The sequence below is a fragment of the Tripterygium wilfordii genome, chromosome 16 (assembly GCF_013401445.1).
Source record: "Tripterygium wilfordii isolate XIE 37 chromosome 16, ASM1340144v1, whole genome shotgun sequence".
Lineage (NCBI taxonomy): Eukaryota > Viridiplantae > Streptophyta > Magnoliopsida > Celastrales > Celastraceae > Tripterygium > Tripterygium wilfordii.
Genome location: NC_052247.1, coordinates 4,651,886 through 4,796,064, shown reverse-complemented (window position 1 = coordinate 4,796,064; position 144,179 = coordinate 4,651,886). Strand labels below are relative to the sequence as shown.

Genomic DNA, 144,179 nt, shown 5'->3' with positions numbered 1-144,179 from the left:
TCAGATTGAAAGATTTTAATTTTTTTGTCAAACTGTCTCTGCACTTATTTATCAAATAATATAAATGCCTTATAAAAATCAGATTTATGACGCAATGGAATAAACCAAATAAAATGAGTAAAATCATCAATTATGCATGCATAAAAGCGAAATTTACTAACTGAAGGTACAGGGGCAGTGCCCCATAAGTCACAATGAATTTTTTGAAATAATGATGTACTTTTTTTGATTGATGAAAGAAATGGCAACCGACTAAACTTTCCTAATTGATAGCTCTCGCAAAGCGAGTGACATTTATTTTTATCACTAACTCGAATAAGTCCTTGAGACCTTAAGACACGAACCAAAGAGGCTTGTGGATGTCCTAAACGTTGATGCCATAGGTCCTCTGAAGCTGAGCAGAATCTAATTGAAAAGTTTGCTTCATGGGGGGAGGATAACACATAGAGGTTACCCTTCTTTGTTCCCTTCAACAAAATTTGATTGGTTCCCCTGTCCTTTATAGTAAAATTATCACCAAATTCACAATTAATATCATGATCAGAGGTTAGTTGACTAATAGAAAGTAAATTACGTGCTAATTTTGGAACAAGTAAAACATCTCGGAGTTGGATTTTGTTGTTATTGGTTCCAATAAAGGAATCCCCAATATGTGTTCTATCAAGTACATCCCCATTGCCAACAATAACAGCATCATCTCCAAAATAGTTACGCAGGTTATTTAACAAACCTGAATTATTAGTCATGTGAGTTATGGCCCTGGTATTGGCAGTCCATTCAGCAAGATCATATGTATGTTGAACCTGCAAGGCTGCCAAGGCTTGTGGGATATTCTCGTCTTGATACGAGTGGTCGAATCTATGCCAGCATTTAAAGGCATCATGGCCACTTTTCTTGTAGATTTGACATTTTAAGATTTCATTTCCAGTACGATTATTAGCTATTGATTCATCTCGCTTGATGATTGACCTGCATTCTGCAAGCGAGAGTTAGTTGGACGAAAACCACGCCCTCTAGAAGAAAAGTTACCATTATTGTATTGTTGTCTTCTTTGTTGTTAAGAGTGGCCTCCCCTATTTTTTTGGCTGAAAAAGGCAAACTGAGAATTGCTCATAGTCTCATGAATAGCATTCTTGGCTTCATAGCCTTGCAACAAAGGGACGACCTCAGCATATGATGGCATTGGTGGCTTTAGCATTGAGGTTGTAAAAGGTTCATATTTTGGCCCAAGACTTTGGAGTAAGGCAAAAACCTTGTTCATGTCTGTCACGGGTCGTCCAATTCCTGCAAGACTTTCACAAATCTCATTGAATTTTCGAAGATAGTCATTCAATGACATACCTGCATCTTTTCGCATGTAAGCAAGTTGTTGGGTAAGTTGAAATTCTCGTTCTTGGCTTGCAAGTGCATATACCCCTTTCAGTGCTTGCCAAACTTTGGCAGAGGTTTCAAGACCAACAACATGAGTAAGGGCCTCTTCTGAAAGAGTACTAATTATCCAGCCACGTAATAATCGATCAGATTTGCATCATTGGACAAACTCAGGATTGAGTTCCTTAATTTCTTTTGTAGATGACCCCTCCGCGATCACTTTATATTGAGAGGGGGCTGAGGATTCATTTGCTAATAGATCAATAAGGTCTTGGCTCTCAGCCAAGGCTAGCACTTGCTCTCTCCATAATGGATAGTTGTCTCATTTCAATGAGAGTCTAACGAAATTTCCAACATTGAGAGAAGACGAAGCCATGTGGGAAAGACTCTCTAACCTCACAATTGCTTCGATACCATAAAGAAGATTAGAAACAAAAGATTTTTGTGTAAACCTCACTTGATCATGAGAGTTAGAGAGCTTCTATATATATAGTCATATCTTGTGTTACAATTACACTTTACAACGGTAACTATATACAAGTAATGAAAGCATATCAACTATATAAGGAATATAGATCATATTGCAACCATTGATTACGTGAGGCATATTATGTGACACACTTTCCTTCTTCATGAATCAACTCCTTAATTGGATTAATTATGTTTCCTTGTAAATGCTCCAACGGTAGTCTTTGTATATGGGTTTTCGGGGTCTCCTGTAAAAATATTACAGCAAGCCACACTGTAAAAACAACAAACGGTCAGATATAGTCTGATGTAATCCAATGGTTCTTATTTTTGAAGCCATAAAATAATATCTTTCTTTATCTCTCTTACGTTCCCACACGCATAGTTGCAGAAGCCATTTCTCGCTTTCATCGATGACCAGAGGAACCAAGCTAAGAAATCGACAAGGAAAGCGATCACCTTTTCAGTGCTGGAAGAGATGCCACCGCTTCACGAGATTGTCGCACAGCCGCCGAAGAGGGATCTGAAGACCACCTTTTTAGTGCTAGAATAGACGGAAGGACCTTGAATTGCTTGTAGATCTCCTTTTTTTGAGTGCCCAAGAATGAAGAAACATGATGTTCAGACCAAAAATAGTTTGATTTCACGATCAGTTATGAGGACCTTGAATTGCAGATCTCGTCTTCTTCTCGACTTTGCTATTTGTTCCGTTAAACCAATTTTGAGCACCTTGAATTGCAGATCTGGTCTTCTCTCTAGACTTTGAGATTTGTTCCATTAAATCAATTTTGAGGACCTTGAATTGCAGAACTCTTGTCTTATCTCTCGACTATGCGATTTGTTCCATTAATCTATCTGTCACCACTGTTTCTTACAGTTGAATTTAACGAATGAAAGAAGAATTTGGGAGAGAGAATATTAGAGAGAAAAAAGAGTGTCAGGGAGGAGAGAGGTGTTTTATTTAATATTTTTGGGTTGTTAAAATTATAGCCATGAGATTCAATCAGATCAAATCTGACCATCCACTACAATTACAGTGTGGTCTATTGTAATCTCTTTACAGCAGACCCCGCGAACCCCTTTGTATATCATGCCTTGATTTACGGTGTTGAGTAATCTCTCCTTCCATATTCCCTTGTGATTGCTTCAACGGTAAGTTTGATAAATCATTCCTTGATTTATGATATTGAATTATTTGATTTCCAGGATTAGTAGTCTTTTCTTTTATACATTTAATAATAAATGTGACACATTAGTATGTTGACTGATCGAAATTTCAAAATTAGCATGAGTTATCAGTTTGGAACAAATTCATACTCCGGGTTACTAAGTTGGAACATTTAAAATTTTGGTTACTAAATTACATTTTCAAAAATCCTTCTGTGATCAAAGGTTGTATTGACCCACCCCCTCTGAGCATGTTACCAACGGATTTGGTCTCTTCAACCCGTTTTGCCAACAGATCCAGAAGAGCATCTCCAATGGAAAATGCAAATGGAGGGGAAAAAAAAAGTCTCCAACGCAGTAACAAACAGCATATGTATAAAAGCATAACATAAAATGATGATTCACTATGAATTTAGAATTTTAGAAAACCAACTATAGGCAAAAAAATGACGTCATACCGTTGATGTCACCTTCCAACCAACCAAAAATAGACCATGGTTGAGCGGTTAGCAATCCATATGGATATGGTGACTTGAAAAGCACCGAATAACCTACTTTTCAAAAATTAGGGAATTTATGAGTTTTATTTATGAGAGCAATTATAGGCAAAAAAAAATGACGTCATACCGTTGATGTCACCTTCCAACCAATAAAAAATAGAACATGGTTGAGCTGGCTCGGCAATCCGTATGGTGACTAGAAAAGCACAGGACATCGAGTGGCTAGCAGGCCCGTTTGTAATAGCGTTTTGAAATAAATTTTTTTAAAAAATATAAATGTGTATTATTTAACATAACAAATCGAATAATTTATTTTTTATTCAAAATAAAAATCAAATTGAACGTCTAAATCATCACATAAAAATCAAATCTAACGTTTTTAGATAATTATTATTTAATTAGTTATTTTATATAATTACATAAATTTTTGAACTATTAATTATGCAGTAATTAATTACAAAAAGTTTCTCTGTAGAATTTAGAATTCTAATCTCATATGATTATTCTAGTTTGTTAGTTTTAACAATTCACAAATTGTTATTGACAATTATTTTGATAGTTCTAGGGTGAACTAATTTTTATATAACTATTATGATAAGATTGATTATTTTAGGTAATTATCAATATTGATATTTAATTATTTTTATTTTGGCAGATTTTTTATTTTTCTTAATATTTTTATCATAGGATAAACGTTAAAGTAGTGTTAAATAATCATTGTAATTATCAATATTGATATTTTATAAGTTTTATTTTTGTTAAAATTTTTTCATAGGATAAATGTTAAATTAGTATTATCTTTATGATAAGATTGATTCTTTTACTAAATAATCATTGTAATTATCAATATTAAATATTATATAAATAAAAAAGAATTATTTATAAATCTTTGTTGAAATGCGTTACCCGAGTAGCGTATTTGGCATAATGCACTACTGAATGTAGCTCATTATATCATATTCGTAAACAAAAATAAACTATATTATTTTGGTATTTAAACATTTTAAAAGTGCTAATATGAAGAAAGAATGGACAATTATTTATAAGGACAAAATCAGGAAAATTTGTTCCAGTAAGGACACTTAAAAATTTTTTAAGAATAAGGACATAGAATTTTAAATTACCTATATGCCCATCTTATTTTAAAAAATCTACTTAAAAAAGACTGCCCATTTTTCTCCCCACTTTTCCTACTACACATTTGATAATCAATTTTGATTTTTTTTCATTTTCTTAAATGAAATTTCAAAACGATTTATCTCTCAAAATATATGACGGATTTTGAAAAAAATATTATATATTCTATAGCAGCATGAAGAACTCTTTCAAATAAGAGCACTTATCGATATATTCTGACATGAAAAAAATCTCGCATATAAATTTAGTACAGATGAATTTATCTACAGTGCAGATGAATTTATTTGCACTGTATATAATTTACGTGCACGGTATATAATTTATATTTACTGCTTAAAAACTATTTATCTGTAGAACAAACAATTTATATAACTTATTTGTAGTGCATAAAAGCTATTTATCTGTAAAGCATATATAATTTATCTGTAGTGCATAAAAATTATTTATCTGCAGATCATATAATTTATCTTCGGCGTATATAAATTTAAGTGCATATAAATTTTAACATATACTAACGATAAAAAAAACAACAGATATTGTACAAATAGATTGAGAACAGATAAATTTTAATATATAGGAGTACTAATCATGACAAAACCATGACAGATAATGCAGATAAACTTAGTGCACATTAGTTAAATAAAGATGATGGGAGAGAGAGAGAGAAAGAATAACAAATACCTAAAATTTAGTGCACATGAGGTCTTAAAATGAGGTCTTAACTTTTAGGGGTCAAAATATTTTTAAAAATTTGAAAAAAAATATAATTATATTTTAATTGGTTTGAGGAACCCAACGATATTTTTTTGTTCGTAACAAAAATCAAATGCAACCTGAAAAGTGTATGAAATATTTTTCGTTTTATATCTAACGATCTAGAATTGTCATGCACTTTTAATGTTGAATTTGATTTTCGAAAATGACATGTAGCCCATCAGTTTGGTAGCCCATGGGAGCCCAATAGGTTTATGTCATTGATTATTGATTTAATCAATGGATAGCTTTATTCCACTCTTTTATCCCAGAACTCATTGTCCAAAATTTATTGTTTTAACATAGATTGCATTGTTTATAAAGCACAGTATAGAATTCATTGTTTTAGTTCTAAATTCATTGTTTTTGAAATTTCATTGAAAAAAGCAATGGAATTAAGATTCACTCGATAAAACTCATCGACAATGGATACTGTTAGAAAGAGTTTTATATGCTGATTTCGAATATGTCATGTTTTTAAAAATCTAACATATATTTTGAGAGTTAAAACGTTTTAAAATTTCGTTTAAGAGACTTGGGTTCTCATGGGCTACCTAGTGGTTAGCACTACTGTTTGATTTTTGTTTTGAATAAAAAATATATTTTTGGGTTCCTAAAACCGATCAAAATACAAATATATTTTTTCAATTTTTTTAAAAAATATTTTGAACCCTAAAAGTTAGGATGTCATTTTAGAACCTCATAAGAGAATTCCTCATACATATATATATATATATATATATATATATATATATATATATATATATATCAATATGCGATCCATTTCATTGATTGTTTCATGTGTTATTGTGGATGGAGTCCTCTCCTTTTTCAGGACCCAACACAGCAGTGAAAGGAGATTCGAGGACTCGTTCTTAAGAGTCGGTGAGACAGAGTGTGAATCTTGAGAGAGATATCAATGAATTGAGGGTATTTTGATCAATAAAAAAGATATTTTATATTATTTGTACTTAATAGAATAAATCTTATCCACTTATGGACCTTATAGGTTAAAAATTAAAGTGGACGTATTGGAATAAAAGTTTGACTTGTGATATAATTTGAATTAACAAAATATCCTTGATTGTATGCAGGTGTAGAAGATCAGAAGAACAGAGGAGGTGAGGAAGTTGAAGAAGAAGTTGAGAGGAAGAAGAATGAACAGTAATTCATTAATTCAAAACCATGAAGATTACAACGGCTCCTAATTGAACTTATAAGACAAGTCATGTCAAGGACAATATTGATAAAAAGTAAAGTAAGAAACAAATAGCTTCAATAGCGTTTATGAAGTTTGCACTCCATGTGTGATAATTTGTTCCATTTAACTCCAGGGAGATGAGTTTGGTGACTGAGAAGTCATTAGGTAGCATGTTATAAGGTTTTAAGAAGGGGTTGGAATATGGCTGTGTGGGGTGAACTGGAGTTGTAGGAAACAAATTGTTGTATGTTTGAAAATTTGTATGATGAGGAACTGTAGCAGGGGTGGGGCAAAGTTAGTGTGTGGAAGAAATGAGGGAGGATAGTGAATGGTTGGGGTGGGTGGTGTAACACCAGTAGCAGTATTGTTCATTATTGATGAGGCTTGAAGATTCCTCAGGTGGCAAGATCTGTAGTAGTAAAACTTGGTAAAGTAGATGGTGCAACCATTTGTGAAGATATGGCTTGCATATTTCTCAAAAGATGAGATACTTCAGATTCTTGATTTGAAGTCATGATAGTTTCAATGGTATGTGGTGGTGGTATTAGTGAATCGAAACCCTCCGATACCATGATATATTTTGAATTAACAAAATATCCTTGATTGTATGTAGGTGTAGAAGATCAGAAGAACAGAGGAGGTGAGGAAGAAGAAGAATAAGAAGTTGAGAGGAAGAAGAATGAACAGTAATTCATTAATTCAAAACCGTAAAGATTACAATGGCTCCTAACTGAACTTATAAGAGGCCTGTAAGTAGAAGGCCTAAGACTAACAACAAGAGGGCATACTTTGGAAGGAACCACGATGAGAAATCGCAGCGGAAATACACCGGAGAAGGGAGAGAGGTTATCAATTTGAGAGACCTATTGCTAATTTTTTTGAGGAGAAATGAAGATTTCAAGCCGCTACAATCCATTACATAGAGAGGATGAATGGAGGTGGGGACTTCACGCACGAAGATACATTTAGAAGGGGACGAACGTCCCAAAAGGGCAAGAGCATCAGCTACCCTACTACAATCCCTAGCAATATGAGAAACAACACACGACATGTGAGAAGTAATGTGATGAATCTCATCTATAATATGGTCATACACTTGAAGAGAGGTCTGTGGGTTCTGGATTCCAAGAATAATCTCCAAGCAGAAACTCATCATAACCCAACTCTCTGACCATTTGGACCCCGAACAGAAAAGCAACCCCTTCAATAGTCGAAGATCCTTCCACCGAGAAAACTCGCATGAAGTCCGAATCATACTTTTTAAGCCCGACCCGCGCATTGAACCGTAAAGACTGAAGGGTCAAGGGTTTCGAGGTTCAACCGTTATGATGGAGGTTGAACCATGAGTTTTTAATAAATAATTAAATAATAAATATTTAGTTATATATTATATAATATATAAGTATATATATATAGTTATATTTTCATTTAGCTATATTGTTTATAATACAATTCCTTTAACATTTCTACATATATAATACACATTATATAATATAGTATATTATATGATTATATGATATAGTATATAATTAAATGGTTAGTGGAGTCTTCTAGAGACTCCAATGTCCAATATATAATTATATATTATAATGGAGAGATCTCATTAAGTACATGATATATTATAAAATATCTTAGATATTACAATGGAGTCTTCTAGACTCTATATGGTAGAGAATCTCGGAGATTGAGAGACGAGATAAGCTTTTAGATCAAGTTGAAAGACAAAGATCAACAACTGGATCAATGGGAGAATGTTTCAAATCCATCTCTACTAATTGAGTTAGTGCCCGTATCTATGGCTTCTCTATTGCTTTCAATAGAAGAGGGTCCATTACTCTTCTTCTTCTCCACCTTTCTACATGCTCGGATCTATGGCTTCTCCATTGTCGATTTGCGACTTCGGTTCGCCTCGCCTACCCACACGCTTATGCTTGCCCACTATCACTGAGCTGCACCCACCTTCGCCTACGCAGGTCGTTGCCTTGCAGGTTAGTGGTTGCCGCTGTGAGAAGTGGAGAGAGATCAGGAGAGGCACTGAGACGACTTAGGACAATTTTGGGGTTGGCATTGAAGGTAAAATTACACATGAGGGCTTATAATTTCTTTAAAAAATAAAACGTCTCGTGTTTTTAAGTAATTTTACTGCCAAGCGATTTTTCATTAAAACTCACAGGTTACATGGTTTCACGGGTTAATTTACGATTCAATGCAGAAACGGTCTTTTTCATACAAAAAACCACGGAGGCCGTTGGTTCACGAGTTTCATGGTCGAACCTATAGGTCAGTCCCGGTTTAAAAACTATGATGTAATTGCCCTACCGAGATGGTCTCGACTTACAACCCGAATACCCCCATATTGATCTCCAAGCACCCAAACCTATTGCTAATCAACTCAAAAAAAAAAAAAAAAACTCGATATGGTGACTAGAAAAGCACACAACTAACTTTATTAAAAGTTAGGGAATTTGGAGTTTATGAAACCAACTGTAGGCATAAAAAATGACGTCATACCATTGACGTCACCTTCCAACAACTAAAAAGGGAACATTTTTTTTTAAATATCATTAAAAAATATGTTTTAGAATCGAATCTTGAATACATATAAGTCTAACCTACTCGAATGCCAACTGAGCCACCTCTCGTTTAAAAAATAGAACATACTTGAACTGGCTAACTATCCATATGGTAACTAGAAAAGGACATGACAATATGTAGTAGCATTTTGAGATTACATTTTGTTTATATTTTTAAGAAATCATAAATATATTAATCTAACGAATTTAACAATATATTTTTTGTTTAAAAAAATCAAATTCAACATGAAAAAAAGCGTAACAATTATATACTGTCAGATATAAACTCAAAACATTTTATGTTTCGATCACAATGAACTTGATTTTAATTTCGAACAAAAAATATATCGTTGGGTTCATTAGGTTGAATACTACAAAATATACATTTATAATTTAGAAAAGATAAAAAAAATTTGAACCCCGAAAATGTTGTAGTAAAAAACTATAGCAGACCCCGGGCCATGAGACGGCTTTACTTTATTAAAAGTTAGGGTAGTCTTTCTTTCTTGGCTAAATTTATGCTTTTCCATCATTACAAGCAAAGCTTCATTTCTGAAACCACTACATCCTACACACGTTCTTCATGTGTTTTCCATTGCTTTTACACTTTATGCGTCGTATTTTGAAAGAATTAGTTTTAAATGTAAGTACATATTCCTTCTCTCTGTCTAATCTATTTGAATAAAAAACTTGGCAAATCACATCACTAACGACGTGATCTTAGGGTCATAAACAAAAACACTAAAGAATCTGGGTAGTTGAGAAAAAAATTAATCAATTCTGTCTTGTTTTATTCTTCTTCAGTCGTCAAACGACACCATAGGCGATTGGATCAGAAAAAAATTCTTGTGGGCACGAGGTTAGTTTCAGCACAATTTATTCTGTCATCAGGTGAGAAACTTACATGCACGCAAGCTTGACGACTCGAATTTAGGTACATATCGATCGGATGTCTAAATGATAAATTTGTATGTATCGTTCTCGATTATAAAAAAAAAAATCAGAAAAGAAGATAGCGGTAGTGCTTGCAATTTAAGCTTAAACTTGAATACATTAACAAGTCTGATTGCCAGCTTATTATAGCCAAATACATAAGGGAAGAGAATTAGTAAACAGTGAGAACACAAGGAAAGGAAACAGAGAAAAGATGGCTACTTCATCAGACGAGGCGGAGGCGGCACAATATCCTGATAATGCATTGATGTTTCATCAAGATATTTTCGATTCTTCTTGCGTACTTTACTGATATAATCCGATGCCTGGTCGTCTATGACGCTCTTCTTCTCTTCATGAATCACATATGAAGAAGACTCATTCTCTCTGTCTGCAGGCTGCATCACAAATGAAACCGGCTTCGAGCTGCTTCTTGGCTTTTGCGACCTTCTGCTTCCGGGAATTTGTGGAACCATCACAGAGCCAGAGCCAGAGCCAGAGCCGGAGCAGGAGCGGGCCACTTCCGGTGCAAGGCTTTTGACAGCAACTGGAGAAGAGGAAGAAGAAGAAGAAGCTGTTCCTAGTGTCAGCTTTGCAATAGAAAAAGAAGAGAGTTTGATGATGTTTGTCACCATCTTCATTGAATCCTCACAAAAGGACCTTCTGCTTTTCTCCTCACCACTCATGCCTACTCCCCCTTCAACTGATAAGGAATCTTGCAGGTTTGCGCTGGTTTTTATCAGCTGAATGGATGATTCCTTTCTCATTCGATTATCCATAGAATCACTGACGAGCACCATCTGTTAAGGCCAACATATGAACAGAATTTGAGAAACAAGAATCTTTCTTCCCTACCAATCAATGTAATCCAAGTGGTGGAGCTTGTAGCTCAAATATGGCATCCAGGGGTCCCAATAACAACAGCGACTTCTCTGTTGAATTATTTTCTTCCAGATATCCAACACATCTCAGTCTCTGGTGCGGACTAATGTGTGAAAGCACCTAGCTTAAAGAGAATTTTTAGCAATTATTAGACAGGAGCCAAGTAGAAAATTAAAATAGGTTGATTTTGATTGCTTTGTTTGCTTGTGAGGAACAATATTCTTCTACACTGCTTTCCCATTAGAAGGGTCACATTGCTTTAACCTACCTTCATGAGCAAATTCTAGAGGGGTTAGAATCTCCCTTTTTCTCTCTAGTGATTAATTAACAGAGTCTAGTCCACCTGTACTTTTGATATTCTGACAGCAAAGCCAAAATGTTGGAGCACACATCACCACGAGTCCCAAATCGGAGAAACAAGGGTGTTTGTGACTTTATATACATGTGGATGGATCCAAAGTCTTGAGCTATAACTTTTGAGATAAAATGTGTCATTATCCACATGTATCCAAAAGTCTCTTATAGACTCATGTAATGTGGACTCACCTTTGGTGATTAGAATCTCCTCTTTATCTCTCTAGTGATAATCATTAATAGAATCAATCACTTTATATACATGTTTAGGCTCATGTAATATGGGTTAACGTGACCTCGTCCCGGTCCATATTTGATATTTCTTAACATAAACAAAACAAAAGCAACACTAGTTCTTATATATGGAGCTCACTGATCCTCAATAAAAAGAAAACTTCTCTTTTCAATAATCAAGAATTTGCTTTCATGTGTGCCTAGAACCATAATTAGCACATATTTCTGCTTCCATTAAATCCTAAATTTTCCTTAAACCATAAAAACACAATTTCATCCATCCCTGAGTGAAAAAGCCAAAAACCCAAGAAGAGAAGCTATGACTCAACTATCTATATATTGTTCATAGTGATGGAAACAACACAAATTCTGCCTCCTTTATTTTACCACCCCTAAAAAGTTAGCATTAGCAATTATAGAAGAACTCCTTTTAAAGTTATCCAACAGCTGAGAAGCTTCCTGTTGGACTAGAGCCACTAGTATCAAAACAAAGAAAAATGCTTAATAAGAGACAAAGCTAATCAATTGTCCAGATGTTGTTAATCCACACTCCCATACACAACAATAATACTAATAATATTGTCCGTTTTGGGTTGTCCCATTCTCGATGATATATCAGGCTCGCACGGCTTTGTTCGTCCTTACTCCAGCTACTAAGGGTCGAAACTCATGGGTCAAAACCCAATTCAGTTAGGCTAGGAAAAAGCCTTGTTGGTATGCAAGGAAGTGAGCTTGTCCTTATAAATAATGAATGAATTCCCACATCTTTCGATGTAGTACTTAACACCAGATAGAGCTATTTCAAACAAAGTGCTTCAACAACATCTAAAAGGAATATTAGAGACAACTTAATGAAAAATCCAATCAGGAATCAAAATTTGAACACAGCATAACCCTCAATCTAGTCTTTCTTTTTTAATCAGTCAAAGATTCTGCTAAAATCATCAACGATAGCCTTATATGTCCAGTCCAAAATCATATACCTCCCATCCAATGTTCACTAGATATGGGAGAGAGCAAACCCAACAAAACGCTTTGTTTTACCTTCCAAAAATGTAATTAAGGTTCAAATACAAAAAACCCTTGCTACATATAATGCCATAATTGTATCTACCTGACATCATAGAACTTTACTTTGAGAGAAGAGAAACAAGGAATAAAATTAAGACACTTCTTAAACAAGGAACAACACTCAATAGTACCAAAACATTTTGTGATAATACCAAAATACCCCTCCAATAAAACACTGACACGTGTTTGTCCTACAGAGAATTGTGTTGGGGATCACCTAGGCTTAACCTGGTATCACCTCGGTAAATATCTCCTTGGTCACCGAGAAGACCTTTGTGGACATATGGGTAAATCATCCTGCCATAAATGTGGTGCGCATCTTTAACTCCTACGATCTCAAAAGGGCAATTGCAATTGCAAAAGAACATATAAAAAAGGGACCTCCACTTAGGTAAAACTCTTACCTTTTACTTACAACTTTTGGCTAAAGAGAGAGCTCTCGATATCGAGCAGTCTCCTTGACTTTATCTCATTACTGAACTAACTTGAGCGTCAGAGTGTTCCCCTGAGAAACACCCTGGGACCCCCTAGGTCCTATTCGTTACCTGTGCAGAGAAGAACAATTCACCATATTCCTTGTTTGACTAACTGAGATGCATGCAGACCCAAGAAGCAGACTACCGACCAATCATCCGATTCTGCCTGTCATCTTTTTGTTTGTCTATAATAGATTTGGGAGTCTTGATGGTATATGACTATGTTGAGCAGGCAAAGGCAATATGCTGGTCAAAGTGCCAAAGGGTATATAGCCAGCTTTAAAAGGGTAAACAATCGGAAGCAACAATGACACCACAAAGTGGCAAACAACCATCAAAGGAGACCAATCCACTCCATCAATAGACTGAAAGCCTGCTAGTAAAAGAAAATCACCAAAAGAAAGAGAGAGAAAATTAAAAATTAAGAATCTCTTCTTTTCTTGCTGTAACTACCAATGAACCTTCCTCCCTTGCACTGGTTCTTTTTGTTTTCTTCTGTCCTTTGCCTGCTCTGTATGTTAGCTAATTTTTCCTGTAGTTCTTTGACTTGGTTTTGGGGTTTGTCCCATTTTCGTCCTTGTTTAGACTATCTCTTGAGACGCCCTCTTGTTTTCCCCGTTTTCTTTGGTTTAATATATTTGGCTTATCAAAAAAAAAAAGGGGCTAAACCTTTCAACCCGAAGTGAAATTCGTAAGACTAGCTAGCCCAAGATGACAGATTTTGAGATTTCAAAGAAATTTGAAGAATGGTATTCAATACTCCAATATAAGATAATTTAGAGTATGGTACATATTGTGAAGAACTTGGGCCGGACAAAGTAGACACTGCATATGGAAGAAACACACATTCATGTACTTAAAACTTCCGTGTAGGTTCAGATGATGTTATCAGGAGATAAAACTGCATGCTTAATATGCAGTCAAAAGTATTCTTCCACTAATAATATTGTTATTGACAGTAACTTGGGTGGCCTTATGAATATTTCTCAAAATATTCCATGAAAATGTTACTTAAAACATGATAGAATGTGTAAGCAAGTCATCAACTCATGTGCACAAGACTCTCATAATGGATGCGGTGTTTGGAAAGGGCAAGATACACATGTCGAGAAGCTGTTTTCAGAAATTGAAACTAATCCCCTATGTCTTTGAGGTTGTGCGAGCTTGTTTACCACTAGGCCAAGATTCTTGATGTGGAGCATGATTAAACAAAGAGGAATTTCGAAAATGATAACAATTTCTACTAGCTTCAATCAACAACTGAATAAAGTAAGGAAAAGAGAAAATTCTTCAATTTAATTATAATTTATAAAAGCTGTCTATGTCTCATGAGATGTTTAATCCTTAAATAGAAAAACCTAATCAAATCCTAGACCAATCCCAAATTCCTAATAGAAAATAAATACGTAAAATTAAATAAATAAAATTACTCCTAATAAAAAAAATAATAATATTTGTTTAACAAACATGTATTTGTTTAACAAACAATATACTTCATAAAATATCGTGATAAATAACAAAAAAAAACGTTTCAACCAAGACTGCACCATTCCAATAGTCAGGCTTCCTTTTGAAATTGGTTTACTCTTTTTATTTAAAGAGGAATAGGAGGGAGTGTAAAGGGCCATAATTTTATTTTCATTGTCAGCTATAGAGTTCTTTTGATAGTCTTTGAAATAAGATCCATTGTTCATGTTAGAAATTGAGCATGGATTTGGTGCCCATGATTTGACCCGACCCATTTGGTATCTCTATGAATTAGATAGGAGTTGGAGGTGGTTCCGGAATGGTAACTACCTAGTCTTAAATGAAGACTTGATTACCAACGAGCGGTGGATCGCTTGGTAATCAACTAAATTAGGTATAAATGTACACAATGTTCGATTTCAATGAAAAACAAATTTCTCAATGGTATTTAAAAAAAGAGAGAGAGACTTGATTTGATTAGTTGATTTTCTTCCTCCAACTAAATACTTATTGTTCCTTAGGGAGTATAATACATGTGACAAAAGGGCTCTCTATAGTGCCCTCTTCTTTCTATAGGATTAAAAGGTATTTGTGCCGTGAATTCGCATTATTATTTTAATATATAATTTGAACATTAACAGTGTTAGAAAATCCAGTTCAAACATTAAAAATCAATACTGTCTATTTTGGGCAAAAGGCCTGCACTATTTTGTTTTTCTTATTGGGTCATTGTCGTTGGTTCTTATGCCTAGAAAACGTGTTGGTTATGTGATGAACTAGACCGTTACTTATATGCCACTCGGTTGGGTTATGTCAATACGATATGGGATAAAATTTTAGTATAAAGGGACTCCAACCTTACATTGGATATTCCATTTAGTTGTATATATTAATAGGGGTGGAACCAACATCGGATATTAGAAGGTCAAAATTCTGTGCAGGGATCCGAGGACAAAGCCCCGGGAAATTTTTTTTGGGTTATACATATATCATTTGTTAACTTTTTTTGTTATATATATATATATATATCACTTTTTCACCTTATCAAATGACTGCCTCTTTGTGATTAACATTTTATTGGGTTAAGGGGGCATGTATTATCATCATTAGTTAGGTCATTCATCTTTGAGCTTACTTATTCAATTGGACATGTAGTTTATTAATGTATTGTACAAGGCCCAGATTATGAAATTAATTTTTTATTAGACTAAGGTGGACGTATTGTGCCTAATAATATAATTCATGTATATATATAAATAAATTTACTTTTAGAATTTTTTTAAGTGGGGTAGTCGCCCACTCTTGGCGGGCATGGTTTTACCCCTGTATATTAATAAGGACACAAGTTATTGGATGCATATGTCCCATTATTTTCTTCAAGAATAATGCTTGAGAACCTTAGGATATAACCCTCATTTGACCCCTAATCAATATTTAATGTGAGTGTTAGATATTAAGTGACCTCTGCATATATAGTTAGGATCAATGACTATTTTATATATCACATCGATTTGGAGTTCAATGATGATCATATTTTGAGGGTATGTAGTTTTACTCTTTCTTTAACATAATAAATATATTTAGAGACAATTACCAATAATAACACAATAGGAAAGACATGTTCCAATAATGACAGCTGAAAAAATTTATTAATAAGGGCACATCTCATTAAATTACATGTATACCCATTTTCATTTAATAAAATTACATATTCCTAATGCATCGATGCTTTTTTGATTTCGTTTCTGCAAAATTTTCTCCACGTCTGACATCATCAATTTTGATTTCTTCATTTCTTAAATGAAATCTCAAAATATTTGATGAATTTTGAAAAAAATTAAATATTCTAAATCAGCATGGAAAACTCTTTCAAATACGATCCATTGTTGATATATTCTGAGATTAAAAAATTCCGCATATCGATTTAGTGCAGATAAGTTTCAATATATACTAACCATAATAAAACCATAAAAAATAATGCAATTAAACTAATGCAGATAAATTTCAATATATATTAACCATAACAATCACAACAAATAATGCAGATAAATTTCGTGTAAATAAATTTTAATATATAATAATTATAACAATCACAATAGATAAACTACTGTAGATAAATTTAGTGCAGATAAATTTCAATATATACTAACTATAACAAAACTAAAACAGATAATGAAAATAAACTAATGCTGATAAATATAGTGTAGATAAATTTAGTGAAGTGAAGATAAATTTAGTGAAAATAGATTTCAATATATATTAACCATAACAAAAGCACAACACATAACGTAGATATTAGTGCAAATAATGCAAATAAATTTATTGCATATTTGTGTCTATACGATTCATTTCTCCAATGCGTAAACTTTGAGTCGTGATAGACCTCTAAAACTTTTGAATCTCTAAAATATATTAGACAATTTTGTGGGTCTTAAATCCTTCTTTCAAATGCTATAAAAATTGTCTCAATCGGAGGTCAAACGAGTGAGTTATGACTTTTCAAAGACAACTCTAATTCACAAACTTTGATTCCCTATTTGACCACTGAAACGTTTGAATCTCCAAAAATATATTAGATACAATTCTTTAGTTATTAGAGTATTCTTTTGAATGTCTTAAAAATTTTCTCAATCAGAGCTCCAACGAGTAGGGCTGTGCAAATTTCGGTTGTAACCGAATTTTCGAATCGAACCGACCGACCGTTAACCGAATTTATCGGTTAATATTAACCGATTGGGCGGTTCGGTTAGAGATTTGTGAGTATTTCGGTTTTCGGTTAATGGTTCGGTTAACATAAAAAATTAACCAAATTAACCGAACCGAACCGAAAATATATGATATTATATAAATATGTAATAATATGTGTATATATATATATGATTATTCTTATAAATATATAATTATGTTATTAATTTTCCACATATTAATAATTTCATACTTATATTCTTCTAAAAAAAATCTACTAATACTCATATAAAAAATTCAAAATAAATATAATATACATCAATTAATAAGTATTAATTCATGTTATCAAGTACCAACTTAGTAACTTACCATGTAATGTAATACCTTCAATATATTATATATTTATATTTATCATCATTAAATATGATGATGAAATTAATAATATGACAAAACAAATACTATAAACCATTAAACCCTAAATCCTAAGGTTAAAGGTCCCAATAATATAAAACCTTAAATCTTTTGTTTTTTTTAAATGGGAACCCTAAACCCTATAAAACCTTATGAATGTAAACCTTAAACCCTATTAACTATATAACTATAGTCATGTTACAAACTTAAACCTAACCGATAAAACACTAAACCTATAAAATTATATTCTAATAATATAAACCCTAAACTCTAACACTATAAAACCTTAAATCTTTTGTTTTTTTTTAAATGGGAACCCTAAACCCTATAAAACCTTATGAATGTAAACCCTAAACCCTATTAACTATATAACTATAGTCATGTTATAAACTTAAATCCTAACCGATAAAACACTAAACCTATAAAATTATACCCTAATAATATAAACCCTAAACTCTAACACTATAAAACCTTAAACCTTTTGTTTTTTTTTAAATGGGAACCCTAAACCCTATAAAACTTTATGAATGTAAACCCTAAACCCTAAACCCTATTAACTATAATATAGTTATAAATTGAAACCCTAAAATTATAAATCCTAAACTCTAACATTATAAATCATATTATATGCTAAATTAGTAACACATTCCACATAATATAAATATATAATAAATATAAATATATAATAAATGATTAAAAGATCATGTTGTACAATATGCTATTATTTATTATTGATTAGGTGATAAATGATAAAATGATTAAAAGATGAGATTATTTATTAATATGTCATTATTATTTATTAAAATATATTTATGTACTATAATTCTGAGCCATTGATCTAAAAAAATCAATGGCGTTTGGGCTTTGGCCCAAAATATAAGGTTTTTGTGTTTTAGCTTTGGACTTTGACTTTGACCCAAAATATTTGGAATTAACCGAACCGACCGAAATCCAAAACAAAATTTTAGGTTAACCGAACCGATGGTTAACCGTCTAAAAAATGATGGTTCGGTTAAATGGATGAAATTAACCGAAAAAATTTGGTTAGGTTAAAAATATGTCCATAATCGAACCGACCGACCGATGCACACCCCTACCAACGAGTGAGTTGTAACTTTTCAAACCCACTGGCGTCAAAAACACAACTTTGACACTTGTTAAACTCTAAAAATTTAGTCCAAAAGTTGATTTTGAATGGATAATAATTTATTTACCAATGAGACTTAACTTGGTTGACAATCGATTGGGTTGGACATATGTGTTCAAAGTTCGATTCAAACCGCAAACTTAATTCTTTGTGTTATTTAAATATATATATATATATATATATATATATATATATATATATATATATTGAGAAACATCACCCAAAGGCAAGAAATTAACTACAAATAAAATAAGAAAATCCCTTCTCCTTGGAGTTAAAATAAGAAAATCAGAAACACACCTCTAATTCGCAAACTTCGATCCTCTATTTGACCACTGAAACGTTTGAATCTCCAAAAATATATTAGATACAATTCTTTAGTTATTAGAGTGTTCTTTCGAATGTCTTAAAAATTTTCTCAATCAGAGTTCAAACGAGTGAGTTGTAGCTTTCCGAACACATTAGCATCAAAAACACAACTCTGATACGTAAATTTAGATTCTCGATTTGACTACTTAAATGTTTGAATCTCTAAAATTATATTAAATAAAATTATGTAGGTATTAGAGTTTTATTTTGAACGTCTTTAAGAATTGTCTCAATAGGAGTTCAAACGAGTGAGTTATGATTTTCTGAACATAATTCTGATACGCAAATTTCAATTCTCGATTTGACTACTAAAACGTTTGAATCTCCACAAATATATTAGAGACAATTCTGTAGGTATTAGAGTCTTCTTTGTAATGCTTTAAAAATCGTCTCAATCAAAACTCAAATAAGTGATTTATGATTATCATATCATACTAATATCATAAACACATCTCTATCTTGCAAATATTCAATCTTCTTAAGATCCCAACAAATTTTCCTCGACCTAGACTCGCAGATCGCTTAGCATAGAATAGCCACGCAAATCTTCCTCGACCCAAAATTGCAACAAATCTTCATCTACCCAAACTTGCAGCAAATCTTCCTCTACCCAGGGAGTGAGTTCGCTTTCGTATCCCGCTAAAATAATGAAACGAGAACTTCTAATTTGTTTAAGCTCATAAAATAAGGATTAAGGGTAATTTAGTCAATAAAAAATATTTTAAATTTTTTATCCTTAATGGAATATGTTTTAGGTACTTATTGACCTTATGGTATTAAAAAGGGTTATCCTTGTTGAAATAAAAATTTGTTTGGAGGAATTTATTACTAATTAAATATTATATTTAAAAGTCAACAATATGATATCAAACGATCTCTATCCATTTGACTTAATTAATGAATTTTTTTTTCAAATCTTAAATTAACCATTTATGAGCTAATAATGGAAATCTTCCTTCATTTAGATCAAAACTACATATAAAGAAACTAAATAATACAAAATATTTAGAATCTTTACAAACTTGGGAACTTCATTAAACCCACATATTAGGTCTTCACCAACCTTTTCACACTTGTTAAATTCTAAAAATTTAGTCCAAAAGTTGATTTTGAATGGATAATAATATATTTACCAACGAGACTTGACTTGATTGACAATCGACTAGGTTGGACATATGTGTTCAAAGTTCGATTCAAACCGGAAACTTAATTCTTTGTGTTATTTCAAAAAAAAATATGTATGTATATATTGAGAAACATCACCCAAAGGCAAGAAATTAACTACAAATAAAATAAGAAAATCCCTTCTCCTTGGAGTTAAGAGTGAACTGGCAATGGGCATGGCCCACAGCCACTATAAAATATAAATACTGCCCCCGCTTGCAACCATAAAGAAAAATCAAAAAGAAAAAGAAAAAGAATGGGTCCTAGTCCAATTCCAAACATGGACGACTTTTACTGCACTGACTGCAAGAAACCCACGGAGATAGTGTTGGATCACTCTTTAGGTTTCCCTACTACCTTCTACTGCTCCGAGTGCGGCCAAATCCTCCACCCCATTCCGCACTACTTAACCTCTGAATCCTTCTCCTCCGACGACAACGAAGATTCCAACCATGTCGGCGAGGACTCCTCACCTGACGCTGCCGGTGTGTTTTCATTCGATGCTGAGTGCCTGCCCACCAAACTCTCCCGGTCTTTCAAGGCCATTGCTGTCATGTCTGAGAGGTGGGCTCCCTTTCTTTCGATTTCTTCTTTTCATGTCAGATCCTGTAATTTTAACATTAATCTAGTGGTTCATTTTTCCCTAGTAACAAAAATTGATTTAGGAAAAGTACGTAGATATATATATATATAGATGGAAGATTTCGGTGGAGGTTGTAGGATTTGAACCCGTATTTTCATATGGACATGGAGATGGATTTCTGCCACTTCTATTAGTAAAAATTATGAACTAGTTGGAAATGCCTAGCAACCTGAGTTTTTGCAAATTTTAGGTATCATCTTTTCTTTAATCAAAATAAAAAAGGGAAAAAAAATTTCAATCTGAAGTTCATGGCAATGAAAAACTAGTTGGCAAGTACATATATTAGAGTTCATCATTTTGTTCTCTTTTCTGAATGATATTTGGATTAAAAACCTTTTTTTTGGCTTGTTTGGATTACTTTATCTTTTTTAGTAGTGTTAATATACAAATTATAACTTAAGCTATCAATTGGAGTTTTCAGGTTAGGACTTCTTCCAACTATAAAGGTTAGTGAGTTGCTTTACCCTTAAAGGTTCTGATTTCTGTTTTCGCTTTTTAGTTTCTTCCTTATACGGGTGGTGGTGGTGATGATAATTGGTTTTTGGGTTTGTGGCTAAGGGAACCGAGGTTGGTGTTAATAATTTTTTAATGTCCGTGAAAGTGTGTGTGTTTTGGTAGATGGAAAAAAAAAATTATAAGTTATTTGGCTTCTCTAATTAATGCTGTTTTAATACTTCTTTTAACGTTCTCATTGTTCATTTGGAACTTGATTGTTCTTGCATATGAAAAATATTTGTTATTTTTTTTTTAACTCTGCGATTATTGGATTGATGGGGACTTGATAATTTCACTTGATACTCTGTAAAGAGGTTACCAAACGAGGTAATGTGCAATGTTCCACATAGTAGAGTGAAAAAAGTGTGACTTCAAGGACATCAAGCAAAATGCAGGTCTGCTAACCATGCCGTTTGGGATGGTGAGGCGAGCCTGCAAAGTTACCCTAAAACAATTGTGGATGAAATAGATGAGATCGATCTAGTCTGACATTTAACAGTTGAAGTTAATGTACAAACACCTTTTAATGTAGTAGGTTTTCTGGTGAAGTGTCTTACTGCTGTTAAGTTGAAAAACTAATCAACCTGGAATAAGATTATGGTTGTTAGGAAAGGCCATCTCCAGGAAAACTAAAAGCTAATACTGGATGTTCTGACGATGGCTGTCAGATAGTTATACATATGATCCTTTGTCTAATATATCTGTCCTACTTGTTTACAATACATCTTACTTCTGTTAAATTATCTTGAATTCAAGCAATCCTTCTTGTTAATGTTTACCTTAATGACACTCAGTGGAACTCGGTCTTCCTTGTAGTCGTAGACAGTTATATATTCACTTTTGTTCATTTTCTTGAAGCATACTTTGTTAACAATTTATGAAATTTATTGCTCATCTCCAGCCAGTTTAATTAGATTAAGTTTGAGAAACTCGGACAATATTTAATGTAATTTGTAATATTAACTGGAGCTCACAGCTTTATGTCCACTCATGTTCATGCAATTGATCCCTTCTGATTTGGATTGGCATCTGGTTTCGTTTTTTATTTTTAAGGAAAAAGCCCATGAAATATATAAAAAAGTAGAAGATAAAAAATTTCTGAGAGGACGGAGTCAAGATGCAATTTTGGCTGCTTGCCTATACATTGCTTGTCGTCAAGAAAACAAAACTCGAACTGTAAAAGGTGAATTGAAGTCTTCTCATCAACAAATGACTTGATTTTTTTTACGGTGTATGAAAACTATTAATTTATTGGGTTTCTGCTAGAAATTTGTTCTATTGCCAATGGAACAACAAAGAAAGATGTCGGTCGGGCAAAAGAGTCTATTGTGAAACATCTGGAGGTAGAGGGTCAATCCTTTGAAATGGCATCTATACATGCTGAGGACTATATGGTGAGTTGTGAAATATTTCGTCATCTTTCTTCTCTACTTCTCCATTAATTCTTGACATTAATTTCATATATTTGTTTGCTCACTGGTCGTTGTTAAATCAACAATTTGTATAATGTCTGTCTTCATTCTATAGAGACGTTTTTGTTCCAATCTTGGAATGGCCAGTCAGGAAGTCAGAGCTGCCCGAGAAGCTGTGTTGAAATCTGAAGAGCTTGATATAAGGTTAGTTTGGGGATTGCTCTCATGCACATACAGCATGAAATAGAGTTGTAATTGTTGGACTTTCGAACTTTTTGAAATTGAAATTGTTCTTCTTCCTTTTGTTTTTTGTTTGTTTTTTATTTTTATTTTTTCCCTTGTGTGTTAAATAGAAGAGAGGAACTTGTAACCAATACTAAGTGGTAGGGCATGTATATATGTGACAAATAAGCACACCTGGGTTGAATTAGGGACCATGGTTTATTATCTACTCACAATTAGCAACTTGGACCCTTATCTCTTTTGAATTATTGCGTGCCAACTGAGCTCTCTAGATTCCATCTGAACCAACGAATTAAAGAATCAGAGGTATTAATGATGTCGTGTTAGCTATTGAATATCCTCCCATTGTAAATGAATTCCTAACTCTTTCTCAATTTTCTTGATCCTGTGCACTCTCTTGTTCATATTTTCTCATAATCATTTTCAGTAGTACAATGAATACTATCTTCTTCTTTTTCCTTTTTTTTTTTCATCTTTTCCTTTGGTTGAAGTTTTGATGGGAAACATAATATCATAATGGCCAATAAGGTATAGGACCATTTTTTTTTAATCAATCCTCATCCTTGACAACTATCTTTTCAGATATTTTTCAATATTATGATCATTGACCTGCATGCTGATGGACAGAGTTAGAAAGTAAAATCAGTATTAGGTCTTTGCTTTCAGAATTTGTCGAAATAGTGACCTCTCTTTTAATTCTGCAGGAGGAGCTCAATATCTGTGGCAGCAGCCATTATTTACATGATAATGCAACTGACAAACAAGAAGAAATCGCTCAAAGGTGAGAGAGGTATTAAGGTATTAATGACCATGCGGCCATTATGTTTCTATGGGCGATATTTAACATCCTATACGTCCTATTGTTGCAGATATTTCTGTTGCTACTGGTGTTGCTGAAACCACAATCAAGCATTCCTTTAGGGATATTCATCCTCATCTGTTAGAACTTGTACCAAGGTGGTTTGCCAAGGAGAAAGATATTGCGAATCTGGTTCCTTCCTAGATGGGGATACTAATTCTTCATTGCACCATTCACAGAGCTTGACAGTTCTTCATTTGGACATTAAACTTTTTTTTTTCGTTTAAACATGTAAATACAGTAGGGATTTCTTTCATCCTCTAGTGTCTGCATACATGCTGAATGATTTCTCAGCTAGTTGATGAGATTTCATGTGTTTTTTCGGTGAGAGTTTCATTCATATTGCAGTTTAAAAGCATGAGTATTCTGTGATTTGGTTGTTTGGTGCAATAGTGGCTTATATTTCTTCTATCATGTCTTTCTCTGAACTACTAGTGCATTGCCAATTTTTTCCTGATTTTTTTCCTCAAGTGTATTGGCAATTCTTTCTTCTTTATTAATAAGGCTCTTAATCTCTTGGATTTACTTGTCTAATATTGATATGTATCTTGCATATTCCGTTTGAGTAATCGTATTATGTGCTTGAGACTTTTAAAACTCCTATTGTGTTACTCCGTTGTGGTTGGTTTGTAATGGAATTATGTTATCCTTTCTAAGAGAGCCCAACTACACTGTGCATATGTTTCCCGCTTGTTAATTTTTTTGCGTTGTGCATGGACCTTGCTGGTTTATGGGATTTGTGTCTTGTATTTTGTATGAGTGGTGTGCCCTTGGGTTGGAGCATCTAGCCCTTTTGGAGCCGTGAACAATTAGTGAATATCTATTGACTTTCAGCAAGAGTAAGGATTTTCTTTGCAAAGATTGGGAAAGCATGGAAAAGAGGGTTTTTTATGTTTGCTCATGACCAATTTGTGGAATCAATCTCCAGCTTGCTACAGTGAAGGACAACAGCGATGGAGTTGGCTTATTGTGTGAGACTTGGTAGCATTTCCTCACAAAACAAAAAGGAGTTCCAGTCAGGTTTGTAATACAATCCCTAAACTGCTGGTAATTATCACCAAGAACAGTCTGTTACAAGAAGGAAAAAGGATCCCATATTCTAAAGAACGCAGACAATCACCATGATTATGAAAGATTAAGCTACAAGGCTAAAGCCCAAATCTTCAATTACAATATCAGTTAAAGGTTATGGTACACTAACCAGATAAGCTAAACAACTCCCAACGAATTCTCATTTTCATCAACGATCTCCTTCACGTAGGCGTGCTAAAAAATGACTTCCTAATCTACATCTCTCTTAGAAATATGCTGCTGCACCTTTCTGCAAGTCACGAATGAGATGCATCAGGTGGTTTGCATAATTAAAGGCCATGAAGAAGAACTTTTACTATGACCTCATGGTCTTCACAAAATTTATAACCTTACTATCGTACACAGCTTCCCCGGAAGAAGAAATAACCGTGTGCTTGCCGGTATAAGGGAATCTTATAAATCATCTCTGTCTTCATCCTTTATTATTGAATTAGGACCGTCATCAAAACCAGAACCTGGTGCAACTTCATTTAGGTCGAGGAACCTCCTCTTTTGGACACCCTCGACTTTATCTTCGACAGGGCTATTTGATTTTTCCTGCTGCTGACTTTGCTCTTTATCTATTGTTCCAGTATAACCTTGTTCCAGCTGATCTTTTTTTATCTCCTGGTTATCATTATTAACATCTGAATCTTGACTTTCCTCTGAATATTCTGCATTTTCACTTGCATCAGAATGTTCGTCCGATGCTGATGCATTTGATTTCTCATCTTTCACCGACTCTGTTTCTGATTCTGTCAGCTCATACTGTTGATAATTTACACGGTTTTTGGTGGACCTTTTGCTGCGTCTTAGTCCCAACTGTAGCTCATCAACCGACCTTAATTTAGTTTCCCTTCTAGTACGGCCAGGCAATTTTTTAAATTTGCGGGGTTCATCACTGTCCTCGCTGATGCCCAACGAATCCTCCTCTTCTTCTTCGTCCTCATCTTCAGCATTTTCTTCATCCCCACGGTACTCCTCATCTCCTTCAGAACTACTAGAAAACTTCCTCTGTTTACGTTTCTTCAGGTATTCTTCATCATATACAGCTTCACCAACAATCTCATCATCACTGTCAAAGTCTGCATCATTATCAGTGACTGCCTCAACAAACTCTTTCTCTGAATACCGTTGAGGTCTCTGTCTTCGTCGATTGCTACATGCAATAATTAAGATTATTAATTTACATGGAAGTCTTAATTCAGCAAAAAAGACAGTCTAACAAACAGGAGTTCCATATACCTTCGGTCCAACATTTCAGGGTCATGCTCTTCATCAAGATCATTGTAATCAGGTGAATTGGGAGATAGTGAACTAAAAGTGGCAAGCTGGGCCTCATGTGAAGGACCACTCCATTTACCATTTGAATTAGCTTCAGGTTTGGGAAAACCTTCGTGCCTTGGAATAGGCTCTGGCGACGGTGGTTTCCACCTGAAGAAAGTAAAGAATAAAAATAATTACCATATTAATTTTATTTTTGGTAAGTTAAGCTCAGACCGAGTACGTGAAATCCATACTTGGTAATTTTGATAGCTTCATTGATTGATCGATCATAATCATCTGTAAAATCATGTAATAAATAATCAGGCATCTCAGCCATAGGGTGAAAAAAATTATCCGTGCATCAAATACATTCACATGACATAATTAGGCACAATCATCTTGCCCCATATCAAAACTAAAAATTAGGATCATAAAAGACATGCTTCTTCCTTGTAAATGCTCATGAAACTTTATGCTCCTTCAGATTTCTGACACAGCCAACCAGTCACTTAAGACATAAATTCCTTTGCAGGGATTCAGTACCAGATGGAACACAAGTTGAAAGGAACATAGGAAAAGAAAGAAGACACTGCAAGACATCTGGTAGGGTTAAGGCTTTGTAGAGTTACTTGATTTGATTATCGCTAGAGCATGCAGGACTAGATAATAGTTCTGAGTAACGAACTTGCTAAAAAAAAACAAAAAAGAGTTCTGCACATAGAAGCCAAAAGGCATTTAATGGGCATTTAATGATTTTAGGTCATTATCCGCCCACAATAAGATTATACCATAAGAAAACATGACAGGCCTACATTGTTTGCCTAATTGTCAATAGCTAGTATTAACATCATTCACGATGAGCCGTTTTGCCTTTGAAAGAAACAAAGCGAGGAAGGACCAGCTAAAATTTATCTCGAGCCTTATCCAAACTCAGAAATCAAGAATGATTAAATTTAGCCTCTAAATAAATTTTGCAAAGCTTGTGGTTCGATTTGTATTCTTACCAAAGGTATAGGTGACAGGTTTTCGGTCACGCAGAGAACGCCCAGGACCAAGCCCATCCAAATTCAAAAAGTTATCGAGAAGTAGAGCTTGCCTGTGTTGCTTTTTTAGTAACTTCTCCTTCCTCTGCGTGAAGATAGAAACAACAGTGGAAACATTACTTCTTAACACAAGCAAAAACTGGAAATTAATTTGATCAAGAAACATAACTGAATTCACAAATCATAGTCTTGATTACTCAAAATATGTTTACAAAATAAGATTTTGGCCAACGAGCAGTTTTCAGTACCTTATGAACCTTTTCAATCTCAGGGAGCAAATCATTCTTTAATCTCTTCCCTAGAGAAGCCTCTGTCCGATTTTTACTTTCAAATAGTTTCTCCTGCAGCAGCGGATACACATGCTTAATGCTTAATCAAAATCTTATCATAGAGGGAAAAAAGAATGCTAAGGACTGTTCAGTACTCAACAACAAGGCAACAAAACTTGACCTAAGCAATGTGTTTTACACAAAAATCAACAAATCAATTTTGCAAGACTTTTATTGTTACATTGACAAAATGGGGCTTATCATCTAAACAGCAATCATTTTTTCTTTCTAATGTAAGTGTTAATATAAGGAAAGCAGTGAACCACCGGGGGGTGCAAAGCTTACAAAGGGACAACAATAAAGTTACAGCATGATGGCTGGACGCCAATTGGGTAGATATTGTCAAATTTCATGGGTTGTACACTCCATAACTACAGTTAAAGAGTTGCAAAACTAATTGAAGTTTTATATACAGTACCAGGCTTTTTGAGAAATGAAAATATTCCGTATACCAGAAAATTGCCACCAAAAACAAAAAGAAAAATGTGAGAAGAAAAACCATAGCGACGATAATAATACCAGCCCATTCAAAAAAAACATAGAATGTAAATAATCTTAATCTGAACTATCATGCATGGCAACAGAGGTGAGCAATTACAATGTTGTAATATGCTTGCAAAATTTTGCAAAGATGGACCATATATACTCACATAAACATCTTGAAATTCTTCCAAATTAGTAGCAACTGTTTCCCATTGGTATGTAGCATTAGGAAGGGTCTGGGAACCCTTCGCCTTTACTTTCTTCACCTCAATTTTTCTTATTTCCCGATACAAGCGATGACCAATTACAGGATCATCTTCATACCTGCACCAACAAAAAGCATAGGTATAGAAGTCATGATACACAAAATTGTATCTCTCACATAAACATAGACCAAGAAACTAAAGAATCTCCAGTTATGACAAACTAATTCTTTCAAATTATGCCCAAAACATGTGAACAGTGAATCACACACATACCAGTAATTAATACCATGTGAATCACCTCCAATACGTTCTTTACGAAATGATGAAAGTTGAACTCCATGTTTGAGAGAGTTTTCAATATAATTTCGGATATCTTCTTGCTGCATGACATTGTTCAGATTAAAATTCCTCTTGCCAGTTATACCATAATCATTTGAAGTAAACAAGATAGCATCCATCCGCACACACAACTTTAAAATAAGAAAACTTGGAAAAACAAAATAACACAGTTTTAAAATCAAGGTAATAATACATGATTGACTATACTCAGAGAAAAGAGGCTAGATCTCGCTGTACTTTAGTGCCACCCCTTGAGATCTAATATATTTTCTTTTTTTGTTTACCAGAACAAAAGGAAGAAAAAGAGTTAGTACTAATAATGATAAAAACGGTTATATCAGCATTTTATTTACAGAGCCAGAGAGATGCCATCAAAGAGTTTATTGTCAGAAATATAGGTTTTGTTATCAAACTTGACAGGGCCCACGGACATAAAGGTCATGGAGGGTTTACATAATGTAAAGAATACAAGCTCTCTAAGGGGAGAAACTGTAATATTGACAGTACAAGGAACATGAGTAAAAGAAGAAACATGAGCAAAAACCTTATCATCTTCACATTTCATGGGGAGAAAAATAAAAAAATCCCAAATTTACATTACAAGAACTCAGAGTAAAGGAAAGGACCATTCGTAAACATCTGATCATATTCTCTGTTCACAACTGTAAGGTAAATGTTATGTAAATCAAAGTGAGGAAACAATTGGAAGTAGGGGCCAAAAGATTGGCCATGGAACAATGAATGTTAAAGACACATTGAATACCAAAATTGAACCAGAAAATAATGTAGAAAACTGATTGAAAAGTAAAAGATAGAATACTAATGTAAAATATGCAGCAAAGAGAAACATAAATTAAAATGAAAAGGACCAGCTAAAATTTATAATGCACAGTATATTGGAGCACCTAATAACATACAGAATAAATGCTTGTAATTGAGATGATATATGAATATTTCAACAATTTTGTATGGCATGACTAGTCCAATCATATGAAAGGAATAAAAATGTTTCATTAGTTACGAGAGACTTCATATATATATATTGACACACGAAGGGCCAAAATTCAAAAGGCGGGCAACAAGAAGATGGCTGCAAATGACTTAGCAAATACAAAACACCAGGACCAATATGTCAATATAGGATTCATGCAACAAACCCCAATCAATAGGGAATCAAGGTTTTCTTTGGGTACAATAACTTTTCAACCAAACAAGGTCAACTTGTAAGTTCAAAGGGTGCATTAATGGAGTCTTTATTGCCTTCTGGACTCTGAAAAAAAAAGTCTAGGACAGTTGACTAGTTGAGTAACATAATATCTTTAGTGGAAAGGGGAAAAAGTTCACCAATGACCATGCAACAAGTATATCAAATCATAATGTAATGCATCATCTCTATCAAACATGGTAATACCTCGACACGAATGTCACATAATGCTTTCAGAATCACCAAACGGACACCGGGATCTAGGGTTCTATATACTTCAATCTCCACCCTAGCATATTATGTGACATGCCAAGTTAGAAACAAAAGAGATTTGTATATTACAGTGAAATAAACTGTCTGCTGCTCACCCATGAGAAGCAACAATGGGAAGGTCCCCATCTGCTACCTGCATTAAGATAAAAGGCTGAAATTGGTCCTTCTCAGAGAGAATGCACTATGAAAAATATTGACTAAAGGAGTATAACAGTCGCTACCCAATGCCACCAATCTCTCAATTTTCTGCATAAAACAGTAATCCAGGTATCACGTGTAAGTGCCATTCGGGTAACAGGTGGGATGGCCTACAAAAAAGATAATAACCGATGAGCGGTAGCAATTGTAGTAGCACGTGGGAGTACCAGTAACAATAGCATTATTTTTTACATTATTCCCAGAAGCAAGTGCATCATCATGGCTGGAAACTATTACCAGGAGAGGGAAAAATACTCCAACTAGATCGCAGATAATTTCTTTGCGCAGAATAGACAATGGAAAAAGAAGTCAACTCAAGGATAATAATTGAGCCAAAACATACCTAACAACATCTATGATGGTAGCAATAATGATAATGTTCAATAACATAGCAAGACGCCTACAATAGCAATTCCTTTCTCACATAACCACTCCAAGCATAAGCAATTCAACAAAAAGACTAGCATTAACCGCACATACACACACTGAGCAAAAAAACAGACTTCTAGCGGTACATCAGTCAAACATACACAAAGATATAAAAAAAAGGGAGGGAGGGTAGATAATTTTCATCTTCCATTCCCCTTTACCAATTTTGTATCGATCCACGGTAATATGTAAGCCCACACCTGTCCTCTCCAAATGAGAAAAAAAAAAAATATATATATATATATAAATCAATAATCACAGTCATGCAACCTTTTAAATTATTGCAAGCATATGCCTTCACATTAAAGGCAAACAATGCTAAAATGGTAAAGTCACTTCATTTCAACATAGGTATCAAAGGTTAAAAAGATGAAAGCAGCCTTTTGGCAAAAGGGATAAGGCTGTATACATGCACTCATCTCAAACCTCAAATATTGCAGGAGTCCTGTGTCCATGTTTCCCCCCTCTTTTCTTAATCTTTCTAGGAAGTTGAACCACATCCACGTTGTTCAATAATTTTGATGCCTCAAATTTATCTTCTTCTACCATTATAATAGTACTTTGGTTGGAAAAGGCAGAGCTCTCAGGTTAACTCTCATTAAAACAGCTCTTTCCGATTTGTCCGCTACTTGATGTCTTTGTTTCCTTATGCCTACTTCAATTGCTTCCAAGCCTGATGCCATTCAAGGTTGGAAAGATTCCATAGAAAACAGGAAGTTTCATCCCATTAAATGGGACTCCATCAAACTTCCCAAGGAGATTGGATGCCTTGGCATCCTTTCTATCACTATTTTTTAACAAAGCTCTCCTTGGAAAATGATTGTCGAAATCCTGTTTAACTCTGTCCAAAAAAAGAGGGGAATGTCTATTGGGTTGAAAGAATTCTTAAGTAAATGTTTTACATCCTTCAAAATGGACGGAGCTTAAACAAGGATCATCTGTGGAGAGAAGTAGAAGAGAGCCTTATGGTTGCAGTTGTGGATCTATATTAGAAAGGGATAGAATTACTGGCAGTCAAATACAATCTCCAAATATGGGAAAGGCAACTTCTTAAGCTTCTGGGAGGACATTTGGGTAGATCATTCTCCTCTAAGAAGGGTTTTTCCTAGTTTTTATAGTCTGGCAACTCAAAAAGATACTGTTATCAAAGATTAGAACAGCATACATATCAAATGCCAGTCTAAGCTGGAATGTTACCTTCAATAGAGATGTCAGGATTGGGAGCTTGATTCTTTCTTAAATATTCTGGAAATGATCCATGTATAACTGCAAGATGGATCCTATTTTAGAAGAAAAATTATCTGGCAAAATTATCGTCAGCACCAACTACAGGGACTACAATCCAAACACCATCTCTGCATCCCCTCCTTCCCTTGGCTCACCATTTGGAAGCCTAAAATTTCTCCTAAGATTGCTATATTCCGTTGGCAAGCTACACGGGGGAAAACATTGATCGTGGATAATTTGCAGAAGAGGTTGCCATCTAGTCGACAGATGTTCCCTTTGCAAATCTGATCTAGTTCCAGTAACCATATTCGAATTGAATTGCCCGTGGTCTAGGAATGGATGACAGGTTGGAAGCTTGTAGGAATTACATGGGTTGTTACTGGCAATGTTGTGAGGGAACTTCAAACTAAAATTGGTGCAAAAAGTAAAAGTATAATTTCAAACGGGATATGGAAATAACTACAAATCATCAAATGCATGTGACAAGACAACAAGAAGTTCTCATAACCATGCTAACACAGGCCTGTTACAAAATCTTTAGTTTCTATCTTCTATGTTCCTTTTTAGTATCATCTAGTAAACGTTCACTTATCTACATAATTTTGAATGTCAGAGAACGTATTGTCTCAAATATTATGTAGATCACTCAGAGTTTCAAAGTTCTTAAACCATCATCAAGAACTGCAGCTTACCTCTCTCTGCCCCTTCCTGTTTCTGCTGCCGCCTATGTCTCACTCCACGCACAACAGACGGAAAGGCATATTTTTTATGTGTTCATATTGCTTCTTGGCATCAAATTTAAACCTTTCTTAGAATTTAAGGAATTTAAGGTTAGGAGAAAATACACCAATGCCTTTCTATTTCTCATTTTCTCCATAATGAAAATGTTCTGGAATCTATCTCCATATATTTTAACTTCTGCGACTTAGAATAAATCAATCTAACCTTCGTTCATAAATTAGATTCCTGCTTACATATAAATTAGCACTACTAACTTATTCGCCATTACAAAGAAATATTCCTTCTAACTTCTAAGCATTCAATCTCCAGGAAAAGAAATATTATTTCACAGAGACTTTTCAACTTCTTTCACTTAATGCATGATTGAAGCCACTACTATCTAATAGCCATGCAGCATCACATCAAAGGTAGACATGAAATGGTTTCATCGACCATGTGGAAATAGACACAATTATAGTCTACACCCTTTGCATGTGAACAAAATTGTATCATCAGCAAGTTCTCGATTTAACGAAGTCATAACCCCAACTGTTATGAGAAAACCTTTGAAAATACAACGCTAAAATCCAACGGCCACGGTGCCACATTCAACATGGTGAGTGGAACTGCTCCCAAGAAAACGATTACTGAAAGTCTGAAACAAATTTCTCAACTTTAATTAAAAGGGTATTCTAAGAAGCCTATATGGCCTCTATGAAAACTGAACCAACTACAATAATCCTAAGCAAAAAATTTGTGCAACATTACACCCGAATTTACAAAGTGCTACACTCCAAAACGCAAACTTCAAAATACTACTTCTAAAAACATGAAGAAACAAACTGAAAGCACAGACTTTAGACTTCAAAATAAATCACTGACCTTTAACAAAGGTATATGTAAATCACTCAAAGTGTCATTGGGTGTAATCAATGCCGTCTCCAACTCCTCCGCTGAGAACTCAGCCGTTATATTCAGAAGGGGCCTAAAGACCTGCAATAGAGAAACATGAAATCCCCAAAACACAATAGCAAAAAATTAAACCACGAAGGTTGCAACTTCCAACCAGAAAAAGCTCACATTCAAGAAATTGAGTACAGAAGCTAATTCCCACATGGAGCGGAGGCTCCACCGTGGCAACTGAGACTGCTCAGGCGGTCCCACCAGCGGCGTAACAATCTTACTGGTGCCGCTGCATTGTTGCGGGGACTCATCGTTTGGCTGCAACTGCTGGCTGTTCCGTTCCTTCTTAGGCTTTTGCCGCCGCTCCGTCAGCGTCAGGCTCTGCTGCCTTGCTGCCTCGTGTAGTCGAGCGGCCGTTCTCACCGTGCAAGCGCGAGAGGGACGATTGCTCCTGGTGGTGGTGGTAACAGAGGGCGGGGCGTCGTTTTGTGTAGTGGGTACGTCGTCGTTTTGGGGAAGAGAGTCGTGGTTTTGTTGAGGAGGAGACGGTTGAGGAACGATCGGAGAAGAAGGAGAGGGTTCTCGGGACATGGTTGGAGAGATCGGGAGGGTGTAGGGTAGTTATTGGTGGGGATTACATGTAGAGGATCACAAAGTTCATAAATTTGGACGGATCGTTGTTTGTTTTTGTTGGAGTGAGAAACAAGAAGAGAAAGGGAAGGAAAGCAGCAGTAGCATGGAAGGACCAGAGTCCATACCCATCATTCATTCACATACGCATACACATACCCATACACATACGCATACACATACATACATATTATATTATTATATATCTCTGTGTATATAATAATATAATGGATATATTTATCAATCTAGGAAATCTATGTGAGTACGAAATAGGGAAACAAAGCCCGATCCATGGAGACAACTTAGACAAGGGAGAAGAGGCAACACAAGTACATTAAAATAAACAGATTTTTTTTAAAAAAATCATTAATTGGATGTACAGTTGAATTTAATTAGCATCCATCTCGACTCAGGGACCAACCCGTATGAACTTGAAAGATCCTAAATTCTATTAGCATTGATAGCAATATCCTTGGTCATGCACTGGGTTTCGGCCAAACTTACAACGTTGTCAGGTGAAAAACTTTTATGTATTAGGACTTGACGGATGTGGTGTCATTCTCGGTTAAAAAAAAAGATAATTTAAGAGGAAAAATATGTTATCTGTTGAGGGAACTAAGTAAGTACCCTCTAGACATACATCTAAACAGACATTAAATTTTAAGTTAAGCGAAAGACATATCGATACGATTATTTGGCTTAAAAAGAAATGGATGTTAAAGAAGTAATCCATCTAAACATGATCAAGTGTGTTTCTCTTTTAATAGAAGCAAAACAAAGGGAGAGTAAACTAACTCAACTTGTATAGGGTTTTTAATTTAGTCTAAATGGAACAATGTTTATAGTATTTTAGTTTCCTAAAATGAATTAAGTCTATTTATGCACTTATTTATGAAGTCTCGTGGATTTTTATCATGTCTAAAACTCTAAATACTCTTCAAGCTTATTTGTTATTAAACTGTGAAAAATAAGTTAGATTATAAACGATAAGATGTTTAGTAAAATTTTTAAATGATATTAGTCTATTAGTTGTGAAAAGTATATTTGTTTACAGTTTTTTAATTTTTATAAATATTAATAAGTATAAATATGTAAAAAAAGCTTGAAAAAATACCCACAAGAAAAAGGTAACACCAAATAAACATAATACTCAGTCGACTCCTCTATCTCTCAAATTTTGTACAAATCTCCTCCCTACATCTTTTATAGTATACCCTTTTAATTTGTTTTACTAATTTGTTGTTAGTTTGTAGATTTAGCCTACAATTTATGTTCACTTCAATAAGAAATATGCAAGGTTCTTCACCGTACCATTTCCCATAGAAATGAAATCTAGTTCTTCTCATCCATTTGTCGTGGATGTTTTGTTCAATAAGAAATACACAAGATTTCTTCACCATATTGTTTCCCTTGGAGATGAAATCTAGTTCTTCTTATCCATCTGTTGTGGATTCTTCACAACACATGTTCTGCTGGTGTATTTCAGCGACACATATTTGGTGCACAGTGATAGGACTCCTAGATCTGGTGGAGATGAGTCTTTCTTAGGGGAAACCAAGAATCTTGATCCAATATATGGTTTTTTTTTTTTGCTTTCTGTTTTTGTTAGTCTGTTCGGGTTTGTCCCAAGACAGGGTTATTTGAGTACATCTCGGTATTGTTCGGTTTTAGTCCGATGTTTGTTCTTCAGCTTTGTAATTCCTTTGCTAGGGTTTGTAAATTCCTACACTACTAACATGACGCTAGGTGTAACGTTTGCTATTATGAAATGAAGTGCTGGGCTTAAACCCTTAAAAAAATGTAGCATATAATAGCCCATAAACCACTTGGTTGGTGAAGTCCTAACCAATGTGGGACAATGTTCATAACACCCCCCTACACTTGTGGGTTGGGTTATGTCAGATCTAACAAGTGGAGTAGAGGCTACGTCTAATTGATTAACTGGATCGAATTGCACAATGGAAGCGTGGTGGGCCCATAACCCATATGTCCGAGGATCATAACCTCGCTCTAATACCTATCAAAAATCCACATCCCATACATGTCATAATATTGTCCTCTTTGAGTTATTCGGTTCCGCAAGTGATGGAAGTACTCTCTAAACATACATCTAAACATATGTTAAATTTTAAGTTAAGCGAAAGACATATCCATACGATTATCTGGCTTAAAAAGAAATGAATGTTGAAGAAGTAATCCATCTAAACATACATGAAGTGTGCTTCTCTTTTAATAGAAGCAAAACAAAGATGGAGTAAGCTAACCCAACTTGCATAATTTAGCTTAAATGGAACAATGTTTATAGTGTTTTAGTTTTTTGAAATGAATTAAGTCTAATTAGTAATCTATTTATGCACTTATTTATAAAGTCTCACGGATTTTTACCGCGTCTAAAACTCTAAATATTCTCCAAGTTTATTTGCTGTTAAACAGTGAAAAATAAATTAGATTATAAATGATAAGATGTTTGGTAAAATTTATAAATGACATTAGTTTATAAGTTTTGGAAAGTATATTTATTTACAATTTTTAAATTTTTTATAAATATTAATAGAGAAAATTAAATATTAGCCCCTCATTGGAGAGTATTGTTCCAAGAATGACACGCTTAAAAGTTTTATTCCATAAAATCCATATAATTTGAACTAATATTCCAAAAAAGACAAAAAGTTAAAATATATGATTTTATTGTCTAAAATACCTTTATCTTCATCCTCAAACATGACACATCCTCATGTACGTGATTCATCTCTGACCTCTGCTAGAAGTTTCGTCTCTGTTGTCGGAAGTTTCGTCTCCGCCCCTCATGGCTTATTTAAGAGTTCTATGACATTTTTAGTGATTTTTCCTTCCAATTTTTGTTGTATTCGAACTAGATCTACTCATACTCACCATGAGACTTGTAGATCTTATTGTTTTCCTTCGATTTGTCATCATATCATTATTTTCGACAGTTTCTGTGGTGATTTTCGTGATTTTTTTGTTCTGATTTGGGATCTGCAGACTGCAAGTGATTTGTTATCTGATTCGATTAATTTAATACTTGTCATAATGTCATCTGTCTATGATGCAACACGAAACAATCAACGGAAATACAAGCATAAATCCTCAAGAGCAATATTGGAATCCACCAAGGAAAACTGGTTGTAAACCAAAGAGTTTATTAACTTCAATAATAATCCAAATAACAACCGACCAGCAGCTTAAATAGTCACTAGCAAACTCTAATTAAGTAAAAGGACCAACAAGGACATTAACTAAAATAAAACAAACTAAAACAAAAAGTGGACCAAATAAAAAAAACTTTGACCACTCGCCAACCTGTCTTAAACAGGTAATTTAAGCATGAAAACGATCACAACTGGGCGAGCCCGGGTTGGGACGCTAGGGAGGACGAAATCAGTCTTCGGAAACATATTGTGCCTGTTTGGCAGTGTGTTTGCAATGCTTTTCTTGGTTGTGGTGTTTTTTTGGTGATATGCCAAATGCATTTTATCAGTAGAACTCACCTCACAGCACCACAGTTTTTTTACCTCACAACACCTTACCTCACAACACCGAAATATAAACACTCCCAAACGCTTTATACCGTAACGTAAAATACTTTAGGTGAAGTACTTTATTTTAGATTAATATACAATGCAAATATTAAGTGATTTTATATTAATATTATTAGTCATTTAATATAACCGTAATTTAGATACGCCAAACGCACCTCACCATAGTTTTAAAAGTGATGTGCCAAACAGTTTCTGCGTTTGAACTCACGTCACAGCACCACAGTTTTATACCTCACAGCAGTTCACAACACTCACAAACGGCTATAATATAATAGCAAATCTGCCAATTGAGTCAAAAGTTATGACTATTTCTTTCTGCAGCTCTTTTGAGCTTTCCCTTCTCAATTTCTTCTTGATTCCCATCAAATCCTTCCTCAAACGCGAACACCACTCGTTCTACATCAGTCTAGCTAAATATCATATATCTTGTTAAAATGTTATGTCTTTAATGAAATGTTATATGTTTGAAGTTTCGAAACAGATAACATATCAAAACATATCTAAAACAGATATAATATTTGCAGATTCAGATCCGATTTCAGAAGAAAAATCGAAAGAGCAATAAAACATCAAGGACAGGGGCAGAGGGACGATAATGGTAAAGGGGGCAATTGCTCCCTTGGTTTTTTTTCAAAAATACCCATATAGTACTGATGTTTTATATTTTGCCCCACATTAGTTTTTTAAAAATATCCTATATACTATCCAGTTTCAATCTTTCCCCCTTTAAATGTTTCGTTTTCCAAATCCATCTCATTAAACTTGTTTTATTTTAATCCATTAAACTTACCATTAAAACTACAAGAGCAAAGTTGTAACATTCCAAAATTTGGTGACCGATGGTTATGTGCCATGTGTAAATAGGAGGTGCCATGTGTACTACATTGTGACTTAATATTAATAATAATAAAAAATAATAAATTAAATTTTATGGTATGATATATATATATATATATTAGTAATTGAAATTGGTTACTTTAGGCGGGTCAAATTACTTACATCTATGGTATGAGTTTGGGGTCTATAGTATTAAATTGTTGGAGGAATTTAACAATATTTGTGAAGGAGCTATGGGCTTAAGTTTCTGATGGGCTCTTGAAATCTTGGTTGTGGGGTGATAGCTTAAAGGAATATCATGGGTTGCAAGCTTAATATCACAGTTAAGTAATGGTCCGTTGAAGACTTTTATTGGAAGATTATGACCTTAATTAAGGAGTATAATGATGTTGAAACTGGCAATGTCTGGGCATCCAATGGGGGTTAGATATAGTGATGGGCTAGCCTATAAAATGTGTGGTGCCTTCATGTTTATGGACTGGTGCAATTTTGTTAAGAAGGAAGTAAGGAACTACGATTTTTTTGGTAAGGGTCGAGTTTAAGAGTTGCTAGCATTATCTTGTTCGGTAATGAGGACTAGATCGACCTGGATCAAGCTTTTGGTCGAGGACTGATTTCTAGTAAGCTTCTCTGGTAATTGAAGCTTAGTAGACATGTTGTGTTTTTACATAGGTAGAATATGAGCAAACTGTGGTATAGTCTTGTTGGTTCACAAGAGGGTGTAGTATATTATATTTTTAGTAAGGGTTAATGAATTTATGTTGATGTGGGGTGTATGTGATGGAAATTGATTTTCTTTTAGAGTGACCCATCTCACATACGTCTTCAAACAGTAGTGTATATGATTAAAATAGAAGTAATAATTTCGTGAAATAAACTCATATATATATATATATATATATATATATATATATATATATATGCATGCAGACTCTGATGGTTTGAATACACATTTGTTTCAATATAAAATTAATTGAATGAAGTTTGAGTTAAGCAAATAGGTACACGAAATGCACAGAGACAAAATGATGATTGAGTTTGTGTGGGTCTAAATGAAATATGCTTTTTTTTAGTTATTAAGGGTGGTGAGAAGATAGATTGTACGTGTTACATGATAATTCTTGTTTCGGTTAGTCCAATGATAGTAAGAGATGGGTAAGAGTATGGGTTGGTGAGATGAGTTTTTGGTGATGAGTACAATTTGTATAGGATATGTTTAGTGTTGAGTAATGGCTTAGGATTGCTTGTGATACATGTATTTTATTTGGTTAAATAGGGCAAATGGACGAAGGTCCCGATTTGCTGTTCGACAAACGTAAAGGAAAGGCACCAGCTTAAAAATTTAGTAAACTCAAAAAAGATGAGGTGCCTTGTGCTATAACATATTAAGTATTTTATTGAGTTTATATAAAATGTCTTATAAAAATATTTGGAAACATTTTATGATGTTTTATTTGCAAAATCGGTTTGATATATGAAATGTTTACAAAGAACAAGAAAATCGTTTGTGGGTTATATATATATAATTTTGGACTATTTTTTACGGTTAATTTGTGATATTATAAGAAATATCTTTAGTTGTAAAAAAAGTGATATTGAATTGCTGAATTTTGGTGAAGCATGTTTTGGAATATGGTTTTGTGTATGAAGTGTGAAAAGTGATTGATTTAAATTGAAAAGGAAATCTTGTGTTGGTTTGATGTTGTTTTTGAAAAACTGTTCATGTACCGATGTTGCTTTGTTGAGAACTTGAAGAATGGATACATGGAACGATATAATTAGCATATGCACATAGCTACCCCCAACCCTAACCTGGTTGTGGGGATGATTGAGCCAAATAGGTGGTTTTATACCTACTCAAGAATTGATTGAATCGAGGCTAGTTGCAATTAGACCTAGTATGGGCTTAGTCTTTGACTAACTCATACTCTGAAATGTCATTTGAGGCTAGTTTTGACTAAGCCCAGTAAAGGATTAGTCTATGACTAACCTTTATTCTGTAAGTTGGAATTCTTTTCGGTCATGAACAATAAGTTTTGAGATATTTGGAAATTTACTTTCTTGAATTAAAAGTGTACTTTGGAAATGTTATTTTTAATTTCTTAAACTGATAATATAGCTGGGCTAACCTCTCCTGCACGTTTCAATCGTGTAGAAAAATAATTCAAGACCGTTGGAGGTGAATAAGGAGGACATGGCCTTTGTGATCGTGGAATTAGAATATTGTTTTAATTAAGTTTGTATAAATTTGGGATGTTGTAAGAATAAGAAATATGTTTAATGATTTAGGTTGTATTTATTTAATTTATGTTCGATAAGGCTTACAGTGTTGGGTCAATGGTCATGAGGTTGACTTTTGGACAATTTACCGTGCCATGTGGCACCTTAAACGAGGGGTGTTACAACTTACAAAAGTCCAAACTCAATTTGACCTCCCTTCAAAATAACAAAGCCGAAAGGCCCAAACTCACTTTTAGTGGATTAGATTGCGCAATTAATCTGGCTCATAATAAGGTGAAATTAGATCATACTTTTTGAATTATGTCAAGAATTAGAACTATTCTCTGACTGAGAGATTGATTCGTCTAGTGTTAACTCTTCATGCTTTCATGGTGGCTACATAATGAGCATTTTCAACTATAAATCATGTTAAAACAACACTTTACAACAAAATTTTTTATGTAAATAGTCCTAAAAAAATTCCAGGAGCATTGCCCCGAAACCTCCGTAAACTTTTTTTTCCCCCTTAACCTAAAATCCTAGCTTCGCCCCTGATCAAAGATGATGCACCGTAAAATTGATTGAGGGTGTTGATGGTCGTTGATGTTGGCCATATTGACCGAATCGAGCTTTTTTCCAAACGGTGACCGTGATTTCACGAAGCTTTTCCAATGCCTCAAGTGATAATCGACGGTCGATGATGACTGGGCTTTGGTCGGGCTAACCTAGAGTTTCATTTCAGTAGTTCGCTCATCGAAAATGATGGCCGGACAATCAACTTCCAGTTGTCGACGTGAAGGAATAAGAAGAAGAGAATGAGGAGGAAGAAGAGAGTAGCACTTGTGTTATTTTATAATACAAGGGTATTTTTATAAGTTTATAACATTTGTCCTTATTTCTAAACTTCTTTTTGACTTGTCCTTATTGGAATACAATTTACACATTTTGTCCATAGGTGTAAAAAACCCATATTAATAAGTATAAATATAAAAAATTTGAAAAAGTACAAAAAAAAAGATAACACCAAATAAACATAATACTCAGCCGCCCCCTCTCTCTCAAGTTTCTCTCAACCAAAGTTTATCTTGTAGTCTAGATATGCTCTAAAATGATGGCTGGGCTTTGGTCGGGCTAACCTAGAGTTTCATTTCAGTAGTTCGCTCATCGAAAATGATGGCCGGACGATCAACTTCCAGTTGTCGACGTGAAGGAATAAGAAGAAGAGAATGAGGAGGAAGAAGAGAGTAGCACGTGTGTTATTTTATAATACAAGGGTATTTTTGTAAGTTTATAACATTTGTCCTTATTTCTAAACTTCTTTTTGACTTGTCCTTATTGGAATACAATTTACACATTTTGTCCATAGGTGTAAAAAGCCCATATTAATAAGTATAAATATAAAAAATTTGAAAAAGTACAAAAAAAAAGATAACACCAAATAAACATAATACTCAGCCGCCCCCTCTCTCTCAAGTTTCTCTCAACCAAAGTTTATCTTGTAGTCCAGATATGCTCTAAACCATCTCCTCCTCCATACACCTTATATACTATGTCCTTTTAGTTTTTTACTGGTTTATAGATCTAGCTTACAATCTATGTTATGTTTAATAAGGAATAGGTAAGATTTCTTCACCACACCATTTCCCATGAAGATTAAATCTGGTTCTTTTCATCCATCTATTATAGATTCTTCACAATATTGATTATGTTGGTTTGTTTTAGTGATACATATTTGGTGCACAATGATAGAGCTCCTATATCTAGTGGACATATAGGTCTTTCTTGATGAAGGAGAAGCCAAAAATCTTGATTCAATCTATATGTGTTGTTTTTGCTTTCTATTTTTGTTTAGTCTGTCCAGATTTATCCCGGGACATAGTCATTTAGGTACATCTTGGTATTGTCCAGTGTTAGTCCGATGTTTGTTCTTTGACTTTGTAATTCCTCTGTTAGGGTTTGTAAATTCTTAAGTTGCTAATGTGACACTAGATGTAACGTTTATTATTATGGAATGAAATGATGAGTTTAATTTTTTTTTAAAAAGGAAACACCAAATAGCCCCAAGGATAGTTTACATGTTCCACACCCTATAAGAACTACTTTCAGTCTCTCACCCCCATTTTCAACTCTATTCCAAATAGGGAGGGCCCAGCGAATTTAAAACACACTCATATATTGCTCATACTGGTTGTACCAGGTGGAAGTGGCTGTGCTGACCGCTGGATGGGAGGTGGAGGGTGACTTGCAACTTGGTTTTTAGGTGGTTGGTCAAGAGGTGCTGGTAAAGGTAATGGAACACCCGAGTTTGATACAACAGGTTTTGATTGTATTGGAAGCGGAGTAGGTAGAGGCAAAGAGGCTGGCAGTACAGAGCCACCAGTTTTCGACAAAGGAGGTGGTGAGAGAGAGAGAGAAAGGTGCTGCTAAAGTAGCATCCAATGATTCTATTCCTGAGGAAGATGTAGCAACACTCGATGAAGCAGCATCATCTGACAAAGGAATTTGGGGTCCTGGAAAAATAATAAATAAAAATTGAGAGAGAAAGAGAGACAGTTAAACAACAAGCACTAGGGAGGAAATAAAAACCTATTGACGAAGAATTGCCCAAAAATCACTGATAAACCCCTTTCAAACCTAACCCTAGCAATGGTGAAAGAAAGGTTTACAGAGGAAGAAGACAGAGAGAAAACAAAGGAGAAAACATCTCCATTTCATTCAACATATCAAGATTGATTTTACAAACCGACTTTTACACTTATATAAAAGCTAGTATCAGCCATACTATGTATTTTTATCAAAATAACCCCAAGATCCTATCAATTACTCCCCCTTTGACAAATTCCTTGTCCACAAGGAAAAACAATACTACTAAAATGAATCTGAAGCAAGACAATTGAAGCACCAGAAGCAAGGTAAACAAGTATTGAAGCATAAGCAGCAAGGTAAATAAGTATCATCAATACTTCCTTAACTACATCAGATATAAGTGCACTCCTATGTTCATCAGCAGCATCATAAAGCGATAAGTCAATGAAGTCATCAAACTTGTAGGAAACATTGCATAACTCTGCATTATTTCCCCCACCAGTAACGTGACTTGGCTGTAGTGGCTCAAATTCCATATTTAAAATGGTAATATTTTGTTTTGGTGTACCCAGAGATGAAACAATAGACCAAAGATTTTCAGAATAGACCAGAGATGAAATAATAGATGTCCAAATCTGTTCAGGGTAGATATTAAACTTATTTGTGGCATCCATGGAATACTCTTCTGTATAAAAAATCTCATTGATCCTTTCCATGTCCACCTAATAATATTCTCGAATGTGGAATGACAGTGCACTGAGTCTATTATTTGTTGCCGTCATCAAATTTTTAGAACCATCATTTACAGCAAGCATCTCACGAGAGCACCGTAAAGCCGAGTAATTTTTATCAAGAGGCACATGTCTCACTTTAAAGCTTGCAGGCATTAATCTCTGCCCTAGACTATAGCAATCCATTGTTTCCTCCCAACTCTGCAATTGCAGTGTATGGAGGAGGAAATTCCTCACAATCTCTCCTTCTCCCCTAACCAAGAAGGCAAGGGCTAAAGGCACAAAATCAAGAATAAAGACATGATCATAATTCAATCGCTGCTTATTTGCAACATCATTTGTGGCCACGGTTCCCACAATCCTCCCACAATACCTAACAACTGTATCATTCAACAATCTCCAACCCTCCTTCTCAAGTTCAATCTCCTCCCTCTTAGGACTAACAATCTCGGTTCTCCCTTTTACAATTGAACTAACTGATTCTATCACATTAACCACTCTAACATAATCCTCAAATCCGAAGTGGATAATCTTTTTCATCCTCTGAGTGAAAGCATCCTCTAATACCATCAAAGAAATACCAGTACTACTTCTATGTCTTCCAAGAAAAACAATCTCTTTATCAATAAAATTTTCGAAGCTTTGATCCAATCGTACATCAATATAGTAACTGTGGTTAAACCATGTAATAATGTCAATCCCCAAGTCTGGTCCCTGTATATATTGCTTTGCAGCTCAAGAGTACAGACTTAACTTCTCTGCAGTGTTTTCTTTTCCAGGGCTATTGAGTTCATGAACACTGTTTCCAAACTCATTCTCCTCAATATCACCTTTGCATAACCTATTTCCACCAGCCTTATCAGAAAAAATAAGAGTTTCTTCCTTCACAATCAAGGAAATATGATTCTCTTCAATTAATCTAACATCAATATTATCATTTGATATTTTATACCTGCCCCTAAACTCTGTCACATCAGGTATAGCATGACAGTAGATATCAAGAACCTGACCAATACAATCACTTGCCGAATAGACCTCATTTCCCAACCAAAAGGATCTAAATAGGCCTCAAAGCATCCGAAAGGAAAAGAAAACACGCGCACATGATCAAAATCTAAAATTGGATTAGTATTTTACTCGTTTCAATTCCTTCTCACGAAACTCCTTACGGTTGGCTGGGTCTAGTAATATCATAATTTGGCGAGTTCTCTTGAGGATTTTGGAAGGGCCGAATCCCGGAGGGGTAAAGGCGAACTAAATTGTTTTGGAGGTAAATTTGTACTTTTAGTTATGGCAACGATGAATTTAGCGTTTTTTTCCTCAAATAATTTTATTAAATTTGAAAACTAAAAATTAGTTTAGTTTTCAATTTAGCCACTAAAGAATAATTTTTATGGGAAAAGTATGCTTGAAGCCCCTGTACTTTACGAAACGGGTCGTTTGAGCCCCCATACTTTGTTTTGGCTCTTTCAAGCCCTCCTACTTGGAATAATGGCCAACGTTAGCCCCTCAACTCACTTTCTGTCCACAAATGCTGATGTGGCTTAAACAAAACAAGTCTCTCTCCATTAGAGCTTTCATCCTTGGATTTCATATGTAGCATCGCACAGAGAGAATTCAAAGGAGAACCTTTGATTTTACAGACACTCTATCACGAACTCCAACTCTCCAGTGTGAACTCCAGGTGAGAGCTCATTCTTCATTTTGATCTTTGGTTGTGGTTGTGGTTGCGATTGTTCGCGTTGGATGTGTGATTTGAATTTTGATTTGGGTATTGTGTTGGGGCTTCCTTTAGGGTTTAGGGTTTAGGGAATGGTTTTTGTTTGGGTCTTTTCTTTTGGGAATCAGTTTGTGTTTTTTATTAGGGTTCTTCAGTATTATGGGAATTTGCTTGATTGCCTTGTTATGTATTCATGGTTTCCAATTTTGGTACAAGGGTTTCATTACAATGGTGAAAATAAGAGCAATTCTGGTGCAGACCAAGGCCCAACTTCTAAGCCTAATGGGCCCTAACTCTTTGGAGTCCACTGTCGAAAGTTTCCTTGAATCTCCTTCGTGCTTGGCATATAGTAGCTGGAAAGGAAAGAGAAACTTACTTTTGGTGATTAACAAATTTATTTTCCTTTCGATAGTATTCAGTTCAGTTGTTCTTGTCCTGGGTGTGAAACTCAATCTATTGTAAAACGGGAGTGATTCCCTCCTCCGGAAGTGAGTTCCAACTTATCTGTATTGGGTCTTCACCATATTGAATAGTGGAGTTTATCTTTATTAGTATTTGGATTTTCTAACTGATTACTGTGGATCTATCCTACTGCTTGCATCAATTTTGGTATCGGAGCCACGCGTGTGCCCTCATGAGTACCACACGCAGCGGTCGACTGTATGGCGCCCCTGATTCGCGGATCGAACAACTCTTGGAGTCTTTGATTGAGAAAGTCGATCTGATGTCAGATAAGGTTGATACCTTGTGGGAGCATGTGTTTCCCATCGGCAATAATGGTGTGGATGGCGAGGCCACCCTGGCTGATGGCGCTACTCCTACAGATGACCCTGCTGCCTTAGATCTGGGAAGCAGAGCATCTAGTCCTAAAGATCCTTTGGCCGTCGAAGCTCCTCCTGACCCAACACCACCGCGACCAAACCCACCACCACTACCCTATCCAAATCAACCACCCCAGATCCGGCATCCACCTCCACCAAATGGGTCCCATCCAACCCAGAATCCACCATTCCCACGGATCTCTACCACTCAACCCCCACCTCGACTTCCAGAATCTCAACCCCACCATGTGTACCCCCCGTTTCAACCACCTGTCCAGTCCATTTACCCACCCCCATTCCACCTAAATTATCCAACCCAGCATTACCCATATGACCAACCCCAACCCCCCAACTCCCAGGGCCCCACGTATCACCCACCATATCCCCCTTACCCTTCCCATGAGTATTCGTCACCAACGGGAGGCCCTAGTACTTATGATCGGAATGCGGATGTATCCCGCCGCGTTAAGTTGGAAGTGGCTGATTTTTCTGGGAATATTGGTCCGAATGAGTTCACCGATTGGTTGACAGCTGTAGAGGAGTATTTGCAGTGGTATAATGTCCCTGACCATGCCAAGGTGCAATTGGTTAAAGCCAAGCTTAAGGGTGCGGCTAAGGTCTGGTGGCTGAACGTTCAAGAACAATTTTTTCGCCTTCACCAACCACCAATCACGGATTGGCAGACGATGAAGGCTAGATTGAGTAAGAAGTATCTGCCCAAGAACTACAAAGCTCTGAAGTTTCGAGCTCTCCTCAATTTACGGCAGGGACGTTTGTCAGTGGATGAGTATGCTCACCAGTTTCATGATCTTAGTGTTCGTAGTGGTGTCACGGAAGATGAGGAGCAAACATTGACTCGTTTTATCAACGGTCTTAATGATGATATTAAGAAACACATGCTATCCATGCAACTTTCACTTACCAGTTTGGAGGAAGCTCATATGATTGCGAAGGAGATCGAGTCTCAGTTTAAAGATTCTGTGTCTCGACCACGGCCCAACTTTGTGGAGGGGCGGAATACAGACGTGCGCATTCCCCGCACCAAACCCGAGGGTTCCAATGTTCCTTTGGCTCGCGGCAACAATTGGGGCAAGTCAATTGAGAAAGGAGGTGACGGTTCAGGTCCTAGATGTTATAAATGCAACGGTATTGGGCATTATGCCGTTTTATGTCCCACAAAAAACCAAAAAGTAGCGCTTATATGTGAGACCGATTATTTACAAGTCTCTGATGGAGATATGGAAGACCACCAACTACCTGAAGCCAAGGATAACTCGGTTGAAGAAGAAGAGTTAGAAGCCTCAACTTTGCCCAGCTGCGTAATCCGTCGAATTCTTACTGGTCAAGTGCACGAGGAAGAGGGCGATGCCAGTTGGCTGCGAACCAGTATTTTCCATACCAGGGTAGAGTTTGCTCATGGTGCCATTGATGTCATAATTGATAGTGGCAGCGGGATGAATGTAGTTGCTGAGGATCTAGTGAAGCGGCTCCGGTTGAAGACAGTTGAACACCCAAGACCATACCGTGTTAGCTGGGTAAATGACACTTCTATTCCTGTCAAGTCTCAGTGCTTAATTTCCTTCTCATTGGGCAGATTTAGAGATGAAGTTCGATGCGATGTTCTTCCGATGACGGCTTGTCACTTACTCCTTGGGCGGCCGTGGTTATATGACCATGATGTTCTCTACCATGGACGAGCCAATACTTATACTTTGGTAGATAATGGGAGGAAGGTTACGCTTAGGCCCATGCGACCCACCAATGTTCAAACTCATGGAAGTAGCGGCCCTCAGAAGCAACTCAAAGGGTCCCTTCCTTTAGATCAGCAGGTCTTGACCCTAAATCAGTTTGAGGAAGCTTTTCGTGAATCTCAACTGTGCCTATTTCTAGTAGTTCAACCTGCCAGCAGCCACTCTAGTGTCCAACAGGTCATGAATCCTCAGTTACAAAAGCTGTTAGAGGACTATACTTCGTTAATGCCCGATGATCTACCGGACAAGCTTCCTCCCAAGCGCTCCATTCAACATGATATTGATTTGGTACCGGGCTGTAGTCTGCCTAATTTACCAGCATACCGCATGAATCCCAAGGAACATGATGAGTTGAAACGCCAAGTTGACGGCTTGTTACAAAAGGGGTTTATCAGAGAGAGTAGTAGCCCTTGTGCTGTCCCCGCTCTCTTGACTCCAAAGAAAGATGGCACTTGGCGTATGTGTGTGGATAGTCGCGCCATCAATAAACTCACTATTAAATATCGATTTCCTATACCCCGCCTTGACGATCTTATCGACCAGCTACATGGAGCTAAAATTTTCTCCAAGATTGATCTCAAGAGCGGCTACCACCAAGTGAGGGTTCGCCCTGGGGATGAATGGAAGACCGCTTTCAAAACTAGAGATGGGCTTTATGAGTGGCTTGTTATGCCCTTTGGTCTATCCAATGCCCCTAGCACCTTTATGCGATTGATGAACCACACATTCAGGGAGTTTATCGGGAAGTTCGTTGTTATCTATTTTGATGATATATTGGTGTTTAGCAAGACGATATCTGACCATATTGCCCACTTGCAGCTTATTTTCCACACTCTGCAGGTGGAGGAGCTTTTTATTAATAAGCAGAAGTGTCTATTTCTTCAAAAGAGTGTGACCTTTTTGGGTTTTGTCCTATCAGATCAAGGTGTGGAGGCAGATCCTGAAAAGATCCAAGCTATCCTTGACTGGCCGACCCCCACAAGTATTCATGAAGTAAGAAGCTTTCACGGCCTAGCTACTTTTTACCGGCGGTTCATTCGAGGGTTTAGCTCCATTGCTGCTCCTCTAACTGAATGCCTCAAATCTGAAGTTTTTACTTGGACCGAAGCCGCAGAGGCTGCATTTAAAGATATCAAACACCGGATGACACAAACTCCTATTCTTCGGATGCCAAACTTTGAGCAAGTATTCGAGGTGGCTTGCGATGCTTCTCATGTTGGTATCGGCGGTGTTCTTAGCCAAAGTGGGCATCCGGTTGCCTTTTTTAGTGAGAAGCTAAATGATTGTCGGCGGAGATATTCTACATATGATATTGAATTATATGCTTTAGTGCAAACGGTGAAGCATTGGCGACATTACCTAGTGTATCGTGAATTTGTTTTATTTACGGATCACGATTCTCTACGGCACCTTCAATCTCAGCGCAAGCTGAATGCAAGGCATGCTCGATGGTTTGATTTTCTACAGCAGTTTACTTTTGTGGTCAAACATAAGGCCGGCAAAGACAATCGTGTGGCGGATGCTTTGAGTCGCCGGGGTCACCTCTTAGCTACCTTTGAGGCCACGGTCACGGGTTTTGACGAATTCCCCACCTAATATGCTTCAGACTCTGATTTTGCTCACGTGTGGACTACTCTCAAGGACGGTGGCGTAGTGACAGAGGGCAATTATTTGCTCCAGGAGGGGTTCTTGTTTCGAGATTTACGACTTTGTGTGCCTACAGGTTCTATTCGTGAATTCCTCATACATGAGTTACACAAAGGTGGGTTGGCTGGACATTTCGGAATTGATAAAACTAGGTCCTTGGTGGAAGATCGGTTTTATTGGCCGCATCTACGGCGGGATGTCACCAAGGTTGTGCAACAGTGTCGCACTTGTCAGCTCAACAAGGGAACCAAACACAATACCGGATTATATACCCCGCTGCAGGTTCCTGATCGACCTTGGGAACACTTGAGCCTTGATTTTGTCTTAGGTTTGCCGAAGACAGCAGCTGGCCACGATTCGATCATGGTTGTAGTGGATCGTTTTTCTAAAATGGCGCATTTTGTGGCATGCAACCGCACTCATGATGCTTCCCGCATAGCTACGTTGTTCCTCAAGGATATTGTCAGGTTACATGGTTTGCCACTAAGCCTAGTATCTGATCGCGACAGCAAATTTGTGAGCTACTTTTGGAAGACACTTTGGGTTAAGCTTGGCACCCAACTCAAGTACTCAAGTGCCTTTCACCCCCAATCCGATGGGCAGACCGAAGTTCTTCTAAGCCTAATGGGCCCTAACTCTTTGGAGTCCACTGTCGAAAGTTTCCTTGAATCTCCTTCGTGCTTGGCATATAGTAGCTGGAAAGGAAAGAGAAACTTACTTTTGGTGATTAACAAATTTATTTTCCTTTCGATAGTATTCAGTTCGGTTGTTCTTGTCCTGGGTGTGAAACTCAATCTATTGTAAAACGGGAGTGATTCCCTCCTCCGGAAGTGAGTTCCAACTTATCTGTATTGGGTCTTCACCATATTGAATAGTGGAGTTTATCTTTATTAGTATTTGGATTTTCTAATTGATTACTGTGGATCTATCCTACTGCTTGCATCAAATTCGCACTCCTCTCTCAAAATATGAGGTATGTGTTACCATGTTGCTTTGCTGTTCATTGATTATTGGTGTTATAGGATAGCTTGTGTTCATTGATTATTGGTGTTACAAGATAGCTCTAGTTCAGATAGTGATTACCATGAAGATGTACTGCCAGAAGATAATTCATCAGAAGATGATGAAGAAATTGTTGCTGCTAGAGAGAAGCTAAAAAATTATACTAGAATGAGAAGCTGAAAAGCATGTGGTGCCTCCAAAGTTAAGGAAAATGCTTGGCATACCAAAGAGAAGAGGAGAAGGGAGATGCATGAGGTAATACTAAAAAGCAACTTGACAAGAGAAGGAAGGACTATGACTTGCCATGTTTGTAAAGGGAAAGGTCACAATGTTAGAAACAAAAAGTGTCTAGGAAGAGGTGGACTAAGCAAGCAACCAAGTGAGTGAGCTTACTGCATCATCAGCACCTCATGCATATGCTACTGGCAGCACTTCTGTTGCTGCAAGTTCAAAGGCTGCAACTTCAAAGTTATCTGGCAGCACTTCATTTGCAAGAAGAGCCAAATATGTTAGCCCTTTTCAGAAGGATTGCAGACCTAAGTGCAAACCAAGGAAGAGAGTTATGCTTTCTAGACTTGGCTTGTTTATCAACCCTGAAATAGGTCGTTCGATCCTCAATGTAAGTTATTTCATTCCATAATTCATATACCTTGTAATTGAGTTAGATATTACTTGCTTCTTTGTAATGATGTTATTTGCTTCTTCTTTTTATAGCCAGGTACGTCAATGTCTAGGGTTATTGATTGAGGACGAGAAATAATCCATCTCAGGATGCTACAGGATCTGGTGGACCCATTTAACTATGTTAGACTTATGATTTAAGTGTGGTTTGGCAGTATGTTTTATGGGTTTTGGATTTTTAAAGTATGGTTTGGATTATATTTTATGGAATTTCAGTATGGATTGTGTTTTATGGAAAGTAACAGGTTTGGATTATAGTTTATGAAATTTAAGTATGGATTATGTTATGTTTTATGAAATTTCGGGGTCTCAATTGACCCATCTGTGCAACTTATAGGGGCTTATTTGACCCGTTATTCAAAGTATAAGGGCCCCAAAAACCACGAAATCACATACTTAGAAATGGTTAAACGGAATGATAAGCAATTGGAGAAAAAATGAATATTAAAAAATGACACGTGGCACCTTATTATTGGCTTTAGACACTTGTTTGCCATGTCAGAATTAAAAAAAATTACACATAGGCAGTTAACGGACACTCATACATCGTTATAATGGAATTTATCTTAGGGGGCTCGATTAGCCCATTATTCTAAGTAGGAGGGTTTGAAAGAGCCAAAACAAAGTACAGAGACTCAAACGACCCGTTTCGCAAAGTACAAGGGTTCAAGCATACTTTTCCCAATTTTTATCAATAAAATCTAAGTTGTTCAAATCATTGGCATATGCAATTAAAAATAACTCAATTATATTAGATCAATTGTATTGAAAGACAATGATATTTTGGCCACTCTCGTATACCACATATGTTGTGTTCCTGTATATATGAGTGCAATTTGCAAGTATAATCGAGGAAGAGGTTGCCCACATTAAACTCAATTTGTTTTGTTAAAATAAAGTAGAGATTATGAAAGTACAAAAATCATTCGCCTAGATGAAACAAAAATATGTTTTAACATTCTCAATCCCAACGACGGAGCATCACTTCCAAAAAGCTTTTAGATTCTCAAAAAGAGGATCAACCTTTTAGCCATCCTCACCGTTGTTGCTTGATTCAAGAATTTTCGTTGAATCAAGAAATTGTGATTCAAGAGTTGATTTAGCGACAATTACATCAAATATTGAGGTCCAACATACCATATTTGAGATTACAAATCAACGGTAAAAATATAAGTCCGCTTTTTAAATCCGCATGAGAATATATATAAAGGTAATTTTTTGCATCTACTATAAGAATGATTAAAGAGGGGATGAAAATTCATCATACAAACAATTTAAACAAACCTTTCTTCCATGTAATGTCACGACAAATGGAGTTTGGTTCTTATCACTTCAATTAATACTCACTCACAACAGCCTAAATTGAAGTAATTTCAGAATAATGTCCTTTCATTATCTAGTTATAACTCGAAGATTTAATAACTTTAAGTGCCTCAGCTATATTTTAGTGAACTACTCAAGCAACGAATTTGACAGCCAAATCAATGTCATTCCCAATGGAGCCAAACAAGACAGAGAACCAGTTACAGAAGTAAACCCCAAGGTTTCAACCATCCAGTAACACTGGAAACAGGTTTAGTAATCGTCATTTTCAAAAAAAACAGGTTGCAACGAGCCCCAGAAGCGCAAGTATACTTTTCAAAAAAGGATTGAGAAATGCAATTCATGATAATGTAAGCTAAAACCATCAACAATTAAATACTCTTAAAACTATCTTGGATGCAGACTTACACAGCTCTCGCATAAGGTCATCGATCTATTCAAATACAATTCTGTTGCAAGACAAAAAAGGTATAAGAATAATACATAAACATACATCCATATCACACTTGGCAACAAAATCATGTTCTGATATAAGCAAATCAGAACAAGGAAAACAAAATTGAGGAAACAAACTGAACATCTGCAAAATTTCAAAATTTCAATTATTTAAACTGGCAGTGTAAATAATAGCACGGTATTACATTCACCTCCAACCAATATAGACCCAACTCGTCCATGAAATAAGAAAATTTGCAAAGTGACATCTCCGTACATTGACATGTGATTTCTTCCCGTCTATAATGTTCAACTAGTTTAACAAGTGGTTCGGCCATTCTTGTCTATGAACAACGAGCAAGAAGAGCCTAACTCCAAATTCCCAAATTGTTTGTCACATAAAAGCATAGCATACTAACAAATAATAATGAAAAGAAGTCATTTAAAGGAAAGCACAAACAATGCAAAAAGAAAATAAACTCTTCTTCAGTATCTTACCTTTATGCTGCAACGTGACTGCTCTTCCCGCCAAAAGGGAGATCTAAAATCTTATCAAAATTGCTCCGGGCTAAGAGCCAGATCATCGTATCTGGGAAGAAGAACAGAGCAATCCTGAAGCATCTGCCCCAACCACTGAAAGATCACACACGGTACAGAGCTGCCCTTCCTGGCCCAGAACAAACCGAGAACTACAATAAGGGCAGGAAACATCCTTCTGTCCACGGTAAATTGGCACATAAGTTGCCCCACAAGTGACAAATGGGTTTCTAAAATCGTAGTTGAGCTCAGATGCATCAGTCATATTCCTCTCAGCAGCCTGCAGCACCTGCCTTGCTGTCCTTGCTTGGGTCTCATTTGGGGGGTTCGTCTCTAGTAGCCGGCGGGCAAAATTAGCAGCAGTAGCGAGGTTCTTTGCCTTGTAGCACACAGTCATTGCATTTTGCAAAGCAAGGCGCAAGTGAGGCATCTGCAGGTTGCAGTGGGTGAAATAGGCTGCAAGTTCCTGCTGACGTATAGGATTATCTTTTAATTCCCTCCTCTTTAGTTCCATTTTCAATCCTAAAACATATTCTTTGACTATAATAATCAGCTCCTTGACTTCATCAACTTCCCTCCTAGACTCGACAACAATCAGAGGAATGGTATGAAGAATGCTAATGAAGACACGAAGAGCCTCAGTGAATTTCCCAGTAGTAGTTGCCTTATAGCCCAACTTAAGTTTCTCTTCCAACTGAGAGAAATTGAACACAAGTGCTGGTGGCCCCCTCACATTAGGGCTAGCAGACTCATTCCATCCTCGTTCAACTGCGAGTGATACAACTGGAGCTAATGAAAAAGCACGTACATAGGAATGGCTTCCAGCGTGAAGATCAAGAAACATGGATTTCAATGGAGCAAAGTTTCTTATTCCAAGTTGCATGCTGAGCAGCCGCATTGCAGTGTCAAAATTGCCAGCTGCAGCATGTTCAGCAGCGAGTGAAGATCTCTGGATCCAAATCTGGCTAACAGGCATGCCAGGAGTCGGTGCCACAAACACAGAAGAACGAGCATTGACGGAAGCCCTAGGCGTGTCTGCCTCAGGGGGAAGTTCCAAATCTTCAAGTTCCCACCCTCCCTCTTCTTCGTTGTCTTCTGCTTCTTCCCCATCCTCCAAAACTGCTGTAACATCCTCATTTTCTAGGCCATCAGCATCCACCATACCCAGATCCTCACCCCAAGCACCATCAGCATCCTCCTCCTCCTCTGCAGCACCCCTGCCAACATTATCCAGCCCACCTTCAAAGATGCCTTTCATGACCCTCAGAAGAGGCCAATCACCAGCACACATGATTGGAGTCGGGGGCATCAAAAGGGAGGGTACCTTACCCTCTTGTAGAGATGGAATATTATCTCCTAACTCAGCAGCTAATCGTTCAGCCGCATCTTGTAGCCCATGGGTTTTAGCTGTGATATAAGCAAGAGGTAAGTGACCCACATTCTCCAAGATCTTGACACGTTCCTGGACATCACCCAAATACAGGGCATTATGAAACTGGCCCATGACATCATTCTTCACTTCTGCAATTTTCAGCATCTTCGACAACTTCTCCATATTACCAGTTATGAGATAAAGGAAAGACAATCTCTCAAAATTCTTTGTCCTCTGATAGGCATACTCCACAATACCTGCATTGCCTTGGCGAAGTGCTTCCACCCCCAATTTATACCAGTGATCTTTCTCATCGATCTCCTTCGCTGATGCAACAGCAATTTGAATGTTTCCACTCTCCAGTGCCAAATTGAAACGAGTTTTCTCATCCTTAACAAAATGGAGAGCTACTTCAGGAAATCCCTTCTGTTGCAGATAAGCAATCATTGCCTGTCCACAAAGCTGTGAGTTCCTAATCATGCTCATAACATGATCATACCTCTTCCTCAACAGAGACAGCTTGAACATATATTCAGTTGCATCAATAACTATTGACCTATTCTTCCCATCACGATCCAAGCAAAAGAGAGTGTTTTCAAAAACCTTTGTAATGTATATTGGGACATCGAGGGTTCTGATTATCCCACTATCCCCATTTGGGAGACAGTATTTAACATGATTAAGAGTTGTATAAATGAAAACACCATTATCATCCCATGCTCCACTCTTTACACGGATTGTCTCATGAAGAGTGCATTGGTGCACAAGCTTCTTGCTAGCAATGACGATGGCATGTTTGCTGAGCAAGGCAACACTCTCCATATCATTAGACCAAACAACATACTTGATAAAAGGTGTTTGAAGTTCACCAAGAACTGCCCTCTGCTGGAGATCAAAAATTTGCACCCTATCCTCTGCCCTACACAACACATTACCTGTCCCAGCATAGAATATTGCATCTGCAGGAAATTTGAGTTCAACATTTTTAACAGCCTCATTTTTCAGGTTCTTCACTATAACTTTGTTGCCAATTTTGTCAAGCACGGCAAACCTATTCCGAGCAATAAATACAGGTGATCCCCCAATACCTCTCTTTGCCTCTTGCATGTTATCACCCCTACCAATGTTGTCTCTAGGGATGACATATAACTCATAGGATCCACCATCCACATCTGAGTATAGAAGAACAGCATTTTCAGTAGGACTGTAAGAAAGGGTCCTTGGGCTTTGGTTCAAGGTAGTTGACCCAGGCCGTCTGATTGGAATAACTTGTGTGTCTCTTTGAGTTGAAAACTCAAAGAACCTCAAAAACCGGTCTTTGGTGTAGAACAAAGAGTCACCACTTACTGCAAAGGCAGGTCTTTCTCTCTCTAACTTAAAAACAATCATTCCACTGTCATGTCCAGCAGCTAGGAGATTCATCTCAGGGTGACACGAAAGAATCCAAAATCGGTCATGCTCTCGTCGGAAAGTCTGAACACCAGTTCGCTTAGTGGCATCCCACACACGGATACTTCTGTCCTCTGAATTGGAAACAATGATGTCCTGTTTGGCATGGAACATAACACATGAAACATTATTCATGTGCCCCCTCAAGGTGTCCACTTCCCAAGCCTTTGTGTCTGAAAAAGAACATGCATATTCACTTCAGTTCCAGAACTTTAGAACAAAGACAAAAGGGGGTTTGGTTTTCCAGCTGAATATTTGCCAAGTAGGGCCAAAAGTTACAAGAATCCTAATGATGCAGGAACATATAAATTATAAAATTAAGGAAAGGACGAGATAATTAGATTCTATGGAGTCAGAAGAGTCTATTTATATTAGATTAGAGACTCCTCGGTCCCCAATTATATCAAAACTTTCCTTCTAATAAATATACCAACTTTTGAAAAATACCAATCAGACTGACGTTGACAAGATCTATCCTTGATAATATCATAATAAAAGATTAAGACCTAACAAATACGTAAAGTAAGGAAATATAAAAAGAAGACTCAAATTCAGCCAAAAAAGACTTATAAAGTTCAAAATAAACCATAATTCTAGGATATTTGCATCACCTGATGCAGAATGCCAGAATCCACACACAAAAAGGTTTCTAATGATTTTCAGTATACCAATTTTGAGGCAATACTAAACTTTTGTTTCCATCACAGAGCAGGAGAATGAATATTATAGACAAACACAACAATCATGTTCTAATTTCTGACCAAGTAAATTTCAATAGATAATGCCATTGAGAACAAAAAAATGAAACAATAAATTAAAAAACGCAGACTTTCAAATGTAATTACCGTTCATGCGCCACAACTTCACTTGGCGGTCATCTGCGCCTGAGACAATCAGAGGCAGAGTAGGATGGAAAGCAGCCCAGTTGACTCCCCGGTCATGACCTTCCAAGACATATTTAACAACAGCATCCACACTGCCAAACAGATCTGTGTTCATCTGACTCAACCGTAGGATGTCATCTGCAGGGGAGACAGTCTTTTTCCTCAGGGCACCAATATCCCAAACACGTACAGTCTGATCAAGAGAGGCTGATACAACAAGGTCTTCTTTGGGGTGGAATGAGGCACACATAACATAATGATTGTGGCCCGTCAATACAGAAATGCAAGTGCGTGACTGCCAGTTCCATATGCGAATAGTCTGATCGTCACTGGCACTCACAATCCATGGATACTCGTGATGAAACTGCACAGTGCGAATGTAATCAAGGTGTCCAAGAAGTGTAAACAGGCACCGATGCATCTTATAGTTCCAAACTTTGATCTTGTAATCATCTCCTGCAAAAGCCAGAAAGCTTACGGTGCATTAACGAATAAACACCTTCTTCGCAACACCAAAAAGCAAACATGATGTTCCATTTCAACAACATTTACAATCCTAAAATCCTTTCAGAAGTGAGAAATTAGATAACTCAAAGAAACAAAGTTTGGAGCATTGTGCGAATTTTCAACAAAAGAACCACTCATTTTTCGACTGAAATTGACAGCACCAGCTATTCTCGACTCTCGAGGCTACAAGCCCTTGATTGTAATACCAGATATCTTATTAAAATCATGTCCTCATCAAAACTAGATGTTAAAGGGATAGAAAAGGGGTCCCCCCCTTCTATCCACACAGAAGGCTTTCAAAATGGATAACAGAGAAAAAACAAGGAGAAGAAAATATAGTTAACCACCCATTCAGCAACTCAGATATAAAGGTTCCATGACAAAAAAACTAAAATATTGTACACATAAACTCGATAAATATAGATTCTATTTCAAAATGATGCCTAGGACAACGCACTAACTCGAATGATGCAACAGTCTGTGGAAGGTAACTGAGTGAAATCAAATCCTGTTTCCTAAATGTATAATAAACTAGAACATTAAAACTAAGAGCCTTGACATGATATGTATATTCCAATCATTTGGTCTCCACTGAGCTGATCCAATCTACTACATGAATATAAAACAATCACAAATACTGAAATCACATTTCCCCTTCTCATTCATTGAGAGAATCCTTGAAACGTAAACAGAGCTTAGAAGCCAAGATCTACAGAAATCAACGATCAACCAGCCAAAACAAGCATATTCATGATATCGTTCCATAAAATTGTCATTGGAACAAGCACAATCATAAACCACAAACCACAGATCAATCAAAATAATCATCAACAATGCTGACGAGAACGACAACATCGTGCATAAAGCAAGCAATACGAGCATGAGAAGCTAAAACGAAAGGGGAAAAAAAAAACGGATCGTACCTCCAGACACAAACAGCGGCTGAGATTTGTGGAAATGAACGCCACGAACTGGCCCATCATGTTCCTCAAACCTGTCTATCAGAGTCCCCATTCGATAGTCCCATAGCTGGACCACGCCGCTGTGAAGACTTGCCAAGATCCATGGCCTCTTGCTGTGGAAACTCAGTCCCTTCACTCTGTTACTTTTCGTCTCAAACTTTGTCAACATTTTCTCCAATCAAACAAAACTCTTCAAATCTATCAACAACCGCATACAAACAGAGAAGCCCTCTCAGACACTAGATCAAATCAGAACAAGAATGATTAAATTCAGAGCGCCAAAATTCGATAACTGTTAACTGAAATCGTCCGTCATACATAATTGAATTTTCTCGGTGACCAAACACACTGAGAATTTAAAATCACACGAGGTCAATCGATAACAGATCTAGGAGATCCGATGGTTTTGAGGGAAACTAGATTTAACGGCAAAAATTGAAGACGATTTTACCTCAGATCTGATGAAGGGATCAAGAGTAGCTCTCTATCGCATCTGAAATCACCCCCAACAAATGTATAAATGTGTACAGTGATAAGAGTGCCTATTCGATAGAGTGAAATTGGTTTATTTTTAGAGCGAGGAGAAAAAACATGGAAGACAGTTTCGTAATTTCGATAGAGTACGGTGGAGAATATATTTTTTTGGAAAATGCTAGAGCCCAAACACATTTTTTTATTAGCCCAACCCATCTCAAGTCTACATGACGTGGACGTCTTTGTGACATGTCCATGTCAGCAGCCAAGTTGGCACCTATGTGGCATGGCCTATCTTATATTTACCTTCCCCTCCACTCGTACTCTCTCTTTTTATCTCTCCCCTATTCCTCTCTCTTCCCCGCACCCTATCACTATCAGAATCGAAGGTCGATCGTCTGGCCGTCGATCAGAGCGGTTGACCCTTCAAACTGAAGAGTCGGAGTGTCGTGACTCATCCTCAGCTTTCGTTTGTCTCCAACAATCACCTACTTCGTCGGAATCTCGATTAAAGTCATAACCAACCGAAACTTTTGGAGCTTGTTCCGGCCATCGTAGGCCACCCTTCCGTAAACCACCACCATCATTTAACTTGCCTTGATGAGCTCTATAGGTTTTAGCCCTTGAACGGCTGGAATAATCGTCGAAAAGTGAAAACTTGTTTACATCATTATAACCTAGTTTTGGACCAATTAACTAGTATATTTTTTATTTTGCCTTTATGTTTTGGATATATAGAGGAATTTAATCCATAATCCATGGTTTGAAAGTACTATACATAATTCATTATTTTTGGTGTCAAATCGTTTGTTATTCTATTGATTTTGATGTCATCCCCTTGATTTAATATCAGACAGATCATTATTCAATTCATTTAAATCAATGCTTCAATTATTCCTTTGTTTTTTAGCGTCATTTCATTGATTTTAATTTCAAGACCTCTAACTATTCCATTGATTTAAAATAATACTTTAGTTATTTCTTTATTTAATATTATCGTTCCTTTAATTTTGGTGTCAGACATCTAGTTATTCTATTGATTTAAAACAATGATGTAGTTATTCCATTGATTTTAATATTGTCATTTCATTAACTTTTGTGTCAAACCTCATGTTATTTCAATGATTTAAAACAATGATTGAGTTATTCTATTGATTTTAATATCATCATTCCATTGATTTTGGAGTCTGACATTTGGTTATGGATTCCATTACTTTAAAACAACTATTTAGTTTTCCTTTATTTTTAATTTCATTACATTGATTTTGAGTGTTGATATATATGATATTTTCTCATGGATTTCAATTACGATATGGTGAATAATAATGAAGACATTGTGATAGGTGATAATGAGGTCGTTGATGAGTTGGATAACAACGGCCCTAAGGTCGTTGAATGAATAAACCTATGAATTTCTTAATGTTCATATTTAACCAAAAAAATAATGTAATTAAACGAATAAACAATATAATTCAAATAAATCACAATGAATTTTAAGTAAAAATCAATGATTTAGTTATTCCATTGATTTTAATAATGACATTTCATTGATTTTTTTGTCAGTCCTATGATTATTCTATCGATATAAACCAATGGATTTGGTATTTCATTGATTTAATATGTCATTTCATTGAATTTTATGCCAGATCTTTGGTTATTCCATTGATATAAACCAATGGATTAGTTATTCTATTGATTTTAATATGTCATTCCATAGTTATAAAACAACGAATTTAAGTTAAAACAATGGAATTCATAAGACAAAAAAAATGGATTTCAATTAAAATATATTTTAGTTAAGCAATAATGCTTTGAAAACCATGAAACGCGTTGAAAATTGTTTCTTTTCAAATTTGTCCAATCATTTGTTAAGTCAGCTTGCCACGAAGACTTAAAATAGGTTGGGCTCCCTAACACTACTTTATTTTTTTTAGTTTCATTTTTTTAATACTTCAGTTTAGAACAATTCCAAGCCAAAGTTTTAAAATGGAGTGTTAAAACTCTATTTTAGCATCTTGGATAGTGTAAAAGTAGAGTAGTATAATTTATTGGTTCCAACCCAAGGTGCTAAAATGGGGTGCTATTTTTTTGGGCCAAACCCATTTAGTTAAATTATCAATTTTAGGCCCATTAAATTAAGCATGTCTATATTTTGTCAATTTTAATTAAAATAGTGAAACACTGAAGCTCACTCTCAATTAATGTTGGATCTTATTGAATACTTCTGGAAATTACATGACAATGAGTAGTTATATAGAAAAAAAATACCCAAGATAGTATAATTAGGTTTACAAACCTATATATTTGTAAATTTTCGCCTTTAATTGCTCATAGTATGTTGTTGCCTAGGTTCCATGTTACTAGTGTATGTTTGAGTAACATCCATATTGAGACATTGCTGCTGAATATGTAGTACTACGGAGAGCCTAAGAGAACAAATCCCTGCGAGTTTGTGGTCCAAAACGAACAATATTTATTCATGCGTTTGGACTTGGTTTTCTAACACTTAGAGGATTAATTGTATTCGAAAACACTAAACGTCCCTAGACTTCCCGTCCATAAGTGTACATACACTTGCCACATAGATATTTAGTTGGTTAAGAAATTGCATTATATCCACGTAAGTATGTATTGGACTCTCTTTTCATGGTTCTCTCTCCTATTTTTCAGATTTACCTTTTTCTCTCTCATACTTATCTTCAACTCATATTTACTTTCTTTTCTCTCATCCATGAGAGTCGTGATAATGCCTAAATCAATGTGTAATGTAATTAGAAATTATGAATCTATAACTCGGAATTGAAATAATGTAATTATCTCCTGTTGTTTTGTAATCATCCAGACTGTCTATGAGATATAATTAATACAGTATAATGTGTAATTATAAATTTCTCTAGTATAATTGGACTGCAAACAATGTAATTATATATATTGCCAAGGATATCAAAACAGAAGACAAATTGGATTCACATGGATATTTTTATGTTTTGAACTCAGTCTTTTTAATGATTCAATAGATTGTTATATAATTTTGAGAAGACAATTTTTATTTATGATATTAGAGCAATATATTGTGAACTATGTAATTAAACCACAATAATATAATGTAATTATAAATTATCAATGTGTAATTGCGCATTGGAATAATGCAATTATTCACTGTTGTTTTGTAATTACAAATTATCAATGTGTAATTATGCATTGGAATAATGTAATTATTCACTTCGAATATAGCTTTGAACGTCCAAGGAAAGAGGAGAGCACCCCAACCTGCTCTAAGGAAAAAATAACACAGGCACCAAAGATAAAAAAAACTCATAACATGAAAGACCCCAAACACCAAAGCCACAACATGAAAGACCCCAAACAAACAAACCCACAACATGGAAGACCCCATGCAGCAGGCACAGTAGCTGAAGGCGTCCTCTTCCCTTGCTTTAAAAGGTTTCACCTTTATAAATCTTCAAGACCGCAACCAACCCCCACTAGTGCTTCTCCACGGCTTTCTCATCACCATCTAACAGTAGTGTCGTTAGAGCAATATAATGTGAACTGTGTAAGTATGACCCCAATAATGTAATTAGGAATTATCAATGTGTAATTACGCATTGAAATATTGTAATTATGCAATGTTCTTTTGTAATCTTTCAGATTGGATGAAGTGTAATTACGAATTGAAATAATGTAATAGACATATTATTAGAAGTATAATAAAGAGTGTAATTAGCACCAACCTCAATGTAATTACAACTAGTAGCAGTGTAATTGCAAACATTTACAGTTCTATTGTACCATCATACACTATTAGCACAAAACACATCAAACCAGACAAACTAGCTAATCTACTATTTGTTAATCATCTGCACAACTTCGAACAATGTCAAACCTCACATCAAATACCACTTTTACTTGCAACATCATTTGGATAATTTTTTTCCAGCAAATAATAGGGTAGATCTAGTCTCCTCATTTTTTCTCATAAAACACAAATCTAAAAACCACAAAATCATTACATAAACACAGATCCATGGATTCCATACCCTCTATGATCGGAAACCGGTCGAATTGCCTCAAGGAATGGAATATTGGTTGACCCTCGTCGTCCATACAACCTTCTGTCTGATAAAATGAGTATTAGCTTCGCTTATCTTCTCACCCAACACTCTCAAATGGGTTTGTGAAAGACGAAAGAGAGAGTGAGAGAAAGAGAAAGTGAGAGTCTCAACTAGGTTGGGCACCTCTTTTAGTCTAGGTTTAATTTTTTTGAAATTCAAAAAACTGTCATCTCACTAGGCTTATGTGTCATGCCATGTGTACTTATTTACATTTATGGATATTTGGTTTTGTATGACTACTGCTACGGTTGTTCTTTCAGAAATCATTGCTAGTGTGAGGTTGTAATGTAAAACCTTCTTTTAATAAATTTTATTTATGACTTTTATCTGCTATGAGATCTTTCTACTTGGTTCAAAGAGGATATGATAAAGGAGGCTCATTTAATCTGTGCCTTATATGATTGAATGTTAGTTCACAATATAGGGAGAAATATAATGGGAAGTACTTAAGCTTGTGCTTAATAAAGCTTTCACAACCATCAAATGGTGGGACTTTAGCTGAATACTTAATCAAGGGCCCTGATTTTGGAGAATAGCCATTCTTGAATTTTTGCCATTTCAATAATCAGAAAAATGTGTAAGAATCATCCATCTCAATCTAAAGCATCAATCCACAGAATTTTATATGTATCCATGAGATCGAGTATGTAATTCTGCTTATTTATTTTAAATTGAGTATCCGTTTCCATCCTTTTTTCCTGCTAAAGTGTTAGCAAGAGGGCTCACTGCACAATGAAATTGGTTCTCTTGTCCACAAATGCTATATTCTGTAATTTTCTGCCAAGACACAAATACACACTGCTGTATGCACCTCACACGAAATCTACATACGCCGCAACCTTCTCTGGACAATCCGCTCATAGAATCTCCTCGTCCGAAAGAACAATGCTAGGGCAACAAGACATCCGAAAAACGCAACAGATGCCATGATCAGAAAAGACACCATGAAGCAGTGAGTACCAAAGCAAGAGTCATGTTCACCGGTCGCTACTTTGTCATAGATATATCCAATGACTCTTACAGAAAATATATACGATCCAATGGGGCTTGCAATAGCTATAGTGTTAAAAATAGTACCCATATTCCTCACACCAAATATCTCACTAGTTATGGTAGGCATCAACGACCACTGTGAACCATAACAAATACCCACGACAACTGATCCAATGTATAAATTTTTAGAGAAACCAGATGCGATAACTATATGGCCGACGGTCATGGTTGCTAGAGTAATAGCAATGAACAATGGTCTTGCACAGCCTTTTTTATGTAAAAAGACATCAGACACATACCCTGCTCCAAAACGGCCCAGAAAATTCCATATACTCCACAAAGAAATCAACGAATTGATTTCTGTTGTTGTGTAATGCAGAGATTCTCCTATCTGGCTCATGTTATTTATCGTCGCCAGTCCAGAGCCCATTCCACATAGCATTGAAACAAACAACAACCAGAAGTTTCCTGTACAGACGGCTTGCCACAGATTCATTTCGTCTTCATTCAACGGTACTCTTTCATCGCCAAAAGTGGCAGTTGGATGACCTGTTTTATTCAGTAGTGGAGTCGTCTCAATGGAAAATTCTTGTTGGAATCTCATCGCGTAGTCCTTCTGGGCTTTGACAGCAATTACAAGAGGCAACGAAAGTAACAGCAGCAGTAGTACGAATGTAACAGTTCGTACCAGTAGAGGCAAAGTGAAGACATTGTCTAATATTATAATGATCATGAGATATCCGGCAATTATCAAAGAAAAGGTAGATAAACCATTCAAGTACTTCTTGTCATCAACTGTGTTTGTCTCATGGATTCTTACCAAACACATAAGCGAGAGAGAGAGAATGGTCGGCAAGAATGCAAGTATCAGAATGAAGGTGCTTGGATTACCCTCACATAATGTAGCATACACTTGAATCAGTATTGCTCCACTCAGACCAAGAAAGCCCTGACCAAGAAAGAAGAGTTAAATGGCACTATTTTAAGAGTCCATTGAAAAGTAAGAGCACCCACACAATTAGGCATATTTTAACCAGCAACATATCAAAGGCTCTGAAGTATACAAACTTTAAATCACTACATCATTGTCGCAAGCCTAAGAAGTCCAGACAATATCTCAAGGAACAAAACTATGTATGATCATGACATGAAACTAGAGTCATCTTGAACGAATAATGCATGGAAAACTTCATAGTTTACTGCACTCCTTGTATCACAAGATCACTGTGATTTTCAAGTGCAAGAAAAATGCAAATGGATTTAAAAGCAGGTGCAGAAGATTTAAGCTAAACATTTGCACATTTTAAGCAAGTTAACAAAAACATCTAACATGTAGTAGACTACACAACATCCAATGACATAATAATTTGTTACTAAATGCTGCAGAAAAAGGTTTAAAATATATATATATATTCAAGGGTATTCACCCCGTAGAGCTGAGCACGCGCCTTCAATTCTATGGCAAAGTATGCATTCCCAAAACTAAGGAAGGAAGAACAGACTCCACAGGGATTCCACAAAAAATATTATTTTTCCAGTCCATCTAGTCTTTGATAATTTTAACTAGTGTGTTTTCTTTAAGGAAACAAATGATGAATTAATTGCAGATCTGGGTTAAAAATTGTATGATTGTTTAGCCTGAAAGGCTATTAAAGGGTGGCTAATTAAGGGGGTTTACATCAATAATCAAATACGATGTCTCACACACAAAGAAGCAGATTGGTGTAGACCATGCTGGATATTTAATTAATCAATACACAATGTTTTTTTTTTTAAAAAAAAGCAATAGAATATGGAAATTGTGAAATGACAGCTGCAACAGATACTGGAGATCCATGATGTCGAAATTAATGGATAAAGAAAACCAATAATTGGTAAGCACGGCATACAGGACTCTGTCTTGGGGTGGACAGGTGACAGCATAGTTCAGACTGTTTATCAATCTGGGTCCACACAATTAATTTGTTGAATTTGATAAACAGACGGAAACTCTTCTATGACTTCTACTATTGCACGGATCCTCGTCTGCTATCTCTTGTTCACTTACACAGGTGCAATCACAAGGAAATAAAAAGACCGTTATACCCTTACAGGGGTTATTTTGAAGGGAATCCAAACCTTTCGAGGTGGCTTTGCAACCGCCCCAAACTCCAGGGGTCTGATTGCTGTTTCCAAAATTTGATAGCAACACAAAGTGGTCCAGTTACATTGTACTTACAATTTTAACTTTTTATGCATCTAAAATAGTAAAATCAATCACTATTTATTTATTTATTTTCAAATAAATATTCATCTAGAAGACACCGGCTCAAGTAACGAAGAAGCTCAAAAACAGATTTACCTTCATGATGCCAACAATCGTTCCACCATAATCGGTGAAGTTACGTACACCGGTGACCACATTCGCCGTATTGAAGAACGTCTGGGCGTGCGCCGCCAATAGCATGAACACGCACATCAACGGCAGCGGCGGCGGCTTGATCAATCCAACCACCGATGTCCACATCAAGAAATAACCCGCAAAGCATTGAATCGCCCCCGCCAAGTGAACTACCCATGGACCGTAACGATTGTTGGAGTAGAGGACTCCAGAGAGGACGCCGACGTTGGCGCCGATGTCCTTGAAGACGGAGACGACGTCGAGCGTTGATTGATCATATCCCTGAGTGGATTTGAGAACGGAGGAGTAGATCCCGAAGGTGTACGATGAGCCGCCGCCGCACTGGATCCAAATACTGGCTATGGTCGTTATCCACTTATTGAATAGGAGGCCCGGACTCCGCTCCATTTTTTCAGCTTGTTTGGACTTCGGAGTTTGTGAAAATGTGTATTGGCCTTAAATAAAAAAAATTCTTACATTTATTTTGTTGTCATAAATATATTGCTGTGGTAGATCCGTAGATGGAGTAATGAATAATATATTTGATTATATATATATATTGTTCTATCTTTTATTGTTTCGCTAGATTTTTTGTGCGATTTGACGGGTAAATGATTATCCTTCTTTATTGGATGACCTAAACGAGACCTGGAAATAATTTCCTTATTTGTTTAATTGATTCCATATATAGTGAATTAATAAATTATTAGTTTTATATATCAATTTGACTATTTTTGGACATTTCAATGAACCTCAACTCATCTTGTCAAATCCGCATGCATAAAAATTTCGCTACTGATACTAAATATAATTTATCTTGTAATATTATATCATTTAGAGAATTCAAATTAGTGTAATTTATAGTTTTATTAGTATGATTCTATAAATTTATATATTTTATCATGTTATAATTTAGTATCCTAAGGCTCAGTTTGGATGAACGGATAAAACTCTGTATAGTATAAAATTATCCTTTAATGAACTTATCTGGTGTTTGGATGATTTTGAAAATATCCGGAATAGTATAACTTTATACAAAAGTGGTTCTTATACGATGTCAGTCATATAATATTAAAACACATCTCACTCGTTTTTATTTTATACGGAGCACTTAGTATAAAAAATAACATGTCAAATGATAAAAAAGACCCTCACTCTCACTTTAATTGGGGATAATCCAGACATATTACCACAAATCTTATACTATACAAACCTAATATCAAATTATTTCCAAACACCAGATAGGATTAAATTATACATCAACTTATACGAGGATTAAATTATACATTGGACAGGAAAATTATACTATCCTCTACGGAGTTTCAAACGGAGCCTAATATTATATCTTTATATAAATGATTTATAATATTATTACTATAATTATCTTTTTTATGAAACGGTTTAGGTACCTTAAATCCGACACCAAAAACCAATCCCCAACCCTAAACTGTGACGGGTTTGAAAATCAAAAATAAAAAACTATTTACAAAACACTATATGATTGGTTTTTGGGTTTTGAACGAATCGGATACCCCGCGAGTAGTGCCGGATATGTACACGTGTAAGGTTGAAGAGATACAAGTTGAATGAGAGTTGGCCATTGCAAGTAGTATCGTATAGTCTTATCTATTGAGTGACGTGAATTTTTCCTCTACTCGAGAGAAAATACTCTCTTTTTGAGTTATCTTTTGACGGATACTGATCTCGGAGATGAGGAACGGTATGTTAAGAGACTTAGGTCGGCTAGCTAAATGAGTGGATGATATGTTAGAATATATTATTATGATTTAGTTTATTAGTTTTTTTTTTTTTGAAAATATAGAAAGAAAAATCTACAAAATTCTTTTTTTTCCCCCTTCTATATGGGCATATAACATAGTCAGTGGTATAAGGTGTGAGGTCATTATCGTGTTTGCGTGTATGAGGACTTAGCTTGTGATGACACGGAGAAGGCCCAGAAGGTGGTAATGGGTCTCGTTGCAACCGAGATTCTACTAGGAGTCTGATCAGATTCATATCCGGCAGAGGTCGAGCGCCTGCTCTGGTTGATGCAGCACTGGTTACTACAACCAGCACCCAAAGAAACACCAACCACCACCTTAAACGGTACTGGACTCTTCTCTCTGCATGCAGAAGATGACATGATTAATTATGCTTTCTGAATGCTGAGATATTATTATGGTTTTATACAAAGAGAGGAGCAGATTGGGCAGTTGAATTAATTGACGTTCTGTTTTGAATAGGATATTTGGATTGGTAAGGGAGAGAGAGACCTGACAATAAGTTGGAATGTTTTCGTTAGTTTGAACTTTGAACATGAACATCAAGACTGGTTCAACTTTGGACATGTATGTATGTGTTAAATAATGATTCATATTAGAAGTATTACTTAACACTTAAAAACTCTAGGAAATGGGAAGTTGTGCGAGAGGAAGAGCGTAGCATACCAGTCGAGCATTTTGATTGCTTCTTTATATTGTTCTATTATCTGTGATTGTTTGAGTACCTGATGTGGGTTGGTTATTTTTGTATGGGGGTATAATTTGTAATTTCGGGTGCCTGAGTACCTGGTATATAAGGTTAAAACCCTAACCGAATGTACTACTGAAATTTCTATATTGAAAACAACAGTAGACCTCGTGGACGTAGGCAAATTGTCGAACCGCGTAAATCATGTGTTCTTCTCTTCTCTCTTACTTTTGTCAATTGTTTTTGTATATTGTTCTATTATCTGTGATTCTTTGTTGAGGACATGTGTTTGCGACAGTATATATGTATGTATGTTTTCTAATTGGAAAAAAAAAAAAAAACTATAAACTTGAATATGTAATAGCAGCCAATGTAGAACGCATATAGTAAGCATTGATTGTGGGTTTTTTTTTTCAATCACAAAATAGAACTCAAAACTTAATTTTGATAGGTCGTCCTGCATTGAATCAACATAGACCTCCAGAAGATGCTCTTTCATGAAGTGAATGTTTGTTCTGGACATGAAAGATCGCCGAGCTCTGTTATATATGTCACCATTTGTTGGGTCTGTTTCGGACACGGCGGAGAAGTTGTTTACATGACTGAAAAATCATATAATTGTATTTGTGAGAGACATTATTGAAATGTTCCAAGAATGTGGAGTGTTGGCATTAACTCCCATTTGGAGTAGTGTCAAACTTGGTGTCGGCAAGTCTAATTTTTTTTTTTCAAGAAACACATTTTAATTTTGTGTTAATTTAAGTTGATAAGATCTCTACCACACGCCATTCCTTTTTTTCCCCACTTGTTCACATGGCAAGTGAGGAGGAAAATTGAGAATTCTTTTCTTCTATATAAATACTGGACAACAGTATCAGTATCGATAGGTGAGAAAGAAAAAAGAAGAAAGAGATTCTTAAAACAAGTCTGAGCTTATGAGGAAAAAAATAAAAAAGAGAACCAATTTGTGAGGCATATTATCCACAAATTATAGTTATACAATCATTGTATCATATGAGAGATACATCTACGGATGACGTTTATAATCTCATTAATATAGTGGAAGTTTTCTAAGAAGCCTACGAGTCCCGTGTTTTTTTACTTCTTTGAAGGTTTCCAGCTAAATCCTCTAGTGTTATTTTTGCTCCCTAAATTATTTATCACAAGAGATTCAAACAAAGCCATGATGACGAATAGATTCAGAGTGTCGAGAGTTTAGTTAAACTGAAGGGTTTTTTGTTTCCTGATTACAACATTACAGGTTACCCTGTAGGGTTTTGAACGAAGAGATTTTTCGATATAGAAAAAGCCCAGTTTTGGTAATCGAGTGAGCCGAAGTCCAATCAAAGCGTTCGAATCAATGGTGATTTTCTTAGTTCAGAAACTGTGCAATCATACCATGATGCCGCACAATTAGCTCTCTCCGATCATCATGGACAATACTGATGAGACTCTTGTGTTTGATTCTGCAAAAACAATGTTCAACTAATTACAGCAATTGCAAGTTGAAGTATACTATTACTTAGGTACATGGAGGGGTGGCTCCATTCGAGCCCTGTTATGATTGGAAAAAGAATTCATGGAGGAAATTTATGTAACTTAGTTGTCTTCGAGAGAATTTGATAGACAATCCTTCTAGGGAGCATTTGATGGGCTCTTGTGTAAGGAGAGTGTTGGAACCCACACAATATCACACATCTATATTTGGTGATTATGGAGTGATCATGCGATCTAACTGGCGGTACAGATATGGGTTCCATTAAAAAATCGTAGAAGAACTTATAAGTTAGTTTATTTCACAATTTTTAAATTCTACGAAACGGACGAAAGTGTCTTGTTTCTCCTGGCCTGATGCTAGGTGAGAGACCCAAAAGGCCCAAAGGATTCGTAACTTTTTAGGTGTGGTGGAACATGTAACATTATGAGATGTGGGCTTTGTTGGGTAGACCCAAATCCATAGTTGGATTCAAGTTGGTGACAGAGTTGTTGGGCCGAAACAATGGGTTGTTGTATTTGAGGTCCAAGTTGGGCTATATTTGGTGCAAGTCCAAAGAGACTACACAAATATGGTAATGGCCCAAAAAGGGCACACAGGCCAATGAAGAGAGTCATATTTGGGGATCTTGAGTGAGGGGAAGTGTTGGAAAGAAACCTCCACTCAAAGATCTCATATTGAAAATTGGTTGGGAATTGTGAATGGTTGATGTAGGATGGATCTAGTCTCATGAGTCATTATTTTTTTTAAATGGTGGGCTCTTATCCAATGTCAAGTAAACCCAAGGGCTAAGCCTGTTAATATGGATTCCGTTTAAAGATCCTACGTTGGAAAGAAATGTGCGTGTTGACTGGTTTATAAACAAGTGGGTAGAAGAACCCAACTCACCCACTTATGATGAAGCATGTGAAGGAATTGTCATGGATTAATTGAGAGTTACAAAAATGTTTGATCACGAATTGTTTCTATGTTGTTAGGCTACTGAAAGTCTTGGAGATGCACTTGAATTTGAAAACTATTTTGGTTGGCAAGCGTGAGTTGATTGACAAGATGAGGAGGAAGTCTCCGAGTCTACTTTTCGTCTGACAATAATTCCTACAAAAATTTAAAATTACAAAATTATTGAAAATTTTAAATTTTAATTGAAATTGAATTCGCACTCTTTTGCCTTGCGCTATTCTCATGTGTCATCCTCCGATTAACGGTTGAGAATGACTTCACTGTATTTGGATTTTAATTTGATTTTACTTAATTTGGATTTGACATATATTTGATTTGAGTTGAAATTGATATCAAGTTTTTGAAATTGACGTTGTTTTGATTTGAAGTGCATTTAATTCCTCTTTGAAGGCGTCTTATTGATTTGATGCCTTGGAGGCTTTGATTTGATTCGAGGATGTTTTGGATGACCTGAAGACAACAACTTGTTTTGAAAGACTGATGAAAGGGTGTTGCTAAAGAAATCCACCCTAGCACCTATGATGTGATCACTTCAGCCCATGTGTATCAGTGTATATACGTGTGTTAGTGTGTATATATTCTATGTGTGTACAATGCATAAAGTGTGGGCCCTCGTTTAGACCCCCTCTAGTACCTATGATAGATACCTAAGAGTCATACCTCTTCAAATTTTTGGAAAGGGTGTTGCTAAAGAAACCCACCCTAGCATCTATGATGTGATCACTTTAGTCCATGTGTATCAGTGTATATACGTGTGTCAGTGTGTGTATATTCTGTATGTGTACAATGCATAAAGTGTGGGGCTCTCATTTAGACCCACTCTAGCACCTATGATAGATACCTAAGAGTCACACCTCTTCAAATTTTTTGGAAAGGGTGTTGCTAAAGAAACCCACCCTAGCACCTATGATGTGATCACTTCAGCCCATATGTATCAGTGTCTATACGTGTGTCAGTGTGTATATATTCTGTGTGTACAATGAATAAAGTGTGGGGCCCTCATTTAGACCCACTCTAGCACCTATGATAGATACCTAAAAGTCACACCTCTTCAAAATTTTTGGAAAAATGGTGGTCAATTTAATGACTAATTAATGAGAGTCATAAAATAATAATTGATGAGTATTAATTTGAACACCGTCAGCGTGTGTTTACATTCACTTACGTCGCCAGAGTCGTACTAGTCGGCTCTGCATAAAATTGGAGAGTAAGAAGTTTAAAATACAAAAAGTACGTAGCCGGTATTTTAGTAATTGTTGACAAGCTCCGTTTCGGGTGAACCATACCTTGTCAGAAGCGGAACGGCGATAGAAATCTTACTCTATGCCTCTTGGCATAGACGTTCGATGGATTTTGGCCATCCAAGTTCGTTTAGGGCCTCATATTTTCAGTCAAAGTTCGGAATTTACTTTTTCACATGTTTTATTTTAATTCTGTTTTAATTTAGTTGGATTAGGGTTTCCAAAACATATTTAAGCCTTTGGGCATTGTTTCGTATTTATTATTGAATTTTATAAAAATCTTGGGTTTTTACCTAACCTAGTGATAATCATGCTCATGTTTTGTCTTGTCCTGTGTTATCTGTCTGAAGAGAATATATTCTATATTAAAGTGTGTAACTATTTAGTTGCAGAGAATATATTATCTGTAAAAGGGTGTAACTCTTTAGTTCCATCAACAACTTCAAGGTTAGCACCATTAATCTATATATACCTATATATGATTGTTCTTGGCAATATACATACCAGTAGAACATATGAATTTAGATCAATTGAGAATTTGGGTCAATGATCTGCGATTGTCAAGTGGTTCAAGTAATCAGGTAAATATACAACTTTTTAATTGTTTTAGGAAATTTTTTTCATTAATTGCAGATGCTCAAGTGAATGTCTATTATTTTTAGGATGATATTCTCGGACACGAAATAAAACAAAAAGACGAAAATTTGGACGAAAATGTTAATGAAAATGTGGATGAAAATGTCGGGGAATTTCCCACCGACATGGTATGATATTTAACTCAATTAATATATGTTTTATTATGTCAATTTGTAATAAAAAATTATTAATTTCTAACATAATTAATACATTTTTAGGTATTCAATTCGCGCCAATCTCTTATTGATTGGATTCAAAATATTGGACGCAGTTTAGGATATATCATTGTCATTAAAAGGTCAGAGACTAGTCTAATCGGAAAGAGTCTTACACTGTTGTTCCAATGTCATCGCGGTGGCATGTACAGAAGTAAGAAAACCTCCACGAAGGTTACAGGCATAAAAAAAATTGATTGTCCTTTTAGATGAAAGGGGTGAAAATGCGAATAGGTGATGACTGGATGGTAAGGGTGGTATGTGGAACACATAATCATGCCCCTGCAACATATATGGAGGGACATCCATACCCCGGTCGGCTCTCTAACTTCAAAACCCAGTGGATGGTACATCTATCTACGAAAAATGTGAAGCCAAGAGACTTTGACATCGTTGAAGAAGCAGAATCCGGACAGCGTGTCTACCATTAAGACTGTATATAATGCACGCCAAAAATTTCAAATTGCAGAGAAAGCCGGTAAAACCCAGATGCAAGTTGTCATGTCATTCCTACAACGTGAAGGATACATTTTTGAGAGTCGAACAAATGTTGTAACCAATGAGCTTGAAGATTTATTCTTCGCACATCCAGGATCATTAGAGCGATGGCGTGCATCCCCGCACGTGTTATTGATGGACGCAACATAAACAAACAGGTACAGGATGCCTCTCATTGAGATTGTCGGCATGACTGCAACTAATATGACATTTTGCATAACATTCGTGTTCCTGCACTCAGAAAAAGTGTTCAATTATACTTGGGCTTTAAGGTGTCTACAATCAACAATGGATGGATGCACTGGTCCACGAGTTATTGTCACCGACAGAGAGTTGGCCTTGATGAATGCATTTGCCCATGTATTTCTTGATGCTAAGAAATTACTTTGTAGATAGCACATCTATAGGAGTATTTTGAGCAAGTGCAGGTCATCAATAACAGACAACAAAACTTGGAATGCATTCTACAAAATGTGGACTATGTTGCTGGAATCTAAAACTGAGAATGCGTATGTGTGCAATTTGGCAGACCTTGAGTTAGTGTTACAAAACTTTCCTGGTACTATTAATTATCTTAAGGATGTATGATTGACATCATATAAGGAGATGTTTGTATCCGCATGGAACGACAAATATCTTCATTTTGGAAACCAAACAACTAATAGAGTCGAGAGCCAGCATGCCAAGTTGAAACGATACTTGGAGTCATCACTGTCAGATTTGGTGACATCACTGTCGTTTATTCATCAAGTCATCCAATCACAGGACATAGCTATCAAAGCAAGTATTGAGCAGAGCAAAACTATCATCAAATATCAATTCAATATACCACACTTCCAGGAATCACGTGGTTTCGTTTCACTCCACGCATTGCATATGATTTTGAAGGAATTGAGCGATCTAAGAATGCCGGAGAAGTTTCATACATATGCGGATGTCAACTTCGTACGAGCTATGGATTGCCATGTGCGCATGAGCAAGCAATATATTTGAATGATGGTCTTCCCTTACCAATTGATTCCATAAATAATTTTTGGAGGAAACTTGACTTATCACCGTGTGTGTCTCTTCAAGACGATGACATCGATCTGCAAGTGTTCACGGAACAGTTTAAGCAGCAACCAAGGCATGATAAATTCAGTCTTTTAAAGAAGTTGAGGGAGATAATCACACCATCAACAACTTTAATTCGTGAACCTGTTGTTAAGACGAACACTTGTGGATGCCCCTCCTTGAAGAAAAAATTTGCATCAAATACTCGTGCTAATCCGTCTGCATTAGTGTTCGTTGAGTCTGATTCCCCTCATTCTCGGAAACCAAGCAGACACAGTTATTTGTTTGGAGGCCCTGACTCGAAGAGCGGGGAAGACATATTCACTCATGCTAATACGACTACATTTGAGTTTGTTGAGTCAGATATTTTTCAGTTTCAAGAACCAGCGAGACACAGTTGCTCCTCTACTTACAACGATTCTGTACACGTCTATGTTCGTCAGTTTCCACCTATACTTCTTCCTTACATTATGTATGTACAAGACGTAAAACTTGATGGAAATTGTGGCTTTCGGGCGATAGCTGTCTGTCTTGGTCTTCATGAATATGCATGGGCAACTATCCGATATAACTTAATAGAAGAGTTGCACATATTCAGGACACAATATGTTGCAATATTTGTCAGTGATGACCAGTGTACTCATGTTTACAACTCACTAAACTTCTTTGCATTAGATGGAGAAGCATCGATTGAGCATTGGATGACTATGCTAGATATGGGTCTCTTGATTGCTTTAAAGTTGTCACTTGATTGCTTTAAAGTTCAATGTGATATTACACGTTTTAAGTGCTGCACAGAGCTTCACGTATTTTTCACTTCGATCTACTCCACCACCGTCGTATCAACATGTTGCTATCGCTATCGGGTATGTAAATAATAATTACTACGTCCAGGTTGCATTGACAGAGGGTTACCCGATGCCTTCCATTATGCCTCAATGGGTTCACTTCAGGCATGATTGTGCAACTGCATGAGCTACCCCGTATGCGGAGCGAATTCATGCGTACCTGCAGTATATGCGTACTAGGTTTCCTTCTGAAACCATTGTGTTAGAAGATTAGAAATGTAACATGTGTTAATATGTTTGAATAAATTTGTTTTAAATATCCAAGACTTTTGTGTTATTCGATTTTACCTCATACAAAACGAGAAAAATCGAAAGTTCAATCGGATTCAACGAATTGTTGACGTCTGCAAAAAGGGATTATAAGAAGGGAAAAATCCAAGACAAGGAACATGTGAGAGAGAGATGGTTGGACTTGCTAATAAAATTAAAAAAAAACACTCTAATTATCATTCAATCGGACAATTACAATTAAAAACCTCAGTAATCCCACAATTTGACCAATGATTACTTACACTAATAATGTGGTGAATGGCCATCAATCAATCACGCTTGTTATAAAGTCTAAGTGATGAGTACCATAACTATACCCTTGCACGTGACAAAAACTTAGGCCTGAAATCATTTGGTCGGCTGGATCGGTACCCAAGGAAACCTGTTGCCGTGAGATAACTTTTGTCAATCATAGGATGAGTTTATATAGTAAATAGGGTGGGTGCTGATGAAAACTTCCAGCATATTTGACTTAGGATGCTTTAGAGACTTACCGTTTATTTGATTTGGGAAACTGTAGACTTCCTTCCTATTTTGTTTATTTGGAGACTGCGGGGATTTACTTGGCCAAATCGAAGAAACTTACTCCATGAGAGTTTCTTAATTCTGAAACTCCTCCTAGCGCTCCTACTTGGCAACAGCTCCTACTTGTTGGTAGTTGTTCCTCCTTAATTCGATCGTGCATCAACTCCGGTGAGCCTTTTGGTGGCCGTGACTCTCGACCATCCCTCTTGCTTCAAAACAATTTGCTACTTATTCATCTGAGTCATTGATCTGTCGGCAATCAATCAATGACCATCAGTCAATCTCTTGCTAACTCAATATTGCGCTTACATGCTTTGGTCCCGGCATCTTCAATCATTAGTCTGATTATAATTTACCAAAAAAAAAAAAAAAAAGCCAGCAATACTTATAATTTACCAAAATACTTGGCAAGAGCATAAAATTCTCAACTAAAATAAAGATAATCCCCAGTTCCATAAGTAGGCCAAGTCATCTAGTTATGGCAAAAGAGGCTCTTACATCACATAAATGCACAATGTATTAAGAGATGGGGGCCTTATGGCAAAGTTCAGAGACCTACATTCTGCTTCGATAAATACAAGATGCAAAAAGTAATACATCGTAGACAGCAATGTTTCTAATTTCTATAGCCAGATATAAAGTAACAAAAGCTGCGCAATGAGGTGTAAAGTCCATGATGTGATCTATACAAGGACCTTGTTTTCAAAAGAAGATTTACTACTAAACAAAGACATCGACGGATTTTTGCATCCAATTATCTAAACTCTCCTCAAAATCTTGTGTGCTTCTGGCAGGAACTGGCAATGATCGTCATGAGAAAAACAGGAATATGTGTCCTCCAGGCCAGACCATCAGGGATCTACTACTACTATTTAGCCAAACCAACTTATTGGAAGGATCCATGAATATAAGAAAATTCCATATTCAAGTATTGCAAGAGCAAGAGCACCAAAATCTACACTTCACGCTCCTCTATTATCAGCTTTCTTCAATTTAAAATGCAATCTCTTTCATGTATCATCCTTCTACAGAAATCAGTTTATCCCGACAAAAACTCTCGACTACATCACAACATTTTTGCTTTTGTACTATACAACTTTGCTTTTGCCTACCAAACTTTTCTCACTTTATGAGAGAAATGTATTGAGCTTCTTCCACTATCTGAGTTTTGCATGGGTGTTTGTGCAATGCATCACTATGCACAAGCCTCACCAAAGCCCAGGACACATCTAACTCATTGGTATTTATTGAAGAAACAATCAGAATAGTTCCACCGGAAAACTAGTTTACAGCTTCAAAGAATAGAACTTGAGGTTGTAAGTGCCCTCTTTGGCACATGGTAAGAACATCGTTCCAGCCACCAACAACCTAGACATCAAGTGCAAACTGTAACGGACGAAAAAATAGGCACATAAAAAGAAGGCAGGATGCCCTGCTACAAAAAGTTTATTTACCTTGACAGTCTTGTCGTCATACATGATCCACTTTTCATGCTCGTGACTAAAAGCAAAGCAATGATAATGTTGCCCATAGTAACAAACCTAGAAGGCCGACATGAACCAAAAAAAAAGTTGTTTTCAAGATTTCAGTTAACTGACCATCAACAGACTATATGCACAGATATATGCAATCAGACAAAATTAAATAAAAAATGGAAGACCTTTATTTTGGGTTGAAAATGGAAAACCTAGAAAGTCTTCTTAATGTTTCATATTTATTTACTAGACATGTGGCCCAATGGTAGAATTACAGGGTGCAACCTAGAAATCTAAGGTTCAATTCTTGAAACGACCTCTCCACATATCATGTGGGGCTAAGGCATGCATACATTTTACCTATCCCCCTCCCTCATTACAGGAGCCTTGTGCACGGGTTGTGCACGGGCGTTGTTTACCTATGTTCTTTACTAGACTAATCAGAATTCAAGTTGTATCATTTATTACCATTCTTGCTTTTGTGATACTCAGAATTTATTTATTTTATTTTCTGTTTTCAACAAACAAGATTTCACAACATTTAAATCCATATGGATTTCTTCCTCATAGTGCAAGACTGTGCTTAGAGACCAAACTTAATAAAGAATAAGAGAATCTCACAAAATTCATATTTTCATTTTATGTGCATCTAATACTGTTATAATATGATATAAATGATGTGAAATGTCTCAAACCAACAACTTAACTTATTGGGTTGAATGGAAAAGTAACTAATATTAACATGGTATCAGAGCGGAGGTCATGGGTTCAAACCTTAGTTTTTGCAATTTAAACTCCCACTAGTTGTTGCCCCAAGTGCGAGCTTTTGTGTGTGCCCCAAGTGGGGGCCTTTGTGTGTATTTGTTGTTGCCCCAAGGGTGGCATTTGTGTGTGTTTGTTGTTGCCCCAAGTAAGAGCCTGTCAGAGTAGCCCTAGTGTTGGGCCTCACACGTGAGGGGAAGTGCTAGAATATGGTATAAACGATGTGAAATGCCCAAAACCAAACCAAGAAGTTAACTTATTGGATAGAATGACAAAGTAACGAATTTTAATAACATACCACGGAAACCAAGCTATGCATGTTTTTTGGTTCTAGACCACGATAAAGGACACTGATATCAATCTCAGTACTTAGGGCTGCCAATGTAGCCATTATATCATCAGCACTCTCACATGTATTTTGCCATCCCAAAACTGCAAAACAAAAATAATAATCACAAAGATTTCCTTTGGAATGATGCAACACTGTTAACTAAATCAAAAACATTGGAGACACCTGTTGTAAAAACATATGGCGGATTGGAAAGAAAGTGATGGATATGGTTGGGCTGACCACAGCCACCAGACTCAGGATCACAAGCTAACTGATGATGCATGTCTACAAAATTTAAAAGTTCATCAAAGGAGCTTCTGGGAAACATAACCTGCTTGTGAAAAAAAAATAAGTTACAAGGATGAAACAAAACAAATCTTCAACCTAATAAAAAGGAACAAGTTATTGTATGATACATACCTTCACTGTACGGAGGGCGCTTGCATTTATATTATGAAAGAAGGAAGTGTATTTCAGATGTCTCGACTCCAGACCACAGCTGCAGCAATTCATTCGTTCAAAGATATCCATTCCAAAAAGAGAATGCACTATACAAGCATCATTTGCGCAATCCCAACACCCCGTGCAATTACTATCCGATGATTCATTATCAGAAACACTTGAACCAGGCGTAAATGATCGATGAAGACAATCAAAAAGTACAGCCAATACTTCAGAAGCATCATTCATTTGAGCCTGTTGATTCCATTGTTTTTACATTATACTTCATAACTTACAAACAAATGAGGAAAAAGCACAATTATAAATGCATGTGAGAAAAAGCCTACAAATTGGGTATGTCAAACTACCTCCTGGAAAAAATTACTATCAGGATACAAGTTGCTTAGAGCTATCCTCAAAGAAGTAGGGGCAACAGGTTCCCTTCGTATATCAGCAGATGAAGTACTCAGAGCTGTAAAAATATCATATAAAGCACAAACAACACAAGGATCTCCCACATGAACATGCTCGGCAGCAGATCTCCTCAAGAACTCATCTCGAAACTGTCTTAGATGCCACAATGACTGAAATTATGCAGGAAATAAAAGTACATAAATATAAAATTCGTAAAATAGAGCAGATTATAACACAGAATTAAGATTTTAAATTGGTCAAATTGGAAACAATCCTCATATACAATATCCACCTGAATAATAACGTTCAGAAAGCAACTGTATTCTCCGACTTCATTCTTCAGGCCAGTACCATACACATCAATTCCATTTGCGTTTTCAGTGGTGATTTCATTTGGTGAAACACCTAAATTATTAGCTTCCAGAGAGTTCATTTGCGGTGCCTTCAAAATTGAAACCAAGGGCATTTTCTGATGTGCTTGGTATGTGTCTGAATATATAAACAAAGAGAGCACAGTTAGAGAGTTGATTACACAGAACGAGGAGCTTGGATCTGTGAATAGATTCAAGTTTACAGAACTTGGCGGTATATCTGTACTTTTATTCCAGGGGACAGAGATGCAGTTTCATATTTCCATCAACGGTCTTTAGTTTAGATTTAGCATGTCAGATATTCTACTTGAGTATTTACTTATTAAGCCTTTTATGTTGGGACTTTATTGGTTATTTTAAAGCCAAAGTCTATAAATATTAAATATGCATACTTCTCCCACTTGAGGGATGAGTTGGTAATGGAATTTGAGTATCTAATTATTGGAAGGAATGCATGCCTGGAGTGTCCTCTCTCTTTCTTCTTCCCCTCTCATTTTTTCTTGCTAGATTATTATTTTGTACTGTTAGCAACTACTTCTTTTCCTATCTTCTGCATTCAAACTTTCTTCCAACACTATATCCTTGCCTTACACTGTTATCGCCATATTGTTTTATCGTCTTTTTAACCTCAAAATCGACAAATAACCCATCTTTTCTCAGCGCCACAGTTTTCCAGTAACCTGAACTTCCATGCCGCCACCATTTTACTTTACTTCCCCAAATCCCTATACCTAAACCATTCAAAAATATTTATAGGAAATAAATTTCTTAATCCGTTCTACATCAGCTGCACTCCTAAACTCTTCAAAGATAAGGAATGGATTAATGCAGCTCAATATGGTTGTAGGAACTTATGTCTAAGAAATAACAACCCTTACTAAACTTTAACCACTTATGTCCATTAAGCAGGCTGCACTGAAAACTACTAAGCTCCTTTTTTCCCTTGAGACAATAAATTGATCAATATATTAGCCAGATTACAGATTACCTGAGTTAAAACGCAATTTAACCAGATAAAGCCAGAATTATATTTCTCACAATACAATAGGCTAAGCCTAATATATCAACTGGGGAATCTTTGTGCACAACTTGTTATATGATAACGGATCTCATTAGAGCCGGCCGGATTATATGGTTAACATTGGCCATCATTTTCCGCCTCTGGATGCACAGCATGTGGTTCTCCCAAACCAACCCCAGCAGTGACTAGACAATTGAAGGCCATTTGGTATCAACTCTAATCACACGTTAAAAGCACCTTCTTGCAGTTAAGCTTCCAGTGAAAATATAACATTAACATTTTGACTATTGAAAGCGGTCAAACACTGCAGGACTCGTATAGCGTTAAGTCAAACTCAGGGCAATAGAGCACCATATCAAGGTAACTTATCTACTTTGGTTGATGCCCTCAAATTGAATTACTTCGATGACACAGAACAAAAGGAGGGCGGGTATAAAATGATAGAACTTTTACCAAGGCTTTGCCGTACAGCTTGTTGAAGGTCAGTTTGGAACCTCTCCTCATCATCCTCCTCCGCTTGTAGTTGTCTCAGCGTCTTGGTTCCATTGTCTCCAAATCCAGGAATATCTTGTTTCACAGATCAGATATAAGCCATGAAAGGATCATTACATACTCTAGGGCATTGACCACTACATATGGAACTAAGCATATTGCCTTGAAATTTTGTAACAAAGGCATGCATCAATATGTTCAGCCATAAAAAGAATGTGTCGAATATTACAGGGTGTGAATAATAATGCATAGCGACAGTATTTTAGATAAGCAAAGAGTGTCAAAATTACCACATTGCATTTGCACACACATCCTACAGACGAAAATCACAAAAGTTTCATAAGAAAGAATTACATGCTAATGTTACTTATGTCTTGTCAAACACAGAAGAAGCATTTGTTCATACACAGGATATGATATAGCCACTATGTTATGAACCTCCTTCTAATTGAATATAAAATAAATTAAAAGGAAAATATATCTGGCTTTTGGAGGACATGAGGTCTAAGAGATCGTTTTCAGGGTAAACCAAAACTCCAAGTTTAATAACAAGATTTCACACTGATTTTCTTTTGGAAAGAAAAGAAAGAGAGCACAGGACGACCTCGGCTACAAATTGCACCTTACTAAGAAGCCTAATTAAAATATAACAGCTAATACAAATTAAACATAACCACTCTTTTTTTTTTTTGATAAAGAACTTCCACATTGATAACTACCCTTATGATACAGCAAGATATTCAAATCACTAAAAGGGAACTTCCAAACCAATCCACAGGGGTAATAGATTGTTTTGATATGATAAGAAAGTCTATAAATAGAAAACATTCATCAAATCATGTGACATGAATCACTGTTTTCTCAGACAGGGTGGAATACTACTTGTTAAACAACTACTGAAGTCGTCGAATTTTAATCTTCATTTTCTCACTCAATTTAAAATCATTAAAATGGCACACAGAATAATTGGCGCATGCTAGAGTAGGTGCAGAGGTGCAGATTTAGTAGGCAGATGATAAGATGAACTTTGTAGCAAACACGAACAATCCCAACAAAGGCACACTTGGCTTTCCGAATCGTTGACAGTTTTTTTAGAGTAAGCCAACATGAGGGTGGGGGAGGGGGAGAATTGAACCCAGGAACTCCTGGTATCTACCGCCTGTGCTGCTGGCTATCCCCAAGATGTTAACAGTTTAACATCAAATTTGAACTTCTACCACAAATGGACAACAGGATAATGAAAGATTTCACCAAAATATTCCCACTGTGTAACAGCCTTCCACTAAAGATGTGAAGTCCAAACGTCTACATATTCTCTATAAACTCTAGCCATATGTATCCTAAATTTCTAATGTCATTTATTCTGCTTCCTATCAGCTGATGAAGTATTTCTGCTTTCATCTTTCGAGCATAAAATGGCACAGCAGAAACCACATTTGACAGTTTCCCCACATCTCCAGATAAGTTCAAATCATACACACTCTAAATCCCTTTTCAAGTACTCAAGTGCATTGAAATGCACCAAATCTAGTAAACCACAAAACCATTGAGCCACAGTGCAAACTGGCAAAGCAAAGCAACTTTACCATTAACCAGCCCTTCAGACAGTGACATTACTTTGTATTAAATGGGGTACTAAACAAGGCAACTATGCTAAACTTACCAACATCAGAATCGCTATTACGCAAGTTGATTTGCTCTTTTAAGCAACCCTCAACGAGTGAAGTTCCAACTTCAATATTTCCCTTCTCAGATGAAATTGCCTGATACCTTCCATCGAGCGATCTGCTTGTACTCTTCTGGCGCCTGCCTTTTCTTCCAGTCCATCGCTCAGAAGTCAGAACTCCATTTTCAGGAGTTCCTCCATTAGGTAACCCTGCAAAATTAATAAGATTAAAATCTTAGCATATAGAGCTGTCCAATCCATGCCAATTCAGAAAACATACTATGCAATTCTGACCTTGTTTAGATTTTGTATGACAGCTAGTACTGATTTTCTGTAATCCAGGTTGGCTTGCAGCACCCTTTACACTATTCATATGTCTGCCTTCTAAATTGTTTGGAAATTCACTGTTATGTGATAAGTCCTGGAAAAGTGCCGTTCCATAAAGGTTGGCACAATAAATTTTAGGATCTATTATCTCAAGTGGTCAATTAAACAATCCAATTTCCCATAGAAATCGGACTGGACAATGCATCAAATTGTTTCTCACAATAATGAAGAGCACCAGTAACAAACAAGGGATGATTTACCTGAGTACAAGGATCCAACTGCCCATGCAAATCTGTCTCATAAGTGACAGATGCCAAGTGAGAATCGTGTAGCCCCTCGACCACTTTCACTGGGACTTTTTGCGTAATTTTCTTATATTGTTCAGCAAGATGCTTCTGTTTAGCCTCATTCTCTATCTGCCTTTGATATTCCAAAGTTTCTTCAAGTTTTCTCTCCTCTGCTTCAAGCTCAATTTTACGTCTGAATTCCTCTTCCTGTCGTTTCAAATCTGCATCATTCACAGGAGCAGGAATCTCAGGATCTTGATCGTCATCATCAGATGCTGCTGGAGTTTCGACTAGACTGCAGCAACCATGTATCATTGATTAATATACAAAATATTCACATCAATATTAAAGGGTTGCATTGTCTCAACATGAGTTCATATGAGATGTCATAATGATAGCAGAAGTGAATACATACACCCGCACATTAGTTTCATCATGAAGCATGTGCTGCTCAGAACCGCCAGCACCCTGTAGAAAAAGAAATTAATAGCCATTATCCATGGATAACCTAAAAAATATAGTTGATTGCCACCTTGTAAAAACAACATAACCAAAATCAAAGTGTTCAAACCTTTGACTCCTTGATTTTCCTAAACTCTCTGTTCTTTTTCCTATCCTTTGTCTTATCCTGTGTCTGTCTCATATTATCGATTCCCCAAGCACCCTTCTTAGAATCAAGCGCAAGTTCTGCTAAGAATGCTTCTCTAGCAGCATCAGATTTCTCCGTGGCATCTTTCTCAGCCAAATCCTCTAGATGTGCCTGGAAAAGGGAGGAAGTACTCCAATAAATTCTTAATGCTTCCAGAAAAGTAAGGAATACTCAAGTTCACAAGATAGAAAACTAACCCTCATATATGATTTCACTAGAGGCAATAGTATTGAACGATAATCATGGGCAGCAACTGGCTCAAGCTTGAGTTCCAACTGCTGCATCCCAGTAACATTCCGCATGATCCGTGCATCAATTTTGCTAAGCTGCATGATCAGACCAGTAAACAAGAATCGCAAAATCTCTTTTTCATAGTTTTACTATGTGCATCTAGATCAAAAACTGACCTCCAGTGATAACTGTTCTTTATGTCTTTGGATTGCAACTTCAATGCAAGTATCCGCTTGATGGAAATAATCTTTGGTCCTCCGGGCATCATCTTCACCCGGTTCCAAGTCACATAACTGAGAAGTCACAGCTGCACAAGTTTCCTCATATCCCAACTGATTCATAGCTTCGGCTTCTTTCAAAACAGTTGTTATAGCATCTAATTCAAACTTACTGCCACCGATGAGCATAACATCATTTTCATTCTCACTAAGCTCTTCCCTTCGCTTCCTAAGCACAGAGTCATAGCTTTGATAAACAAATTCTGTAAAAGTCTCCCTCTTCTTACCTTGTTCGAGGCATAGATCCTCCACTGCTTGCAATGCCACCTCATAGCTTAAATGCTCACATTTTCTCTCACAAAGGCTCTGGAGGTGGCCAAACTCTTTCTCAAGCATCTGCAGTATTTCCATCCCCTGCTGTGCTTTCTCTTCTTTTATGTGCATCCACCATGATAATTGTTCCACACTCGAGGGGCCAGAAAATATCCAGGAAAGTAAGGGATCAACATCAGACACAATGCCATTTTCACAACCAAAGTTTGCTGGACTAGCTCCAGCAGTGTCATCTGTGGCAACACCATTGCAAATACTAGGAGGATATTCAGTTCGCAGCAGATGTTCATCCAGAAGAAGAAAGGATGCATCTCCATCAAGAACAATATTCTCTTTAATTTCAACACTTTGAGTACTGCCATCTGCATAATCCACAGGACTGCTTTTCTCAGAATATCTACTTAAACCACAAGAATGTGATAGTTCCTGCAAGAACTTGAGGACTTTTTTAAGCTGGGAAGCTCCCGAAAAGCAGATGCAAATAGGTGTTTGGCCGACCCCATGGTTCAGAAGATGAGAACCAGAAGCAAGTGTCTGTAGCTCGTCCATGGTGAATTGTATCACCTTGCTAAGATGGCTTGTAGCGAGATATTTATGCCTAATAAGCACATCAAATAAGGCATGGATTCTTTCAAGGAGCTTTGCACGCTCTGCATCATCAGATACTGGCCAGCCGTAAAAAATGGAATGCGCCACTGGTGTCTGGTTTCCATCACATTCCTTGCACTCAAAGCTTGAGATTTTGTGACATTCATTATTCACAACAGCACAACCATTATAACAATCCAGCAAATTCTCCTTATCAGAGGTAGAATCCCAAGCATCTTTGAAGCAGTCATCACTTTCCTCGGCATGGCTACTTGAGTAGAAATCATCAAGCAGCTCAGAGTTTCGGCACTTTGACTGGTTACGAAACATTTCAACTGCAGCTGTAATATCTAAAGGTTTCCAGGAACACTTTAGAAGCATCTCAATCCACTCATTATCAATATTGGAGGGTATAACTGACTGCAACTTAGGTAACATGTTCCCCATGTGCTCCTGCATCACATGATGCATGTGAGCCTCCAAATCAGTAAACTTCTCATTGCATCGACAGCAACTCCAGAACTCCCAAGTTCTATTTGCCTCCACAAAAGCCAAAGCCTCTGATAGAACCTCCTTGGCTGACCCATCCTTAGACAATCTAAAGTAAGCTTTGAGATCAGAAACACTAATTCTAAGCAAATCCCTTTTCATATCCATACTCATAGAATTCCAATACGATCTAACCGAGTCCCTTCTCTCTGCAGCGGTAGACCCTTTCTTCTTCGCATTCTTCCTCCTCCCTCCTCTTTGTCCTCCATTCCCTGACCCTAATTCCATTCCCTTATCACCATTTCTATCTCCCTCAGTCGGAAACTGGCCCCCTGTCTCAGACTTCTGCTGGAGAAGCCTTGCAGCAGCCACTCTCACTTCAATCTCCTTCCTTCTTTCTTCAGGCGTTTTTGTAGCCTTCTTAATCTCATTGGGCCGCCTTGCTTGTGCCAATTTAACCTCCATTATTGGATCTTCTGCCACTCTTCTTATGGGTATCAACCTAAACTTCTCCTCACCATTCCCGAGATTCTTCATCCAAGTTGAAATTGAGCCAATGTTAGATTTTTGAATCAAGGATCTAAGTTCACTCTGCACATGAGCAACCCTCATGTCAGTACTTGATATCTTCTGCTGACTCTCCTCCTGCAAACTTTCCTTGGCAGGATCCACCGGATTCTCAATGGCCAGTGCACGCTCACATTCCTGGACGACCTCGTCATACTCCTTACCGTCATTAGCAGCCTCGTAGAGCAGATTGGCGTAAAAATGGCCAAACTCAATCGAATTGGGCGACAACTCAACGGCCCTTCTTGCAGAGTCGATGGCGTTACGCAGGTGGCGCTGCTTGACCGAGGGTTCATCGATTATAGTAGCGACCTTGACGCAGACAGTGCCCTGGACGCGGTGAATGAGGGCGGAATTCTCGTGGCGGGAGCAGGACTCCTTCATGAGACGGAGAGCTTTAGTGTGATTCCCGCGGCGTAGTGCAGTTAGGGCTCGCTCGCATTCAAGCTTTATGGCCGAGTAAGACGAACCGTCCATTTCTGACAAGGACTCCGCCGTCTTGGTCCCGGGATTGGGCTTTAGTATGATGGTATTATCAGATTCGACGGAATCATCGGCGGCCGGAGAAACCGCCACCGCCGGTGATGGTTTGGAGCGAGGAGCAAAATTCTTTTTCTTATGTCCCATCAACTGGAATTCAATATTACAAAATCGGATTCACATGCAATGTGAATAAATAGATACAGAGAGCACAGAGAGAGAAGTGGAGAGTTCAAGGAGACTTACTCGGAATTTCTCGAGAAAGAAATGATCAGTGAAGAAGACGGAGAGTGATCGACGGGAGGATCGAGGAGGCTGAGAGTGTGTGATTACAGTATTACAGGGAAGGTAAGGGCGACGATGGTGTTGGTGGGAGCTTTCCAATTTCCTTTTCAAGGAAGGAGATAGATGTATTTATATATTGGATTATCAATTCTGCTTATTGCTTAAGGTTTCAAAGACCCTTAATCAAGTAATCAACTAACTACTCTAATTCTAATTATTTTAATCCTTAATTTTTTCAATGAAAATTTAAAAAAAAAAAGCACATATTTTTCCAATATGTCTTGGATTTTTACCTAAAAAATAAATTTTTTATTTATTTATAAAATATTGTTGACATAATGATATTAGTCATGTGTTGCGTTTTTCTTTTATTTCTTTTTTTAAATATCATTGAGAAATATGCTCTCATTGAAATCGGACCTTGGACACACATATGCTTACCTACTCGATTACCAACCGAGTCATCTCTTGTTAGTAATTTTCTTTTATTTCTTGCATGATATGCATGAAAAATTTTTTTTACCTTAAATAAAAAAAATCTAAAAATCAATTGCATTGTAAAATCTAAACATTTACAGTAAATATTAGATACCCCCAAAAGTCCCCCAAATTTAGTCCTAATAGATGTCTTTTCTGGACTAAAAATGACTTGGGAGAACAAAAGCCCTCCATTTAAATATGGGTTGGGCTGAGAGAGACGATACCTTTTATGTCCAGAGGTGGAGTGTTAGTCTGGTAGAGCAACTCCAATAGAGTTGCTATATGGGTTGCTATTTGAAAGTAACTACCATTGTGTGTATGTTTGACAGAACGGTTGTGTTGATTTTCAACGCTAGCTGTTAAGTTGTGAAAAAAAAACTGAGCTTAAAGCTCTAAAATAAGTTGTGAGATGTGAAAAAAACTAAGTTTAAAGCTCTAAAATAAGTTGTGAGGTGTTTGGTAAAGTTGTTGTTAACTATTGTTAGCTGTTAAGTAGTGTAAAATATATTTTGTTTGTATTTTTTAATTTTAATTATTTCATTTATTTAATTATAATTACAATATATTTCGTATTTATTTTTTAAATTTTATTATAATATTTCAAAATTATAAATTTAATTTATTAAGTCTAATATAATTTAGGGATAATTTATTAACAAATAAATCTATGAATTTATTCATTTGCAATTATTTATTAAGTCTAAATATAATATACAATATTTAATATATAAAAAAACTACATCTCATTTACAATCAATGTAAGTCTAAATATAATATAAATATACAATATTTAATATAAAAGTGTGAGACTCATGCAAAAAAAATTATCATGCAGCTTTTTGACGTGAGACTCATGCCAAAAGGCATGGAACCCACGCCAAACGCCCCACCCACTCAAGAAAATTCTTTGAGGGCGGTACCACTCTGCTTTGTAGGTAGTACCGCCCTCTAAATAGAGCTGTTTGGTGAGGCGTGAATCGCCTCATCAAACACGGCTTGTACATCTCCATCTTGAAATACTCTCTCTCCAACGTAGTTGTTATTTGGGTTGGTGAAATAGCAACTCAGCCTCTTGGTTGCAATATTTATCATATCAACAATGAAGAGAGAAAGCCTAGAGGTAAAAAAAAAGGGGAGGGAATCTCAACTGCCAACGCCAAAAGCTCTTGGTGCTCTGGTGAGTTTCGATCTCGATTTCGGTTTGGGTTCTATGAAATCGAATCATGAATTCTCTATGTAGGTGATGATCGAATTGTGGATTTGGATTATGGATTTTCAAGTTGTGGGTTTCCAGATTTTCGATATGGAGGTAATCGTGGATTTTCAGGTTGTGGGTCGAAATATTTTAGTGCATTTTCGTGGGTTGAAAATACTGACTCTCTTGGCACACAGAGAGTCTGAGATTGTTCTTGCTCCCTCGAGATTACTACTTCTCTCAAGCTAAAGATGAGTAAATTATCGTTTCCACTAGGGATGTGTTGGCAAAAGAAATCAATGTCAAACAAGCTACAATTATGTAAATTGGAGAAAATGATTAGCGATTGGTTTTTGATTTTTACTAAACTAATTAAAAAGAACAAAAACAAATCAAACACAAATATGAAATCAAGGATGGAAAGCACTAGGGTACTTAACTTCACCTCACCTATCCAATTCAATTCCCTTGATTCCTTAATCCCTAATTCATCTCTCAATAATGACAATCGATTTCCCAACCTATTCAATGTTCTATTCCTAGATACATCAAACGTATTTTCAATATAAATCCCTGTTATTCCTAACAATCGGATTAAAATATCAAAAACCCATTACGAACTATGGAAATCATTTAGCGATTGCATAAGTCACAAACCTATATTCCTATGGTTCATGCATCCTATGTCATCTATGGCTTGAGGCAAACCCTAGATATCTCCTTCCGGTCTCAATCTAGGCAGCAAATCAATTGAATGATGGCCAAACACTCAAAAGCATTAATCACACCCATAGACAATCAAGAGAGAAAGAGAAATCAAGAAATAAGGAAATCAAGTTTATTGAATCTTCAAGGTTTGGTTACATTAAGACCCTAGTAGGAAATCTAGCCACTCATGGAAGCAAAATACATCATTAAACAAAGGAAATCAACCATAGAAACTAGGATAGAAAAGGAGAGAGGAAACCCCCTTGTAGATCCTCTTCTTCTCCAAGCTCCAAGGTGGCCTCCAAGCTCTCCAATGGAGGTAGCACGAAATCCAGCTCCCCAGCCTCCAAGCTCTCCTCCAAAACCCTATCTTATGTCCTTTTATACTTCTCCAAACTCTTATGTCGTTTCCAAAACAAGTTGGGGTCGTTTTGGCTTAGAAACACGTGAATTCGGGTCTTTTTCGCGAAACTGCGCAGTGCTGTGAATAGTACTCCGATCGATCGGGAATAGTTCGATCGATCGGAAATACAATCTGTCTCGATGATATTTTTAGGTGTTTTGGCAGGTCCGATCGATCGGGAATATGGCCGATCGATCGGAAATCAGTACTGGGCTCCAAATCTTCATTTTGCACTCTTTTCCTCCCTTTCTTGCCTTGACTCCTACAATATGCAAATATAGCTTTCTTAGGCAATATTAACTCTTAATCAACTCAAAATGCAATGAACTTATGTGTAAAGGATGCACAAATGTATGTATATATTTGACACATCAAACACCCCCACACTTAACCTTTGCTCGTCCTCGAGCAAGTTGAGAATGAATAAAGGAGGGAAAGAGTATTTTCTGTTAAGCTCAAATGAAAAATAAAACAACAAAGACCTACTCCAAATAAGCAACTAATCTATGCCACTTTCGTAGGGCTCACGATGACACTTAGCATGTGCCACAAGCCTTTAAACCCCTAGGTGCCCCTAGTAGGAGGAGTTGTGTCTCCTGAGGGTTTACCAGAATGATACCCACAAACATTAAACAACTTCAATGCCAAAATTCATGCCATCAACAAGAGTATAAAATGAACTCACAATTGCAACCCTATCCACACTAACAAACCAAACATTAGGGCATTCAAACCAATAGAAGCATTCCTTCAAGAATCTTATCTCATCCACTTTGCTTATAAATTCAAGAAATGATGCACATAATGGATTTCACTTGATATTTGGCTTCAAAGTGACATAAACAATGACCATGAAGTCTTCCAAGAACAATAAGAATCGAAAAGCAAATACAAAGAGCATTTATTCAAACTTCATTCTTATTCACATTTTTTCTTTCCTTTTCTTCTCAAAGGTGACTTGTGCAATGTTCAACCTCCTCTTCTTGGATAAGATCTCCTTCATGAATTTGGCATAGCAAGGAATTTGCTCTAAAGCTTCGGCAAAGGGGATGTTCACTTGAAGCTTCTTGAATACCTCCAAAAATTTAGAGAATTGATCATCATTCTTCTTAGTGCTCTTCAATCTTTGAGGAAATGGAATTGGAGGCACATAAGGTTTGACTGGAGGTGCAGGAAGAGAACTATCGGGCCAATCCAATTCCACAGCAAACCGATTCTGCATATCTTTCTCATTTCTGCATTTTTCATCATGTACTGCAGCTGGCCGATCGATCGGGATGGGGTCCGATCGATCGGGAATAGCCCTTGAACACTTTTCAGCATCTTTTTCCCTGGTTCTGCTGCACTCCCCCTTTTCCTGCAAAATTTTTGCCTTTTCGGCATCAAGATCAGCAGCATTTTGAGCTACCTTACCAGTCCGGAGAGTGATTGCCATGCATTGCTCTTTATCCTTCCCTCTTGGATTCAATTCCGGTTGGCTTGGCAAGGTACCTCTTTCTCTAGATGACAAATTGTTAGCTATTTGCCCCAATTGTACCTCAAGATTCAGGATGGAAGTTCCATAGTTTTGCATCAAAGTTGCTTGAGCTTGTAGAGTGGCATCGGTTTTACTCATGTATTGCTCCGTCCTTGTCATAAATTGGGAGGTATGCGTTGTAAGCATATCAAGACCTTCCGCAAGCTTTGAGAACATCTCATCAAGCGCACAAATCGCACAAGTAATTGTAGCTTGTTTGACATTGATTTCTTTTGCCAACACATCCCTAGTGGAAACGATAATTTACTCATCTTTATATTACTTGTGCGATTTGTGCGCTTGCAATTAATAGTGTCGGTCATAGGGGTGGCATTGCTCTGCTTTGGAAGGAGAAGGATCTGGCCAAATTGATAAGTTTTTCACAGAACCATATTGATGTCTCGGTTCACGTACCAAATCTGGTTCCATGGCGGCTCACGGGATTCTATGGTCATCCCAATCGAAGTCAACGACGCTTCTCTTGGGATCTCTTGCGGAGTTTGGGTTCAAAATCCTCTCTTCCTTGGTGTTGCATTGGCGATTTTAACGACCTATTAAGGGCTTCTGAAAAGAGAGGGAGTCAAGTGCACCCTTCTTGGCTATTTGAGGGGTTTCGAAAAGCAGTGGCAGATAGTGGGTTAAGTGACATTGGCATGGAGGGTTACCCGTATACGTGGGAAAGAAGGAGGGGATTTCATGATTGGGTAGAAGAAAGGTTAGACAGAGCTTTAGCTTCTACTGCATGGCGTGAGGCTTTCTCTTATGTCAGGCTTCGAAACTTGGAAGCTTCTACTTCGGATCACTCTCCTGTGTTACTGGATTTTTCTACACCATTCCAAATTTCACGAAGCAAGCGGTTCAGGTTTGAAAATTCGTGGCTCCGGGAAAGTGGGTGCGAAGATATCGTGGCCCATAGTTGGAGGAGGGGAACAGGGCTATCTATTCAATCGAAGATAGAGCAGTGTGGTGCGGCTTTGATGTCTTGGGGGAGGGATGTGGCTCGGTGCTTTAAGAATAGGTTATTTTCTTGCCGTCAAAAGTTGAAAGCTCTCAGACTTAGGCGAGATGCGGTGTCATTAGATCATTTTGCCAAACTAAAAACAGAATACAATATGATTTTGGCCCAACAAGAGGATTTTTGGAAACAGAGGGCTAAGCAACATTGGTTGAAGGGAGGGGATTGCAACTCCCATTTTTTCCATGCATCTGCATCATCTAGGAGGAAACGTAACCGTATCGTTCAGTTGAAGGATAGTACGGGGATATGGAGGAGTTGGGATGATGGTTTGGGTAGCATTTTGTTGAACTATTTCCAGGACCTGTTTGTTTCTAGAGGAAGTGATGGGGAGGAGGTGTTGTCTTGCATTGATAACAGGTTGACAAGTGCCCAGATGGAGTTTCTTACATCTGATTTTAGTGCTTCAGATGTCAAGGATGCAGTGTTTTCAATGCACCAAGATAAATCACCAGGACCGGATGGTATGAATCCTGCCTTTTTTCAGCGTTTTTGGAATACAGTTGGCCAAGATGTAACCTTGGCCTGCTTGAATATGATGCGTTCCTCGACCTTACCTGAAGGTCTTAATAATACTTCTATTGTGTTAATACCAAAAAAGAAGTACCCTGAATTTGTTACGGATCTACGACCTATCTCGCTCTGTAATGTTCTCTACAAGATTGTATCCAAGATGATTGCCAACAGGTTGAAGTTGATTTTGCCTAATGTTATTTCTGATTATCAAAGCGCATTTGTTTCTGGGCGTTTGATAACAGATAATATTATGATAGCTCACGAGGTTCTTCACTTTCTCAAAAGGAAACGTCAAGGCAAGGAGGGATATGCGGCGTTAAAGGTGGACATGAGCAAAGCATACGATAGGATCGAATGGAGGTTTCTTCAAAATATTATGATTCGAATGGGATTTCCTAATCAGTGGATTAAATGGGTTATGATGTGTATTACATCGGTCAGCTACTCAATTGCTCATCAAGGCCAAGAATTGGGTCCTATTGTGCCTGAACGAGGGTTAAGGCAAGGTTGTCCTCTTTCTCCATACTTGTTCATCATTTGCGCAGAAGGACTCTCAGCGCTTCTTCGAAAGTATGAAGCTAGAGGTTGGGTTCATGGGTGTAGAGTGGCGAGGGGTGCACCGGTTATCTCCCATCTGTTTTTCGCAGATGACAGCTTTATGTTCTTCAAAGCTAATGCTCAAGAAAGTCATTATATCAAGGAGTGTCTCCATTATTATGAGAAGGCATCTGGTCAGATTATTAACTTTCAAAAATCCTCCATATCATTTAGCCTAAATACTACTGCTGTACAGATGAGTGAAGTTTGTAATTTGTTGAAGGTCAAAAGGACTGATAACCATGGACACTATTTGGGATTGCCATCTTTGGTGGGCCGTAACAAAGGTCAGGTTTTTTCTTTTATTAGGGAGAGGATGTGGTCACGGTTTCAAGGGTGGAAACATAAAATTTTATCTCGGGCGGGGAAAGAGGTTCTAATCAAAACAGTTGCTCAAGCTCTTCCAACTTTTTCTTTGAGCGTTTTCCTCATTCCGCTGGACCTGTGCGCCAAGCTTGAGAGGATGATGAACTCTTTTTGGTGGGGGAGTGGTAGTGGTGGCTCGCGAGGAATTAATTGGATGAGGTGGGATCGACTCTGTGTTAGAAAAGATCAAGGCGGACTGGGTTTTCGCAAGCTGCATGAGTTCAACCTGGCTATGCTTGGTAAAAGTGGGTGGCGACTGTTGTTATATCCGGATTCTCTTGTAGGGCGACTGTATAAATCAAGGTATTATCCCAATTCTAATTTCCTAGAGGCTACTTTGAGGAATAATCCGAGCTATATATGGCGGAGTATTATTGCTTCACAACCTTTGGTTAGAAGTGGAGCTCGGTGGAGGGTGGGAAAGGGTGATCGTATTAAAATTTGGACTGATTCATGGCTGCCTGATGACTCTAACCCACGAGTAATGTCTCCGGTTATTCAGGGATCGGAAGAAGCTGTAGTGCGAGGCCTGATAAGGACTGATGAGCGTTTATGGGACCAGGACATTCTCAGGGGTCTGTTTAATGATAGGGACAGAAACCTGATCAATAAACTTCCACTCAGTTGTAGGGATAATGAAGATAGGATTTACTGGAGGCCCGATAGGAAAGGTGAGTATACAGTGCGAAGTGCCTATACGAAACTGACTGAGGGCCTTAGTGCTCTCAATGAACATCATTCGTTAGATGTTTGGAGGAAACTTTGGGCATTAAAAATTCCTCCGAAGGTTAAAAATATGGTTTGGAGGGCCTGTAACAATTGTATTCCTACTAAGGACCTGCTGCATTATCGTCGGATAGATATTGATCTTCAATGTCCAGTTTGTAATGGCGCAGCTGAATCGGTTACTCACGTTTTCATTCAATGCCCGATGGCTGCTAGTTGTTGGCAATCTTCTATTATTGGCTTGAGTGGAGATACGGCCTCTAATTTTGTTGATTGGATTTCAGATGTGTTTCATAATTCTTGCCTAGACGTGGTGCACCTGGTATGCATGCTGTTGTGGGGTTTGTGGAGAAACAGAAATGAAATTGTATGGAATAATAAGAGACAAACAGTTTCCCAAGTGTTGAATTTAGCAAGCTCCTTTCTTTCCCAATGGCAATCTGCCCAAGTTCTGTCCAATGGTGATCAGCTGCCACTGATGGATGAAGGGGTGGGTTGCTGGCAAAAACCAAGTGTTGGCTGGTTGAAGTGTAATGTGGACGGTGCTTTATTCCAGGCTCAAAATAAATTGGGGTTCGGCTGGGTGTTACGTGATGGTTTGGGTCAAATGCAGGCTGCTGGTAGTGGCGCTTTGAGAGGGTTTTTGGATGCTGGGTTGGCTGAAGCTTTAAGCTTTCGTGAGGCCCTTCGGTGGTTAAGAGATAATGCTATTTCCAATGTTATTATTGAGTCTGATGCGCTGGTCATTGTGCAGGCTATGAAGTCTTCATGTTTGGATAGCTCTTACATTGGCCTTATCATTGATGATTGCAAATCTCTTTTGAAGGAGATAAACAACTATAGGATTTGTTTCGTGCGGAGATCAGCGAACTCTGTGGCTCATTTACTAGCTAGAGCGGCAAGTTCATTGACTGGTGTCCATGTTTGGTGTAGTATACCACCTGATTTCATTTGTAATGCTCTTCTTCATGATTTAAGTTAATGAAGTTTCTTTGCTTTCAAAAAAAAAAAAAGTTGATTTGACCATGTCTCATTGTGATTTAGCTTGAAATTCATCGTATAAACTTCGATTCAAGATGTTAGAGGAACAAAGTCATTAACTGGATTGTTTGATTTTACTCCTTTTTTTTTTATATCTTTTTGTGGTTTTTTAAAGATGAATTTTTTCGCAGTTTGATTGAAAACGAATAAGGAATGTTAAATTATTATTTAATATGAAAAAGTGAAACATGAGCCTCAATTAAGTAGGCTTAGATTGAATAGTACTTTACCACCCTAATTATACCAACTTCCATTGGAATGAAAAAAATTTACCAACCCATTTGGACACTATTCAAGGTGGTATAATTCAATTATACCAACCCAATTTAACAACTCCCATTGGAGTTGCTCTTATACTTGTGCTTCATTTATCTAAATTTAATTGCAACAACTTGGATGTTACAATATGCTTCATTTATCTAAATTTTTCTTCAATGACACCATTGAATTTTAGTAACGAACCAATTGCGAAACCCATCAAGCTTCCACATAGCTAGATCCAATCCATGGAAGATTAAGCGGTAAGCAAGTTTCACATGAACACAACAATATTGGAAGTACCATGGCTTTGGTGTTGTATACACAGAAATTCAAGCCTTGTAGTCCAACAACACGAAAAGCATAAAACCAAAAATGTCATATTTGCTTTTCTCAACCATGAAACATGTCAGGTGAGATTAGTGATCTTGCATTCATATCTGACCTCATTAGAAATCGTCTCCTTATGGCACAATGCTTGCAGAAACAGAGAACTGGAGAGAAACAGATAATTGAACACAACTGCATAATTAGATGCCAAAATGATGTACTCTGTTCTAAAAACTAAAAAAATGGTGAATAGCCTGCTCTGTACACGACCGAAAATCGTGTTTTATCTCTTCATACAAATGCTTCATCACCTACGAATGAACATAGTCGAACGGAATAAAATAAATGATCAATCAATCTCACCAGGGACTACGTTCAAAGAAGCGAAAGCCAGGCGAGATTAAGAAAAATTTCCTCCCCTGCTTTGTGCATAAAAGAACTCAAAAGAACAAGAATAACAATCAGACTACAATGTTTCCAATAACCATGGATGCTTTAGCCCATACGAGAACGACTCATCATGAAATATACCTGGTAGATATACTGACAAGAATTAGTTCCCATGCAAAATCTGTATCATAATATTTAGAACATCAAAGATTCAAAATGTTCCAAAGCCTGAATCAATGTTGCTTAAATTAATAATAGCAGCGAATAAGTTAAAAAAACTTATCATAGAGGCAATGCAAAACCTCTTCTACTCACCGCAACGAATCAGTGTTGCTTAAATTAATAATAGCAGCGAATAAGTTAAAAAACTTATCATAGAGGCAATGCAAAACCTCTTCTACTCACCGCAACAAAACTGTGTTCAACGCAACACTTACGAGCAAAAATACAAATTACTACAGCAGGTGCATCCTCTCCACGTAAGACTGGAGCAACCATCTATTAAGAGGCTCCCCACACCCCACAAAGCACCCAGAATTTCCATTCTCGGTGAAAAATGGAAAGCTAAAGATATTAAGCAGTTCCTGCACTGCCTGCCTGACTAAAGATGATCCAGTTACCCTGCTCCGCCGACCCCACCCAGTCACTATATCAATCCGACTAGGGCTAACTCCTGAGGTCATCATCTGGCGGCGAAACCAGGCAAGTGTCCGGGACAGCGCTGTCACAGCAGTACCATCTGACATAACATGAAGGTTAATAAGCCAATAACATGAACTTTTCTCTTTCACAGCATCTGGATATACATTCTTCAGTGCAGCCACCTCCCATACTGAGCCTGCTTCTTCCTTAAGCCCCGACTTGTGAAGGAAATCAACCACTGAGTCAACAAGGCCCCTCTTGCTTTCTCTATCCTCACTGTGCATTAGATCCAAGAACCTGCCGACATGATCACGCAAATTTTGACCATCAGGCCCTGCCTGTGGCATGGACAGTAGGAACATATGTGCAGGGTGGCCTGTAACTCCCATTAGTTTGCAACAAAACCCCATTTCATACGGTGACTGTGCTTCTGTACAACAACTAAGGAGTAAAGTGTAAGTCTGCAAAGAAGGGTATAGACCCAGACCCAGCATGCTCTGCAGTAAGTTGTATGCATCTACCAGACGATGTACCCGAAGAAAAGCACTGAGCAAAGAATTACAAGTGGGAACATTGGGGCGTAAACCAGCGTGAACCATTGCCTGATACCATTCCCAGGCTTTTTCAACATGACCAGCCTTCCCCCAAAGGTCTACTAGAAGGCCATAAACAGGCTCATCAGGAATCCAATTCTTGCGCTTCATTTCAGTAAAAACTGCCTCTGCTTCATCGAGATGCCCACAGTGTCCAAGCACCTCCATCACTATGCTGTAAGTCACCTTGTCAGGTTCAAATCCAGCATTCTGCATATCTCGGTAAAGCTTCAATGCACTCTGGTAATTCCTTGCTTTCGCTTGCAGGGCAATCATGATGTTGTATGTGACTAAATTAGGAACACAACCTTGAGCAACCATTTCAGAAAAGAGCTTGTGGGCAGCAGCTAAATGACCAGCTTTACCAAGACAGTTGATTATGACGCTATAAGTAAACGTGTCAGGAGAGAGGCCAGCCATTTGCATTCTCTCATACATCTCCATAGCGAAGTCAAGAAATCCAGCTTTTGCATGGATGTCAATGAGTGTACAGTATGTGACACGGTCAGGTTCACACCCTGCCTTCTGCATAAGGTTGAAAACATTGACCGCTTCATTCAGGTAGTTTGCACGGCCATAACTGTGGATCATACGATTATATGTCACAACATTAGGCTGGCATCCATCTCTGACCATCTGATCAAGCAATTTGTTAATAGCACTGAATTGCCTGGCACGGCCTAGGATGCCAACCATAGTCGTGTAAGTGTGTCCATCATGCTTGAAACCAGCTTGTCGCTTCAGCCAATAAAAAAAGGCAAGGGCAACTGTTTGATCTTGAAGCTGCTTTAAGACTTGGTTAGCTTGATATGCATCCAATGAAAAGTTGAGTTTTCCAAGAGCCTCCTCTGTTGCAGGACCCCATCTCAGCTGTTGCAATATGCGACAAACGCTTTCCACAGCTTGCCCACTGCTCACAAACTGCCGAGCAAAAGGTGCTAATGGATGTTTCATATCCCTTGGATATTTTTTGAATCCTTCTGTGGTGCAATCCTGAATCACTGCATCTGAAGTTTGTATCCTGGAAAAATTAGGACTGAACTGACTTGCACAAGCCTTCGGTCTATGTGGTATAGTCTTCCTCTTATCACAAGTTTTGGAAGGCACACCATGAGTTTCCGTTGTACTCGAAGTTGAAACTCGCTTGAAATCTCTTACAAATCCCGCCTTGTTTCCCTTATCTTTCGGAGCAATATAATTACTTGTCGTATGTGAACCTGGTGGTGCATCAACAGTTGATTTTGAATTAACTTTTTCAAACTTCTCTCTTTGGACAGGTTTCACAGTCGAGGGCTTTACTTTCGAAAAAGTTGAGTCTACCATGCATTTCTTAGGCAAGTGTAATATTTGACTCCCATCAGGAATCTTACCGTTGGCTAAATCAGACAGTAAATTAACTGCTGCAACACCTGCTCTCACAACCTGGTCGGCAATGGGAGGTGAGGAGAGCATTCCATCCTTTTCAACAGCATTGAAGCTGCTAGCATAACTAACAGAATCCAATCTCCGTGTTGTGGGCGCAGCAGACACAACTTTTGTTGGACAATGTGAATGGTCTGCATCTTGAACATTGTGAGGGTTGGATGGTTTAAATGCATCTCCCAAAATTAAGGCCCCGGCTCTCACTGAGGTTCTGGGAACTAAAGTGGATGATTTTTGCACAGCTGAAACATTCCTTATATGTTGCCTTGTTGAAATGCAATTTTCATCTTCGGAACAAGAGCAGGAATTTCCATCCGCTGAGTTGCATCGTGTTCCACTAAGAAAGAATTGTCTAGCAGTACTGGAGAGATTACTGATCGGCTTTGGTCGTAACATATCCACCAGTTACCATAAACCTTCAACAAGGTTCCCAAGAAATATGGAAAAGTTGTTCCTGCATATATCAATGTAAGAACATTTTAGAACACATTGTTACTGAAAAAAGAAGGAATTATTTTAAGAATGAAGTACCGATTAAACCCTAACATTCACAGTGCAAAATGGGGTTGGCGACCTTCCTTGGCAGTAATTAAACTTGGTTATTTCTGAAGATGTAACTTTGAAACATCACCAGCACTCCTTTTTGCAAGTCTACCAAAATACATTCCAAGCTTGGCTATTATTATGTCTACAAAGCAATACCTTTTCTTAAAAAAATAAATTGCCATAGATGAATTATTGCAAAGATTTTTTTTTTGATTCAGAATATCCAAATAACTAATAGTGAATTCTCACATTATAAAGTATATAGATAAAATAATAAAGATACCTTCCAACTATATTATCATTAGGAATCACCAGAGAATTATTCACACAAGAGTTTGATCAGAGATGGCCCTCAAGAAACTTGAGTCTTGTTGAAGTCCAACAGACCTCAACTTAAAAGCTTCCACCTTACCATGCTCAAAGCCAACCCGAGTCTCAGCTTGTGCATCGTAAGTTTACACTTGCGAGATCCAGCAATATTTGGCTGAAGACAACTGGGTTGGAGTGATTTAGTTCAGGCTATAGCAAAAGTAAGGTCAAGAATACAATCACAATACAAAAAAAAATAACGTTAAATTTAAAAAATTCTAGATCACCTACAAACAGCAAATAAAAATACAAAATGTTAACAAAGAATTTGATGGGGAATGAGACGCAAAGTAGCAAAATTTATTTCTCAGATGCATGATTTAAACCAAATGTTTTGAGACCTAGAAAGGTGGCAATTGCAGAAACTATGAGAAAACCCATAACAAGATTCCAAAAGTCAATGGTATAGGAGAATACACATGGTGAATTCTCTCATGGACAGTATAACTATCCCCAGATTGTTTGGTGAAAAGCTTAAACGACGACGACATGATGTCATTGATTGAAAAAAAAAACTTTTTTCATTCTCACTATTTTCATTCAGAGGAAATAGTTTCCAACTTCAGTAGTCTTTCTTGTTGCTATTTAGGTGACTACCATGGCAGATGCTTCTCTATTTTCATTTTTGAACACTCCAAATCCTATTTCATTTATGAACTCCAAATCAGAAGAAAGAAATAGGGGAGAAGGATGCTAGTCCAGATAGAAATAGCGAAAAAAGATGCTACTCCAGATGCTATTTACAGCTGTAGAGACTACATGCATATGGATCAGACGACTTCAAACCATGAATTGCCCTTATTTTGCTTCTCCTTCAACCGCCACTCAGTTTTTCAAATCTATCACATCAATCCAAAAAAAGAAACTATCAAATAACATGGACGCTGTCACAAAAACAGATAAATGAAAGAACAAAACCAAAAGACCAATCCACCGGCTGCATCTCCTGACAAATAACAGTACATCAAGGAACTTAAAAGATCACAACAACAAAGAGATGATTTTGCATAAACCCAAGAAAGCAGTTCATTATATGACCAAAGTCCATTTCTTAACATGGGTTAGCAAGCTGAGTCAATAAGTATTTCTTTTACCCACAAAAATAACATGAATTGAACACTGAAACGCATCTTGCATATTCAATCACTAAAATGGGATTAAAAGATCAGTAAAAAAGCATCAAAATTTTCAATACCCCAGATTCCATTCATCGATTCGAAGATAAAAAGGAAACAAAAGAAAAACCCACAAGTCAAAGAAGCAACAGACCATGATTCGAAGCAAAGACAGCTAAACCAAAGTAAAAAGTGACATGGAAAAACAGAGAAATCTACAGATGAAGAGAGGTACCTGATAAATGGCGTGTGTACGGTGTTGGGAGGTTTGTTCATAGAAAGGAAGCAAAGAGAGAAACAAAGAAGGGGCGGCGGCTCCCTTTTTTTCTCTCTGCGCGTCAACCCGTGTGTTTTCCAAACCAGTTGGGGAAGCTACTGACCTATATAATTTTTTTTTTTAATTTTACTTGACACGTGTTCTATTCTTGTGCACGTGTGACATTCTGAGACCTAGAAAAATGAAATATTTTAATTTTTCTATACACAAATACGAAATACGAAGATAAAATCATAAAACACACAATAATAATTGAATACTAAATTATTGCGATCTTTATCATTTTTGTAAAATACATACGCACGTGACACGTGAGGGAGGCTCATGGAAAATACTAGTTAAGCTGTGATGAGTGAGATATGAGTCATATGACCATCAATTGCCAAAATAAGATTTTTTTTAAAAAAAATATTCAAACAACCAAATTACATAAATATTATGATGATTATTTTGTGAAAATCTAATTTAAATCATATTAAAAAAAAATTTCAGCAACAATATAAATGATCATTCTCTCGTGTTCGATTATAATAGAAATTTCTGAATTTAGAATCACTTGTCGATCCGTTGCAACTCCAACAATTAATTTCTCAGACTAAGAAAACGAAACAACATTTGTACACCGATAATGCAAATCCTATGGAGTGCACCCTTCTATCTAGAAGTTTATAAATAAAAAAAAAAAGTTTTAGGAGGATTCAAGAGCAATCAAAAATGTTATTTTTATATAAATTTATAATAGGGTCATTCAAACTTAGACTAGAAATGTCAATAAAATTTATGTCAAAAAGTCTAATTTAGGGGGGGTTTTTTTTTTGAGACGTGGTTACACAATGATGTAAAAGAATAGAGACGTTAATTAATTAATTATATTAAATTCTTAATGTAAGAAATTATTGTGTCTTTGAACTTTCCTTGAAGGTTAAGCTAAAAGCTATGGTCAATTGGTTTCCTTTTTCAAAAGCTTATAGTAATAATAATAATAGTATTTTCATATCACGTGACGTCACACACGGATTTGATCCAACGGTCCCGATGAACGCTGATATTTCCATGGGGCAGCTGTTGACGTGGTCATAGATCCACCTCTTTTACATATATGGTGAAGAGTAGGACCAACAAAATAGTGGTGGTCATATGTTTCTTGTTGCTCAAGATCTTTTAGTTTCCCGCGATTTCAGGAGGTGGACATTTATTTTTTTAAAATTAATTACTTTTCAGCCCAAAAATGGGATGGTGGTACTACAATTCTTTTACAATTAAAATTTACTCCAAAAACTATGTTAAATCATTGTTTTAAAATGTGTTATTGAGTATTTTGGTTGTTTATAATATTTGAATATATAGTATATTTTTTTAAAAAAAATCATAAATGGTAAACCCTAAACTTTTTTGGTAACCGAGAACGACATCATACGAGCTTACCCTTTAGACATCCGATATGGGTCTAAATTCAAACCGTCAAAGTCCACTTGCATAGAAATTGACGACATGATAAGTTGGACCAAAGCCCAATACGTGAACCATAAGGGTATTGCTCCTAGTGGGAATCTAACTCATAGAGATTCACTAATAGGTTATCATCCAAATGGTTACCTAAACCCTAACGCTATGTTTGGTTACTCGTGGGAATGAGAATGGGACAAAGAATGGGAATCAGTGTGGGAACAGGAACAAATTCTTATGTTTGGTTGATTAAGGAATTCATATGGGAGTACGAGTGAGAATAATGGTTAAAAGACTTTGTTACCCTTTACAACCAGAATTCACGGTCCCGTTTCAGATGGAATTTGCATACCAAACATAGCGTGAATCTTAAAAAAAAAAATATAACCGAGAACGACAACAGACAAACTTATCCTTTGGATAGCTGATATGAGTTTAAATTCAGACCACAAGGATATTACTCTCAATGGGTGTCGAACTCGTGATTTCCTGAATCCATAGAGTTGGCTTCAGAGATTCACCAATTAGACTATCATCCAAATGGATCCTAATTCCCAAATCATAATGTCATTTGCAAAAAAAAAAAAAAAAGATTTAACATGATTTTAGAGTAATTGACCAAAATTCCAGTTTCTTGTTAAGCTCATGGATTGGCTCCACTCAAAAACATGAAACAACTCTCCAGAATGCACATTTGGATGGACTATAACAAACTCAATTTTCTTTCCAACCCAACCCTTAACCTTTTTTTACTCAGCGTTAAGATTATGTAAGATCAGAGGGAACTGAGATTAAATTGAACTATTCGAGCTTAATTGGGCTCGATTCAAATTCCAAATTGTCAGCTAGAATCGAAGCTTGAAAACTAAAGGGAAAATTCCAAACCGGTATCACTTGTGAAACTTTTTGTCATTTAAGTCCAATTCAAAAAACTTTATCCCTCTAAGGTATCACTAGCATGCTAATTACTTTTTTACTCGTCTTCTTCCTCCCACAATAACTACACTTCTATTCTCTTTCTCTCTTCTCTCTCCTTACTGTTGTCTGTTGGTATCCAACCTGAACTGAAGCTCACATCACCACGAACATACTTCGACCTTCCACCACCACCAACAGCCGTCCATTTGACCAGAAAACGATCGGAAAGCCGCGACCATCGCAAGATAAAAGCCTCAGATCCGATCGATTTCGACGACGATTCGCTACACCACCGATATCGTTGGACTCCCCTCACTAAGACGCACAATGTCCAGCCAGATATGGCCTAAAACGGTCACCGGATATGGCTATTTAAAATAGTAACATCTATCGGTCAATGTTACTATTTGAAAAAAACTTCAGATGTTACTGTTTTGAATTGGTCAGTCAATGTTACTATTTGGAAAAAACTTCAGATCTGCCCGATTCTGATGAAGGTTCGCCATAGCACCATCACCGTTGGACTCCCCTTATTGAAGCACAGAATGCCCAGTCATATGTGGTCCAAAACGGCCACCGGATATGTCTGTTTTTAAAACAGTAACATTGGTCGGTTAATGTTACTGTTTTAAAATGGTAACATTGGTCAGGTTATGTTACTGTTTTGAAAAAAATTCAAATCAAGCCGATTCCAACTGCGGTTTGCCACACCACCACAACCACCGTTGGACTCCCCTCACAGAGACACACAATGCCCAATCATATTTAGACCAAAATGACCACCAAAAAAATAGGTAAGAGAGAGATATATGTAGTAATAAGAGTGTGAGAGAGTGAGAGAGAGAGAGACGCAACATGAGAGAGAAAGACGCAGTGATGAGAGAGATGTAGTAGAGAGAGAAGATGTAGTGAGATGTAGCATAGAGAGAAAGTAACAAGTGAGAGAAACCATATTAGATTTAAACCTCGTTGAAAAAAGGATAAAAAAGGAATTAGATAAAATTTAAATGATTTAAATAATTATAAAAAATAAAAATGACCTTACAAGGGATAAAGTTTTTTGGAGTGGACTAGATGTCCAATAGTTTTGAAAGGGTCATTAATTTGTCATTTTCTAAAAATTAAAGTAGGCTCAATTAGTTGTGAAGCCCAAACATATATGAAGATCTTATGTTAGACTTGTGGCCACAAGCTCACGAGCCCATATAAGGATTTGGGCTTTTCATTGTGAAAATATGAGAAACAATGAAGGAAAGAATGAGGGATTCTAATAAGATTAGGCAAAAATATACTTTTCGTTCTTCAATTATGAGCGTAGTTTCATTTTCATCTTTAATTTTTTTTTTCCATTTCCGTGTCTCAACTATAAAAAGTACTATTTCATCATTCAAGTGAGATTGAGGTCGAAAAATCTGATACAACACATTGAAAAAATTCAACGTGACAAACTATTCATAATTTGAACGATATATTATAATATACTTAAGTTTGAGACTGTTACTTCCTAATCCTAAAACTAGTCATGTGAATCCCCAAATCCCAAATTGAACTCAAGAACCCTAATCTTTATCAAAATTCAAGCTCCACTCTAATCTCCACTCAAATTGCTACCTTTCAGCATGAAATTTCAAGAACAAGAACCCCCACGAGCAACATATATAGCCAGCATATTCCTGAATTCTATAAAACTAGAATCTGGAATTCTTGAGCATCTCGCCCGCCTTGTTCAATGGCCTGCATTTTGGCTTAAAAATAGCAATACCAATGTACAGAAAAATAATTACGCATGAAACAATGAAATCCATCAAAAATCAAAGCTAATTGCCACATAGCAATGAAACCCATCAAAAACCCAAGCTACTAGCCATATAGAATAGTTTTAGGACAGCAATCAAAAATGAATAGAACATGTTTAACAGAAGAGTATCTAAACGAATTTTTCAAGCAGGGGTGGAGCTAGAATTTGATATGGGGGGACTACGGGAATTTTTTTAAGGCTATTTACAACATTGCGCCTATTTAATTGATAGCACATGTTACTGAGATTAGCTTATTAGGCATTTAGGCTTACCGAGAGTTAAGAGTCTTGAAACAAACTTACGAAGCAATATGGACACGACTACACACTTGCATAGTTGCACCAGTAAAGAAGAGTAGGAGAAGAAGCGGTTCGTCAATCAACCAAGCAGAGGTTGTGCTCGCACAAGAAGATAGTGAAGACTTAGACGACAACTTAGTCAATTAGAGCTTTAGGCGGTACAGTTAGTTCTTAGCCGCTTAGAGCCTTAGATATTTAGGTATGAGCCTATATATAAAGTGTGTTTTTTTATTTATGTGACTAAGTCTATATATCTAGGTATGGACTTATATGTAACCGTATATAAATATATTATTTATTTATTTATGTATAAATGTATAAATATTTTTTTATCAAAAATTGGGGGAACTACAGCCTAGTGCAATCCCCCTTGTATCCGCCCTTGGTGTCAAGATAATGGCTTAAAAGTGATGATGAAAATAGAACGATCAGAAATTAACATGGAAAGTACTAAAATAGGCTAGGTCCATCACGCTTTACCTAGGGTGACTTGCCTGAAACATCATCATCATCATATTTATACATAGTAAAAACAAGAGGTGAACTATGATAAGTGCTGATATACGAGCTACATTACATTTACATGTCCTCTATTCGGATGGAAGTTCAAGATCCAAAGCTCCGATTTTTAATTTCTCACTTCTGCAAAAGAAGGTTTCAAATCTACTGAATACCAATTACAGCAACAAAACAAGTTCTTTTGCAACCATTTGGTACGGCAAACCCAAATACCATTTGCAATAATAATTAGTGAAGAAGGAGCTACATCGAGTTTTAACCACTTCCCAACAATCCTCTAACCGAGCCTCTCTAACAACCACCTCGGGAGACAGTTGTTAAATTTATCAAGTAAAAGATACAAATTCAAGTGGTACTACAGTTAGTTTTTGCTATTTATCTTCATCGGATCCTAGTATGAAGAATACTCTCCAGTTTTATTTTATTTTACAAGAAATATCAATAACATGTTTTCCAAAATTCATTTCAGTAACAAAATCCTATTGCATTATCTACATTCAAATTACTCATCTCTACATTTGACCTAAACAATTCAAACCCTAACACACACTTCAAACCTTAAAAAAATAGGAATAGAAATTGATATCGAAAATTCAACATTCTCATCCCACCAACCTTCAAACAAAATCCCAATTTAATTAGCATGATAGGACAAGTTCTCGAGGAGTCATCGAATTGGCTACAATAAATGTAGCAATTCCTATGCCCAAGTTTGGAAAAATAAAAAATATAAGTAATAAGAAGAATCTGGTATGGTTTACTCGGCACCGCTCTATATTATTATACCCGCTCTTTATTTGACTTCAATTGCTTGTCCATGACTCAATAACCCCAGTATCTATATTATTATACCCGCTCTATATTTGACTTCAATTGCTTGTCCATGACTCAATAACCCCAGTAGTCAGTTGTTTCAGATCTCATCATCAAACTTTATCTTCTGCTCAGGATGCTTCTCAAAAGATTTCGTCTGTTGTCATTGTACTGAGCTTTTTATGTTATGATGGATAAGAGCGATGCGAATAATGATAAGACAGACAAGATAAAAAAGAACAAAGTAAATCTTTGTCGCATACCAAAGAACAAACAAAAATTACATTAAAGAGAGTTTGGAACTATCAAAAATAGTAGAACAAATAGCCCAACAGTTATTATAGAACTACATATCACAATTTTGCTCAGTTGGATATCCATCATAAACAAAAATTACCATTGAATCATTTTTCGCCCACGAAAACATTATCTTGAAATCTCCATTTAATATCATCTTGAAACCCAAATTACAACCACCCGCCTTCAAATCTAATTAGCAAGGTCGGAGCAAGTTCTTTAAGAGTGGCCGAATTTGCTACAATATTTGTAGCAATTTCTATTAGCCCTGGCCTGGAAACAAAACACAAGTAATAAGAAATAAGTACATTTTTTAATAACAAAAAAAACTAACTTACCCCATGTGTAATAAGCAAATCATTAAAACTTGAACTTTAACATCCTCATTATTAGATTTGTCACAATATTTGCCAACCTTGACAAAAATTAATCCATGTGATTTTGAATAATCCCTATGACGAAAAGAATGAAAATTCCCAATCATAAGAAATTTGTGATGTACATGAGAAACTCCATCCCCATAAATGTCCATGCAACCAGAGTTCACCTCACAAAAATTCCTATAAATTCTTGGCAAGCTATTCATAGCCCTATAGAACCGAAATGTCAATTTTGAATCATCAATCTTATCATCACAATCACACTCCTTCACATTGCCCTTCTCATTCCTCTTAGAAATTAAATATAGAGCATTGCTTGCCAATTCAACCTCCTTCCTCACCACAACTGCTTTCCTCAGAGCCACCCCTCTTACCCTCACTGCAACTTTAACCTTCTCCACGACAGAAGTTGCATCCTTTACCACATCCTCCATTGATTTGGCACAATACCCATGAATACTTCTTCTACACCAGGAACAACAAAAACAAATATCGACAGCTTCTTAAAAGAATAAGAACATACTTTGGATGACTCAACACACAATAGACATTTCTTGTGAAAAAGGGCAATACGCCACTCGCTATATAGAACTGGACTTTGATTCGTATCGATGCAGAGGTCAACTCGGAATCCACAAGCGTGGCATTGTGAAAGATTGGGTAAGTCTCTAGTCTTCCAGCAGTTGTTGTAGGCCTTCTGCATTGTAGGAGTTTTTGGGCAACCAGAGAGAAGCCGTTTGGTGGACTTGATGATAGTAGGCTCTTGCTGGAGTTTGATATATTCATATGGCAGAACATAAATTCCTCCAGGATTAAATGAAAATCTAATTCCACGGCTTCCCAAAGACAACACAACATTAATAACAAAATCTTTTTTACTTCTAGCCTTCATAATAATATTCCACTGCTTTTGAAGCACGGTGGCAATCCTCGAATTTCTGTCACAATCAAAAGTTTAAGTTATCTGCTTTAGCTCCTGAGTGTGTTGCCTCTGTGCGAGTTCATCTGTCTTCTTGAGATGTTTATTTCATCTAGTGCTTCAATCACATCTTTAATTCTAGATTGTCGGCGGTGATTCTCACTGCGAAAAAATGAATGAAGACTATGATAGATATAATCTTCAATATATAATCAACGTCAACTATATAACAATGTCCTTCCTATTGGATTAATTGTATGCATACAGTATCATAAGATAAGAGAAAACATGTGACACAGTATCATTAGATAACAAGCATAGATTAATTTCATTAATCAATACAGTATCAAATATGAGTACTAATGCTCGAATTAAAAAATACCAAAACCGAATTATTGAAGCAGTTGGACAGAGAGAGCGAGGTAAGCCTTAGCGAATCTCCTTAAAGAGAATTTGCCCCAGCCAATTGATGCTTCTTCTTTCCGGACAATCTCTTCCCAAGATACAATGCTCCACACCACGAGTAGGTAGCACAACAATACCAATGGACTCAACTGAACCAACAAGAATAACACTCTTAGAGAGAAGACAGACAGCAAGAGAAAGATAAGTAAGTAGCATAGCAATACCAGTGGACTCAATGGAACCAACAAGAATAACCAGTGGACTCAATGGAACCAACAAGAATAGCACTGTCAGAGAGAAGATAGACAACAGGAGAAAGAGAGGAAGAAGAATTTTTTCTTGTGTGTTTGAGACTTGCTGCTAAGCTTTCCTTATATAGGAGAGCCCAACAACCACCAGCCCAGAAAAATCAATGCATTATCACTGATTTTCAAGCCCGACTTTGACCAATAACCTGAGTGGGCCGCAGATATTGCGGGCCAGACTCTTAGCAGTTGATGCCAACATCTGCTTGACCAGGTAATGGGTTGTATATTTTGGGCATGACTTTAATATGTATTCTGTCCACATTCAAAAATAAACTTTGTGCAAAAAATTAGGAGACTATTGGGCCTTTGAAAGCCCAAGTCCACGCACTGGCCCGGTCCACCCACTTGCCTCACCTAGAGTGCGCGCGTGTGTTTTCAATCCAAACCCATAGTGAAGGGACTCTCCCTCCTACAAAAGCTTGGGTGTTCTTGGGCCCAATGCCTTCATACAAACATTAGGCTTATAAACACAACAACCACATTATATTTCTCCTATGTGGGATTCTCATACACACACTTATTATCTTTTGTTCTTCATGATTAACATGACTATTTTGGAGTCATTTTCCATTCAACTGAAAAGTGGTTTTGGACCAAATTAAACTTCAACCTCTTCTCTTCATATTGAAGATTAAAACCCATTAATTATTATTCAATGCCTCTCATTAATTAGTCATTAAATTTAAGTCAAACTATGGTTGATCACCATTTTCCAACACTTCCAAGCTAACAATATCGTTACCCGCTCTATATTATTATACTCGCTCTATACCGACGTCAATGGCTTGTCCACGAATAATAGTCAAGTGGTCATTGCCTTGTTTGTTGGGTTTATTATTTTAATTACTTAGAGCATTCACATCAGATTACTTAAATATGGATTTGTCTATAAAATAGGGAAAAATTATAGAGAATTTATCAAAATAGAGCTCTGCATCAGATTACCTAAAGATTCCCTATTTTGCAGAACATGAACAATGATTCCTTACATCTAGAGAATCACTATTCACTTCCCTAAACATAAAATAATATTTTTTACTACTTTACTCTCTCCTCTGTCCTCATTTTTTCCCTCTCCTCTCTCCTCACTCCTCACTCTTCCCTCAATCCCTCTCTCTCTCCTCACTTTTTCTCTCTCTCTCTCTCTCTCCTCTTTCTCTCTCCTCTTTCATCTCTTTCTCTCTCCTCACTCATTTTTTCTCTCTCCTCACTCCTCTCTTTCTCTTTCCTCTCTCTCCCCTCAATCACTTCCTCTCTCCTCACTCATTTCTTTCTCTCTCCTCACTCTCATCTCTCTCTCTCCCCTCTTTCTCTCTCCTCAATTTTTTTTTTCTCTCATCATCTCTCTCTGGCAACATCTATTCTTCCCAGATTATGAAATCAAGCAAAAAAAAAATAGTTAAATTTCTCCAATTTTTAATAACATTAATTTATTATTTTAATTAATCTATTGTTTTAAATATACTTAATCTATTGTTTTAAATGTAATTAATTTATTATTTTAAATAGAAGTAATTTATATGAATAGAATAAATAAAAGAAAGAGAAAGAAATATTATTTTAATACATTAGAGAATATGATAGGTAATCTGATGCAGTGTTGGTTGAATAGAGAATCTGTAAAATAGGGGAAAGTGACATTTTCTCTGTATTTTAGGGAATCTGTTATGGAAAATCAGATGCTCTTAGACCCCATTTTATTTCAATCCAGCTTTATTATACGAGCCCAATAATTGGTTGTGTTCAAAACAAAGTTGTTTTTTTTTTTTGTTTTAATCCTGTCAACATCAAAGAGCCGGCCCGTTTCATTCCGATCTTCTTTGTACATTTTATACTAGTTTGATCATCAAAGTTCAAACACAACTCCTCTTATATCTACAGCTACCAGAGTGCTCAACCTTTGAAACGAAAAGTATATTTTTGTAAATAAAATTATGTGGCTGCAAAAGATGTCCTTATGCTTTTAGCACATTCTTCTCTTGCAATCCTGTCATCAAACATCATTATATTCATAGTGGTCACTTAACTTACTACAAAAAATGACCTCTCTCTACATATATATAATTATATATATATATATATACACATATACATATACACATATACACACATATATATGAGGGTTAAAACTATAAACTAACTTATTTTTCACCGTTTATAAATGAGAGTTAAAATTGTAAAAATAAATTCCACGAAACAGATCCCTAGTATTCATGTTCCCAAGTCGATATGGCATCTTGAGTAACTTTGCAGATGTCACTTCTTTAATTCAATGTGCACAATTTCTTCATTAAAGTCTGTCAATTTGTGAAAAATAAATAGACCAAATAAAATAATAGTTCACCAATTGCATTTATAGTCAAATTTGAATACAATTCACTTCCTCTCCGCCTAATTTAATCAAACACACATAAATTAGTTTTCAACAACTGATTAATTTCATTTATTCTTACTTACAAAAATCATTCTTCAATCACATGCAATTATTAACCTGAGAAACTCAGGTTCTGCAGCACCTAAAACTATACATATCACATCCAAATAATCATATATATATATATAGGAGTGACAAATTAATTCCACTCAAGAGGCAGAGGCAGAATCAGTTGGAGTATTGTTGTTTTCAACTTGCTTGAGCAGATTCAAAATCTCCTGTTTCTTCTGAGCCAGAGCTTGCATTTTGGTCTCAAGCTTTTCAAGCTTAGACCTGAGTTTTGCAGGGTCATTCTTGTCTTCAGGATTCTTTGTCTTCTTCTCCTTATTATCCTTCTCCTTCTCTTCACTACCCTTACCTTCCTTGTCCTTGTCCTTCTTCTCCTTCTTCTTGTCTTTAACTTTCTCTTCCTTTTTGTGCTCATCTTCATCAACTTTGATGCTTTCTTTCTTCTCTGAATCTGCCGTCTCTCCCATCTTGTTTTAACCTCACCACACAATACAACTCTCACCTTCCCTTTATATGGAAGTAACCAACTCACAAACCACCACCAATCCCAAACTGAAATTTTGTAGGCAACCCTTTCTTCAAGGACTTACATACTAAATCAGCAGCCATGCTTTAATGGACATGACTTCACTTGTTTTACGGGGATTTTGACCAGCCATTACCTCACAAGGACAGGGCTGGCCCAAGCCCAAAGCAGCCAAAGTTAAGGCTTTGGGCACCAAGCCGGCCCAGGACCCAAAGGACATCATATTATTTTTTGAAAAATTATATATATATTTTAGTTTACATAAATGACAAAAAGATGTAGCTGGTCTGACGGTTACATGATTGTTTCCTTTTCACTCGAGGCAGCATTGTGCTTACATTTTTTTTTAGCATAACTTTGTTGTGGGCTACTCTTACAAGCCCACATAAGTAATTAACTCTTATCTTAAATGAAATAGTTTTTTCTTTTTTTTTTGTCAAATCATTGTACCATTAATTCAACATTACTCTTACATGTTTAAATGATTTCTAGCCGTTGTAATATCTTCTAAGCATTGAATAACATATTTTTCTCGCTCCTTCCACCTCTCTTCTTCCTCTTCTATCTCTCTGATCTTATTACTCATTCAATTGAGATCTTCATATAATCATCAAATACCAATACCCTTTCCTCTCTATTGACTCTATATTTCCAAAACTTTATCTCTCCATCTCTTGTTTAATGTTTTGTATTTTTGTGTTTTTTATTAGCAAAAATACAAGATTATCTTTAAAAGCTCAATTTAGTGGAGATGTTTAATATTTTTTGTTTTTTATTAACAAATACAATAATTATCTTTAAAAATTGTGTGAATACCATCTCACTTTTGATATAAAAATTATATGATTATCGTCTTACTTTGTGATTTTTTTTTTTCAATAGGGCACCACTATACCGTGCCGCTTTAGGCACCAAAATTGCTAAGGCCGACTTGCACAAGGACATGCAAGGTTGGTTTGGACCATACTTTCCTCGACAATAACAGAGCAATCTCAATACTCACTCAATTTTCTTCCTCAACCAATTCTCTTGGGCTTTCCACACCCCTCCTTTCTCTTATTCCAAGTTTTCCTCCATGGCTGCAACCATGGACATAGGAACAAAGACCATTGTACTATAAATAAACTTTGAACATGTACATATTTGTACCGTATATCAACCATATAATCAAATGCATTATTGCTTGATCATTCAATTAGGTGAAAAAAGATAATGATATTGCATATAAAGATCAGAATAATGCAGTGATGACTTGAATTCAAGCTCCCTAATGAGACCATTTCTTCACTGAAAGATAGCAATGATGCTAAGTAACTGGGGGGAAAAGAGACTATTAGCATTAAGAGAACAACTATAAGCATGGATACTTGCCTCATTTATTCCAGAAAAAAGATATTGGTAGTGTAAAATTTCTCACAAGTTACTACAGACAAGCCGCTTTCTCTAATCGCTCGACGCCTCAAGTAGATGGCGGTATTTCCCAGTGTTTAGGGATCGGACCATAGTCATAAATGATTTCTCTATGACAAGACCAAACCAACTTTATTGCCTCTGGGGTCCCAATTCCTGCACCCCTTGGGTCTCCAGCCGGTCCAAACCTGCCGCGCAACATATTCACATAAGCAATCACCTCTTCTTAATCAAGAAGGAAGTTATCTTGTTTTAACCTACCAATGATTCTGTGGAGCTCCTGTTGTTCTTGCCCTCAGTCCTGCATATGTAGTTCCATTCACCGAATGCCCGATAACTTCCTGCGAATTAACTCTTGATTGTAACTAAACCAAGCATAGGAAACAGAAAAAATACCCAAAATATATGGTTAAAAAGGTTGCTGTTGCCAAATGTCTGGGATTTCCAATTCACCAAGGGTTTTACTATTTTAACCGAATACTAGGACTTTTTGAAAATGCTGGCTAATATCAAATATACAACATTAAACTCTTTGATCTAAACATGTAGTCGAGATTTTCATTCAAGATAATGTAACAACTGACGTTGAATTTATATTAAACATGAGCAATTGAATCTTACCTGAAGAAAGAGCGGATCATTTGAAACCACGGCAGCTGTTAAATGGGCATGCATCCTCTCCAGAGCTTCCAACACAATTGGGAGTTGATCATTTTTGTAGTCGGTAATAATCTATTTAAAAAAAGAGAGCTTCAGCCTTCAATAGAATACATCGTCTAACGTACATGTACAGAGCAAACAAGTAACGAGTCTTTACACATCCAAACAAGAGATTTATACATGGTCATGAGATAGATGAGAACAACTCTCTCACACACCCATACTCCTCCGCAATATCAACCTAAGAACTTTAGCTCTAGGGTCTTCTAAATTTTACAAAGAGATGAAAGTTTCACAATTCAATCTTGTGTAGCTACGTGCGACTGGCACACTAACATATCTCCTCATACATAAACAAGAGATTGGAAAATATAGAAATCTCGTTATCATCACGGGGAAATCTGAGATCTAGTTACCCTGGTTTCAAGATTTACCTGGAATGGTCCAAAGATTTCCTTTGTTACAAGCTCAAAGTTCTTGTCCTTAAGAATTTCTTCCAGTGGCACATAAACAGCGGTCGGTTTTAAAGCCCCATATATGGACGGGATGGAATGATTCTCTAGTTCTTTACCCCCAAAGAGTAACTTTGAACCTGGTATCTCAAGCAATTTATTCATGTGTTCTAGCATCGCTTCAGTGGTAAACTGCAACAATAATAAAAAGAGTCAAACTTAATACACTCAAACATTATCAAGTTTATGAAAAAAATACACAATATCTGTAATTAATGTAATCATGGTCATCAAGGAAAAAGGGTAGCTTCGGTGCAAAAAACATTGATGTAGAAGCAAATATTTCACTAAAATAAAAAAGATACAGCTAGGGAAGTCAAATGACTTTCAATCGATAACAGCCCACTTAAACCTATGTTCGAGTCCAATCACTTATTATGGCTAGAAAATATGAAATCTAATTTCAGGAGTTTGGATCAAATATAGTCAGGCTAGTTTGATTTAGCATAACAGCTTAGTGCTGACTTAATTTATTCGGCTAGTTAGCCACTTCAAAAACATTACCATTTACCAATTAACCCAAAGGCACAATGATATATATGATGTAAGTTGTAACGGAAGTCATTCAAAAGATATCTCAAAGATGTTTCCAAGATCTAAAGCATCTCTATCACTCGAATGATGTCATTCCAAACAATAGATTTTAACCTTTCAAGGTCATCAACTTCTACAATTGGTGAAACAACTTGTAACTCAGGTTCTGGTGCCACTGCCATATTAACATCATTTCCAGCAGCGCATTTTTTAACATATAAATCTAACATAATAAATCAATGTAATTATCATACTTACAGTGAGAACAGGGCCAATAGTTAAATCTTCTAATTTTCTCCTCTGAGCAAGATCTTTCAATTTAGATATGAGGTCCGTTGCTGACCAATTCTGCATAGTATAATACTCGCACATTTAAAAGGAGAAGAAGAAAACAATTCAAAAACACAATAACAAGATGTAGCATGCCTCGGTTACAAGCAGCTTACCTCATGCATAAATAATATTGACTGTCCAGAACACTTTTGGCCGCTGCATGCATAAGCATCCTGATCGCATACCCATGCAACATAATCAACCTGCAAAATTTTAGGTGGCGGGATTACAATATTTATCATGCCGGCACAACTACAACAATGGAGTACCTCAAATATATTAATGAAAGCCAAAAACCTCCTGAACATCAGGCCCTAAGATTTTCCAGTCAAATCCCGCATCTTCCAATTTAATCCGGCCCTTCAGGTCGACAGCCAACTTTTCTGCAACTCTTGAGCTTCCAGTAAACAGGAGCATACGTGGCTTTGCCTATGAGGGGAGGACGAACGGATTTCAAATTCATTGTATTTTTGTTAGAATATATTAGGCCAAAAGTCTGAAATAAAAGGTCAATATAAGTGACTTCGCCTTCTTCTTTGGTTTCTTACCACCTAAGGAGTATTATCATGTCAACTTTCACCAGAGTGAAGGACTAGTGGGACGATTATTAGATTTTCTCTATAATATACGACAGTGTGAGAGAGAAACTTGCAAAGCAGAACAAAACTACAAAGTGCTAACCTAGACTACCTTGACCAGCAAAGCACAAGTTTAATGCGAAAGGATAAAGAAAATCTCAGAGCTAACTTAAAAACTGGGGTTTTAAATACAGATGAAACTTCAACAAGTATCTTGGAGTTTTATTAAGCAAAAAAAACTACAAAAATAAATAAAATGTTCTAGATAGGAATATAGAAGTATATTGAAAAAAAAAGGGAGTGAAAGCTTCAGGGCAGAAAAACAATCAGGGTAGTCACTGGTTTCAAACCGTTCTACACTAGTGCAGAAAGGATAACTAATAACAATAAAACAAGTGACAGAAGTTAAACAAATGACACACAATAAAGCAAGCATTTGTCAATTTTCCTGGTGCCAGAATGAGCACTCATTAACCAAAGGCAACGGAATATCATTCCTAAAGAACAAACCTCCAACAGTATCTTGTTCATTATCTTCCCATCAGAATTTATAAAGTCAACATCTTCCACAGGTAAGCCACAGAAATGCAGCATTCGCAGCGCTTGCTCCATAACAATGCTAACCTAAGATACACTAGGATAGTCAAAATGCATGGGGCAGAATGAACAAATACAACAAAACATATGTTACTTCAACTGAGAAAACTGAAAATCTGTACAACAGTTGTACAACTCGATACATCTCTAAGAGAAAAAAATAATTAACTATAACTGTAGCTTCCTTTCAGATTAAGTTAATTCATCCATCTATAATTCATCAAAAAATTCATGAATCTTTGCTTTACAACATTGCATGTTCTCCTAAATTATTTTTTTTAATGTATCAGTAGATGAAAGAACAATTGTTCTTTTGACTAAATAATACATTGTTCAAGAGGAAAAGTTCCACTTACATACCTTGCTATCAACTTTAAGAAGGGGTTTGTTGCCCATATAGAGTGCACCCATCAACTGCAGTACAGGGATCTCTAGTGGAAAATTGAAGGGAGTAACAATAGCAACCTGCATTCATTTTATTTTAGATTTGCTACTCAGGTGTTTGTGCATATTTACCATGAAAAAAATGTCTAAAACATAAACGGCTGAAAAAATGCTAGACATCCAATAATGAGAACTATGAAGTCCATACGATTGACCAATAAATATTCATGAGAGTAGACTGCATAGGTGCATATATATGTTCTCATTTCCAAATGTCATGTTAAAGAATCTTGTGGATGAATCAATGTCACGAAGGAAAAATATAAAAATTATGATGTAATATTAATACATGTCAAAATTTTCAGCGCTCAAGTAAAGGAAAGAAAGCGCCTTACTGGACCGTACGGCCAACGGAAACCATGACTTTGCTGTCCAAGATGATTTCCAGGTACTGCAAAAGACCTTGCTAGGAAACGAACCTGTAACATAAATGAATATTGCAAATGAACTCTGTCACTAGTGTAAGAGAGCTCAATGTGGATAAATGCCCATTTTTTGAAACTATTTGAGTTTTTTCAGAACTAGGGAAATCCTTGCACCATAGTTGACTCCAAAGGAATTGTACCATATTCTCATAAGGAAGAGATAAACATATAAAACGAATGTTATATGCTTATATGTAGGTGTATAACATGATAGATACCATCTTGAGGCCCTTGTTTACTGCAGGAAATTCTGTTTCACTTTCTTCCTTTGTATATGTGTATATGTGCATGCACATGCGTGTGTTGTGAACCAAGAACATTGATATCAAGGAAAAGACAGGAAAGAGAGATTTGGGCCGATCTAGTGAACCTGGTCGCCAGAAAAATTCTCCAGAAACTTCTGTGTAACTTGAACTTCACCATGAGCCTGTTGGTAACTCTTTGGAGAAACTCTTTGTATCAATCTTGCAAAGTAATTGGAAACCTGAGAAGATGCAAAATGAGATATGCTTATAATATAGATAACAAACAAATGCAACTACACAAGTGTTTGTTTAAAAATCATGACAGAGTGAAGGATCAATGCTCTACTGCTTCAAAAATTGTTACCTTTGGCAGGGAAAGCAGGTGTGCTGCCTTTGCAGATACATCTCCTAAATGAAGATACCTACAAAATAAAGACTGTCAGGTGCCCTTTTCGCTTTCCCTTTTTTTACCAGGAAAGAGCTCTCTTTGGAGGCGCATGTGTGAGTGTGTGTGAGAGAGAGAAGGTAATTTTAAGCCATACAAACCTCTCTGGTGCTTTAAAGGGATTATGTAAACCATGTTTAGGGCAGTTGGACAAGCTCTCCACATATGGCTGCACAAAGAACAATTAAACAGTAGGTGAAATTTAGTTTAGATGCATGTAGACGAACACACTGAAGTAAAAAGTTTAAATTTATTGTCTCGGTACAAGCAGGTCAGGGAAAATGGCGCATATATAAAGGTAAAGAACAAAGATATATCACCAACGGGTTAGTCACATTTCATTTGATGGTCAGAGGCGAATTGAAAGCTAAGCAGCGGTAATTCTTTAAAAATAGAGATGTCTCCTAAGTTACCTTTAATATGTGTAAGCATCGACGTAATTTCATAGAGTCTATGGTAGTGTGCCGAAAGGCCCGAAACATAAAAGAAGAGGACAAATGATTTGGGAAAAAGCAATGAGGCTAAAGCTAAGTACATATCCAAAATACCACCTGAATCCCTGCTTCATCTACTTCGGCAACTTTAATAAATGATTCTCCATTTAGAGGGTCGAGAAGTGTATTCCATGTTGAAGATGTGGTCCATTTTCCCTGCACTGAAAGTGAAAGACATTCCATGCTCAAATATGATTGTGGGATCTCATGAAAAAGAAAGCTTTAAACACATACAATTTAGCACGCTGCATAAAATTTGATGTCTTTAGTAATCAGATGTAGTAGAATACTGAACTTGAGTAATCGCAGAATGAAGTTGTAGTAGAATACTGAACTTGAGTAATTGCAGAATGAAGTTTTCGTAGAATTTCTTTACTCAAGATGGATCCTAATCCTACCATAAATTCCTATGGATTCTTTTCAAAGGATATAAGCACCTTAAAAGCTACATAAGAAAACTCCCAGGAAGCTTGAAACATTCATTTTTTCACATTGCATGAAAACAAAGTCGTTAAGCGCAGAACACCATGGACAGGAATTGGACCTGCTAATCAAAAAAATGTGTTGTCAGAATAACAGTCCCTACCCAAGTTCTGCACTTCAGCAGGCTGAGAACCTGAAATCTCTTCAGCATCAACAGTTGCAAAAGGTAACGAACTAACCGATCTGCCACAGAGAAAAGCAAGAAATTATATGGTTGTTTGTTCAAAATCCATACTTTCCGATCAGAAACGGTGTTTATTAAGCAAAGCATGAGCATGTCACCAAGATATCAAATACCCCATTAGGGTTTATCACCGAATAATATAGTATTCCACCAAAGACTATTTTGAATAGAAATTTCAAGTTAAAGTCAAATACTTCAAAATCATAAATATAAAAAGAAAATATTTGAACTGAGAAACCCATCAAAAGGATTCTGGGTTGAAAATGAAATACCTGGCGGGATTAATTGAACCGAGCGAACTCAATGCCTTCTGGGGAGCTCCACCCTTAATTCCTCTGCAAACGAGAAACCTAAACATGATTGATTGCTTTGCAATGAAGCAATCTCACTCACAAGAACAAAATACTCTGGTAGTCTGATTGTTATATAGAGGGAAAAAAACCAAGTTCCTCTTTTGGGTTTTGCAGTTTTGAACCGAGACTGTGCTGTCAGTGACTCACTACTGAGTACTGACCTACCTGTACCGTACACGTTAGCGCACTTTTGTCCTTGATTCAATGGACTGTGTTATCGTGACAGATTGATTTTTTGAGATTCTAAAAATGGTAAAGTGCGTTTATTTCATTGCACTATCTAAGTGTGCAATTAGGGATAATGTGCAGGTAGGTAATCGTCACGTCTGCTGTGGCGTCTGAGATTGCAACACATATATCTATGTGTTTTTTAATGGAGAACACACCATAGGCTTGTACTTTTGAATATCTTATATTAGTTTAAATTCGGGATTTGAACACAATATTATAAATTTACACTCTCATGTACATCAATAATACAATATTTTTCTTGGGTTGTCACATCGTATCCGCACGATTTTGTCCTTTTGAACGACTTTGTCCTTTTGAATATCTCATAATGCAACCAACAATATAATATTTTCCGTGGATTGTCACATCATATTCGCACAGCTTAACACAGTTACTAAGAACCAAAACTCATGGGTCAAAACCTAACTCACTTGGAATGAGAAAAAGCTTTGTGGGTATATAAAAAAATGAGCTTGTCCTTATGAAATGGAAAAGATTCTCAACATCCACCGATGTGGTACTTCAACACAAATAGATATTGCTCAAAATGTGTGGCCATGTATATGTGTTTCCATTCAAAATTTTGGCTATTTTTGGTTGGTAGAGATTGTAATGTTAATGAGGATCCTCTCATAATTGATGGATTATTAATATTCTTTATTTTAATTACATTTATGTTCCTTGTATAGGTATTGCAATAATTATTGAACACAAAGCTGAAATTGAAAAATAAAAACGATATAATATTAAATTACAACAAATGATTAACAAGGTTGTGGGTCTTGTGGGATGCTGAGCCCATGTTGGCCTTACAAACGAATTGTAGAAACAATTCAGCCCATTCAAAAAGACAAAAACCTTCTGATTAGAAAGACCAATCGTATGGTCCAATAAAGTCAGCTAATGAAAGGCCCAAAATAACTCGGCCCAATACCAATATACAAAATTCTAATTACTTTTTGATTCTACCGAGGTGACTCTCTTTTTTTTTCTTTTGTGTTTTTGTTTTGATGTCACTTACTTTGAGCATACTTGAGATTTTGCACTCTTTACAGCAATATCTTAAATAAAATTTTGATAGTAATGTCTTTAAAATAATAAATTATATATACATAAATTAGATTAACTCAATAAATGTCCACCCTTAATGCAATAAGAGATTAGTCACATAATTTGGGTCTAGGGTAATACGCTAATACTACTGGCCCTACTGAATAAGTAAGTTCAAAAGTACATGTTCCCCTTAACCGAATAAACTCACAAATAGGTAGTCATTTGATAAGGTATAAATTTTTTTTAAAAATAACGATGTATTTATACGGGTTCATGAAAGTGCTAGTCTTCAGAGAAAATAGTTGTGACAAGATATAATTTGATGTATACTAGCATCAATTTTATTTGTGGGAACTGCAACCATAGAAAGTGTATTCATCTATGAAAATTGTGAAGCAGTGATAGCAAAATCGAATGAGAGAACCCAAAAAAAAATTTTCAGTGGCATTACTGACAAGCCGAGTTTAGATTTATATCAGATGTCCAACAAATAAATTTATATGGTGTCGTGCTTGGATTAAAAAAAATTGAAGGGAGACTTAATAACCCACCATACGCGGCCTCATTAGTAATACTTTTCACTGATCCATTGTATTATAACATCTTGCCCAAATGTGTTAATTTATGATGAGGATATTTGACCTTTTTAAAAATGAGTCACCAAGATTGACCATAATTAGTTTAAAAAGAATAAATATGAGCAAGTTAAAAATAAATAAAGAGTAGCAACGTACGTAGTAAACAACCATTTGGATTTTCTTATTTTAAATAAATAGTTGGCTGATTAAAACATATATTATTGACTACGTACACAAATTATATATATCTTTTATAAATAAAAAATGTAGACACCCGTTGACATTTAGATCAATTTGCATCATCCATATATCATTGTCATTGATGTATCTAATCATTCTATATTAACTCATATCTAACTCCTTCATTTGCATGACTAAAAGGAGATTATTCACTATCAATTCTTGGTCAAAATATTTACCATAAAATTTGCACGATGTCGTTTCGAGGTAAAGGTTTAGGTTTGTCGCACCATCTTTGTGGCCATGCATTGAGTTTTGTCCAAACTTATCTTGCCATCAAATGAGAAATTTCTGTTCGTACGGGCTTGACCGCTTGGCTTGAGTTTAGGCGCATATCAGATGTTCAAAAAATAAACTTGTATGTTATCGTTCTTAGTTAAAAAAAGAAGTAAAAGGCGCACTAGAGATTTAGATTATAATATTATTGTACATGACTACACATTTTTATATAACATGATAACTTTGCGGTAGTTATTACCCTTTGAATGTGTACTAGGTAAATTCATGAGCCCAAGCAACCACGGACCAACCACATATATACTAGGTCAACACATAGGCTTCATTTACCAACTCAAATTAGGAGTTGATTAGTTCTTGAACATACATGTACAATAATTTTGTTAGCTTAATATTAGTGGACTTTTAAGTGGGCAAGTCAGCCAAGCTAATTGACAAGAGAGGAATGGCCAGTGCACACAATTCATGCTTATGAGCTTTTTATTCAACGAAATCATGTATCTATCCATTTGTGTTTTCAAACTACATTAATTTGCATTAAAAAAAACTAAGCAGCTAATGATGCAATGCTTGTTATAATATAAACCTAGATTGGAATTACTGTTCATGTTGAATTTACATCATCTCAATTTACAAATCAATATATATATATATTTGAAAATATGTGTGCTCACACATTCAGATCATCAACATTTTATGGAAACAAATGCGGAATAATAAAATGAATTAAGTACCACAATTTTTACGAGGAAAACCCAAATAGGAAAAATCTCGAGTCTATCAAGCGACCAACCTTGAAGCAATCCACTCTAATGAATTGAGATTACAAAGAATTTACTTAATCTCAATTAAAATATTTAGTACATCTAAACTCAGTGTATGCCACAGTTCAGCAGGAATCCACCAAAGACATCTACCAACATGAACCAGCTCAGTACCTCGAACTCTTCACTACTACGGCCTTCACTAGAACTTCACTTGAGCAGTAGTCATTAGATCTACCCCCTCTCTCTCTTGTTTAGTACAAATCACTCATCGCTCAATCTCAAGAAAGAGTAATATAGACACACGAAACTTAGAACAGTAAAGTCTCAACTCAGATTCTCTTTTGTTACGATGCATGTTCCAAAGTCCTTTCCATGTTTTAACTTGATTTGTCTGAGGAGATATGAGTCTAAAAACCAATCTGTTAATAGGATTAAAAACAAAGATAAACATTCTATCTAGTCAGTTTATCAAGCAGTAACTTATCATGAGATAGAAGGTTTATATGAGATAAAATGGAGTTTGTTATGAGATGTTTAATCGAGATTAAAGACTCACATCTATTTGACCTAACTTAATTCTTATCTCATTTTTATCCACTGGATATTTATGTTGGGATTTAACAGATAAAATAACTCAACACATATGTTTACACAAAAACAAAAAACACGATGGAGAAAAGTGGTTGAGATCTCACGTTGATAAGACATTCTCAGAGTAACCTATATGACGCAGTGCGGAAGCTTGAATTTGTTCACGACGAAATCAAGATCTTGGAATTCTCCAAGAAAAATTGAGAAAATCTCAAGGAATTTTATTAATAATTTGAATGAATGAATTACACAAGTTTATGAGACTATTTATAGACTGAAAAAATGATCAAACCCTAATATGACTCCCAATTAAACTAGAATTGAAAAATTGGAAACATAAAACGTGCAGGAAATTAATTAACTCCGTTGGACTTCAAAACGACGCCTTTTTGATCTCTTTCCGAATGTCAACTGGGGGAAGCCCTTGTTGACTTTTAGGTCTTCAAAATCAGTACTCGGAAACATATTATAATAAAGAAACACATTAGGGAATCAAAAATGATGAACGATCAAAGTTGGAAACTGAAACTTTAATTCCCAAAAACAACAACTTCAATTCCGATTTCGATTTGGCTTCCTCCGAACACATTCCAACTTCTCAAGGAACTCTTCCGTGGACCGTTTTATGTCACTATATCAAGGATACCTCGCTGCAAACTGCACAAAATTTTACTATGGTGTAACCTACTTCAAGGTTACTTTGTTGCAAATAGAAAATGACATAGTATAGAAGAGAGACCACACATTTGTCATTTAAACATGGCTTTTTAGGATTCAAAAATCCTACAATATTGATAAGTTTTCTTATGAATTAAAAAATCCAGGTTATATAAATGTTTAATACGATGTCTTTTAAGAACCGATGACTTTATTATAGTTCAAGCAATAGTTTATAACTAGAAGTTAATATTATAAAATAAACTAAGAATCTAGTTGAAGTGTTTTGATTTGTGAGAAAATTTATATATTATTGTCAATTTGTGCCTAATTCATTGCTTTTGGACAACTACTTTTTGTTTTTGGATAAAATCTTGGACTACTATTTTTTTTAAATGTCATAGAACAGATGGTATTAAGTTACTCAATAAATTAGGTTCTTGAGACTCGTAAACACTTGTGTCACCATAAAAATGGAGTAAGAACACTAAAAAAAAAGGAAAAATCAAAAAATATAAAGACACTTATCGGACACTCTTGAATGATACCATATTACTTTATTTTGGACTACTACCTAGTACTTACTTTATTTATTTTCATATGGTTAAGGAGTCTCTGTTACTGTTACTGCTGAAAGGAAGTCAACAATCAACTTTAAAGAGTGTTTTACATTAGATCACGAACTTATAACTACTTTCTTTAAATTAAAAATATATACCACCATGCTGAGACTTTGATTTAATAATAATTATTAATTAATTATTTCCATTGTAAACTATCCCAAGTTAGAATACTAAACTATAGTTATTGAATTCATTGACCTATTCAAGACGTTACTTACTTACTTGCGTCTCTGTAGGCAATTTTTTTTTTAAAATATAAATTGAGATTAGTTTAATTAATTAAAAGCTGCAGTACAAAATACGAGAGACATACCCCAAGAAATAGAAGTGATAGGGATCCTAGTAAATGAGATTCCAGTTATCCTAATGACTTATAACATGTCATATACTGGTTCAATCACCAGGTTTTATGGACCCCTACAGTTACATCAATCAAGAGACAAGATGAATTATTGAGAGATGACTGAGATCCCATTTACTGGAATTCCTAACATTTTTTGGCAAAGAAAAAGCTAAAATGAGCAACATATACACGCCTCATATGTATATGTCGATTATAGATATTTTGATTGCATATATGAAATGAATCCGTGTATCTTTTGTATGTGACTTGGCCCACTGGCGGACTTAGGGTGTTTGATGTATATACACGCCGCATATGTGTGTGTATATATATATATATGCATGACAGAAAGTAAATGCATGCATGGGTTAGCTAGCTACATACGCGTTTTAGTGGAAGGTCAATATTATCTTTATGCATGAGCATTTGTGAGAAACCCTTTAGACACACGAAAAGTCTTCTGTAAAGAAATTGACAAACAAAATAACGACCAACAAGGTCAAAGACTTTTTCTCCTCTGTAGCCCGGGCTGGCTCCCAACCTTTGAATTCGACCAAAATGTCGAACTTGAAAGCTGACTTAACCATGCAAATGGTGCAATTATATATATATATATATATATATATATATGTCGTTTGACTCTCTCACCCATGCATTTTGTTTCTTCTTCATCCTAAATTTTCCAATGAAAGGTCTTGATTCCTATAAAGTAGGGCCCCAACTTACCACAAAAGGTCTTATTAAAGTGAGAGCAGGCTTGTCCTTATATTTTACGTATGTTTCACATAACCAACCGATATAAGATATATCTAACATCCCCCGCACGTGTGTGGGTTGCGAGCTAGACTTGGGCACCTTGCGCCACACATACGTGGAGTTTTCAATCCCGGCGGCCTGCTCCGATACCATCCTATAAAGTTGGGCCCTTACCCAACTCACCCCAAAAGGCCTTATCAAAGTGAGAGGAGGTTTGCCCTGATATTCACCATATGTTTCACATAACCAACCGATGTGGGATATATCTAACATTGATTTCTAAACACCACGGAAGTCATCCATATCTACACCATATATACATGAATACTAAAAAAGAGAGAGGATATCCTCCCATTGCATGCTCATTTATAGATCTTGAAATCTATTGGAGTGCAAGTATATACTTACATACATTAGAGAGATATTGGGTAAATATTAGAGATATCTTGTCCAAGGTTTAGGGTTTTTGTTTTGGTTTAATTAATCTTCATTAGCAATATATGAAAATATATTATACTATTATTGTGGGGATTACGTTAAATAAAGAAATTGAAAAATTGATTAAGGGCAAGGCGTATTTATAATACTGTCTTAGAGATATATAATGATGCAAGTTATGGTTCATCACTTCCTACAGATTACAGACAAGAATGATTTATAAATAAAAACATGATTGGAATGAATTTGACCTCCGATCGAGGTTAATTAACCCATCGTGGGCTGCAGAAGAAGCCGAGTCTTGCGCTTACAAGTGGTCAAGTGGATTAACTTAAAATAATTTTATTTTAATTTCTGTGATATAGTATATTTGTAGGGAAAATGACATATAACCCATGAGAACCCAACAGGTTTATTCTACTCTTTTATCCCATAATTCATTTTCCAAAATTTATTGTTTTAATATATATTTCATTGTTTTTTAAAGCACAACCTATAATTCATTGTTTTAGTTCTGAATTCGTCGTGTTTTGAAATTCCATTGAAAAAAATAATGGAATTAAGATTTATCCGATATTCCATTAAAAAAAATAATGGAATTAAGATTTACTTGATAAAACTCATCAACAATGGATCTTGTTAGAAAAAATTTTATGCACTGATTCCGAATAGGTAATTCTTTTTTTAAATCTAACATGTATTTTGAGAGTTAAGACGTTTCAAAATTTCATTTAAGAGACTTGGACTCCCATGGGCTACCACTATATGGGCTACCTAGCACTACTGATAACTTGCAATTGCTGCATATATTGGGTCAAACATATCAAAAATAATGAAATTTCAAAAACAATGGATTCAGAACTAAAACAATGAATTCTAGACTGTGCTTTAAAAAATAATGAAATCTATATTAAAATAATGAATTTTGGACAATGAATTTTGGGATCAAAGAGTGAAATAAAGCTATTTCATTGATCAAATCAATGTGATAAACCTGTTTTGCTCCCATGGACTACCAAACTGATGGACTACATGTTATTTTCGATAGTATATATATAGTTGTCAACCTGGAATATACCCAACATTATAATTGGTTGTTCATTAGTGAATATTTTTTTTTCCAAAGTCGTACTAAATGGATATTATAAATACATTAGTATACGTATAAAAATTCGCCAAAGTCTACACATATATACGTGGTTGAATATTTTTTTTCCAAAGTCGTACTGAATGGATATTATAAATACATTAGTATACGTATAAAAATTCGCCAAAGTCTACACATATATACGTGGTTGCCTATTCTTTTATCCTCTTAATTTGACACATACTTAGCTAGCTAATGCATGTATGGAAGAGAGATGTGGCATACATAGTCATATTGAAAAGTTGGAAAAGAAGAAGAAGAAGACGACTAATTATGGCATGTTTTGTAGCTGAAGCTCTAGGTCAACTATAAACATGCATATATATAGATACATATATGAAATGTTAGTTTTGTCTCACCTTTGGATCATGTATTCAACTATGAAATCTTAAAAAAAAATATGTTACACATTGTGCATCCAACGGTTTTCAACCATTCATGTTTTTCATGTATTTTATTTAATGAATTTGATTTTTTTTTATTCAACATAAAATAAAATTATTGATACTTCTCATTTATTATTTTTTTGACAATTTTTTGATGATGTTGATATAAGAAAATAAAGGAAAGAAGGAGCTGCATAATACCCCAATCCTGGGGTACCTAATTTCAAACTTAAGCCCCCAATAACAACCTAGTTAATTAAATTTAGATGTAAGGCGAGAAAGACATTTTCAAATATTCTCAATTAATTAATCTTAATAAAATTTCATTATCCGAAAATTGTTTATTTTGATTTATTCATTAGACATATATATGGTATCTTTCTTCTTCTCTTATTATGTATCTACGAAAATCGAAATGTCAAAACGGACAATAATATAGTTGGTTGTTTAGAGCAAATGCAATGGGTTATGTTTAATGGCCCAACAAAAATCAATATTGGGTCCTACCTCTATTATACAAAAAGTCAATCCAAACATGTCTCCCAATACAGCCAAATCAACAAAACACTTCTCACAATACAGTCACATCAGCAACACACAAATTCATATGAATTATCCACTCACTTACACCCAACATGAAGGCCAACAATATTCCATGCCTCCATGTTGTCCACAACAAAACTATACCAAAACACAAAATCTCAATATAACTACATCAACAAAACACGTCTTCCAATACAGCCATATCAACAAAACACAAAATCCCATATATTTTTGTTAGCTCGGCAAAATTTTATCATTGTGATTGCCTTAGAGTGATGATTTCTAACAGTTCCTACCTTCCACCTACCTCTTTAAACGATAAAGAAAAGTTGACAATGAAATACAAGGTGAGTGACAAGCCAAAGCCATTGATTAGCCGTATTTCTAGGGTTTGATCATTTGGTGTCAGAATCATTTTTACTCTTTTTTTAATGCAAATATCCATTGATTAGCAGTGCTTTCTAGGGTTTTACACACTTGATATTCAGAATCTAGACCTCCTTTAATGAAAGGTCAACTCTATGGACCAATAAGAAGCCATTCTTAATCCCATATTTTGACCTAAAAGCTTACTTATCTTCTAAAGAAGAAACTCCGGTCACCCACTGTTACACGAAATGTGTGTCAATCGTTTGAACTTGCATTAACGGTGTGACATACTTGACTTTTTGTAGTATAACACGAAAATTCAAAGACAAAACCTATACATACACTATATTATATATGTATATATATATATACACACATGTACATACAGCGTACACGCATAGCAATAGGCCGAGCATTGCGGCTTGAAAATCTCTCTCAACCTCTCACATGTTATCTTAGTCGACGTTGAAGTTGAATTCTTCTACTTTTGAGTTTTGATTGATAATGAAATAATAATAATAACTATTATTATTATTATTATAAATATAATTAAGCCGTGTATATTGATATTTTAGTGCAATTGGATTGGGGTGTTGACATTTTTGTGATGGCTAGACTAAAATGTTTGAAATAATTTTCCAATAGTCAAATACTGCATGCTCCTCTCTTTATATACAAACAAAGCTCGTGAGTTTAATCTCTACAATTCAAAGCCAACACAAAGAGGGTTTGAAGAAGAAGAAGAACAAGAAGAAAGAACAAGAAGACCAACCATGGAGGATTTCAAGGAAGATCTTGATTTTGGACACAAGGACGAGGAGGTTGTTGTTGCTAAGGTGAAGCTTAATTATTTTGCTTCTCTTTTAATTCCTTGAAATTCATCTCTCTCTCTCTCTCTAGCTCTCTTGTTTGTTTTTTGTTTCAACAATTTTTGGCCTAAAATTTGTTATTGAAGAAAATTAAGCTGTCGAAGATGGTTGTATTAATCAATCAGACCAGTATTTATGAAGGGAATTCATTCTTTAACATCGTCTATTCAAAGTTTTAACACACATGTATTCACACATATCTAGGAGCTAGCCTATCTCTTTATGATAGGAATCTCAGTATCTAGTATCCCAATTATCCTAGTGGTTGAGTTTTATACATAGAATTTTATGTATGTTATATGGGATCTGTTAAGCCCACAAATTGATCACTTGAATCATGTGCGTTCAACTCAGCGACTGTGATAATTGGAATACCAAACCGATGTGATCTCTATCATTTTCGATCAATTACATAGCAAAATCATGTATATGTGTCTTAATTTGTTGATGATGATGATTTTAGTTCTAGTTATAAAGTAGATCTTGATTTTGTCTGAATGTTTCAGGTTGGAACGAAAAGACAATACCGTGAAAACGACGATGTAAAGCCATCTTCTTCACCAAAACAAAGCAATTTAAGCTACACCAAGCAGGTACACATAAATAATATATACAAAAAAAAAAAACCTTATTTACATACTTCAACTGTCAACATATTTACATATGTGTGCCCAAAGTTCGATTCCAATTAATAACATATTTCTCAAAGGTATTTAAAAAAACAAACTATCAACATGTTCACATATATATATATGCACGTATCTATAGAATCTATTGATACATAGAGAATACATATGATAAAAATAACGAAATTGTTTTCTCCAAGACATTTATATATTAATCGAGATCTAGATGATCTGACTTATTCTTTAATTATCGGTTTCTGTGTATTTATCGATAGTAGGTAGCGATTGGTATATTTTTGACCTTTTTCTAGGCTAAATAACAATGGATAACTGTTGACTCCTCTAGACACCAACACTAATTCCATGCATTCCAACATGAAATTAATTTTCTTTTCTTTTTTTGTTATTTATCCTAATTTGGAAGTCGTTTCATGCAATTTTATTCATTAACCTCATTTTTTAAGAAAAAAATGTGTCTTATAGAAATAATATATATATATATATATATATAAAGTTAGATTAATTAAGCTTCTCTCTCTTTACACATATGTAGGATGATCAAGTACTTGAATCTGCTAGAGCAGAAATGGGAGAGGTTAGAGAAGAGAATCAGAGACTTAAAATGCACTTGGATAGAATAATGAAGGATTACCAAACCCTTCAAATGCAATTCCACAACATCGTTCAACATGATCAACCAAAGAAATTAGGCAGTACTACAAACCCTAATCATCATCGGGAGATTGAAGAATCTGACCAGCTTGTCTCTCTTAGCCTCGGACGATTTTCTTGCGATGCAAAGAAGGATGACGACGATCAGAAGAAGAAAAGCCCAAGCCTTGAGAAGAAGGATCACGACGAACAAGTTGATTATAAAGAAAGCTTGAATCTTGGATTGAAATGCAAGTTTGAAGTCTCAAAATCAGATGCAAGTGATCCTCCAAACGGTAGTTTTGAAGAAGAACAAAAGGACGACTCGGCGGATACTAATCCGTCTCCTAGTAAATCACTCAAGACTGCAGATAGAAGTGCTGGAGGAGATGATGAAGTTTTGCAACAAAACTCAGCCAAGAAAACTAGGGTTTCTGTAAGAGCTAGATGTGATGCCCCAACGGTTAGTATTTAATTAGTGGCTTGTATTGCATTGATTTTGCTTATAACTTTGAATTATCTTGAATATAGAAAACTAATTCAAGGATAGACATTTTGATAATGCAGATGAATGATGGATGTCAATGGAGGAAATATGGACAAAAGATCGCAAAGGGAAACCCTTGTCCTCGTGCTTATTATCGTTGTACTGTTGCACCATCGTGCCCCGTGAGGAAACAGGTATCAACATTAGTTTCTTTTTAAATATATTTACATGTTGAGATTTTAAGGTAAAACATACTCAACTTGGAATTAATTACTTATTAGGGTATCCTAGATGACATTTCAGGTTCAAAGATATGCTGAAGACATGTCAATCTTAATCACAACCTATGAAGGAACACACAACCACCCACTTCCAATGTCCGCAACCGCAATGGCTTCCACCACCTCCGCAGCCGCCTCCATGCTATTATCAGGCTCATCCTCCAGCTCCCAAGCAGGCCCCCGCCCCGGCCTGTCCACAACAGCCGGCAATCTTCATGGACTTAACAATTATTATCAATCAGCAGCTGATACATACAAGTCTAGCCAATTCTACATACCAGGTTCTTCATTCTCATCTTCATCACACAATTCACACCCAACAATCACTCTTGATCTCACTTCATTCCCACCATCATCATCATCCAATTCACTCTCCCATTTCAATAGATTCTCTTCATCAATCCCTAAATTTTCTTCAACAAGTCTCAACTTTAGTTCCTCTGAATCTTCCACAATGCCATGGAACAACAACAATGGGTCGTTCCTTAGCTATAATAATAGGAATGAAACTGGATTTTATAGTAATAGTTACCAAAACTACATGCACAAGAACAACAACCCAATAATACGACCTCCTCTTCCTCAACAAAAATCCTTGCAAGACAGTACGATTGAAGCGGCGACCAAGGCGATCACAGCTGACCCAAGTTTCCAATCAGCATTGGCAGCTGCTCTTACAATGATCATCGGTGGTACTAACGGCGGCGCGAATCAAAGAGGCAACAATAATGGATGTGCAACAACTTCAACAATAAATCTTCAATCTGCAGGAAGTTTAACGTTTGCAGCTCCAGCTTCACTGCCATTTTCCACCTCTAAGAGTTCAACTGCTTCTCCAGCAGAAAATGGAGACCAAAGTAATTGATGGGTTTGTTAATACTCATAGATATATATATGTAAGCTAAGGAATTAATTATATATGTGCATTCGATATTTTTCTACTCTCTCTTTTGATTTTATTTGTATACAGAGCTTAATTTGTGGAATACAAGATGTTGATGTTTAATTAAGATAGGTTAAAATTCACATGGTTCATGGTTGTGCACAAGTTCTATTCTTTGTTGTAGAATTAAACACTTAAGATGTATATTCCTTTATAAGTTTTTGTTTCTTCAAGTCACTTTCGAAAATGATATATACATATACACATACATACATACATACATACATACACATTAATATATATATATATATATATATAAAAGAATATATTGCATACCATAAAAACTAAAGTAATAGTACATTAATCTAGGGATAAATAACAATATGGAAAACGAAAAATCAAAGTTCATCAAATATAACCTAAATTATAATGAAAGAAAAATATTTGCATGAGCTCATGATCCATATCCCAAGAATTTGAAAAGTGCCTAATTGATATAAATATGTAGTTTATGTGTGTATAAAACGCAAATTTAAAATTAAATAATAGTTAAAAGCAAGGCCGGAGTTTGGGAGTTATGTTGGGATGGACTAAAATTAAAACAATCATTTTGACCCGCCTAAAAAGCTCTTGCGAGGTTCAAGGCAATGCCCCCAAATTTTTTTCGAGATATTTTTTTTTTGATTCTAGGGGAATTGGGAGGGGGTAGAACTCGAACCCACACCCTAGTGGGTGGGCCGTCCCTTACTTGCTAATATTTACCATTCAACCACTGACTGGCTTGTAAATTTTTTCGGAATATTTATAACAGTGTAACTCCTTAAAATGGCATTATTAATAAACATTCTCCAAGTCTCGTAAAGTAACTGATTAATCACGTTGTGGATAATCAGAATTATTCGTGGATTATTACATAACTAATTAAGTTTGTATTAAAATTTACAAACCCAATAATTCTAACATCATTAATCTAAGTTAATCAATTTAGAGTCTAGACCATAAGATGACAAATTAAGTTACTAAAAGCCTATAATCCAAAACAATTCATGGATTCACAGGCACCATTAAATCAATGAATTGAATCATTAAAATAAAAGCCAAATCTCAAACAACAATTTCCAAATCCAATCGATAAATTGAACACAAAACAATATCAGATGTCAAAGATCCAAAATGTCGTCTAATTTTTTTTTTTTGATAATAAAATGTTGTCTACTTGTTTTACTGTTTACCTAAACTGAAAAACTGAACAAGTAACAAGCTCCTAAGTCTTAAGGTCAACGGCAGAAATCAGTGCTGTTGATGTTGAAGGAAAGACTGACGGTGAACTAGCGAAGCTGCGAAGGAATAAGATTAATGAGTGAATGACAGTGATGATGGAAATCGATCGTTGAAGCTAAAGTCTCCTATGAGGTCCTAATTTTTAGAATTCACTTTTAGGGTTCAAAATATTTTTTTTAAAATTTGAAAAAAAAATATTTGCATTTAGATTGGTCTTATAAACACAACGATATATTTTTTGTTCGAAACAAAAATCAAATGTAACCTGAAAAGTGTATGAAATGTCTTTCGTTTTATATCCAACAATCCAGAATTAACATGCACTTTTTATGTTGAATTTGATTTTTGTTTTGAACAAAAAAATATCTTTGGGTTCGTAAGACCAATCAAAATACAAATATATTTTTTCTAAATTTTGACAAAAATGTTTTGAGCCCTAAAAGTTAGGACCTCATTTTAGGGCATCTCCAACAGATACTGCAAAATGGCATATACTGTAAATTTAGGGTATCATTTACAGTATTTGACAAAAAAACACACTTCAGCAGATACTGTATCCAATACTGTAAAACTGCATTGTGAACAGTAAAACGGTAGATGTCCAGTTTTACTGTAGAATACTGGACCCAATATTTTAATCAAAATATTAATTTGTTTTTTGTTTTCTATCTTTTATCCCTAATATCTTTTTGCGATCTCGAGTTCTCTCTGTACCCCTCTCTCACTCAGCCAGTGCATCGTCGATCTAAGGCCGTCATCGGTGTGGGACAGATCGACTCTCACTGCTTGCCCTCGGTGGTCTCTCAACCCACGATCACCTTTCTCGTAGGCGCTATCTTTCTCTAAACCCATCTCTCAAACAGGGAGGACGCGACGTCGATTTAGGGCTCTGAACAACCATCTCCAACTTCAATTCAGGTATTCAAACTCTAATTTTTTCTACACAATTTAGTGATCCTTGTGTGTGTGGTTGTTGATTGATGGAAACGAAGGTGGAAATTGTGAATATGGGATCACGATGTTGATTTTGTGATTTATGAGCTATATCAAATTTGGGTGTGCATATGATCTTTAACATGAACTGCACAGCTTCCCCCGACCGTGTTGTTCGTCCAAGGTTGTCTAGTAGTACTACTAATAGTCATGAGGAACGGTCTGGGATGAGGAGCTATATGTCTAATCTCTTGTGTAAGCTTTCTTGTGATGTTATGAGTGATGATGTTGTGAGTTTCTCTCATGTTCATATAGCAGTAACTTCAAGAAGGCGGCATGGGGGAATTAATTAAGGGATCAGGGACAATTTTAAGGGGATGAATTAGATAATTGGCTTGGAAAATCATTCTTGGTTTCTTTTTTTTATTGGTTTGGCTATTAATGGGTGTTTGTATCTCATTAGTTTGTATTAAATAAGAAATTATTCAAATTTTAGAACTGCGACAAGGAATCTACAACATATTATACAAGCATATATTTATACAATAGTGTTCAATTTATTGACAACAACATTCATAGCCATCCGGTTTCCTGGTGACAATAACACTATACACGCCATCATGATATCGTGAAGTGTATCACGACCCATAAATCAAGCAGGACCACGAACAATTGCAAATCGTGCTTGAAGAACTCCAAATGCACGTTCGACATCCTTTCTTACAGATTCTTGACACATTGCGAAATGCTTGTGTTTATTTGTTCGTGGTTCTGGAATAGTTTTCACAAAAGTTGCCCATGAAGGATATATTCCATCTGCTAGGTAATATCCCATTGTGTAGTTATGACCATTAACAGAATTAACCGTTGGAGCACGTCCTTCCGCTAGTCCTTGGAATACACTAGATCTTTCTAAGACATTAATGTCGTTATGAGACCCTGGTAGTCCAAAGAATGCATGCCATATCCAAAGGTCGTATGATGCAACAGCTTCCAAAATAATAGTTGGTTCATGTACATGCCCAGAGAACATACCTTTCCAAGCAGTTGGACAGTTCTTCCACTTCCAATGCATGCAATCTATACTCCCTAGCATTCCGGGGAAGCCACGAGCTTCACCTATTGCAAGTAGCCTTGCGAGATCATCGGATGTTGGTGAACGTAAGTACTCCTCACCAAAAATGGTAACTACAGAACGTGCAAACCTTTTTAGGCTTTCTATTGCCGTGGTCTCACCGATTCTGACATATTCATCCACAAAATCTGCTGCAACTCCATAAGCAAGCATCTGTAGTGCTGCTGTTATCTTCTAGAGAGCAGATAAACCTAACTTTCCAGCAGCATTACGCCTTTGTTGAAAGTATGGTTCATGCGCTTCGACAGCCGTTTGAATTCGAAGGAATAGATTACGACTCATACGAAATCTCCTTCGAAATGTAGCAGCAGGGTAAATGGGATGCTCAGAAAAATAGTCATTGAACAACCGATCATGACCTGACAAAGTATTACGATTGATAGGCGTACGTCCTTCTCCATAACGACGATTAGAAGACGATCCTTCAATCTCCATAGCTAACCCCATGACTAATATATCCTCCAAATCGTCATCATAAGGTTCGGCATTGATGTTCTTCTTCTTTCTACGCCTTGAAAAGAAATCCATTGCTAGTAATATTGAATGATATATGTTGGTTTTTAGATATAAAGTTGTGATATAGTGCATTGCTTTTATAGATTTTTTGTACAACAATATCTTCCACACAATTGAACCACTCCATTTATAGCCACATAACTCAACAAATCAATTGTAGCCATACAACTCAACAAACTCAAATGATAGCCACATAACTCACAAACTCTATTGGTGGCCACACAACTCAAATACAGTGGTTACCACACAACTTAACCACTATATTCGTATCCACACAATTCAACTACTACATTTTACATAATCACTCAATTATTTACCCAGAAAAAAAAATTTAAAATATATTAAAAATTGATTAACTTAATTATTATAATTAATTATTAATATATATTTAATTTCTGACATAAATAAATATCAATTGAATTATTATTATGTCAATTGATTTAAATGTAAAAGAAATTGAGTTCAAATAATAAAAATTGAAAGTATAAATGAATATTTAAATGATTTAGAGTATGGTTTAGAGTATCTGCTGAATGGTAGTAATGTTAGAGAAACTGTAAATCTGTGGAAAGTGTACTTTTACTATAAATTTAGAGTTTTTGTTTAGAGTATCTGCTGTGGATGGCCTTAGGACTTCACTTTAAGATCTCATAAGAGAAATATATTATATATATTTATAGAAGAATTTTCCTATGCGCACCGAAATTGCGCACTTAAAATACACACCTATATTTTCACCATTGATTTTAAACATGAGACCCAAAGCAATGCGTCCTATTTGTCATTTTATTCATTCACACCCTTAAAAAGTGATGTGTATTTTAAGTGTGCAATTTAGGTGCGCATAGGATATTTTTTTGTATATATATACACATATATATATGTTATGGGCTACAACCCACCTTGGATTCGCCTATGGTTAAAAGTAAATTGAGGCAATAAGTTCAGCCCATGAAGCCAAATGAAACTCTTAAATAAAAGACGAAGCCCATAATTATAATGATACTATAGAAATGGCCTCTACCACAGGGAGTGTTTGTGAGAATTACCCTAATATTTATGTAAGTGTATTTAGCCGCATCCATATACTAGTTTTTGAAAGAAATGATGAATCTCCATATCCTGTATCCCCACACCCGTATTGATGCTTCTTAGCTCTCCATGCACCTCTCCTATTACCCACAACCATGTTTGGAGAGAGTCAAACGCTGTGGCAGATACTCTTGCAAAGGAGAAGGGTGCTTTGAGGAATGAATTGTTTGTTGCATGGTAAGGCGATACTGTTGACCCAACTAGCTGCAAGAGTGTAAAAAACCAAACCGAAATCCAACCGTAAACCAAACTGAAAATTTTTATTTGGTTTGATTTTCGGTTCGGTTATGGTTTAAGGTTTATGTGTTTTTCGGTGTTCGATTTACGATTCGGTGTCAAAACAAAATTTTTGGTTTCAAACCGAACATATTTTATATTTTATTAGTTATAATACGAGATATATATATATATATATATATATATATATATATATAATGGCCCCTTTTGGAGCACATTTTTTGGCAGCATTTATACTACTTGTTAGTATAAATGCTGCAAGTCATCTAAACAACAATTTCTCTACACATATTCCAATGGATTTTTTGGGGCATTTAGACTACTTTTAAAATGCTCCAAATTTGTACAATTACATTAGCTTTTTCCTATTTTGTCCCCATTCAATTACTGTTATGCCAAATATACCCTTACATCTAAGATACGAACTTCGAGTTTCTCACCTCCAGTCAACATAGGACTTGTGCATTTGTATGACAAAGGCTTCTCATTTTAAAATACTTCTCATTTAATAAATATTTACATTATAAAAATTAATTGTTATTAAAACTGTAATTAATTTATAATAAATTATTTTATCTTAATCCAATATATTAATTTATTCAATTAAATTTTATGTTTGGATACATTAATATTTCTCTATTACAACTAATATGTATAATACCCTTATACGTAATTTATCACAATATGCTACAGATAATAAATGTTACGAGCAAAACTTCAATCAAACACTACCAAAGCATTCAAGCAGCATATCTGCTACTAAAATTTTCCATCATTTCTGCTACCACTATTTCTGTTGGCATTTTTGCTACCTTGAAAAAGCTTTGCCAAACTAGGCCAACAAATTACTTATAGTTAGTTTACTTTTTTACATAACGTAATGGTACATTACAAACATCTGACACAAAATTCATATCATGAAATATTATTGACTTATTTTATTATTTAGTATACTTTACTTTACCCTTTTAATTTTAGACTTAGGTTTCTACTACCGTAACATTACCTCTACTAACACAGACCTAAAGATTTGAGATCTGAGAAGACCTAAATGGAAAAGAGTGAAGACTAGAGAGGCTGCTGCCCTTTGCGACTTTCAACAATCTCTCTGTTGGGGATTTACCCTCAGGATCCTTCCTATAGAACTATCAACAAACCAAAGAGAAATTGAACTTGAGATAATACAATCAACAACACACAAGATTTACGTGGAAAACTCCAAACCGAAGAAAAAACCATGGGTGTTGTCAGAGACAACTAGAGAAACTTTCACTATATGAAATTGTTACAATCATATTCTCAGTGACATTTCTCTACCCAAGAAAACCCAAGAACCCTAGAGATTGTCTATAAGTCCCAATTCAACCTATCCCCTCTAAGATTCTACATCTTGAACTTTTTACAGTCTCACACCCTTGAACTCATATTCAAACCCCCAAGAGATACACCGACAGATAAGCCACAAGGATTCCCTCACCCTCACCCTTGCTCTCTCTCTCGCTCTCTCCCTCTTTGCCGCCTCTCTAAACCTAGAGAAACAAACAATAAGAATTATGGTTAAATAAACCTAGAAACAAGCCTACTATTTATAAGCTTGTACAAAACCTAATCCTAGTCAAACTCGGATTACTAATTCTAATCTAACTAGAGTCCAATTTTATTGATCAATCCCAACAATCTCCACCTTGAACAAAAAAATTCTATAGCTTTCGCTATACCACTGTCTTCATTGACAGTCAACTCTCTACATCGAGAATCATCCTCCATAGACTTCGCTATGCATTGTCTTAACCGACAATCATATTCTACCGTAAAAAGTATACCCACTCAGAACTTCACCGCTCCAAGATTTTCCTTTTTCCGACACATGGCAAAAAAACCTGCTGAAGTTTATGGTGCAACTCACATGTTTGGCTTTTCTGGGAGTTCCTCAGCCCTCCAACATCCTTTCCACCACACGCCTTGCATTAATGCCAAACGAATGCCCGTGTGCAAACTTGTGGAACCCACTTTCAGTAACCCATCCTCTTCCATGGCAACCTAGAAATCAATCAACATGCCAAAAGGATAACCAGCCTCTTATGGAGAAAAGAGACTTACCGTCAACGACAATTTCAGCATCTCCATCTACTGAATTGGAGCTTTTAGCCGAACCCGCTCCTCTTTGACAATTTTCCTTCTTTAGGTGATTGTCCACACCTTGTGCCCCTGGTAACCACTTCAGCTACCCTTCAAGAGCTTCTTTAGGTGATAACTCCACCACCAAAAACTCTACCCCGATAACATCCGCATCACCTCCGACCAACTTCTCCTCCTTGAGTTTTACCACCCATGCATGAACTCCACGTCATTGCCATACCTGACACACCTGCACATTTTTCGATACACCACAACACTGATGAACGTCTTTGTGCCCTGTACCTCACTACTCACCTCGATGCTTCACACACACTGCCTCTTGTGTAACCCTGATTGAATTTCCACAACTTTGACTTGCTCTTGCCACAAGCCCAAAATTGATCCATCTCCTATCAAACTTCTCGATGTCGACACCTGACAATTATGCCTCAAGGAAACCTTTAACCGCCCAAGAAACTGAATCTTTAAGCTTCGATACCAATTGTTAGGGAATTACCTCTCAGGATCCTTCCTACAGAACTATCAATAAACCAAAGAGAAATTGAACTTGAGATAACACAATCAACAACACATAAGATTTACGTGGAAAACTCCAAATTGGAGGGAAAAAAAAACCACGGGTGTTGTCAGAGGCAACCAGAGAAACTTTCACTATATGAAATCATTACAATCATATTCTCAGTGACCTTTCTCTACCCAAGAAAACCCAAGAACTCTAGAGATTTTTCATAAACTCCAATTCATCCTATCCCCTCTAAGATTCTACATCTTGAACTTTTTATAGTCTCACACCTTTGAACCCATATTCGAACCCCCAAGAGATACACCGAGAGATAAACCACAAGGATTCCCTCACCCTTGCTCTCTATCTCCCTCTTAGCCGCCTCTCTAAACCTAGAGAAACAAACAATAGAATTAGGGTTAAGTAAATGTAGAAACAAGTCCCATATTTATACTAAAATAATGCAAGCCCCTGACACCTATCTTTTTGGCCCACATTCACTTTTTTCCACGCTTGACCAGATTACCCTTACTGAAAGCCTTCTTCGAGGAAAGATCTCCAGTAAGCCTCCTCTACCACTTCACGTACTCACTTGAGAACAATGCTACACCGCAGCAGACTTCGACTCTACACTTGATCCGACCCGAATACCAAATTTATGATCAAACCTAACAAATCTCCACCTTGATCACAAATTTCATAACCTTCACTATAACCACCGTCTTCATCGATAACCAACTCTCTACACTGAGAATCATCCTCCATAGCCTTCGCTATGCATTGTCTTTACCAACAATCATACTCCACCATAATTCTCAGTGTAGAGAGTTTATATACTCTTTTAGGTCCCTCTTGGTCTAGTGTTGTTTGGTTGCAGCTTTTCCTCTAGTCTTCTTTTGAAGCTGGGTTGGATTTGGGTTAAGTTTGGGCTGCTTTTGGGTTCTTTGGTTTCATCTACATCTCTGTGTAGCTGCAGTTGTCTTTTGCTCAGGATCCTGTATTTGTTGCTCTTGCTCCTCCTCAGTTGCAACGTACCGTTTCCTATCCATGTACTTGGCTGGGTTTGTTCCTTTTGTCTAATTGAATAAAATCAATCATTTTATAAAAAAAAAACAAAATTTGCAAGTTAACCAAAAGGCATTGGAACATGGGCTCCCATATAGTCGAGCCCATAATTGGCTCTTTGTTGGCATGCCCGTTCCAAACTAGGAGTTAGCCCATAGGACTCGAGTGAAGACTTCAAGTTTTTTTTCTTTTTTTTGAACAAACACACACAACAATAACCCTAGCTAACCAAACACTGCCCCTAAGGGCTTAAAGTCTGGTTAAGACTTCAAGTTATTTGGGCATTAGA

At 36.3% G+C, this 144,179-nt stretch overlaps 10 protein-coding genes and 1 pseudogene across 26 annotated transcripts; 3 read left to right on the top strand and 8 right to left on the bottom strand.

The window, feature by feature from the left end:
* The first annotated feature begins 20,599 nt into the window (after positions 1–20,599).
* Positions 20,600–24,387, top strand: LOC119980567 (transcription initiation factor IIB-like). Its single transcript, XM_038823317.1, has 7 exons — positions 20,600–20,927; positions 21,428–21,452; positions 22,555–22,684; positions 22,768–22,895; positions 23,029–23,117; positions 23,861–23,937; positions 24,026–24,387. The coding sequence occupies exons 1-7, from the start codon at positions 20,620–20,622 to the stop codon at positions 24,157–24,159; spliced, it is 891 nt and encodes a 296-aa protein (XP_038679245.1). The 5' UTR covers positions 20,600–20,619; the 3' UTR covers positions 24,160–24,387.
* Positions 24,388–25,123: 736 nt separating this feature from the next.
* LOC119981338 (DDT domain-containing protein DDR4-like) lies at positions 25,124–34,469 on the bottom strand. Of its 2 annotated transcripts, XR_005464101.1 has the most exons (13): positions 33,884–34,469; positions 33,686–33,796; positions 30,451–30,537; positions 30,325–30,362; positions 30,164–30,245; positions 28,687–28,793; positions 28,375–28,531; positions 27,644–27,736; positions 27,357–27,480; positions 26,607–26,649; positions 26,332–26,520; positions 25,436–26,245; positions 25,124–25,336 (listed from the first exon to the last, which is right to left on the bottom strand). XR_005464101.1 is itself a non-coding variant. In XM_038824431.1 (12 exons), exons 1-12 carry the CDS (start codon positions 34,295–34,297, stop codon positions 25,501–25,503), a joined length of 2,190 nt encoding a protein of 729 aa, XP_038680359.1. In that variant the 5' UTR covers positions 34,298–34,469; the 3' UTR covers positions 25,124–25,500. The 2 variants fall into 2 exon arrangements, 1 of the variants encoding a protein (XP_038680359.1); XM_038824431.1 differs by having other exon boundaries at positions 25,124–26,245.
* Positions 34,470–53,487: 19,018 nt separating this feature from the next.
* Positions 53,488–59,971, bottom strand: LOC119980267 (coatomer subunit alpha-1-like). Of its 4 annotated transcripts, none has more exons than XR_005463836.1 (5): positions 59,813–59,971; positions 59,323–59,559; positions 57,854–58,348; positions 54,149–57,181; positions 53,488–53,664 (listed from the first exon to the last, which is right to left on the bottom strand). XR_005463836.1 is itself a non-coding variant. In XM_038822899.1 (4 exons), exons 2-4 carry the CDS (start codon positions 59,528–59,530, stop codon positions 54,231–54,233), a joined length of 3,654 nt encoding a protein of 1,217 aa, XP_038678827.1. In that variant the 5' UTR covers positions 59,531–59,559; positions 59,813–59,971; the 3' UTR covers positions 53,795–54,230. The 4 variants fall into 4 exon arrangements, 2 of the variants coding, with proteins under 2 accessions (XP_038678827.1, XP_038678829.1); XR_005463837.1 differs by lacking the exon at positions 53,488–53,664 and adding an exon at positions 53,795–54,064; XM_038822899.1 differs by lacking the exon at positions 53,488–53,664 and having other exon boundaries at positions 53,795–57,181.
* A 4,557-nt stretch (positions 59,972–64,528) lies between these two features.
* LOC119980327 (protein NUCLEAR FUSION DEFECTIVE 4-like) lies at positions 64,529–67,865 on the bottom strand. Its single transcript, XM_038822991.1, has 2 exons — positions 67,285–67,865; positions 64,529–65,892 (listed from the first exon to the last, which is right to left on the bottom strand). The coding sequence occupies exons 1-2, from the start codon at positions 67,729–67,731 to the stop codon at positions 64,774–64,776; spliced, it is 1,566 nt and encodes a 521-aa protein (XP_038678919.1). The 5' UTR covers positions 67,732–67,865; the 3' UTR covers positions 64,529–64,773.
* Positions 67,866–74,944: 7,079 nt separating this feature from the next.
* Positions 74,945–78,438, top strand: LOC119980699. Its single transcript, XM_038823494.1, has 4 exons — positions 74,945–74,995; positions 75,441–75,621; positions 75,726–76,756; positions 78,328–78,438. The coding sequence occupies exons 1-4, from the start codon at positions 74,945–74,947 to the stop codon at positions 78,436–78,438; spliced, it is 1,374 nt and encodes a 457-aa protein (XP_038679422.1).
* Positions 78,439–78,475: 37 nt separating this feature from the next.
* On the bottom strand, positions 78,476–89,101 carry LOC119980835. Of its 2 annotated transcripts, XM_038823632.1 has the most exons (16): positions 88,922–89,100; positions 86,177–88,825; positions 85,967–86,095; positions 85,692–85,880; positions 85,536–85,588; positions 85,094–85,415; positions 84,801–84,927; positions 84,504–84,716; positions 82,802–82,915; positions 81,249–81,445; positions 80,911–81,126; positions 80,522–80,797; positions 80,285–80,432; positions 80,069–80,202; positions 78,988–79,074; positions 78,476–78,901 (listed from the first exon to the last, which is right to left on the bottom strand). In XM_038823632.1, exons 2-16 carry the CDS (start codon positions 88,820–88,822, stop codon positions 78,815–78,817), a joined length of 4,938 nt encoding a protein of 1,645 aa, XP_038679560.1. In that variant the 5' UTR covers positions 88,823–88,825; positions 88,922–89,100; the 3' UTR covers positions 78,476–78,814. The 2 variants fall into 2 exon arrangements, 1 of the variants encoding a protein (XP_038679560.1); XR_005463938.1 differs by lacking the exons at positions 78,476–78,901; positions 78,988–79,074 and having other exon boundaries at positions 80,285–80,386; positions 88,922–89,101.
* A 9,516-nt stretch (positions 89,102–98,617) lies between these two features.
* Positions 98,618–103,544, bottom strand: LOC119980652 (pentatricopeptide repeat-containing protein At1g18900-like). 11 transcript variants are annotated; one of them, XM_038823441.1, is made up of 4 exons: positions 103,424–103,544; positions 101,988–102,912; positions 101,690–101,809; positions 98,618–101,612 (listed from the first exon to the last, which is right to left on the bottom strand). In XM_038823441.1, the coding sequence occupies exon 4, from the start codon at positions 101,552–101,554 to the stop codon at positions 98,957–98,959; it is 2,598 nt and encodes an 865-aa protein (XP_038679369.1). In that variant the 5' UTR covers positions 101,555–101,612; positions 101,690–101,809; positions 101,988–102,912; positions 103,424–103,544; the 3' UTR covers positions 98,618–98,956. The 11 variants fall into 11 exon arrangements, with proteins under 11 accessions (XP_038679369.1, XP_038679370.1, XP_038679374.1 ...); XM_038823442.1 differs by having other exon boundaries at positions 101,705–101,809; XM_038823446.1 differs by lacking the exon at positions 101,690–101,809 and having other exon boundaries at positions 101,988–102,188; positions 102,818–102,912.
* Positions 103,545–114,136: 10,592 nt separating this feature from the next.
* On the bottom strand, positions 114,137–114,620 carry LOC119980322 (nucleolar protein 56). The gene has a single exon (XM_038822985.1). The coding sequence runs from the start codon at positions 114,476–114,478 to the stop codon at positions 114,152–114,154; it is 327 nt and encodes a 108-aa protein (XP_038678913.1). The 5' UTR covers positions 114,479–114,620; the 3' UTR covers positions 114,137–114,151.
* A 1,117-nt stretch (positions 114,621–115,737) lies between these two features.
* On the bottom strand, positions 115,738–122,493 carry LOC119980354 (delta-1-pyrroline-5-carboxylate dehydrogenase 12A1, mitochondrial). 2 transcript variants are annotated; one of them, XM_038823025.1, is made up of 16 exons: positions 122,154–122,490; positions 121,801–121,880; positions 121,272–121,375; positions 120,822–120,889; positions 120,640–120,697; positions 120,401–120,514; positions 119,941–120,024; positions 119,522–119,626; positions 119,075–119,188; positions 118,284–118,415; positions 118,100–118,189; positions 117,912–118,001; positions 117,042–117,251; positions 116,569–116,679; positions 116,209–116,288; positions 115,738–116,135 (listed from the first exon to the last, which is right to left on the bottom strand). In XM_038823025.1, exons 1-16 carry the CDS (start codon positions 122,237–122,239, stop codon positions 115,997–115,999), a joined length of 1,665 nt encoding a protein of 554 aa, XP_038678953.1. In that variant the 5' UTR covers positions 122,240–122,490; the 3' UTR covers positions 115,738–115,996. The 2 variants fall into 2 exon arrangements, with proteins under 2 accessions (XP_038678953.1, XP_038678954.1); XM_038823026.1 differs by lacking the exon at positions 118,284–118,415 and having other exon boundaries at positions 122,154–122,493.
* Positions 122,494–131,874: 9,381 nt separating this feature from the next.
* LOC119981497 (WRKY transcription factor 72B-like) lies at positions 131,875–135,147 on the top strand. The gene is made up of 5 exons (XM_038824643.1): positions 131,875–132,029; positions 132,569–132,655; positions 133,242–133,802; positions 133,907–134,020; positions 134,130–135,147. The coding sequence occupies exons 1-5, from the start codon at positions 131,967–131,969 to the stop codon at positions 134,970–134,972; spliced, it is 1,668 nt and encodes a 555-aa protein (XP_038680571.1). The 5' UTR covers positions 131,875–131,966; the 3' UTR covers positions 134,973–135,147.
* Positions 135,148–137,856: 2,709 nt separating this feature from the next.
* Positions 137,857–138,848, bottom strand: LOC119980315 (annotated as a pseudogene).
* Between the last annotated feature and the right edge of the window lie 5,331 nt (positions 138,849–144,179).

Excerpts from the sequence above, each read along its gene's own strand:
- LOC119980567 (XM_038823317.1), top strand. The coding sequence starts at position 20,620 with ATGGGTCCTAGTCCAATTCCAAACATGGACGACTTTTACTGCACTGAC. Across the intron at positions 22,685-22,767 it reads CAAAACTCGAACTGTAAAAG|AAATTTGTTCTATTGCCAAT; the intron begins GTGAATTGAAGT and ends GGTTTCTGCTAG. Across the intron at positions 23,938-24,025 it reads CAAGAAGAAATCGCTCAAAG|ATATTTCTGTTGCTACTGGT; the intron begins GTGAGAGAGGTA and ends CTATTGTTGCAG.
- LOC119981338 (XM_038824431.1), bottom strand. The coding sequence starts at position 34,297 with ATGTCCCGAGAACCCTCTCCTTCTTCTCCGATCGTTCCTCAACCGTCT. Across the intron at positions 30,363-30,450 it reads TGAGAGATTGGTGGCATTGG|GTAGCAGATGGGGACCTTCC; the intron begins GTAGCGACTGTT and ends ATCTTAATGCAG. Across the intron at positions 30,246-30,324 it reads CCCATTGTTGCTTCTCATGG|GGTGGAGATTGAAGTATATA; the intron begins GTGAGCAGCAGA and ends ATAATATGCTAG.
- LOC119980267 (XM_038822899.1), bottom strand. The coding sequence starts at position 59,530 with ATGTTGACAAAGTTTGAGACGAAAAGTAACAGAGTGAAGGGACTGAGT. Across the intron at positions 58,349-59,322 it reads GCCGCTGTTTGTGTCTGGAG|GAGATGATTACAAGATCAAA; the intron begins GTACGATCCGTT and ends TGGCTTTTGCAG. Across the intron at positions 57,182-57,853 it reads GAAGTTGTGGCGCATGAACG|ACACAAAGGCTTGGGAAGTG; the intron begins GTAATTACATTT and ends GTTCTTTTTCAG.
- LOC119980327 (XM_038822991.1), bottom strand. The coding sequence starts at position 67,731 with ATGGAGCGGAGTCCGGGCCTCCTATTCAATAAGTGGATAACGACCATA. Across the intron at positions 65,893-67,284 it reads CGATTGTTGGCATCATGAAG|GGCTTTCTTGGTCTGAGTGG; the intron begins GTAAATCTGTTT and ends TTTCTTGGTCAG.
- LOC119980699 (XM_038823494.1), top strand. The coding sequence starts at position 74,945 with ATGGCGTGCATCCCCGCACGTGTTATTGATGGACGCAACATAAACAAA. Across the intron at positions 74,996-75,440 it reads GACGCAACATAAACAAACAG|GAGATGTTTGTATCCGCATG; the intron begins GTACAGGATGCC and ends ACATCATATAAG. Across the intron at positions 76,757-78,327 it reads CATGTTGCTATCGCTATCGG|GAACTGGCAATGATCGTCAT; the intron begins GTATGTAAATAA and ends TGCTTCTGGCAG.
- LOC119980835 (XM_038823632.1), bottom strand. The coding sequence starts at position 88,822 with ATGGGACATAAGAAAAAGAATTTTGCTCCTCGCTCCAAACCATCACCG. Across the intron at positions 85,881-85,966 it reads TAGTGAAATCATATATGAGG|GCACATCTAGAGGATTTGGC; the intron begins GTTAGTTTTCTA and ends TCCCTTTTCCAG. Across the intron at positions 82,916-84,503 it reads TAATAGCGATTCTGATGTTG|ATATTCCTGGATTTGGAGAC; the intron begins GTAAGTTTAGCA and ends CTGTGAAACAAG.
- LOC119980652 (XM_038823441.1), bottom strand. The coding sequence starts at position 101,554 with ATGTTACGACCAAAGCCGATCAGTAATCTCTCCAGTACTGCTAGACAA.
- LOC119980322 (XM_038822985.1), bottom strand. The coding sequence starts at position 114,478 with ATGGGAGAGACGGCAGATTCAGAGAAGAAAGAAAGCATCAAAGTTGAT.
- LOC119980354 (XM_038823025.1), bottom strand. The coding sequence starts at position 122,239 with ATGTTTAGGTTTCTCGTTTGCAGAGGAATTAAGGGTGGAGCTCCCCAG. Across the intron at positions 116,289-116,568 it reads ATGATCCGCTCTTTCTTCAG|GAAGTTATCGGGCATTCGGT; the intron begins GTAAGATTCAAT and ends GTTAATTCGCAG. Across the intron at positions 116,136-116,208 it reads GGAGCTCCACAGAATCATTG|GTTTGGACCGGCTGGAGACC; the intron begins GTAGGTTAAAAC and ends GTTGCGCGGCAG.
- LOC119981497 (XM_038824643.1), top strand. The coding sequence starts at position 131,967 with ATGGAGGATTTCAAGGAAGATCTTGATTTTGGACACAAGGACGAGGAG. Across the intron at positions 132,656-133,241 it reads ATTTAAGCTACACCAAGCAG|GATGATCAAGTACTTGAATC; the intron begins GTACACATAAAT and ends ACACATATGTAG. Across the intron at positions 134,021-134,129 it reads CGTGCCCCGTGAGGAAACAG|GTTCAAAGATATGCTGAAGA; the intron begins GTATCAACATTA and ends ATGACATTTCAG.